Below are 144,179 nucleotides of genomic sequence, written 5' to 3'. Positions count from 1 at the left end.
TGATTCATTGAGGTTGTTAAGCTCCATTTTGGAGATGTTACATTTGTCTACTGTATTTACAAATGTATTTTAAAGCAATATAAAAGGCACTCTTGCATTCATGATGTTTCTATATAAGTTTTATTGATTCTGTTGAACAAGTGATTTTTTTTTCAGAGCATTTTTTTTACTGTGAATCATGAAAAAACATAATCACAAATGTTTATTAATAAACCACCAAATTCTTGAATTTTTTGACCATTGAGCTTTGAAGCCATGCAGGAGAAGACACTTTAGCAACATTAGGCTGTTCAATTAGTCTTAAGAAATGCCCATGGATGGGTTTCGTAATTATTTTTTCTTGTCCACTCTTCAGCATACTTTCATTCCAGTACCTTTTTAATGAGATGCTTATAAGCTCTTGCTCTTACTTAGCTGCAATTTGAGAGTGAGAACATGGCTTCTGGTGCTTCATTGTTATGTAACATGAATGTGAGATTCTCCAACTGGATGTGCTAGCTGAGCCACACAATGTCAGCTATATGCATACTGTCACATACGCAGACTGTAGTTTAATAAGTCCATAGCCATCATTTTGCCTCCTCAACAAACAGTCAATGGACATCAGCCTTACATGCAGCTTATGTATAGCGAGCAACTTTCTTGTACTCTGTCAAGCTACTCAACCTCCTGTCTTTCCAACTGATACTGCCAAAGCATTAAACCTGCATTGTACCACAAGAATATTGTTCATTAATGAACTTTCAGCAGGTTATCTCAAACTACAGGACTATTTGCAAAAGAAAAATGTCCCAGGTGGCACTCTGGATAAGCATTCCCTTAGTCATAGGCATAGGCATAGGCTGCTTTCTTCCTGGATGCCATCACTGTCATCTATGCATCAATGTCATCTATGCAGAGGTATTTGTATACCTCTTCTTGGTCAATGTCTTTTATGACATTTTTTTTATGTTCAGTTGGATGTTTTCAGACTTTAGAAGCTTTTTAAATTTAAATAATACCAGATTTGTCAAATCCAAACCTGCATTTTAATATTTTTACTTTAGTACCTCCAGTTTCCATTATTGCTAGGGACCACCCTAAGAACTTTACTAGAGAATGTACCATTTACAACCACCCTCTGTACATGATCCAGTAGCGAATTCCCTATCTATGTGCAAACATAGGCTCAACAACCCTTAGGTTTAAAAGCAGCCCTTTGTGAGGCACTGTATCTAAGGCTTTGGCATAAAAAAGCAATCAAATTTGTCTGACAAGAGATATTCTTCATAAAGCCATGCTGAATACAGCTCATAATGTCAAAATTTGTTCCCATAACAAGCCTTCAAATAATTTGTCAACCACAAATGTCAAAATTACTGGCCTATAATTGCCAGGTTGAGATCATAATCCCTTTTTAAATTTAGTAATTACATCAGCTTTTCTCCAATCCAAACCAGATGAACTGAGAAAATCAGATATAGAGGTCGGTCTAAAACCGAACTAAGCTCTCTTAGTACCCAAGGATGTATTCTATCTGCCATTGGCACATTGTTCACATAAATTTTTAGTAAAGCTTTATGTAAAATATCCTAAGTCAGCCACTGACACGTTTGGCGTGAGTCAACAGTGCAGCTATCAGGTGGGTCTGGGAATTAAGACTCCTCTAATGTATATACTGAAGAAAAGAACTGATTTAGCACATTTGCCTTTTCAGTATATGTTACAACAATACTGGTACCATTATGCAAAGGAGCCACATTCTCAATCTGCATCTTTTTACTAATAATATCCTTAAAAAACTTTTTGGGGTTAGTCTTAGCCTCTGCCGCAATGCACTCCTTATATTCTATCTATAGCATACCCCTACAATTAATATGCTGGACTCTTTACAAGTGAAGAGCTTCCCCATAAGGCATCAGTTCCCTCATTTTCCAACATCACCTCCTCCTTTATATTAAATCCTGCCTAACAAACATTCCTCCATTTCTAATGCCTCTGTCCCTCTGACACAATGTATAGCTGCTGATATTAACTGCCCAGTTAGGGACTCATTCAGCCATGTTTGGCAACACCAACCACATCATATTTCCCCTCCAGTGCCAACAACTCCAGCTCACCGATTTTACCAGTCAGACTCCTTGCATTTGAAAACATACATTCAATACTTGAACCAGTGTGAGAACTTAAAAACAATACTTGTAAATACAACATGTGGTCCTCTCTGTGCTTAACAGTATCCCCATCCAAATCCTGGCCCCTATATCCCCTTACTATGCCCCCTACCTCATGTAACCTGTCTTCCACAGAATTCCTTACTGCACACTCCCCCCATCTATGCCTAGCCATGCCAATCCTCTACCCATCTTCTCCCCCAAAGCAGCTGTACCATCATTGAGGTGCAGACCATCCCTGGCAAAAGCCTGTAGCCAAATGAGAAATCAGCCCAGTTCTCCAAATACCCAAACTCCTCCTCCCTGCACCAATATTTCAGCCACACCTTAACCTCCCTAAGCTTCTGCTGTCTTCTTAACTTTTTTTAATTATCTTGGAAGTACTTGCCCTCAACTTTTTATCCGCCTGCCTCAACCCAGCCTGTCTGACCATCTGCTTGCCTTGTCCTTTGTACCGTGACCTTCGGCCTAAAGACTCTGCTAAACAGCCGTGCCCCTTCGCCAGCCAGAACATCTCGCCTTGCACCCCTCGTTAAGTCCAGTGGCACCCAAGTAAGCTGAGGGCTCCTCCCGAAGCCCAACGGTGGTCACTCGTGAAGGCGAGCAAAGACCAGGGTGCTTGGCACTTGTTCTGGTATTGGGTGCCGGCCGTGACAGAAAGGTGCAAATTGAGGGGTTCTGAACAAGCTAAGGGGCACAACTGTAAAGCAGAGTCTTTTGGGCAGAGGGTTACGGTACAAGGCGTAGACAGAATCATAGTCAGATCAGGCCGGGTCGGGGCAGGCAGAGTACAAAACGGAGTCAGGCAGGCAAGTGTCAAACCAGGAGATCAATCAGCAGGGATATAGAATAAGCGAAGTCGAAAATCAGGCAGGGGTCAGGATACAGAAGTCAGAATCGTCAAAAAGCCAGGCAAGGGTCACAACTGGAATCAGAATTACAGATAGCTAACAGCTCAGAAGCACCAGGAACACAATCATATCATGGGCAATGAATAGGACGCCAAGTCCCCTTTAAATAGTTTTGAATTTGGCGCCATTGCACGCTAGCGTCATTACGCCAGCGACAATGCGCCTATAAATACAGGAGATGCGCGAAGCTTGCACACTAATGAAATAAAGCATAGAAGAGGAGGTGAACGTGACATGCGGCGGGCGTCCCTGGCGTCCGCCCACTAGACCACCATGGTATGTTACAACTGCTTTTTCAGAGACCCAGTGCATATCAGGATATTTTCGGTACATCTGCCATTGACTTCTACATGAACTTGCCAGTTTTAAGTTGGAGTATTTTATTATTCAGATTTTTAACACAATTGGGGTTTAACAAATCACCAAAAATCTGAACTTTGATAAATAACCCCCTAAATGTTTTTTCAAATGTGAATAACCCCTTAAGATATGTGTTGTGTGATTGCTTTTACTGGGCAGGTATTTAGAAAGTAAGTTATTAAAAGTTATTTTTTTGTACTCTATGTTGAACAATCATAGCAGAGATATTCTCTACATAAACAGCATATGGGTACTGATAGATGGCAAAACTGTAGTAGCAATAGGGAGATAAAGCTGCCTTGTTACTGAACAAAACAGCATCTATCAATCAGTAGAATAAGCTGGGGTATTATGCAATAGTCTGCGTAGAAATGCACTAGACAGGTTACAGCATCAATTCTGCACTTGCTGCTAGTGATGGGCGAATAAATTCACCTGGCACAAATTCGCAGCACATTTCCATGTCAATTTCCACAATTTTTTTATGAAAACATTCGAATTACTTAAGTTTTTCATGAAAATGTTCGAATTGCTTGATTTTTTAGTGAAAAGTTCAGAATTGCTCGATTTTTTAGTGAAAACGTTCGAATTTCACGTTTTTTTGGGGGAAATTTCAGATTTCACAAATTTTGCAGGAAATTTTTGAATTTTTCAGTGAAGCAAAACAGGAGAAATTCACCCATCACTACTTGCTGCAACTCAACTTCCACTCTGTCTTGGAATACCAATATTCTAATATTGTTCTACCTTGACCTGTTTTCAAGTTAATATTTTCCAACCATTTACCTACCAGCCACTTGATTCATCAAGTGCCTCACACATTCATGCTTCCCAGGTTGTTTAAATCTTAGAGATGGGAGGATTGTTTTGCTGGGACAAACCCCCCCCCCCGGCATAGCACTCCAGTATTGTTACCTTATTCTTACAAGTTACTGTTTTCTATAGAGGGTTCTAGAAGTAGTAATGGGGATTACTACATATTGAAAACATTTCTTGTATAAATAAGGACATACGTTGTAAAAAAAAAAAAAAATATTTACAGTAACAGTTACAAATGTTTAAATATTTTCACTTTCTAATGGCACTGCTTCTTTAATTGCTGCTTTATGATGTTATTTGTCACTTGAACCCTCTTGAAGCATTTTTTTAAATTTATTATTGGCACAAAAGTGTCATTAGGTCCACGTGATAAGGACAAGTTAATTTTTTTTAGCAATTCATCCACCTCCTATCTATCTCATTGCATCTGCAATTTTCAGTACTGATACAATCTGCAGTCAACGTGCAGTGGAGGGACACAGGTTGTTTTTTGCATTGTGTATATTTTCTTTGTAGCCTTATTATGTTATAATTGGTACTACAGGTTTGCATTATAATGTTAGTGTAAAACAAAGCAAAAAAAAAAAAAACAACTCTACAGCCTGGTACATTATTTTGACTTGAAACAATTAAGATATCTTACACTCTGCAAAGGCCTCCTGGCTTTTAAGTAAACTTTACAGTAGCAATTTTACATTAAAATAACCTGCTGTCGTTTTCCTTTTTGGTTTATGAATCAGTTTTGCAACTTTAACCTCAAGATTACAGATTTTTTCATACCCATTTAAAGGAGAAGGAAAGGCTGTATTTACTTTGGGGAGCCAAAAGTTAGGCACCCAAGAGATTGTATATACTTACCTCACACCACCGTGCCAGTGCTCCTATCAGAAGAAAACTGCACTGGCCCAGGGGTTCTTCCAGAGAGTAATTGTTTTCTTCTTATTCTTACTTTTCGCAGGTCTGCATGCATAGTAGCTCGAAAGCCGACCTTTAACAAAGCCGGCTATTTTGTTCTACTGCACATGCAACTGAAATATGAAGAAAGAAGAAGGAGGAAGCCCACCACTCCGTAGTGCTCACTGGAAGAACCCCCAGACCAGTGCAGTTTTCTCCTGATAGGAGCACCGGCCTGGTGTGAGGTAAGTATATATAATCACTTGGGGGTGCCTAACTTTTGGTAACCCCAAGTAAATAGTCCTTTACTTCTCCTAGTAGTTACAGTGATAAAAAAAAAATATTCTTCAAGCTAAATCAAGTTATTTCGGATGTTTAGAAATCCAAAATGTATTCATCTTTTGGCAACACAGAAAGCCTCTGGTTTTGTCTTATCTGTAATGAATTTTGTGTATTTGTAAAATTACAGTTTGTCTTAATGGTAAAAAGGTAAAACTGTATCTCTCTAAAGAAAAGAAAAATGTTGAGATGAGATGGTTACCAATCTGTCCATTAAATAAGCATGCTGTCAATTGCAATGTTCTTTTAAAGAGGCTATTTATCAGGGAGTCAGTAAACTCTTTCTGCTTGATAAACAGGCTCCACTGAACAATATAGGTTTTTCAGATATCTGAAGCTTTATCATGTAATGGAGACCTGTAAAGATTACATTATGATTTATCTAATAAATAAAAGTGTATTTCGGCATCTTGCTACTGTTACATTTATCATTCTTAGATACTTTATCCTGCAGAAAGGAACAGTCAAGATCAGTTGAGGGCTCTGAAGTGTATTTCTTTTTTACAACATACAATATTGTTGTTCAGACTTATTTTTATCAGTTACCTGTTGAGCAATCAGTATTATGATTTTTAATCTGGACTTCTGCCTTCTTTGTCTGACAAGAAAAATGTGACAGTGTCACTGTTTCTTGATACACCGTCAACAAATATTTTTATGTCTGCTCTGCAACATTTACAGTTCTTGATTTTTTTCATTACATTTTAATTTTAAACTACTGTGTTTTTTGAATTAGGAACTAATGTTTAATGAAGGGACAATTGACTTTTAATGAGATGAAATAAACTTTCACCGGCTGGCTGCAGGAGTGCGTGCGCTTTCTTTTGAAATGTTTAATGAAGGTTTAAAAGCAGTTCTGAAACCCTTTTTCAAAAATGTAGGCAGTACATATTTTGCACAAATAGAGGGTCTTACATCTCAAATGAGGATGCAGAAGGAAAATACAAGACCAAAGTCTAACATATTTCATGGTACCCATGCCATTACTTGTGAATCATATTCTTAGTAGTAAGCCCCACAGTTGGTAGGATGACTCTTGCTCCTGTTTCTATTAGTGTGGTAGATTACAGGAATATATTTTGTGCCAAAACAACATTGTATACATTCCTTAAAGAGATTTTTGTTAGATTCATATAAGTCTCAAATGTATTAAATGTATTAAATGTATTAAAAAATTAAAAATAAAAATTTTTTTTTTATGTATTAAAATACTGTATATATATATATATATATATATATATATATATATATATATATATATATATATATATATATATACATATACACTGTATATATATATATATATATATATATATATATATATATATATAAAAGACGTTGCACCCAACTTGTCATTCTGTTATGTCAAGATAATTAATCTGTGATTTATAGTAGGGTATAGTAAGTTTGATGGGGGAATCGAAGCGATTTAACGCCTTATGGAACTCTACTAATTCCTTTTCTGACCCTCTCCATATCAACAGTAGATCATCTATGTATTGTTTATACAGGTAAATCTTGTTAGACACCATGGGTAATAACCAGCTTTTTCAAAAATTCCTCCATAAATAAATTTGCAAAAGATGGGGCCACGTTTGATACCATGGCAGTGCCTGCAACTTGTAGGTAAAAGTCATCATTGAATGAAAAGTAGTTATGGGAAAGGATCAAGTCCAGTAGGGCAATCAAAAAATCTGTCGGGGTGCCCCTTTGTGGGTTTTAATATGTGCTTCTTTACATACCTTAATAACTGTGTAAAGGCTGGACACATCCATTGTGACTAGTATGCTGTCTGCAGGAATGTCCATATCTTTCAATATTGCAGTCCATGTTCTGTACTATGGGTTGTAGGAAGTAATCAATGTATTTAGCTACCGGCTGGAACAGGGAACCCATGGCTGAAATTATGGGGCGGTCTGGGGGTGTGGTTAGAGATTTGTGTATTTTAGGTAAAGTATACAAAAAAGGTGTCCTGGGGAATTCTGTACTTAAAAATTGGCTGGTATTTTCATCAATCCACCCCACTGCTAGAGCTGTTCTAACCTGTGTATTCAACAGTGTTTTGTACTCCTTGGTAGGGTTGCTCTTAAGTCTTCTGTATGTGTTAGTATCAGATAACTACCCTAGTATTTCCTCAATATAATAGAATTTATCGAGTACTACTATAGTGCCCCCTTTGTCTGCCCATCGGATGATGATATCCTTGTCTGCTCTCAGGGACTTAATTGCTTCTTTTTCTATCGTGGTCAGATTTAGGAAGTTTTTTTTGGTTGTGCCCTTCATCCTAGTTATGTCATTTCCCAGCATTGGGTTAACGTGGAAATGGAGGGTGCAGTATTTTGTGGGTTGAAAGTGCTTTTAGCACTAAACACAATTGGGTCACCCGGAGTTTTGTCCTTATAGTAATCCCTATAGTTTTAAATGTCTTTTGAATCTATGGACATCTTTAAATGCCTCAAAAGGCTCAAAATGATTAGTGGGGACAAATTTTAAGCCCCGGTTCAACAATCTTAATTCCCCCATGGTTAGAGTATGATTAGATAAGTTGACCACTATGTCATCCTGGTCCCTCTTCATGGGGGTCTCTTCCCTCCCCTCCTGATGTTCCTTCTCCCTTCACTTCTTGGGCGGTGTGGATGGGAGGGGTACTGCCTAAAAAAGGAAGTGTTGAGGGGTGCTGGTTACCTAGATCTGAGTCAGTCGAGTCGCCTGAACTGTCTACCATGGTCAGGGAAAGAGGTTTGTATCTGTGGGTCACTCTCCTTGTTCTATTATCTGGGAGACCAAGGAGCCACCTATACGCCTTCTTCTGCTTATAATCTTCTTTCACAGTCAGTAATTTATTTTCCTTAAAGGTAATTAAGTCCTGTCTATATTTGTTAATATTTGTTTTGATGTTTTTAATCCAGTGAACGCTCTTGTCCTGTGTCAGCTGTGTAAGGTTTTGTGATTCAAATTCAATGATATCCCCCTGTGTTTGTTTCAAATCTTTCCCTACATACTCAATCACTAGCATTAAGCATATATATATATATATATATATATATATATATATATATATATATATATATATATATATATATATATATATATATATATATATATATATATATATATACACTCTCCCAAAGATTTACAAAATCCAAGCCCCACCAGGTCACCTGCTTATATCAGCAAGGGTTTCTCTGTTGCAACCTATCTCACAATATCTTGATTATCTCCTTCAACCAAATGTCAGAAGCATGCCCCTAGCTATGCTAATTTATTCATGTTTGTGTCAGGGCCTTGTGGCTCAAATAGTGTTGTAGGGACATAGGAGGAAGCTGAGAGCAACACAATCCAAGTGAGAGTTAAGCAAGTTTGTGGTCATATTCAGGCAAAGGGTCCGTACAGGCAGAAGAGGTTCATAGTCAAGGGACAAAACCGAGGTCAATTAAAAAATACTGTCAGGTATTAGTAAATGAAGCTCAATTAATCAGGTTCAATTAATCTGTCATGATGACATATAAAAAGCAATTCATATAGAACAGAAAGAAATACAACTATGTGACTGGTCCCTACAGATGAGTTTCAAAAGGAGTGTGTTAAATAAATACTGTCCCAAGTCTCTCGCCTCACACAGGACAATATACTATATAGGTATCCTACAGAGACCAAGGATGCCAATAAATGTCTCACTTTCTCGATTAAGTATTTCCCAGGGGCTAACTTGACCACTATAACTATTAAGGACAATTGGCAGATTGTCAGGACTGATAAAAATTGCCACCACTTTTAATTGGGTATAGGAGGGAACGTAACCTGCGCTACATTCCAACCTCTGGATTTGGTGAGCACAACACGATTACAATGTTTCAGATGCCCAAAATGTATCACATGTAGGAGCATGCTGACTGGAGACTCGTTCCCACATCGCCATACAGGCAAAAGAATTAAAATACAACATGGGTGACTTGTACATTAACCTTTGTTATCTATTTCATTACATGGTCATGCGTATTATTTTATGTTGATAAAACTGTGACTACATTCAGGGAAATGATGGCAAACCACAGGAGCTCCATGAGAAACAAAAATCGGAGAAACCAGTACAGTGACATTTCCTACAATATGGTCATCCTGTGGCAACCTTCAAGTATATGATTATTGAACAACCCTTGTTAGAGGTGGTGATAGAGCTAAGACCCTCCTGCAGAAAGGGTACAGGCACCGAGAGGACTCAATGAAATTAACAGATACCACTGTTCCACTGTGATTTACTTGGACATATGTTTCTACACAGATATAATGGATAGCATACTAGCCTCGTTATGTACATATACGTATACTAACTGGTGACTGTAGGACAAAAGCAACTTAATAATAAAACATATGGCTTTGCAGTTCTTTGAACTACTAGAGGCTTATGGTCTGAAAATGTTCATACTGACAGTTTCACATATGCTTCCACTGTACATTATGCTTTCTTAATGATCATCTACAGTATCTATATATATGTACTTGGTTATAATTTGGCTATAATTCCAGCCACACATATACACATATGACATATATACAAGGTCTATGGACCCATCTGTGGCAACAGCTTTGATAAATATGTGCATTTTTCTTGAGCCTAGGGCTATATGACCTGTCCGTTTCATTCATAATTAAAAAATGAGGTGCAATATGTGATCAAACATACTATGAAAATATAGAGGATGAACAGTGTGCTGATAAAAAGAAAACTTTTATAAATAGCCATCACAAAATGAAAAATGATTTGACATCTCAAATAGAAATTACACCTGCAAGGGAAAATACTTTTACGACATACAGAATGCAGGTTATATAGAGCGATTTTCTAATGGTGCCCTCTCCATCAATCTCTATGTATATACTATTTGACAGCTTTATATATCAACATGAAGTATTTGTTTCTCACGTGCTACAAATAATCACAACATTTATCTGTATGCTCCAGTTCTGTGAATTCCATAGCAACAACCCGATATGTAACCTACTGGACTGTTCTTAACTCTACCACATTTGCAACAGTAAATGTAATTAAACTCCAATACTTATTATAGATCCCCTATAGATTTAATTTATTTCTTCATATGAGATTTTATTAACCCTGTGCTTTAACATCTATATTGCATAAAGTGGTATTTTGTTCAGTCTTTACCTGCACACTTTTAAATAGGTTTCATTTTAGTCATTTACAGTCATGCTTTTTAAAAGACATGAGCATAAAATACAGTACTAATGATTTTAATCATAATTTCTTTCAGGGAAGCATGTCTTTCTTTGAAGCATAATTGGCTGTAAAAGCCTTTTAATATATGCAATTTACTTTAACCCTTCTGTTAATAGCTTATCTTTTTTAAATGAACAAAACTCGTTTGTTTTAAAATGGTATGCTACTTCTTTATACAGAAACACTGAATGACTCTTGAACGCAAAAGTCATTATGCACTGTTTATGTTATTGTTGTGCTAATAAATATTTATACTCCTAGATAAAAGAAAATGACCATGCAAAGGGGGTGATAACATAGTTTTATTATACATTCTTGTGTCTCTTGTGGCTGTGATTTTGATTAAAGAGTATACTTTAACTAAACCAGACACTTGTGTTTAAGAAAAAGGAAGCAAGCTGCTGTCTTTATCAACTTGCATTCTGTAGCATACTTAATAGAGTTGAGTATTTGACTTTGGAAGCAATTCACCTAGGAGTTGGCTTGTCAGAATTAATATCCATCATGGAAGTACCTTTCATGTAAACTTCCAATTCCAGTCTTAGCTTTAGCTTTAATTCATTACCATACTAATATCTCCCCTTCTGATAAGATAAGTAACCCTATGCTGACCTTTTTTGCATTAATGAACAAAGGAAGGGTTCATTCTGAATATTTACTGTGATTGTTGGGAAGAAGATAACACAATTCAGCTTCTATCTTACTCACACAATACACTCCCCTATTTTTTTTTCCCTTTTACATAGCTATTTAGTATTTGTCAATAACTGCGTGGCAATGCTTTATAATGTGAATTTTTAACAAATCAAATTAATATATATAAGGGTAACGGTTTGTAATGTGATCTAGACTGCCCCTACAGATTAAATCAACAAAGTAGAGGAAGTTATGTAAAAGCTCCTCCTTGAAAACTCCAGAGATAAAAAAAAAAAATAATATATATATATATATATATATATATATATATATATATATATATATATATATATATATATATATATATATATATATATATATATATATATATATATATATATATGAGGGAAGTAGGAATAAAGCAAAGGAATACTTAATCACAAGGCGGATGTGTAGCAGGATAAAACTCAATACTCAAAAATCAAAATGTCTCCTGGGATGGTAACTCATGGATATAGCTTAAAGTCTGCGTGAACAAAAAATTTAAAAATCTAAATGTCTATATAAACAGTAAGCATAAAGTACAACTCCTTATTGAAGTCAACTACAGGTAAAAACAAGTCATTTTGGCCAAAGGCTCGACCCTGTATCCAAATAACTTTTTTTAATAATTATTTTGCTAGGAGATTTAAACACACATTCATTTAATTTATCCTTGACAAGTCAAACATCATGTCGATAATTGCATGGATATTTGGCCTGAGAGAATACATTTGTGTATTAAGTTCGCCTGCTACAGTTGAACCCCCATTTTATGTTTTTCAGGGGACCAGAAAAAAATGGTGTAAAATCCAGGAAAATGTAAAATCAGGGGAATGTATTATGTATAATATATAGGTGGAACCACAAAACAAAAATGTAAAATGAGGGAAAACTTAAAATCAGGGGATGTAAAATTGAGGCTGTACTGTATTTTGAGAAACATGAAGATGATCTAAAAAAACTTTTTGTTCAGTTGACTACATTTGACAATCAAGGAAACAGGTGACATTTTTTTCCTGTACACCCCGAGAAAGCAAACCCAGTTTTAACAATCTTTCTACTGATCTTTTCAGATTTTCACATAGTTATTCTATAGTTAGAGCTAAAATTGACCAATAGGCTTGCCAACACTTTGCCTATTTATATTTTAAAAAATGCACCCGCTCCAGTCACAAGAACAATGAACATGCAGCCGGATTTACCCAAGTGAAGTGGGATTCTCTTCCTCACTAGATGATTCCTGTTTTATTTTACTGGTCTCATTGGTCTTTAGGAGCTGGGAGAGGATCAACAATATTGATTTAAATCTAAAACACTGATATTGCTTGAGTTCAGCTCCCAGTATTCTGATAATTGTTTATGTATGTTGGGGGTTTTAGTCAAGCAACAGCTAAGAAAAGTTTGGCTTAAATTTAGTGATTACATTAACTTCAGTCAAAAGGTTAAAGCCACATTGTATACATAAAAGAACGGAATAATTGCTAACACTTTGCACTTAGCCTAACCAATAAAAACATCATCTTTACAGTTCCTTTTCTGCCAAACTGATCATTTCCAGCACAGCTGCAGCATTGCTAATTACATCCAGCTAAATGAAGCCGTTATAAGTGGGCAAGGCTCTTATATCTTTGCTCATATTAGAACATATTTAATGTCTGTTTTGGTACTAAACGATTCATCTACACAGGGAAACATTTTTTTCACTTTGTGCCGAGTTATAAAGAATATGACTAGATAATGTAAAATGCATATTTGCCAAAATAAAACATAAAATATGCCAGATTTATGCCTTATCAAACAATTTAAACCAATGCAAAATGTTTCCTTTTTGTGAATTCTTTTTCTGCTCCGCATGGTTAGCTACCCCACCCATTTTCAAACAGTTTGCTCCCTGCAGTGGCAGACTGGTGTTAGTGTTAATTAGAAATTGGTTTCATGAATTTATGTTATATTCAAGTTTATGTTTATATTTAAGTTTATGTATGGCAAAACTTTAACAAAATCTGGCCGCCATGTGTAAATTTAATCCAGATTTATGAAAACTAAATTATAACAGATAGCAACTGAATTTAATTTTCAGTGTGGTCTTCAGTAAACTGTTAGTGTTCAGTAATGACCCCAGGATGCATGTTATAGGAGCTTATTACCACACCAGGGTTCAGAGCCAGGGGTTTAATTCTACAGAAGGCGGAACCTGTGGTTATGGGGGGGGGGCAGGGGAGCCACCACCTTGGGGTCTGCTCCTTCTGTTGAGAGTAGGGGTTGCAGTGCATGCTGTGCACCTCCAAAGATTTCTTTGTAGGGGCTCATCACTTTAAAGTTAGGCCACTGCTCAGAACAACCCAGAAAGAAAAATACATTTATCCTCCTGCTTAGTGGTTGCACTGCAGATGTATGGCTCATTTTAGCAACATCTAACCCCCATGGCCTGTGGCCCTCTACACAAGTACTTACTGCCCCCCTGAGTCCCACAGCAGTCACAGAACATGCTTCTAATATAGTGATGCCACTGGTACTTACTATATTGTCATTATAAGTAATGTATGAATATTTAACTATAAATGTTTCAAAGCCAACCACTTGCATATATGAGTTGCCCTACTTCATAGCCTCAATTTAGATCTTATAACAAATTAAAACTTTTTTAAAAATAATACTGCATGTCATGATAGTAGGGGCAATAAACTACTGCCCTTCAATTGTTTCAATCCACCATTTTAGCAATTTCTTTATTGATAGACGCATAAAGTAACATAAAGTAGCCCTGAAAAAAGACCAGCACAATAAAACAGAACCCATTTTTTTGGATATACAGGTATGAGACCTGTTATCCAGAATGCTAGAGACATGGCGTTTTCCAGATAATGGATCTTTCCGTCATTTGGATCTTCATACCTTAGGTCGAAAAATAGGAAATTATGTAAAAATTATATAAACCCAATGGGCTGATTTTGCTTCCAATAAGGATCAACTACATTTTAGTTTGGATCAAATACAAGGTACTGTTTTATTATTATTATTATTATTATTATTATTACAGAGAAAAAAGAAATCATTTTTAAAAATTGCGATTATTTGGATAAATTTAATTCACATTTAATTCACAGCTTTATGGATAACAGGTTTCTGGATAACAGATCCCATACCTGTACAATATTCTATAGGTGACAACTCTTTCTGTATTTGAGTGAAAAAAATTAAGAAAATAGCATTTGCTCAAATACTACACAATTTCCAGTAGTGATATTACCATTCAAGCCTGTGAATAATGAGATTTTAGTTTTCAGAAGCCTAAAAACAATGACATTTGGTAAAATGAAAACTATCCAAATGACTTTGCCAAACTAATAAATATTGTTCTTCAATTTTAAGTGACATAACTAAAAGCAATAAAATATATATTCTAGGTGCATTTTTGTGACACCACTATCAATAATATGTCTCAGTTTCCTTTATTGTATAGCTTCTGTAGTATAGTATCTTTGTCAAGGAGATAATGTCCTTTTATAGCATTTTCAGCCATTGTCTTCACAGCTTGGCCTTATGAAAAAAGTTACATTCTTACTGCAGGGTTCAAGGAATCAAGTAAGTGGTGGCATTTCAGAAAGAAGGGTTAAGGTCTGTTGCATCTGGTGCAGATGAATGGCCTGACAAGTAAACGGAAACCTTAAGTCAAAAGTCAAAAAAAAAATACAGTTCCTTGCTCAGTAAGAAAGACAGAAAGTAGAGAAAAGAGAAATTACTGTAAGAAAGCAAACACGATTAGATCTTTAGCTGGAAAAATGGCAAACCACCAAACCCATCTCCAGGGAAAAGCAATGAATCAGATCTAATCTAATAGACACGGGAAAGAAGGAAAAACTGATCTGCAATACAATAGCAAAAATGCCATGCTGGATATTTTCATTGCTTTCAAATTTCAAGATTACATAACGTCTAACTCAATTGTTAAAAAGAATCATTTGAACAAACTACTTTGTAATATTGATGTAAGATTTTTCTGTTATAGTTAATATGTTAACTGAATCAAACTGTATGGTTTTCTTCACCTTGAAAACTGACATGGAAGAAAACTTTATTTCTTATTTCACCTTGGATTTTGTTGTTGTTATACAATGCTGACATTTCCAAATTCAGTTAAAGCCATACAGCTGTCACACAATGACTCCCCCTTTCAGCATTCTAAAGAATTTTTCAGCCATGTTTTAAGAATGCTATGTCATTTTTATTTTTTTGCTATTTTATTAGATATGATTTAAAAGTATATATTAGAGTCGACATATGCTTTCCGTAGCAGTCTTGAGCCACTGAAATACTGCTGCACTAAAACTTGTAGCATTCTCCAGAATATTATTATAGTAATATAGATACAGAGAATGCTACCTTTCTATACCAATATCTAGACTACTTACCAATAACTTGCATGTGATCCCTGAAACAGGGATCATTTGTGCATGTATTTCAATATACCTAAGATGGCCAACAAAGTCAAAGTCATCCCTGGTCTAGCCAGTCCTACAATCACTTTAATCTAATTCATTCAAGATAAAAACTCCCAAATTGTAGCCCTTTTATTGGCCACTACTGGGATCACTTGATTTTAGCTGAACCTAATGTTTTAAAATCTAGTGGTCAGCACAACTTTCCCTTTTTGCTATAGTTTATACAGGAGAAGTGGCCATCTCCCACAATTTCCAGCTATAGTCAGATGACAGCAAATTTTCTACTTTTCCAGCTATCCTCATTATACTTGATAATGTTTTCTACATACTTACCCACTAGTGATGGGCGAATTTCTCCCGTTTCGCTTTGCCGAAAAATTAGCCAATTTTCCGCAAAGTTCGCAAAACTGTAAAAAATTTGTGAAGAAATGTGAAACCGGATAGTTCACGAAAAAATCTTGAAATTCAAAAGTTTTCAGGAATAAATAGCAAAATTCTAAAGTTTTCATGAAAATATAGTGCAATTCAAACGTTTTCACACAAAAAAATCGAGCAATTAGAACGTTTTCACTTAAAATTTGAGCTATTCGAACTTTTTCACGATAAATTCGAGCAATTAGAATGTTTTCACTGAAATAGAGCAATTCGAACATTTTCACAAAAAAATCAACAATTCGAACCTTTTCACGAAAAAATTGTGAAAATGGGGAATTTACGCCGGCGAATTGTCGCAGGAGATTTGCGAATTTATCCGCCGGCAATGAAAAGTGGAAATTGACAGTGAATTTTGCAAGGCGAATTTATTCGCCCATCACTATTACCCACTTTACCAGCTACTCATCTTACCCCTTTCCAATCTTCTAATCCATCCGATGGCTACTCTGTAACAATTCTGCACTTCTTTTAAAATATAGTACTCTTCAAACTGACCAATATTTCCACTCTGGCCAATGACTTTTCTCTATCTCATAAACTCCTCCCAATCATACTTTCTAGTCAAGTAGCATGTGTGGGAAAAAGTCGCAACAAAATCATGTGTAAAATCTAATCGTGTGACATTTTTCAATTTGATGCCTGGGAAATGTGACTTTTTTTGACACCCAAAATACACTATATTTTCAGATTTTTTAATTCAAATAATGCCAGGGAATTATATTGGTATGATATTCTTCTTGGTATAGAGTCAGCAATTTATAAAGATTATAAAGATGGCACAGTGCTTATTTATTGCCATATACTTATTGCATAGTTTCTCCCAAATATCTAAATGTTGCTCTGCTGTGCCTGTCTTTTATTGAGACACAGTAAAATTTTCATTATGCACAAATACAATATTGACAATATACAGTAAATTCCCTTTTTCTCAGAAATTATAAAACAGTATCTTGTACTTGATTCCAACTAAGATATAATCAATCCTTATTGGAGGCAAAGCAATCCTACTGGCTTTAATCCATGTTTCTGTAGAAAGAGACAGTATTTTATGCCATAACAACATTAGTGCTATAGTTATACAAAATATAATGCTAGGAAGAAATGTGACAGAACAAAAACTGCTGTGTGTAGTATATGCAGAAAGTGGGAAAAGTTACTATTCAGAATTCTTGCAACCCCTTCACTATTTGTAAAAATTTGGGATCTGTTATCCGGGAACCAATTATCCAGAAAGCTATGAATTACGCATGTTCCATCTTTCACAGAGTTCATATTAATTAAATAATTCTATCTTTTAGAAATTATTTCTATTTTCTCTGCAGTAAAAAAAACAGTACCTTGTATTTGATCCCAACAATGCTGCATGAATCCAAAACAATCCTGTTTGATTTATGTTTTTATTTATTTAATGTCAAATTTATTTGCAGATGTAAGGCATGGTAATCCAAATTACAGAAAATTCCTTATCTGGAAAGCCCCAGGCACCAAGCATTCTGAATGATAGATCCTATACCTTCAGTATAGTGTAGCTGCAATAATAGTATTGTTCCCTTATAGTTATTTATATTTGGGGTATAAATAAACTAGATATGCTACTACTAGATATACTGTTCACTGCATCTCACACCCTAATCAATTTGTCTTTTATTGCAGGGTTAGGGCTTTACATTTCCTTACATTGCCTTTATTGTTCTTTTCTCCAAAGTGCTCAAATTTGCTCCATTTGTCATTGCTCCAAAGGGAGAAAATACTTGATTTTCTGTTAAAGTTTCCATCTACTTGGCCAATGTTTTAAGTTGTTCCTGGAAGTCACTGTTGTGGCCACTAGATGTCATTTAAACATCATGCAACTTTTGGAAGCCGGCTACATTCTTAAAGTGAAACATTGCCGAAAACCTGAAAGCAAAATATAATCTAAATGTTATTTTAAATTAGGGCTCACTTTTACTTTATTGTTCTATAAATATGTAGTAAAACACAGGGCACATAAAGCCTTGTTTGCTTGCTGAACTTTATATATGGGATCTGCTGTTTTCATATTCGTGTTCTGCAAAGCTATAATAAAATCCACTGTCTCCAATAAAAATGACCCTGTGGCTAAATGATCATGAATATTTCAGACACTTGCTTCAATTTACAATGCAACAACCCCCAACTGAAGCATATCTCAGCCACAGAAGTATCCTTGTTTTTACTCAGCAATTATTTTCGCTGTTTTGAAAAATCAACATGTAATATTGTTTGCTGAAATAAAAACTGAAACTGTAGACATGAGTTTGCCTAGTAAAAAGAGGGCAAAATACATGGAATAAGTTAAACTATATAACTAGTATATGCTGTGACAAACTGGCAGTTTGTACACGTAAGTTCTGGGAAAATTAGTAAATGGTAGGCAGGCAACATAGGTCAAAGGAACAATAAGAAAGTGACACCACGGCCCTTCAGGTTAAACACAGGTTTATTTTCCCAAGTTTCCAACATACACAGTACATATCCCTTACTAAACTGGGCCCTTTATGGACAACCAGCAAAAACAAACAGTTGGCTCACCCCTGTACTCACATTACTCCTTTTGTAAAGTCCTCAGCCTCATGGCTTTTCTACAGTCAAGACTCTCTAACCCTTGTTCACGGGCTCCCTCTACCCCTTGCAGTGGCAAGCAGCACCCCAAACCCTTCTGGGAGTTCCTCACACAGGCAGTATCCTTCCTTCTCTGTGCCTTGCTCTGAGAGACCCAATCCAATTCTCTAATTAAGTTTAAATACCTTTTCCACAGGACAGCTTTTCTTTGGAAAGTGAACTACAATCTCTGGACTGGACCTGGGGAATGGAGTATCTGGCTACTACAATCTTTAAAAAGAGAACTGGTTTTCTGTTTAACAACTCCCTTCCTGGAGCATATCTCCATCCCTGGGGGAAAACTAAAGGCTAAAGTGACCTTTTTTTCCAGCTTACCTTGGTCACTCTACCACAATGTGTGTGTGTGTGTATATATATATATATATATATATATATATATATATATATATATATATATATATTTATATTTATATATATATATATTTATATATACTGTACGTATATATAGTGCTCTGTTACTGCACATAGGTACACTGTTAAGAGATACCTTTCTCCATGACAATCATTTTAGTAACAGTCCTGGAAATCTCTGAATGTTTGAGCTGTTTAAATCTCTGCATTCTGCACACAGGGATCTGTCACACTATGATCCAATCATCATTCATGGTCCATCAGTCTTTCATTTGGCACTTCTCCAAGTCATGAAACTGTGTATGCATTAAGGATTGTTGCCATGGGGGTGAATGACAGAGAAAGTCTTATAATTGGAGTGAAGTAAGTTGGAGTTTCTCAGTGGTCACACATGGGAGGATTGGACTGAAATATGAGGAAAATTTTCCAGAAAAAAACAGTGACCTGACATTACCTGAGAGTCTGATCTGATTCTTTGCTTCTTTTTTTAACATCATTATTTTTAACTGTATCTTCCCTGTATTTTCCCCTTTTATAATACTGGAATTCAAATACAAAGGCCATGGATATCAGGATGCCAGTGTCATTTAAATATGAACATGTACTGCATATGTAGAATACATTTAGAGATACATCTATGATCAGTCTATTATTTATGAGAGACAAATGGCAAACGTTCTAAAGAATCTTCATGAGAAAATTAAAACAGAAAAGAACCAAACAAAATTTCATGTGCTCAACTTGCTGAATTGTGCAATGATTGCAAAAAAAGTAACACAATGGCATTTAGCTTGATTTCTGCTGCATTAATTTTGAATAGCAAGAGTTCAAGGAACACAGGTACACCCCTTTCAGCCTTGGCTGCCGTTGGCCTGCTTTTTATTTCAGATGGTAAAAGCTATGAGCATGAAAAAATAAATAATCAATATATGAAACTATTTGGAACAAAGAACACATAATAAGAGGAAAAAGTGAATGGATACTTAAAATGAGATCAATGGAGCACAGTGTTGTTATCATAATTTTAGAGTTCTGTATTTTTGTTGAATTGTTATCATGAGAATAATACTAGCTCTACATTTGTTACTATCAAAATAAAGTAAAATAACCAGCTTTTTTTATTGCAGTGCATGCTTCAAAATTGCAGTGATGTTATAGTTTGCTATGGTTTATTGTAATTATAAGTGAAAAGCTTTTTTATGGCCATTAAATAAAATAGGAGGTATCTGTGCAAGATAGCTTTACATGCTTTACATGGCTTAAAACAAGATCAATCACATTTGGTCCCAGCATTCATCAGCATTGGTTAAATGTGAACAAAGGCAAACAGATATATATTTTTTCTTGTGACTTGTTCTATCAGACTTTGGACAATAAGGCTCATAACTTCTGTGTGGATCAAGTGTTCTTTGATGTATGGGGCCCTCTTTGTTCAGGCGATCAGAAAAAGAAGTTGTATGAACACAACACTGCATGGTTGATATACATGCAGAGAATTGCTGTTGTTTTGTATATGAATGTTTTACACCTAGTTATCTGATCCTGTATGCCTTGAGGGCTTGTCTTTTACTTGAATCCTCTCTTGTCAGACTTGCTCCAAAGATGAATGCATCTTGTTTTTGTGTTGAACTGTATCTTTGGATGGCAATGTTTATTTCCTGGATTCTTATCATAATAACATTATATGATTAAATGTTAAAAAAAAAAAAGTCCACTGCGTGTGACTGACTACTTTGTGATGTGACATTTGAAACACAATTACTGTATGAAGTAAAAGGGATAAAGTCCAAAGGAAATAGTACAACACCCCAATGATGTAAGGTGCATTATCCAACTGTGTTCATCATAAGAACAAGAAATATGAATAACAATATATTTTGTCAATAGTTTTTAATCTTTAAAAAAAATTATAGGGGATGTTATGTGAAATCAGATCTGTAATGTCATCAGTGACATCATAACTTATGAAATTATCATGTGACTGCATGATAGACACCAAAATCTCAGGGCAGATCCAGTTAAGGTGACATGCAGTATCAACTATGTAATTTCCTATGTTTTTATTGCTAGCCATATTAACAAAAAAGCCTGCTTAATCCAAAATATACCTACAGAAATACTAGCATTAGTGCTGAATTTTATGTGATTCCCAATGCCATTAACAGGAGAACATCACAAACAAGTTTGGGTTCCTGAGCTGAGAAAGTTACAGATAATATCACAAAACAACTTGGTGACAAACAATGGGCCAACAGGTGAGTCAGTTATGAATCAACTTCACTCATACTCTGAAGACAGATTTTCCTGCAGGGTTTGGGGTAAATCCCTATTCACAGAAACCACGACTAAACTCACAAACTCTAAAACCATGATTGTCATTGAATTAATCAACAGATATATAAAAAGTGCAATTGTCCAGAAAGTTTTTCGGGAAAAAAATCTGAAAACCTGATTTGATTTTGAGCAGCCCAACAAGATCAGAGCAGCCTATAGCACCTTGACAACTTTTACTTGGCAAAGTTTGGTATTAAAAGTTTACTTGCCATTTTCACTTAATACATGTTGAATTTTTAGAGCTTTTTAGAAATATAGGAAAAAAATCTCAATTAGATTTTTAGTAAATCGGCCCCTAAGGATCACTTACGCCAGGGGTCCCCAATATTTTTTACCTGTGAGCCACATTCAAATGTAAAAAGAGTTGGGGAGAAACACAAACATGAAAAAATCCCTTGCAGTGCCAAATAAGGGCTGTGATTGGCCATTTGGTAGCCCCTATGTAGACTGGCAACCTACATGAGACTCTACTTGGCACTATACGTGGTTTTTATGCAATTACAACTTTCTTCCAAGCCTGGAATTCAAAAATAAGCACCTACTTTGAGGCCACTGAGAGCGACATCCAAGGGGTTGGAGTGCAACATGTTGTTCACAAGCTACTGGTTGGGGATCACTGACTTACGCTATAAATTAGTTATATTTTAAAGATCTCAGTGCTGGTTTGTAACAATACGCATGAGAGATAAACAGTGAACCTTGAAGTTAGAGAGAGTTGTGGCAACTCATATAACATTACAAACAGTATGGCAGCTGTAAAAAAAAAGACATGACACCTTTGTTTAAGGTATATATGATAAATAAAAACTGAAAGGGCAGTATACACCCATTTTCTACATGAGTTTGTGCTAAACATACATTTTGCCTATTTTTAATCAAAACAATCTATGGGGATTATCTATGACATGGTAATTAAATTACCTATCTCTAAATTATAAACTTAATTTAAAAATCTGGCCCTTAGTGGTTTTATTAACAAGGATAATGTTTGTCAATTGAATTTATTTCAAAAGATTATATTTTTTTAGAACAACTACATATAGTGGCAAAACTAAGATTTTTTTGCCAGTTTTAAATTAATGGTCATTATTGAGATACAATGATGTAGACTTGTTCGCTAATTGAAGTGCATTTAAAATGCTAAAATGCCTGATACAATATTAATGTTGTCTCATGGAAAATGTATATATAAATTGAGACAGAGAGTGAGACAGAAGTGTTGTTGGCACAACACGGGGCCTAATAAAAAAACATTTATTATTTACAATTTATTCTAGGAAATGCAATAAAACGTCATTGCCAAAAATGTATTTTCTTCTTTTGTTTTGAGTACCCATGCAGACTATAATTTATTTTGGAGTGCTTCATTTGGACTGTATATTAAAAAATATATACAGAATGTAGCATCTATTTAACATACCTCTGTAGTTCAGTTAATTAACTTGAAAGTATACTTTCACATAACCTATATTTTTTAAAGGCAAGTAAATGTATATGTACAATAACTGCTTAGAATATGATAAAGTAAAACCAAGATTTAAATAAAAGGATCTGTTTGTATAGGAGCATTTTTTAACACCGGTAAAACTCGTTTTATATATTTTAAGACATATGGTAAAACTGGGATGAAAGCAATACAGATTTTAAAATAATGCAAAGCATCTTAGCTGATTACGCCATAAGAAAAGTATACCATATTGTCATCTTGGATAAATAGCTAAATAAAATTTTATCATGGTACTCACTTCCAGGATATGAAAAAAAAAATCTGAATTGCCTGCTATTCTATCTTTGTGAGTGCCTCTCATAAAATAACATTAAAAGAAAGACTATAAAACAAAAGCAAACTAATATGCCCTCTAAGTTTTTAATTAAATTAGCATACAGCAGGCATATTTTAAAATCAGTTTTTGAATATCCCACACAATCAATATTGTAGAACAAAAACAGAGGTAATAAAAAGAAAAAGATTAGATGTATTTCATGTACTCAGTACAGGATTTGCACTTTACAATTTACACTAGTACAGGAACCATATATTATACCTGAGGGGTAAAACAATAAATATTCATAGATACTAATTGCAAAAATACTCCTTTATTAAATACACATGCCTCAGGTTTAAATCTGTAGCCTCATTCTGGAAGGAAGGCATGTAAGTGTTCCATGCCCTTTACTAGCATCTTGCATTCCACAAGTTAATGGACGTATGGTAACAAGGAACACTGGGAGCTCTGTATTAACTCAACGTATGTGAGGAGTATTTCTTACAAGAAGCATATTCAAGAGTTTCCTGGGCTCAAATGTTGTGTAAATTAAAATTGACCAACCCATTGTAAACAAACCCCAAAATGTACCTTTTGCCAATTGCATCTCACAAAACGACAAAATAACTGCAAAACAAATACAATATCATCTGGTGTTGCCATCAGACCACAAATTCCAGTTGTGTTTGTGCCATTTTTTTTAGTATTTATCTATGCAGGTCCTCTCGTATTCATTTTACAGTCTTCTTCATTTTAGAAAGTTCTTTTCACTGCCCTGCTATTAGGATATGTGGGACCCTTATAAGCAGCAAGCAAAAAAAAAAAAAAGATGCAGAGAAAAAAAGATGAATTATATAAAAGAATAGCATTAACACTAGTTGCCGTTAATATCAAAATTGTAGGTGCAAGATGGGTTGACATAATCTTTAAATCATTTAAAATGAAATATATTTTCATTTGCTTTTGCTGTATGTGGAAGACACCCTGTAATTTAATGCAGTATGTTATGACCATTGGCATGTTCCATATATTGACTGTATGAAGTTTAGGGCCCATACTTAAGTGCCATTTTGCTTGTAAGTGCTATGCCTTAGCTTGTTGTGTTCCTGAAATATCAAACCTGCCTTAAACGTAAATGTTCTTAGTAACTATAGAATCTCAGTTTCTAGTACAGTATTTGTGTTATTTAGCAAAAATGAATACTTCCTAGTACCCAACATAACACCTCAATTGCAGTTTTTCAAAAGTTTATAAAGCCAAAGCACTTAGGGGCATATTTATCAAGGGTCAAATTTCGAATTTGAAAAACTTCGAGATTCGAATTCAAAAAGACCAACCGAAATTAAGTCAAAAGTTTTTTTAGCCGAATAGGTCCGTTTTTGATTGAATAGGTTCATATTTGGCCGAATTAGAATCATACAAATCGAAGTAATAGTGTATTAGATCGAATTCGATTCAAAGTTTTTCCAAAAAACCCTTAGATTTTCCAAAGTCCACCAATTGATTCCAAATAGGTTCCAGAAGGTCCCCCCAAGGCTAAAACAGCAATTGGGTGGTTTTAGATGGTGAATGGTCGAAGTTGAATTTTTAAAGAGACAGAACATGATAAATTTCGATATTCAAATTTTTGATTCTTTTTCAAATTCAAATCGAATTTGGACTATTCCCTAGTTGTAGTACACAAAAAATAGCTCAAAATTTCAAATTTTCTGAATTCAAAAATTCACCTCGACCTTTGATAAATCAAATATTTATTGTATTTTTACAGATTATAAGCTCCACCCCATAATACCTTAAATTCAAAATATCTGAACCAGTTCTAGAAACCAACATCAAAGTCTGTTGTTGCGAGGCAAGTTGTTGATTTTCTTCACCAATCATGCATACTAAAATATTTCTAGTGCATTTGATACATTCCAATTTCCAATCACATACAGATCTGCAGTTTTAGGTGTGAGCAACTTTAACTATTTATTTTATTATATACAATAAATGGCTGAGTTAACTGTCTTAACTTGCTGTTTCAACTAGGTATATATAGATGTATGCATATTTATATATTTTTTTAAATTCATTTTATGTCATTTAGATAATTGTATTATTATTAATATTATTGTTTTTACACCTATTAATAATCATAGCAATAGTAAAGCAAATGCCATTTAATTTGTGTAAATTATTATAATTTTAAGTATATTTTGGAACTCAAACTTATCAAACATATGCTCTTTCTTTTTGTGTATTTACACCTGCACAGAAAATAATACATTGCAGCAGAGAATGTAATTCAACTGAGTGCATAAACACTTACAGCTTTTTAATTTACATACAGAGAAAACAGATTTGACAGTTAAGGGAGGCATAATGCCATGTTTCTTTTGATTTACACTTTTAAAAGCTCCAGCACCTGTGAGTTTGCTGTTTTGACTTTTATCAATGCATAAATGAAAAATGGAAAGAAAATAAACTACTTATCAAATTCTTTAGATGTGATGTTAAAAATAAAATTAAGTAGATAAATAAACATTAGTGCCTAGAAGGGGTTTAAGGTGGATCCTAACCAAAATTTAAGATCAGTTATTGCTTAACTACAATTCCTAGAATCACAACAAAGCAGTTAATTGGCTATTGATTGAATTACTTTGGTTACTCTCTGGATGTAGATCAGCAAAATGTGGCTGATAGCTCCACACACCAGTTCCCATGGAAGAAGTAGAGACACTCTCTGCTGATTTTGCAAGTTTGTACTTGTCAAGTTTGAGGTAGCAGCTGCAATTTTTTTGTTCCAAATTCAACTCTATATACATTTCTATGCAACTAACATAAAGTATCCACATTAAGGGGATTATTTACTCAAATTTGCTCATTACTTTATTAAAACAAATTTGACCAAACTCCCATCCATATTTTTACCTTGGTTATCAATAAAATAACTCAAACAATTTGGTGTTGGAAAAAACTTGTTAAAATAGTTAATGTCCGGAAACTCCACCTTATTCGGATTATCATATGAAACCCAGCACAAATCTTGATATCTTATCTTCCAATTGTAAAAAAAACTATCTGCTGATGACTTGTACATGACCTCTGCAGGTTTGAGATGGACTATTTTAGGATTTGGACTTTTAGCATCCTTGGGGTATTATAGATCTTGAAAAAAATCTTCCATGAAAAATTTGTGTTTTCCACAAAAGGATAATATGTAGGCAATATGTTAACTGTTTTATTAAACAGGTGACTACAATCTGAGCCAAATACAATTATATCTATTGTATTGTATATGTATTGTATATACAGAAATATTACAAATTATAAAAGAAAATCAGACATGTTCATTGATTTAAATTCATGATTTTATTGCATAATAATGATGAAACATTAAACACTTTTGATAATCAGACTGATTACCTCTGGAAAAGGCCAGGGCCTGATTTACATAACAGGTGCCCATAGGCCCACTGCTGTTCGTCACCCCTGTCCCCTCCCCTTCATTCGTGCACATGCACACATTTTCATCATCAGTTCAGGAGTACTGGGGATTGGTGCACAGGAAATTTAAAAAACTATTGTATTTCATGAGCAGCCCCAGAGCTTCCAAACCAATGTGGATGTGATTGGGAGTCATGCCGCCCCCTAAAATCCTGCTGCCCTAGGCCCGGGCCTTGGTGGTCTTTCCACAAATCTGGGCCTGGAAAAGGCATCACAAGCTGTCACAGGTATAAAGTATAAATATTTGGTGGACAGTCAAAGCAGCATAAAAAAAGATATAGAAAATATATGCAATAACCCCTCTAAGCATTATGTGCTTCTATGTGTGGTTCTATTAAACCAGGAATGGATTGGGCTGGGGTATTTTTGGATCTTTAGTAGCTTTGGAGCATAATAAATCTTGAAAAACCAGAGTTTTATTTACGTCTAAAAACTTCTCCCCTAAAAATTTAGAAAGGAAAAATTTGTGGTTTAATAATTAGGCCCCCAAGTGTCTCTCTTCTAACTAATAAAGCTGTCACAAGTCCAAAGCACTGCTTATCTTGTTGGCACTATATAAATAAATTATGCTGATGATGATGATGATAATAACTCCAATAATAAACCACTGCTAGTCTCTAAAGCCACGTGGGAACAGTCACCAAGATGTCTCCTAGTAAAGAAGACATATAAAACAAGCTATGTACAATGGGAAACCCCCCCCCCCATAAACCTTTATTTAGAATCAGAGATGATTTTTATACAACCATGAAAGCTCACTTTAGATCATGCAAAAATTTAATTGTAATAAACTATATCGTTTTTTCCTCAGTTATTCTTGACCCTGTACATCCTACTGTGCATAATATGAATTCTATGGACAATGAATTTTGCATTCTGTTTCTGTCCATTACCTCCATATATACTGAAGTAATGTATCTGTCCGCCTTTTGGTGTATAATATATATGGTAATTTCTTAACCCTACCAATATATGGCTTTGGGACAATAGCAAATGCCATTTTATTAAAACAACGCACATTCAAAATGCAACAAAAATGTCTTATCTCAGCAGTTACTTCCAATGCATTATTATATAGTAACCTTTCTTCGGAATAATATGCTGAAATACAGCTGATGCAATGCAGAATTTGCAAGTATGATTCAAAGTGTGTTTAACCTGTACAAAATTAATGGTGTGATGACAATAAGATAGAATAATTGCTTTGCTTAAGCAATTTACAAGCTTCAAAGTGGACAGCTTATGGATATTACATTATTATCATTTGCATAGACAGTATAGAGAAACTGCACTGTTTTAAAAATTGTATTGCATATTAATATTTAAAGACAATTATACAGATTCTGAATACATTAGTCATTATCGGAAATGGTGTCAAAACACCTAGTTGATTAGAGATTAAAAGATGTTAGAAAAACATACTTGATTAGAAGATTATGAACATTCACAAATGCCATTGTATTTAGAGCTGCATTAAGCACTCCATACTCCAATACTAACATATCATTTAGACAACTAACTTTGAAGATGCCATGCTTTTGTATTCTATTGAGGTTTTTAAATTAAATCCTGAAATGATTTTATATTGAGTATTTTATGAATAGTTGACATAACAGTTCTAATAGCATGCAGTATTAAACATCTGTCTCATATAAACTCATATATTTCAACAGGGTAACATGTACTGGGCTATCCTTTTTGCAATTATGTAAGCTGGGTGATATCTAAACAAAGTTTGTTTTGTCTAATATCCTAGAAGCACCTGTTAATCTTATTTGGAAGAGACTGAGTAGGCTGAGTATGCAGCTGTTGTGGAACAATTTATAGGGAGGCGCAGGGAGTTGCAAGGGGAAATGCATCTGTTGTGGATTTATAGGGAGGTGCAGGGAGTTGCAAAGGAATAAATGCAGCTGATGTTCTGGAATTGTATAACATATACTAACAGATGTGGGGGCTTTACAAAGGAAAACCCAAAAGATGTTGATTGCTGTTTGTATACAACATAATACTGTGTAGAAAATGACTATGGTACTTACACTAACTGCTCATACACATTGCCCCCCAGAAAAGAATCAAATACTTTTAGTAGCAGATTATGTATTATTTATACAGAAGTTTGCTTTTCTTTCTTTTCCACAATTATTGCAAGGCAAGAGAAATGAACAAGCAGTGAAGGGAGGGGGTGGAAAACAAACAGGGCAGAGAGGGGGTTAAATAAATAGGACAGAGAGGGAGAGAAAGGAGCAGGGAAGGGAAAACCAGCAATAAGGGTTAACAGAAGTCTGCAGGGAAGGACTGAGAGTGACATCACAGACACGCCCACTCCTCCCTCATTGGCTGCTGCTGTATAGCTTATACAGAAAGAGCTGTTGGCTGTAGCTCAGATACTGAAGAGTCTGAGACAGGAAGTTGCAAAGGGGGAGGGCTGAGAAAAGTTTTCAAGCTAATACAGACATTTTTTGATGCTAAAGGTATTAAAATAAAAACTATTTCTTCTATTTTACATCATTTTACATGGTTTGATGCATTGTGAAAATTTATGCTATATGTCCCCTTTAAGGCTTACTTATTTTAAAGAAATTTGAGGCTTGATATCTGTTCATATAGAAAGTGAACGGATTGCATTTAATCATAGCAAATAAGAAAAGAAGAAAATTTTGTCAAACACAGGTATGCTTAATTTATACCAAAATTGATGTCAATAAAGTTTCATTGGATGTCCTCTTTTATATCTAAAATCAAGAAAAAAGGAAACATAAAAATCTTCTACATCATCTGACGGTCTGCGATTCTTATATTTCAGATCTTGTATTTTACTGGACAATAGTCCTTTCCATGTTCAATTTCCAACAGCGTTGTGAAGTCTGAATACAAAAGTAAGATGTATTGTTACATAGCAATACAGTCAGTCAGCTGTATCTGAAAATGATCACATAGAATAGTATCACATACTATTCAGTGCAATAAATAATACCTTTCATTAACTTGCAGCTAAATTGCAGTTCTGGGCACTAATAATATGTATGTTGTATGTTCTCCCCATGTCTGCATGAGTTTCCTCTACATACTACAGATTTCTCCCATATTCCAGTAACATACAAGAAGGAAAGTTAGATAATGTGTAATCTCACTGGTGAATTCTATTGCATTAGTAATTAAGTTTTTGCTCTTTTACTTAAAGAACCAGGGAGCATAGTGAGTAAGATGTATGTATGTATTACAAATTTAAACCTATTTAAAAAAGTACACTAGCTCTTCAAGGCCACTTGCCCCATTATGTTACATAAAAATTCAATCTCCAATGTAAACCCTAGTGGATCTGTACAAATCAGGCTTTGTCTTCTTCATCTCCAGCTATCCAGTTATCCCCTCAAACAATTGCAAAGCTGTATTTCCCTAAAAACATTTTTTTTTTGGAGACATAGGGGTCCATTTACTAACAATTGGCAATTGCAATTTTCTCCATGAATCTCGAAAAATTTGTGATTTTTCTATATTTCTAAAAAGCTCTAAACATTTTAAATTTATTAAAGGGACAGTAACACCAACAAATAAAAGCATTTTGAAGTAATGAAAAAAGTATGCTGCGTTACACTGGTGTAACTGGAATATTTGCTTCAGATACTAACAATTGGCAATTGCAATTTTCTCCATGAATCTCGAAAAATTTGTGATTTTTCTATATTTCTAAAAAACTCTAAACATTTTAAATTTATTAAAGGGACATTAACACCAACAAATAAAAGCATTTTGAAGTTATGAAAAAAGTATGCTGCGTTACACTGGTGTAACTGGAATATTTGCTTCAGATACTAACAATTGGCAATTGCAATTTTCTCCATGAATCTCGAAAAATTTGTGATTTTTCTATATTTCTAAAAAACTCTAAACATTTTAAATTTATTAAAGGGACATTAACACCAACAAATAAAAGCATTTTGAAGTAATGAAAAAAGTATGCTGCGTTACACTGGTGTAACTGGAATATTTGCTTCAGATACTAACAATTGGCAATTGCAATTTTCTCCATGAATCTCGAAAAATTTGTGATTTTTCTATTTTTCTAAAAAGCTCTAAACATTTTAAATTTATTAAAGGGACAGTAACACCAAAAAATAAAAGCATTTTGAAGTAATGAAAAAAGTATGCTGCGTTACACTGGTGTAACTGGAATATTTGCTTCAGATACTTTACTATAGATTATATAAACAAGCTGCTATATAGCCATGGGGGCAGCCATTCAAAGCTGAAAAAGGAAAAAAGGCACAGGTTAAACAGCTGATAACACAGATGCTCTTTAGTATACAATGGGATTCTTCTGAACTTATCTGTTAGCTACTGTGTATCCTGTGCTTGAATGGCTGCCCCATTTGTCATTCCAAAAACTTTTATTTTTTTGGTGTTACTGCTCCTTTAAGTGTATAAACCATGAAAACCTCAGGCAAAATGATGCTATGAAAGTCAGTGGGAGTAGAGCTGATCCTGTTGGAACATTTTTAATCCAAGTCAGAATTGTCCGAAATTATTAGAGGTTTTAGAGGTAGTCTTTTTTTTCCGAATTGTTCAGTGCTTTTTCACATGCATACTTTTTATAATCAGATCTTTTTAATTCAATGATAATTGTGGTTTTAGAGTTTGAGTGTAGTGGTGGTTTCCAAAAACCCTAAAACTCTTAAATCTGACCTTTAATAAACAAGCCTCCACAAGTATTTCCATGATTTCTGCTAAAAAGCAACAAGGGGTTTCAAATAGACCTCTCTTAATAAGACATGCCTTTTACATAAAAAATTTCAGATTGATAATTGGAAATGAATATTATGGAAACTGTTTTTTTTTTTTTAATTCATCATTTGATTGAGCATTAAAAATTAAATTAAAGTGCTTTTGGTGTTAAGTAATAAGTAAAAAAGGATAATTTTTTCTTCATCCGTGAATAGACATTAAAAAGAACTGTAATGCATTCATAAACTGCAGAAGATGACAATCTTTTATTTGAAAGTGAATACACTGGCAAAGTTTCAATTCTACCGAATTATGTTCTTCAGTAGGGTTTAACACAATTGTCTTGACAGAATACATTTTCCTTTGCCGCACTGAACATTTTTGTCTTATCTTATTTCTTTTGTCTTATTGGCAGATGTCAGATGATTTTAAGCTGAAGTAATATGAATTGTAAAAATAGATATGAATGTGCCATGGTGAGTGAACTTTGTTGGCAGGTTTTTTTAAGTACATAAACACAAAAGGTGCAATTTCAGAAAAGTTGTAGTTCCTTCAACTTTGCGGAATTCCCTGCTGGCTTCTAGCAATGCTTGTCTTAATGCTGTTATAGGGTAACCCAGGTGTCTTATCTGTGTCACCACTGGTCAGATGCTACACAGCAACCTGTATGAACTGCTTTAAGATGATCTGCTTGAGTTGTAGGATGTAACAATTAACTGATGATAATATTACATATGGAAATTAGCTTAATATTGGCACTATAATATTACTCTGTAATCAAACATCCAGTACAAAGCACATACAGATAGCTGCTCTGGAGAGTTGAAATACTTTTATAGAGGTATATTGGTTTGAGAAACATCAAGCATGCTTTTATGGCTACAGCTCCCAGCATGCTCCAAACCTTAATATTAAGATGGTAAAGTATGGCAGCAATTTACTTTTAGTTTGAGAAAAACATTAGTATATAACAAAGACAACAAGCTCTACCCTGTATCAGTCATCTCAGCGTTTGGAGACTGCAGCATGTTTGGAAAAAAAACAAACAAACATTCCTAAAAACATATGCTTATAAAAAATCAAATAATGTATGTGTGTGCATGCTGCACTTGTTTGTTATATTTATCTATTTATTCATATTTTTTATACAGATATGGTAAGAAGCTAGTTTCATGTGGATTTATGGGAAGAATCTGTGACAGCTAGTGTATAGGCAAAGAAATATATTTAAATGGTTTAGGTGGATCATGTCATGGCCTGGCAGATGTATGTGACCCAAACTTCTTATAGCAAGGAGTAGAAAACAATTTGGTTGTAACCCTTATAAATGACTAAAGCAATTAGTCATAAGCAGAAGACCAAAGTGTCATAGGAGGGCTGTAATTGATTGGAAGGAGACAGGATTGAGTATGTTTAGTTTGAGTTTGGATATGCTTACTCAAAGCGCAGAAGTCAGTGTGAATCAAATTTTTGGGTCGTTCTTCGCGGCAAGGGCAGTGATGTTATGGAAGTGCTCGGATTTCTTGTACAGGCATAATATCAACAGCTAAAATCTACACTTAGTAAAGATTTTGGTGTAACACATTTCTGGACTATCCAGGCCAACTGGGTTAACAACCAGCTAGTATATTAGAGCATGGGTTGCACTGGACTCTAATGCAAAGTGGAAGAAATGAAAGTGCGGTGTAGTGCAACTACAACGGAGTAGGGAAGAATAGGGAACAAAGGATGCCTTTCAGGAAGCTCTATTTACCAGGCAGATAACAAACCAGCCACACCCTCCTCCTAGGTTAAACACTCTCCCAGCTGATTGGTCAGTACACTCTAGCATTGCTTTCAATGACATTGCCATATATGGAGTTTGTAATGTCATCTGCTTCTCCCTTTGATGATGTGCTGTGTGATTTTATCTGCTCCTCCTGTATTATGGCTGCTGAAGTCTGGAGCGAAAGTGACAGGCTACTGTGCTTTAACCAATAAAGAAATGGGCACCAGGAGGTTCTTGCAGTCAAACAGAACAAACAGTTTATTTGTCAAAAACAAATGATCCACAGGCTACTTACATAAAGAGGCATTTGCAGAATATATAGGCACACAGCTCAGACAGTATATCAGAGGTAGATGCAGGTGCATTCCCTGAGGATGTAGTCAAGGCAGTACAACTTCCCTCTAGGCAGAAAATCCTCACACATGGTCTGGATCTCACCCAGCGGGGTGGTCAGGGAGGAGAACCTAAAGCATGACACCCTATCCACCGTGGTCCCTTCACTGTAGGCAATCTTAAAGCCTGGGGAAGCTACTCCCTGCTACACTTTCTTCATGGAGCACAATGCTGCTCTTTCTATCTTCCCTCACTGTCTTACTCTCCTAGAGTACTGTAACAATTATATTCCTGCCACTCACTAGCCTCGTTCATGGGGTTCCTTTAGGGCAAAATTAGCTTTACTGGGCCTTGGTGAAACCAGGCTCAATGGAGACATCCGGATGAGTCAGACACCAGGAGCCAAAGAGGAAGATCCACCCCTTATCACTAAACCAAAGTCTGATGAAGTGCTCACAGCGCCTCTTGGCCAATATTTGGGATATGTAAATTACAACTAGCTACATGGGCATCTGCCCAGCAACTAGGGGAGATCAGGAAGTGTAGAGATTTAAAGTCATAGGGGCACATTAACCCTATGGGTCCCTACATAGGTGTATATAGTGTATTTATGTGAGTGTATAGCTAGGTCTGTATAAATATGTGCATATATGTGCACTGGATTTTATTTGGAGGGGTTGAATCTGATGAGCTTTTGTCTTTTTCAACGCAACTTAACTATGCAACTATGTAAGTTGCCCATGCCTAAACTCACTACAATGAAAGATTTAAACACAGTAAAATAGTAATACTTATTTTGAGAAGATAACAGTAATAAAAAGTTAGTATTTCTGTATGGCCATGGTATAATAGATGGCTAGTAGAAATAATTAGATTTTGAATGGGAACTTAAGACATGGGGGGTTATTTATCAACGTTTGTATTTCTTTTACTTTGATTCAAAATTGTTTGTGCTGGAGGGTGTGGTCTGACCCAGAGGAGGATGGCAGCATAGTCTGATATTGCTAAACTACCTTCTAAAGCAGATATCACAGATGTCACAGCTGTGATCAAGGAGGAAATTCAGGAAATTAAAAAAGACATGTTAACTATTGCTGCATGCACTGACAATGACTCAATATAAGTAAGTGCAATGACAAGCAAAAAGCCATATTTTAACATGTACAACAGCAGGATAATGTTATACAAGAGCTACAAAGGCAATCAGGAGAACAGGAGCAAGAGGAACAATATAAGAGTAAGGGGAGTCCCTGAAATGATCCAAAATGAATAAATACGGACTCTACTACTCCAAATCTTTAACTCCATCCTAAAAAGAGAACCCACTACTGACGAAAAGCTTGACAGGGCTCACAGAGTCCAAAAACCAAAAGTAGCACCCCTAAATGCATTGATGGACATCCTGCGCTGCTTACACAACTTTTCCCTAAAGAAAGAGATATTGAATAAAGCTAAAGAAGTTATTCAGCTATCATATGAAGCTAGCAATATCAAACTATTCCAGGTAGGGTTGTCACCTGTCCGGTTTTGAGCCAGACAGCCCAGTATTTTGAAGGGCTGCCCGGGTCAAAACTTCCTGCCTGGTTTTCCAAGGCAAAATTCTCCATGATTGACATAGCAATCGGTCAAACGCATAATAGCCCCATCCCTAATGTCACGGTCCACCCCCACCACATCACTGACCCACCCCTTCCACATTATGGCCCTGCCCGTTCTTCACCAGGCGAAAAGGTGGCAACCCTAATGCCAGGATTTGTCAAGAAAAATGCTCCTTAAAAGGAAATTACGGAAATCTCCTATGGACACTGACAAATTTTTTAAAAACAACACCTACTGTACATGTACCAGCAATGGATCTACCAGGATGGACACCAGACACAAGCACGATTCCAGAGATGTAATTTGATTTACAAGGGGAATGGGCACAGACCCCTAATACCAAGAAAACACCCATGACACCAGGGATCCCCAGAGAGAGAGGATGAGATCTCCACTGAAATGACAACTTATAATAGTCACATTAACTAAAAATACAGGAGAAGGATTGTGGATGTAACATAAGAACACTGACTAAAACTTGAGTAGAGAAAACAGAAAACTCATGATCATCCATTAACATGGAATGGAACCTTAAGTCAGGTATAAGGGTTATTTGACAATGACTCAAAAATGTAATAACTGTGATATAATGTTTAAAAAATGGTTTAAAAGTTTTCCAGTTCATCTTTATATAATTTATAGTGTTCTTTTTTCTCTTTATATAATCAATAATGTTTATATGGTATATACATCCCCATCGGTATAATACTTAAAATATAGCTGATTGGTCTAGGGTCAGTTGATCAGCATGAGCTTTAACATGTTAATAGAATGCTCTATACAACCAACCACCCTACACTAAGGTGCTATGCACCTGAGCCGTAGCCACACTATCACAGCCCAGGGATTACCCCCTAATAAGTCTAGCACGGCATAAGTCAACCCCCAATTTTTCGACCTACCCCAATATAATAATTTTCCTAACTCTATACCACACCCCTAGGTTTCGCCCTCTCCTCTTCTAGTATTGAAGGGATAACATTTACATTGAGGTGGTAAATATATAGAAAGTATTAAATCCAACGAAAAAGACTACACACACTTTTCAAAGGTTCACTCAGTTTATTCAAGAATCAATTACATATTTGTGTCTCAATACTGGTTAAGATTATTTACAAGAGCTGATATTGGGAGCCTCCTGCTATCCTGATCACTCCTCAACTAAAATATTAAAGGATGAATACAAGTGGTGCCTTAATGAATGCCTTTTAAATACAGAAAATAGTAAGAGAAAGATACAATTGTGGATAGAAACAATAATACAAACTAATAATACAGTAGACATATCACTGATGACACTCTTAAATGTGTCCTTCAAGGTAAATTGATTGCTTTGGGCAGTAAAAAATAAGAAAATAATGCACCTAGAATAATCTCATAAAGAAAACTCAGAGCTTTTCTGAACCAAAAAGTACAGAAAAACTACTGTATATGAGATCAAAACAAAAGTACTATGAGCTAGAAGACAAATGCAACAAACACTTTGCAAGTACAATAATTAAAAAAAAAATCCAACCACAAACACATATTATGTCAATAAAGGACAGGGAAAACAAAACACATCATGACACTAAGAGTATAGCAGAAGCCTTTCTGGAGTACTACCAAGCACTTTACAAACTAAAGACCTCACCTCCTAAAGAAGAGATATTAAATAAAATGGGAACATTTATAGAGGAAGCAGGCATAAATAAACTGACGCTCAGGAAGCCCATATTACTATTATTCCTAAACCAAATAAGGATCCTCAACTATGCCCGAGTTATAGACCAATTTCTCTGATTAACACAGATATAAAGATTTATGCCAATGACAGTGCAGTTCCCAGCCCAGATAGTGATACAGCTGCTCAGGATGCTCTCGATAGTCCCTCTGTAAAATGTTTTGAGTATGGATGGTGGGAGATGGGATTTCCTCAGCTTGGGCACCAAGGAATTTGGTGCTTTTGATGATCTCCACAGAGTCGTCGATGTACAGTGGCAGGATGTCACTCCTAGTCTTCCTAAAGTCAACAACCATCTCCTTTGTTTTGTCTACATTGAGAGACAGGTTGTTGGCTCTGTACCAGTCTTTTAACAGCTGCATCTCCTCTCTGTATGGTAACTTATCATTATTGCTAAGGTGACCCACCACGGTTGTATCAGCGAACTTTATGATGTGATTTGTGCTGTGCGTGGCTGCACAGTCATGCGTCAGCAGAGTGTACAGCAGCGGACTAAGCACACAGCCTTGAAGGGCTCCGATGCTCAGTGTGGTGGTTCTGGAGATAATGTTTCCAATCCTGACTGACTGAGGTCTGTCAGTCAGGAAGTCCAGAACCCAACTGTAGAGGGAGGTGTTCAGTCCAAGCAGGCTCAGCTTTCCTATTCTATCAGATGCTGAAGAATGATAGTGTTGAATGCTGAACTGAAGTCTATGAACAGCATTCAAACGTAGGTGTCTTTTTTTGTCCAGATGAGAGAGGGCCAGATGGAGGGTGGTGGCTATTGTATCGTCTGTTGAGCGATTTTGATGGTATTCAAACTGTAGGACTTACAACAATTGAAATATATATGTATGATACTTTAGAGAAGTTCTTGAGACAGTCAACAAAGTGACACAATTTAATTTATGTGTTGATAGCCCTGAGACTATCTTATTAAATCTACATCATTATAATAAGAAAGCAAATAAAGACCCTCTTGCCTTGCACCTCCTGCAATCTGCTAAAGTGTTGCTGTCCAAAGCAGAGACAAATGGAACAATTTACATATCTAATCCATAATTAAATTAAGAGATATTGGAAAATATGGTCCCCCTGGTTAAAGTTTATGAAGACTTTAAATGAACACATAGATGTAACTCCTAACATCAATGAAGTGAATAGCAGATATATAGTGAATAAAGTACCCCTTCCTGTAAATTATAAGGATATTATAGGTTACCGAGGAGTTTCATGACCATATAAAAACACGAGGCAGAAGGCAGAGTGTTTTGATACAAGTCATGGAACTCCGAGGTAACTTCTAATATCCTCTTGTTTGCAACTGGAGGTATTTTATATATTATAATACACAAGTTTCAGTGAGTCATGTGACAGAAATTACATCAAAACTCACAGGTTTTAACTGATGACATCAGAACTCACCGTTTATAAGGATATAATAATATCATATTCATGGCTTTAGTATATTATAAAGCAATAAACCTACCTATCATTCACAAGTACAGTAACTTAACAACTTAACTTGACACAAATGACATTGATATATGTAAAAGTGTACAATACAAGTAACAACTTGTTGTCTATCTTGCCTGTTAACATGTGTGATATGCTAGTTTAAACTTGAAAACCTGTTTCCCCTTACCATTTAAACCCTATCACCCCTTTTTTGCTTTCTGTACCCCCCTCCATCATGAAAATACAAATAAAGAATTATTTTATAAAACATTGTTTGAGCAAAAAAAATAATTGTGAATAGCAAAAAAAACCCACACATTTTTGATATTCATTATGCAAAAAAAGCAAAATACTTGCAGGGTTGCGCAGAAGTCAAAGAGATCTGTCCTAGGTAAAATGTAAACTATATATCCAATTCTAATTCTATAGGGACTAACTAAAACACTAAATTTCAGACATGCAAACTTTGACAGTATAAGGGCATCTCTGCAACATATTATGTGGGAAATGCATTTCACAGGGTTAAACAAAAATGGGAAGTCTTTAAAATGCTGCTTAATAAATATACTTGTCAGTATATTCCACTTGTAAGCAAGGAATGTCGTTGCAAAGCAAAACCTTTTTGGTTCAATAGAAGCCTTGGTGTTGAGGTGGGAAAGAAAAGACGTGCTTTTAAGGCTTTCAAGTTAGCTGGGACAGCCGAATCATTTATAAGGTACAAGGAGGCCAATAAATCATGCAAAGAAGCTATAAGGCAAGCTAAAATTGATATAGAAAAGGATATTGCAGCAAGCAGTAAAAAAAATCCAAAATTATTTTTTAAATATGTTAATAGTAAAAAAATGACCCTTACTATCAGAGGGGGGTCAGCTGGTTGATGAAAACAAAATAAAAGCTCAGATTCTGAACTCATATTTTCATCTGTCTATGCAAATGAGGAACCAATAAGTGAAGGTTTCCTTAATATTCCCAATTCTAGTAATACAACTAAGGATGCATGGTCCGGGGCCAGGTGGCATAGTGCCGTGAGACTCAAAACTATAGGCCAGTTAGTCTGACGTCAGTGGTAGGAATGCTTTTCGAAGGGTTAATAAAAGATAAGATACTGTACTTCATAGCAAATCATAATACTATGAGTTTGTGCCAGCATGGTTTTATGCGTAATAGATCTTGCCAGACTAACTTAATTTCTTTTTATGAGAAGGTAAGTAGAGACCTCGATTCTGGGATGGCAGTGGATGTGATTCACTTAGAATTTGCTAAAGCATTTGATACAGTGCCACACAAAAGGTTACTTGTTAAATTAAGGAATGTTGGCCTGGAACATAGTATTTGTACCTGGAGAGAGAACTGGCTAAAAGATAGACTACAAAGAGTGGTAGTAAATGGAACATTTTCTAATTGGACCAGTGTTGTTAGTGGAGTACCGCAGGGCTCTGTACTAGGTCCCTTGCTTTTCAACTTGTTTATTAATGACCTGGAGGTGGGCATTGAAAGTACTGTTTCTATTTTTGCAGATGATACTAAATTGTGCAGAACTATAGGTTCCATGCAGGATGCTGCCAGTTTGCAGAGTGATTTGTCTAAGTTGGAAAACTGGGCAGCAAACTGGAAAAAGAGATTCAATGTTGGTAAATGCAAGGTTATGCACTTTGGCAAAAATAATATAAATGCAAGTTTTACACTAAATGGCAGTGTGTTGGGAGTTTCCTTAAATGAGAAGCATCTAGAGTTTTTATGTAGATAACAAGTTGTCTAATTCTGGGCAGTGTCATTCTGTGGCTACTAAAGCAAATAAAGTTCTGTCTTCCATAAAAAGGGCATTAACTCAAGGGATGAAAACATAATTATGCCTCTTTATAGGTCCCTGGTAAGGCCTCACCTGGAGTATGCAGTGCAGTTTTGGACTCCAGTCCTTAAGAGGGATATAACTGAGCTGGAGAGAGTGCAGAGACATGCAACTAAATTGGTTAGAGGGACGAAAGACTTAAATTTTGAGGGTAGACTGTCAAGGTTGGGGTTGTTTTCTCTGGAAAAAAGGCGCTTGCGAGGGGATATGATTACACTTTACAAGTACATTAGAGGACATTATAGACAAATAGCAGGGGACCTTTTTACCCATAAAGTGGATCACCGTACCAGAGACCACCCTTTTAGACTAGAAGAAAATAACTTTCATTTGAAGCAACATGGGGGGTTCTTCACAGTCAGGACAGTGAGGTTGTGGAATGCACTGCTGGGTGATGTTGTGATGGCTGATTCAGTTAATGCCTTTAAGAATGGCTTGGATGGTTTTTTGGACAGACATAATATCAAAGGCTATTGTGATGCTAAGCTCAATAGTTAGTATAGGTATGGGTATATAGAATTTAATTAAAAGTAGAGAGGGGTGTGTGTATGGATGCTGGGTTTTCATGTGGAGGGGTTGCACTTGATGGACGTTGTCTTTTTTCAACCCAATTTAACTAAGTAACTATGTAACTATGTAATTCAATTTTTTTGAGTGTCAACCCATTAAACATGATAACAATTTTATTCAAAGTATTTTTGTTTTGCATTTTTTTGTGAGTTTATTCAAAGTAGAAAAAACTTCTAAAATCACACAAATCCAAACTTGATTAATATGCCTCCCCACGTATCCCTCATCTGTCATTCTGCTACACAACTAGGAACTGTTATTCTATGTCTGTTGAACTTGTCGCCTATCATCATGTACACTGAAAAGATGAGGAGATGATGCATTATTTGGGGATTGAGAAAACGTGTATTACCATTAAAGTACACTGATTGCACATAAGTAGAATGAACTGTAAATGGTAAATAAATATCTGTAAAAGTTACTGTAAAATACCTGAAGAATCTTTTCCAGAATAATCTTTTTCTGTTATATTTTGAGATTATAGAGAAGATAAAAAAAAAGAAGTAACTCTTTTTTTGAGATTTAAATGTATGGTGCTGAAGCTTCCTTACCATATGAATATTTTGATGAAATTATATCTGTAATAAATGGTTTAATGAGAAGACATTGCTGAAATAAGATCATGATTATAACCCAGGGGTCCCCAACCTTTTTTAACTGTGAACCACATTCAGATGTTAGGGAACAACAAACCATGAAACATGTTCCTGTGGGTACAATAGGGTTGTGGTTGGTAGCCCCTATGTGGACTGGCAGCCTGCAGGAGGCTCAGTTTGGCAGTACACATCGTTTCTATGCAAACCAAACTTGCCTTCAGGCTAGAAATTCAAACATAAGCCCCTGCTTTGAGGCCACTGGGAGCAATATCAAAGGGATCAACATGTTGCTCCCAAACAGCTGGTTGGGTATCACTGTTCTAAACGAATCCTAAATTGCTAGGTAGCCTTTATTTTTGCATGTAGTGTCAGATATTAATTACTGTATGTTATCTGCATTCATAAAACAAAATTGGGATGGATCTCAAGAAAAGTCACTGAATTTATCTGAGTCTGTATGGCCTGGGGTGTGAGGAATTTGCAAAAAATATGTTTATTATTTAAAAGACAACTTAAGCCTTAAACAGATTATGGCTAGAAACATTGCATTTTATATACTGAAGTTACTGTACCAGCCCAGGGGTATTTTATTAAAAACATCTTCTGAAAAATATTGCAGGAGCATAACAAGTGGAAAAAAAATGTTTTCATCATTCAGTACAGCTGCCTCTTCAAAGGAACATTCACTTTCTATAAAATATATGATTAAAATAAAACTATTAAAATGGAGACAAATGAAACCAACAAAATGTGGCAAAACCCCCCAAAAATTTTTTTGTATATGATTACATTTTACAACATAAATGAGTCTAAAGAAGCGCTAAGAACAAATAATTTCCAAAACTAAATAACATCATATTGTTTATCCAAAGATGCTGTGCCCATTTATTTATGTATTTATTCATTTTGATTTATTCTTTTCTTTTGAATTATTCATTTGTTTATTAATCTCTCTGATTTTACCTACAGTTCGGAAATGTCTTTTAGCAATACATTTTAGTCAATTTTTTTCTTTTTAACCTCAAAGATTTGTTTCCTTGTTGCAGAAATGGATATACTGTTATGGAAAAGCATTGTGTTGAAAGATTTACAGTAGTTAGATTTAAAGAGTTTGCTATTGAAATTCAGCAGATACAGTACAAACGCATAGGAACTGCTAGTATCACTCCTTGATATTTTGACCTTTAAAACTGACTTTTATCCTTATTTAATCTTCATTTAGATACAGTATATATATATATATATATATATATATATATATATATATATATATATTATATATATATATATATATATATATATATATATATATATCAAAGTAAATGAGTGCACACTGGGAACCTATCGGCAGTTTAGTTTAAAAGCATCATTTTATATAAATAATTAAAAAACAGGCCGACGTTTCGGTCCGACTCTAGGACCTTTTTCAAGACCATTAATGTTTTTTAAAAAAATTATCGCCTTAAATAGGCAACAAAAAAAGCACTCACCCAATTACGTGCAACAGATGACGTCATGTGAACAGAAAAGAAGAACCAATCACCAGCAATTCCAAATTAAACCATGTGTCATAGAAAGAAAATTTAACCCTGTGTGGGAAAACAAAGAATCAGAAAATTAAAAGTTTCTAAACAATTACAAAACTCTTTTAACCATTTAGAATACGCACATGATTATAAATTCCTAGACAGACTGCAGAAAAAGCTGACAATGATGATTACCATAATGGATATATATCAGACACAATGTATCACAAGAATCAGCACTAACAAAAAATGGCAACAGTGGCAATGCAGTAAACTACCAATCCAATTTGTAACTAAAAAATGAGCAATGAAAAAAGAGAAAAAGGAAAAATTATCTCTGCTGTAAAAAACATGTTAAGGGACAGTTTTCATTGAGACCAAGCGGAGTTAAAGTGTTTAACTTTTTTATCCAAAAAACCTCTCTTTGGAGAAGGATATTGGACCGATCACCACCCCTCCTAGGAGGTGGGATATGGTCAATTGCGATGTATTTAAATGTGGGAAGTCTGTGACCATACTCCAAAAAATGCTTAGCTAGAGGTTTGTTTGTCTTGCCATCCCTAAAAGCTGTACTTATTGCCGATCGGTGTCCGTCCATCCTTAATCTAAGTGCCAAATTGGTTTTGCCCACATACGATAATCCGCAGGGGCATGTAATGAGATATATCACATGGGTGGTACTGCAAGTTATATGGTGCCTAATTCCAAACCTTTTCCCTGTATGGGGATGCAAGAAGGATTGACCAGGAGACATAAAACAGCAAGAAGTACAGGTAGGACACCTAAAACACCCAGGTTTCACATTAGTTAGCCAAGTGCAGGTATTGGTGCTATAGCATTGTACAGGATCACGCAAACTGGTACCCCGTTTATAGCAAACCATTGGGGGATCTGGGATTACTCTAGCCAAATCTTTATCTGCCTGGACAATGTTCCACTGTTTTTTCACAACACTGTTCAAGTACTTAGTACCTTGGTTGTATGTAGTACTAAATACAATCCGTGGTTGATCAACCTTACTTTTAATTTTATCACGATCACGTGCTCTAGCTGTGGCAAGGGCGTCATGCAATATTGTATCTGTATAGCCCCTATCTTTAAATCGATTCCACATTTCTATTAATTGCTGCTCACGGATAGATGGCTCAGAATTATTTCTTAAAACTCTACAAAATTGTGAAATTGGCAAGGATTTTTTCATTGACTTAGGATGACAGCTCGTGAAATGTAAAAGAACATTTTTATCGGTCGGTTTACGGTATAGGGAAAAACTAATCCTGGTGTCCATTAGTGTGAGTGCCACATCGAGAAAATTAATTGTGTGGGGATGTATATCATAAGTAAAATGCACAGGGCTGGAAAGCGAATTAAGTTCATTAACCATTTCAATGAATTGAGCCTCTGTGCCTCCCCAGACAATTAACAAATCGTCAATGTAGCGACGGAAAAATAATAACTTCTCTCCAAATTTTGGCAAAATAAATCGCTGTTCATACTGATGCATGAATAAATTAGCATAGGCCGGAGCCATGGCCGCACCCATGGCGGTACCGGATACCTGTAGAAAAAAATCATTTTCAAAACGAAAATAATTTAATGAAAGGGACAACTCAAGAAGTTTCAAGATGAATGAAATTGGAGGCCCCACATATTGGTCATATTCCTCCAATGATCTCTTAACTGCCTCATGGGGAATGATAGTATAAAGGCTTACCACGTCCATGCTGGCAAGCATGCACGGACTATCCACTGGTACAGAAAATTCCTTAAGAAATTCTAACAAGTGTGGTGTGTCCTTTAAATAGGTGGGAGTATTCTGAACAGGTTGTAAAACAGTGTCAATATATAACCCAATAGTATGTAAAAGAGAATCACGGCCTGACACAATCGGTCTACCAAGGGGACTTGTAAGGCTTTTATGCACCTTGGGCAAAGTTTATAGCACCAGCCATTTAGGGTGCTTGAGGCAGCTGGTGACAGCTGCCCCAAGTCATGTGACTTGTGCTCTGATAAACTTCAATCACTCTTTACTTCTGTACTGCAAGTTAGAGTGATTTCACTCCCCTCCCTTTTTCCCCCCAGCAGCCAAACAAAAGAACAATAGGAAGGTAACCAGATAACAGCTCCCTAACACAAGATAACAGCTGCCTGGTAGATCTAAGAACAGAACTCAATAGTTAAAACACATGTCCCACTGAGACACATTCAGTTACATTGAGACGGAAAAACAGCAGCCTGCCAGAAAGCATTTCTCTCCTAAAGTGCAGGCACAAGTCACATGACTGGGGGCAGCTGGGAAATTGACAAAATGTCTAGCCCCATGTCAGATTTCAAAATTGAATATAAAAAAATCTGTTTGCTCTTTTGAGAAATGGATTTCAGTGCAGAATTCTGCTGGAGTAGCACTATGAACTGATGCATTTTGAAAAAAACATGTTTTTCGATGACAGGATCCCTTTAACTGCCAAGAACGTACAACGTAAGTTCTTGCACAGACAGCGGTTTTCCTCAGCATCGGCGGCTTTAGCCGTCGCTGCAGAGTGTCAGGAGCCCTAACAGCCCCCTAGACAACAAGGCTGGGGGGCTGTTGTGTCAGTCCTGTGATGCCATCGTCCATGACCTGGATGAATGAAAATCTTCATAGTCATACAGCAGATGTGATGTGATTGCATCTGCTCTGCCTACCGACTTCCTGCTGTGGGACTCTGCATGTGGCGTTCTTCAGGGGCCCCTCCAAAAGTTCCTCCTGCTTCAAAAAAGGTAAGTGCCCTTTTTTTACATACTTGCACACACTCATTTGTATACATTTATACACATTTACCCACACTTACATACATTTACATACTAATACAACACAACTTTTATTAAAGATTGCTTTTTTTGGTATTTTGCACACTTTTTCACACTTGTATGTTATTTATTACACACTAACACACTGACACATACAGTTAGAAGTGTACACACCTGTATACACAAATACTTGTTTGTTTTTTTTTTGTATTTATACATTTTACCCTTTTGTCTTTTTCTGTTCCCCCTAAAATCTGTTATTTTATCAGCATGACTATTAGATGATATATTTGAACTGCTAATTATGCGGTTAGATCAATTATTTTGTTATTTCATTGATGTTCACATTTTTTGTGGTTTTATTGCATTTTTATCCCTACTCATTGCCTTTTTCAGTGTAGCTTTGCAGTTTGGTACTTGGTAGTAGAAAGGAAGCTTTACCAGTGTAGCGCTATAGTAAACTGCTTTGTGTGAGGGCAGTTTTAGCTACTTTCATTTGTGGGCTGATACCACAGATGAGCTCTCTTTCTCAGGGGCAAGCCCTCGCAACGGGGTGGAGACAGGGTGTAGTGTAACTGTAACTAGAGTCGATAGCACAATGATGAGCGCCAGTAGTTCTTTAACGGTTGAACATAGAACTGTATTTATTGAACAATAGCACATAGATCATTCAGCACATTGATCCACAATGGAGCATAGTATATACACAGCAGCATAAAGGAAGCATATACTCACAGCACATATAGGCTGAATTCCCACAGGCTAGGGAATATACATCAGAGAGTAAGTTGGCAGCGTGTGAGAGGTATTGCCCAGTTTTCAGGATATCTTCCAGTGGTAGACTAGGAGAATTCCTATCATCCCTATCTCAACACTTTAGTCCTTACTCCGGGTCAGTAATACTCTGGGATCTTAATCGTTCTAATCTCCTCGGCGGAGCCTTGAGCTGCTCAACTAAATAACCTCTCTATCACTCCTAGAGTGATCTATAATTGAGTATAGCTGTCTAATTACTAGGGCCAAGGCGCCTAGGGTCGACACTACCCATTCCCTTCCAGCCTGCTTGGTTGGGCTAAAGCAATGGACCGGGACCACATGGTTCCTAAACCTTTTATACTCTGGCACAGTGCCATCTGGTGTACACTGTGTGAACTACAGGGGTTACATAAGCACAAGGTCACCATAAGGACCTACTGAGGTGTCCATATAACTAGGGATGTGCCTGTCTGTAATGTGTAAGGGTGTCTAAGATTTTCACATCCCTACACCAGTATTAGAATTGTCAGAATGTGTACTTTCCAAAAATATATAGTTTTCTGGGGGTCTTTGTATAGTTAGACGATCTTGTTAGACAATGGTTTTTGATGGTCTTTGCGCTGTTAGGGGGTCTTGCGGCACATATGCAGTCAGGGAGCTTTGGTCACAGAAAGCAAATTGGCAGCTGTGAAAATTCATGTGGGTTATTTTCATTAGGGGTCCATGCATGCCCATCTGCTTTGGTATATCTATGCATATTGGGCATCAAACTGTTCAGTAGACCCTTGTCATCAATATTTAGGGTGGTTTTCCATTGTATGTAAGAAATTGTGTGAGATAAATGTGGCAAATTGCAATATTTTTAGGTGATTTTCAGAAATGTCAAAAATTGCCAAAGTTAGGAAAGCTTTGCGGCTTGGTACTTTAAAGTAGAAAGATATGCAGCCCCATTTTGGATTCAGGGAATTTGTACTTTCCAAAAATATATGGTTTCCTGGGGTGAACATATATTTTTGTACCTTTGCCCAACGCAAAATACTGTAAATGTGCTGATTTTGCAGTATCTGGAATTAAGGAACTGATAACTCGTATGGGTTGTCTTATTTCTCGGGCCCCTATACTCCACCTACTTAGGTGTACCTATGCATATTGGGTATAAAACTGTTGAGCGGACCCTGGACTTTCATATTTAGTGTGTTTTATCTATGTAATGATTTGTGGGAGATACAATGCTTCAGAGATGGAGTATTGAGGAGATTTTCGGAAATGTCATAAAAATTGCCAAATGTAGGAAAGCTTTGTAGCTTTGTACTTTGGAGCAGAAAGATGTGCATACCTATTTTATATTTGTCAGAATGTGTACTTTCCAAAAATATATGGTTTTCTGGGGTGAATACACATTTTTGTACCTTTGCCCGTGGCAAAATGCTGTAAATATGCTGATTTTGCAGTATCTGGAATTACAGAACTGATAACTCGTAGTTTTGAGTACAAATATACTTTTACTAGATGCACCAAACCACTATTTTGGATTTGGCCGAACCCCCGAATCCTTCGCGATAGATTCGGCCAAATACCGAACGGAATCCGGATCATAATTTGCATATGCAAATTAGGGGTGGGAAGGGGAAAACATTTTTTACTTCCTTGTTTTGAGACAAAAGGTCACGCAATTTCCCTCCCTGACCCTAATTTGCATATGTAAATTATGATTCAGATTCGGTTCGGCCAGGGAGAAGGATTCGGCTGAATCCGAATTCTCCTGTAAAAGCCCTAATTCTGCCCGAATCCTAAACCGAATCCTGGATTCGGTGCATCCCTAATATTTACCCATTTTGAATTCGTTAGAATCTGTTCTTTCCAATAATGTGTAATTTTTTAAGGTAAACCTACTGTTAGTGGAATATTTGGCCTTGAAATCAGATGTATGCAGTTTTGTGGAGCTGTGCTTTTGAAATTTGGTAGTTTGTTGCTTCTAGTTTTATGATCTATAGAAGTGAGAAATCTCCATAAAACTATATATATTTGGAAATGGTGCATTCAAGAGACACAGAACTTTCCAAATCTGCTGTGTTCTCATGCATAAAATAAATTATGTTTCTGATAAATGCATTTGTATCATGTGAAACATTTTTTTTTGTTTTTTTTTATACACTTAGAAGCCCAAATCTTTACAGGAGTGGAATTATCTAGCATATTTTGAAAGCTTAGGTTGTCCTGAAAAAAATGATATCTTGTTTTCCTGGGTAAACTAAAAGACCCCCCAGGGAAGGCCCCTAAAGTGAAAGAGCACAAATGTTCAAAAATGGACTGGCAATAAAAGTACCAACTTGGCCATATTGGCTGGCGGTGAAATGGTTAAATCCTAATGTTGTATATTCCCTTTTTGTTCTGATAAATAAATTGGAGGAGCACTTATATCATTTGAAACATTGGAAATTTACTGAATGCTGTGGAAGTAAGTGTGCTAGTATTAACTAATGACAATGCAGGTATAGTAGTAATTATATTTAACTAAATTCAAGGGACTGCAGGTATAGGGGCAATTATATTAACTACTGGCAAGAAACAACAAGTACAGTGGCAATTCTAGCAACTAATAGCTAATTACTGCAAATACTGTATATTAGAAACTTTATAGGCATTTTCATGCAGACCAACGATGTTGCAAATGGGTTATTTTGCATGCATGTCCAAATTAATAACCTGTCATAAATACTTATTGCACATGCATAAGCTTGTGTGACTATATAGTTTTAATAGATTTAAAAATAATGAAGCAGCTGATACCATCTCTGGCATTCGATGATGGTGTGTGAGCATTAATGCCCACAGTATAGCTCATAACCCTCTGTAGAGGGTTTTTGCAATGTTCAATGTTATAGCATCTCTTTAGTAACTGATATTTAATTCTGTTCTGTCCTCATTACATATTACCCCACAATCCAATAAAGGAGACTAAGAAGGAAGTCTGTAGATTTTTACTGAATGAGCAAGGGGAAGAGTTGAAACTGTAAAACAAATGAAAGTAAATGCAATGAATATAAAGAATGATAATACAGAAAAACATATGCAGGTATATAACTACAACATGCCACAGAAATTTGCATAAACAATGCCTGAGCTGCTGGTAGCTTTAGTGATGGTTTAGTGCAATTTTAAGTCCATTGGCTTACCAGCAATGCTACCAAGAGGAGAAGGTACACTGTATGTTCTCCTTCCACAGCATGGCCTGCAAAATTGAGTCTTAGCTCCCACAAGGCACTGTGTTGGGTCACATGTTGGGAGTATGGTAGCCAGATTAGTTCAAATGTAATGCTGTAACTGGCCTTATGGAGGTGCTGGATAGATACCTGAAATGGGCAGCAGAGGGAGTTCACCACAAGTAAGCAATGAAATATAATAACATGATGACAGCTTATGCTGGAGACATGACACTCCCAGCCTGGTATCTATAGATGCCACCACTTGATTCCTCAGGAGATAGCAGTTCAGAAACTGGCCTCAACTTTGCAGACTCTTTCATCCTCACTTGGACATGTTTTGGTGACGAGACCTAAGGGCCATTCATTTCTCTGTGACTGTCACAGACTTGAGACAGGAGTAAAGGTTCTAGCATTTATGATACTGTAGCTAAGACTTCAGCAATGAAAGTGGTTAAAGAGTCATGGATGAGCCTTGCAGTTCCCTCTTGCAAGAGGATGGAATTGAGGATCCTTCGGGCTATGCCAATCATTCTTTCACAGGCTCTTCCAATGTGAGAAGAGTGAGGTGGGTTGAATGTCCATATGCAGTCCTGATCAGTTAGGTATCTCTCCACATCCTTGACATTAATGTCTGAGGGAATCTTTAGTTCTTTGGTTGCCCCAACAAAGTCAGTGCCTCTGTTAGAGCGGATGAAGCATCTGAGGGCATTTATGAAACTTGAAGTGTCCATCGACTCATTGACCTCTACCACTGAGTTTACGGCAAAAAATGCATTTGAAAATGACATTATTAACACACCTTTTGCTCCAACAATCCACAAGCCAGCTGCTAATAAATCTCCTTCTGTAAATAGTCAGCCCTGATGTTTGACTTGATCATGATAATGATGTACAAGCAAAGTTGCAATGTGATGATGTCCAGAATTGATCAGAGGATGTTTTCCTTCAGATTCTAATTTTGCACTTTTAAGATGACCTCCTACTCTAAATAGCCCAGTTTGGCCAAGCTTCCTCAAGTACTGTCATTAGGGGCTGATTTGTTTCTTGTGATGAAATTGATCTCTCTAGAATAGACTTAATATTGCACAGTTCAGATGATGATATTTTTTGATTGCTGAATTTCTGACACTGTGTAGACATTTTTACAGTAATGCCATCCTTTGCAGGTAGTTACATTTATTGATGATGTATGTTTGAAGGAGTGAGCTAAGTGGTTTAGACAGGTGATAGCTCAGTGAAGTGATTTCCAAATTAAGAATCTATGTTACATAAGATTGCTGGTCTTGTAAGCCAATATGTGTATTTTAGCTGGCTTGTGGCAATAACTCTGGTTGCATGGTCTGCAGGCTTATAGTCAATGGGTACCTAGTGCCACTTTTCAGAACACGTAGATCTCCTGCTTATGATCACTCTGTTACTGACATAAACGCTTCTGTAAATGTAGTTTAGTAATACCTATACTCTATGCCTGTCTCAGTTGTGATAATCTCAGCAATCTCTACAGCTAGAACGACAGCACAGAGTTCCAGTCTGGGTATAGAGTGTTCAGGAATTGGTGCTAGTTTTTTCCTTACCCATAACAAACACCATGTGACATTGTCCATAGACGTCCACAGTTTTAAAGAATCCGACAGCAGCTATGGCTTTAAAAGAATTATGAGAGAACACACAAAGTTTTTGGCTTTGTACCTCTGTGAAAGGTACCTAGGCATATGAACGTGTTACACAAAGGCTGGAAAGAGTTGTTTGAGAACTTCTCCATTCTGCACACAAATTCTTTTTGTCAGGAGACAGTGTCCCAATCAGATGTCTCAAGAGTTAAGTCTTTTAAAATTGCTTTACCTTGTATGGTGGCAGAAGCAGCAAATCCTAAAGTATCATCCAGGCTATTTACTGTGGACAGGACATTTCTGTGAGTGAAGGGTTTTTCTTCTCTGTTTACTTGGAAGATGAAGGTATCAGACTTAGAAGTGCTACAGAAGTCCAAGACTCTGTTGCATGGGTAAAGAGTCAGCTCTTAAGTCTAAGTCTCTTAGATCATTTGAATGATTTTGGGAAGGGAAGGCTTCCATCACTCCTTTGCAGTTGGAAGCTATTTTTTGAAGCCTGATGTTTGAACAAGTAAGTGCTTCCTGTGCCCTTTGTAAAAAGACTGATTGCAGCTTCACTTGAGGGTAACAATTTTTTTTTAAAGGTTTTTATTTTTGCTTTTCACTACACAACAATACACACCATAACATGTGTGAGCATTGCTATGACAGTCCAATAACATTTATACACCTTAGCAGGGCATCAAGTAGCATAAATACACATCATAGATCACCAAGTGGGCGAGGGGGGGCATTCTGGACTGAGATCGCTAATTTGGTAGGGATTATCAAATCTAAGGGGCTGACTCTGGGTTGGCATCCAACCAGGGGTCCAAGACCTTTTCAAATTTTTGGGGGCAACATCTGGCTATATGACAGGCAGTTTATTATTTACCATCAGTACCCATTGCTGGACTGTTGGTGTTTGCGGACTCATCCACTTCATTGCTACAAGTTTCTTTGCATAGAAATACACTGTTTTTAACAGAATTCTAATTTTATTCAGGGGGACAACCTCATCCACTAGACCTAGGAGGCACATCTTTGGGGTTGGTACTCCCGGTAGGAGGAGCTGATCAGTAAGATATTTTACCACTTTGGTCCAATAATCATAAACTGGCGGGCAGTTCCACAGCAGGTGGAAGAACCCAGCATCTGGGGACTGACACTTGGGACATATGGGTTTCTGCCCATCTCATCGGGTAATATAGGTCCTATGCATTATTCTATATTGAACCATCTTATCTCTGGTAGAGATCAGGAAGTCATATATTGCCTCTATAGTATCATCCCACATTGCATTGTCTAAATGAGGTATATCCATGACCCACTTGCCCTTTACCTCCTCAAATGGACTTCCCAAAGCAGGGATCAGGGATTTGTAGAGGTCAGATATTAACTTTTTGGGGCTAGGGTCCCATAGTCTGCCATCATCCGATGGAATCAAGGTAGAGACTGACTGTGAGCCAAACTAAGATATAAATGCATGTCTCAGTTGGAGATAGCGGTAAATCTGAATTGTAGGTTGATTCAGTTTCTCTTTGAGTTGGGCCAAAATGGGGAAGGTGTCATCAACTAACAAATTACTCAAGTGCCAGATCCCCAATTTAGGCCATTAGTGGCAATTGCAAAAGATGCTGAAAGTTTGAGTTCCTCCATAGTGGGGTATACAGTGAGGGCTTAGGACTGCTTTGGGTCATCATTTTCCGAACCAGAGCCCATATTCTCTGTGGGGTTGCCAGTACTGGTGGCAACTCAGTGGTGTCTTTACTTTTCCTATACGGTGCATTCCTAATTGCCTCTAAGGAACCTGCTATAGAGGCATGAAGTGCAGTTAACGTATTATCTGGGTCTGGACAAGTTATGCATATACATTGGTTGCATTGCATAGTAATAATATCAGAGGTGTGTAGGGCAAGGCCTCCCTTCCCCTAAGGGGCCATTAGCATCAGTTTGCTGATCCTAGGGGATTTGTGGGCCCATATATAGGGAAGTAGGATAGAATCTATATGTTTGTGGACGAGGGTAACAATTTTAAGGAGTCATCCACATAGAAGTCTTTTTTATAATAGTTTTCTGACATATGACTCATACTCTCATTTGCTTGAGTAAAGCGTCTGAGCCCGTAGATCACAACTGCAGGAGATGGACTGTTGCCAAAGATGTGCACCCTCATGCGGTACTCCATGATGTCTCTGAATCAGAAGAATCTTCAGACGTTTATGTCTGTCTCATTAACAAGAAATCAATTAAACATTTGTTGAATGTCAGCAATAAAGGCAATAGAGTCTTTGCGGAAATGAAGACGTACTCCCAGATGTTTGTTATTAAAAGCGACCTGTCACTCAAAATCCTATTTTATCACATTTAATTACACTATATAGATTATTTGAATCTTGTTTCCTTCAGTCTGGGAATTCAAAATTATAGCATGCAGGCAGGAGCCATTTTGTGCACACTGTTATTAAGGCAAGCCTTGTATCATCTCAGAATCTTGTTGGTGCACAGAATAGAGGACCTGATGTCCATCCCCATGCCCTGGCTACAAAATTAAATGGTGAAGAGAATGGGGGAATGTGTGGAGAGCAGTGACATCTAGGAAGTGCTTAATGGAAAGTGAAAGAGGAGGGACAGACAACATTTGATTGACAGCTGAGATTTTTAAATGAGCTTACAACAGCTATGAATGCTTTTATAAAAAATAGAAATTTGGTTTCATGTTTAATTTGAAAAGGACTTTTATTGTACAGCTTTTTGTGTCTGGGTGACAGGTCCACTTTAAGGACAGGACCTGTTAGTAGAACATCATTTAGGGAGACACCTTTGAGTTTGGCACTGGACTCAAAGACCACTCTAATTTGTCCTGGTTTCTTTGGGTGGTATACCACAAATATTGGAAGGAACCAGCACTCCTCTGAGTGGAAGCTATATCCAGTTTTGGATGTCAGTGCTTAAGAGGGATATAAATGAGCTGGAGAGAGTCCAGAGAAGTGCAACTAAACTGGTTAGAGACATGGAAGATTTAAATTATGAGGGTAGATTGTCAAGTTTGGGGTTGTTTTCTCTGACTCTTGCAAGGCGACATGATTACACTTTACGAGGACATTATAGACAAATAGCAGGGGACCTTTTTACCCATAAAGAGGATCACCACACCAGAGGCCACCCCTTCAGACTAGAAGTAAATAACTTTCATTTGAACATAGGTGGTTCTTCACAGTGAGGACAACAAGGTTGTGGAATGCACTGCCGGGTGATGTTGGGATGACTGATTCAGTTAATGCTTTTAAGTGTGGCTTGGATGATTTCTTGGACAGAGATAATATCAATAGCTATTGTGATACTAAACTCTATAGTTAGTATAGATATGGGTATATATAATTTATGTGAAGGTATGGAGGGGTGTGTGTATGGATGCTGGGTTTTTATTTAGAGGGTTTGAACTTGATGGACTTTGTCTTTTTTCAACCTTATTTAACTAATGTAACTATGTAACTTGACTAAAACCAATCACTTATTGATTGCTATGTATTACAGCCAGTTGGCCCTGGCCCAGACCCACTCCCCCGATTGGCTGCTCCCTAAAGTAAAACAGGGGCGGGATACAGATCCAGAGTTTGGAAGTTGTAAGAGGGCTCCCAGTGACTACCAGGGGGCCCTTTATGTAGCAGCCCCTGTGAGCCCCCAATGAACCAGTCCAACCCTGGGTACAGATTTGACAAGGCTTAAGAAATAAGCCCATTTAATGTGAATAACCCATTAACATTAAAACAAAAATTTTAATGTTAATGGGTTGCCTGAATGCAGATATAAGATAGCATGCAGATATATGTTGAAATCAAATATCTGAGAAGGAGCACAAAGTATGGTGTTTTACCCACAATGCAAGATTTCTTCCAAGTATATACTGTAGATGGTGCCCCAAATTAAACTGCAATTGTGCACAAGACATATAGATATGATTGGGATATGGGAACACATATAAACACCCTTCAATTGTGTGCAAAACTATTGTGCAACAGTAAGCACCTGTAAGTGCAACATAGAGTAAAGCCACAGAAAACCATTTATTCTATCACTGGCAAGGGGGATCGTAGCCTTATGCTGCTGAAGGGAGCCCTGCCTGGTGAGCCCTGCCAACCCAGGACTGCTTCCATTGGAACTGTGCAATGGCGACATGGGGTGCTCTTAGCCCTGGTGGGCAACAGTGGGCCTGGAACATACCAATCCTATGCTGTATCTTATTCAATTTTACTGGATGCAGCTGAGCCCTTAATTGGAGAAAAGTAGTGAAACTCCAGCATAGCACTCTGTTGTATGCCATTATGTTAAGAATATTAACATGAAACACAAACAAAAATATATATTTTTACATCATTAAAATGTAATGCATATTTATTAGGAGAATGCTGCCCATTTATAGTTATGTTTCACAGCCTGGTAACAGTATTGCATTTTAGAATTTGATGTTCAAGTTTTTTTTCCACAATAAAATTTAAGGTTTAAATCAACTTACTATCCATTTAAAAATCAATCAAAATCTGAACTTTTATAGCAAACATTAAGAACTGCATTGGAAACCATTATATTTTTAGAGCCAATATTAACCAAAATGTACAGCTTGAAAACTGCCACACAATTATACATTAATACAAACAATAAAAGTGTATAAACCCATATGCTGTGTTTTACTTGATGCATCTATTCTGCAAACTTTAAATGCACTGTTTTATTGTTATACAGATTTAGACCAAGCTTTTATCCATATGCAAAGCCTCCAAAAATGTTTTTTACAGGACACGGTAAGGTGGAACAGCACAAAAAGGCTTTGTTCTACCTATTTTGTTGATGTTTATTGATGTTAATTGTCAATTTGTATTTAAGTATAGTAATACACATTCTGGTGTCCAGTACACATGTTTACATCAGCTGCCAGTTATCTTCCTGCAGGTAAACGTTATATATATATGGGATTCGTTATCCAGAAGCCTTTTATCCAGAAAGCCCAACTTAGGGGAAGGCCATCTCCCAAAGACTTCATTTTAATCAAATATTTCTAATTTTTAAAAATGATTTCCTTTTACTCAGTAACAATACAAATGTACCTTCTACTTGATCCTAACTATGATACCATTAACCCTTATTGCTAGCAGAACAATCCAGTTGGGTACAATTAATTTTTAAATTATTTTGTAGTAGACATAAAGTTTGGTGACCCAAATTAAAAAAAGGTCCTATTTCTGGAAAAGCCAGGTCCTAAACATTTTGAATAACTGAACCCATATTTGTATAGGCACATGCATAGCTCTTGCCCAGAGTGTTTTTTTTCTTTTTTTCTTTATGTGCATCTTATACTGTAATTGAGGAGACACTGGTCAAGCTATATTGCTTTCATTATCCATCTATTATTCAGCGAATGTTGGCAAACTGATATTTTCCTGTACAACTGGTACTTGTAAGTTCATATATTGTTGGTGACTAGTGATGGGCGAATTTGCGCCGTTTCGCTTCGCCGGAAGATTCGCGAATTTCGCGCGAAATTCGCGAAACGGCGAAAAATTCACGAAACGGCGCCGGCGTCTCGTTTTTGACACTGGCGCCCGTTTTTGACGCCGGCATCCGTTCTTTCGACGCCGGCGCCCGTCTGTTTTTCGAAAAAAAAATTTTTTGACGCCGGCGAATTTTTGCCGCGAATTTTCGCGGGCGTTTCGCGAATTTATTCGCTCGGCGCGAATCACGCAAATTCGCTGCGAATTCGCGCCTGGCGAATAAATTCGCCCATCACTATTGGTGACTAGACTGCAGGCTTTTTAGCAATATCTCGGTGGCATGTGAGATTATGTCATTTTATGCTTAATACATTACTTTTTGGTATTTCACTTTTTTTGATATCGGGATACTCTGAGGTGCCAGAATTTATAAGCAAGCCCTTTGGCTATGCACTTTGCTGGGACATCATGTTGCCTGTCCCTTTGTTCAGGATAATAACCCAATTACATGTTTGTGCTTCCTAGCAAATTTAGATTGGCTTAACCCAATCCAAGGAAACCCTTTGAAATGGAACTGCAATGATGGTGATGTGGTAGTTACTACGATCCTTAGCAATAGGAACCAGGGGAAATTTTTGACACTCAACACAGGGTTACACTCCAATACCAAAATATCATCTGGGTCATTTATTTTGTAGTTTATTCAATCCAAAACCATGTCTATGTGTTATGTATAAAGGGTAGGAGCTTTTGTATTTGTCTATATGTATTTTGTGGTCACAGCCTCATTGCACCCCACACCTTAATGGTTTTAAAATTAGTAGTGAGCACAACTTTCCCTTGTTTGTTATTTTTGTTATAGTTTATACAGGAGCAGTGGGCAGCCCCTTGTTGTAGCTCCCACCCTTCCCAGCTATAGTCAGGTGATTCCACTGGTGGCTAATAAAAGGGCAGCCAAGTTTGGGAGTTTTACTTTTGTAAGCAGCAAGTAAGTTGCAGGTAAAACTTAGTCCCTTTGTAAAATGTAAAATGAAGCAAAATAATTCTTAATGAATCAGATGCAATTTGAGTGTAGGACTGGCCTGATATGGGATGAGGCCATCTTTCACCCTCCTGAAGACGGCCTCAGTTGGAGCGCCGAAACGTTGAGCAAGAATAAAACTTCACTTGGCTTTTGAGACACGAAGTCCTTGGAGTACAGTTTGTTTGTTTTCTGCTACACTAATGTGTTGACCGGCACCCAGGCATTTGAGGACACTTAAGAGTGCACCAGTTGTATGGGATTTATATATATATATATATATATATATATATATATATATATATATATATATATATATATATATATATATATCTGTATATAAGTAATATTTCTGATATATAATCATTCTTCCAGCCTCGGCTATAATGTTACAGTGTAACATAATATGAAAATAATTTTAATTATAAGCTCTGTTATGGGTATATTGAAATCACTTGGTATTTAATAGAATACTTAAACATTTAATACATTCTGCACATTTCAAGGACTAGAACCAAAAATGTCTTTCTGTGAAGCTGACATTTTAAACCTGGTATCATTTTTATGCATTTTTGCATGATGGGAATGCAACAAGAAACATGTCCTACAAGTTTAAATAATATGGCCTTCATATTGTATAGTAACTATTCACATTGTGATTTTGTACAGAAGAGACATCAATTAAGCATGTAAAGCAAGTAAAACATGTCCTTATCCTAAAACATCCTAATTTTTTTTTGCTGATTTACAAAATAAAAAAACGAATCTAAATCAATGCAAATGTAATAAAATTGTGTGTGAAAAATCAAGAAACCTTTGAAATAATTATTAGTATGGAGGCTTTAGTACTGAGGTAATAGATTCACTCTACAATATAACAATTGTATTTCTAACAACTATTATGACATTTTCATCATATTTATGGAATTATTTTGAATATTTTACTGTTTATGATGTTCTGCATCACCATATAAAAGAAGCAAGGCAACATACAGCATATGAAGAATTCTGGCCACACACACACACAACCCCCCCCCCCAAGGAATCTAAAGGGGATCTAAACAATATTTCTTAATCATCATCATTGTTGCTGGGAAACAAATCCAGGCATTCTTTAAAATAATATCAAACATTTAGATATGTAAGGACCTGTACTCCAGCATAATATGGGTGGTATTTTCAACCTATTGCATAATAATAACAATTGTCCAATTGCAATCTTACTTGATCTCTGTAAATCTGACGCCATCTCTTTTTTTCCCCGCTTTATGCATGTTTTTTTTCCACAGACTGCTAAAACGCAGTATTTGCTAACATCTGATGCTTGAATACAGTGTAAGATATAGCAGTTAAAATAACACAATAATCAACACAAGTAAAACATTTTTCAATTCAAAATCGGGAGTCCATATAGTTAATCAGCCAGGCCCAAGGGACTCGCCCCAGTTCAGAAAGGCATTCAACTACAAAAAAGTTTATATCAAAAACGATATAAGTCCCAAGGCCTCTTCAAGTAAAAAATATTAATTTATTGTTATTCATATTAAAACAGTAGCTAGTACATACTACCCCACATACCCCACCTAAGGTGGGGTATGTGGGGTAGTATGTACTAGCTACTGTTTTAATATGAATAACAATAAATTAATATTTTTTACTTGAAGAGGCCTTGGGACTTATATCGTTTTTGATATAAACTTTTTTTTACAAGTAAAACATTAGCAAGATGACTTCTCAATGGTGCATCTGTAATTAATTTTTGGGTAATTTTCTTAAAAGAAACATGGAGACCAGTGGAACTTTTTTTTTGTTTGGCAGGTTTATGCCATAACAACCAAAAAAAGGAAAAAAACTGACAATATAGTTAATTACCTCCTCAGAGATTTTGTGGGCTGCAAACACAAATGGAAAATAAGTTTACAAATGTATTTGTGCTAAAATAGGCAAATACAATTAGAAATACTGTATATACTATGTTTGTTTGTTTTTTTGTTAACAGAGACAAATTTGGTTCTTCAAAATAGGCACCCCAGGTATACAGTTTAAGGAAGAGACATCACAAATAGCTAACAGAGAACTTTGGCTCCACTCCTAGGATAAATTACCTATAATAGACCACAACCAGACCATGAATTGACCATTTTCCTGCCAAGAATTTAGTTCCTACGTTCTTTTAGAAAAAGGCTCAAAGTACCAAGAACGTAGGAGCTATATTCTTTGCTAAAAGCAGGCTCTCTCTGCATGCCAGAGTAGAACATCATGCAGAAAGGCACTACCGGTAGTAGTAATAGTCCTCCCCGATGGCCAGCACTAAGTCTTCAAAGGCAACAGCTTCTTGTGGCAGGACTTCCTTGTTATAGGACCTGATCTTCAGTTGCAGCTGTGCACTTCTGGACTCTACAGCACTGCTAAGGATCCCCCCTTCACCTAGAAATGGTAAGTGCCCTTTTTTTTACACATTTAAACACATTTACATACACCTAAATGCACTTACACATACACAGTATACATGTTACTCCAATTGCTTGTAAGAAATTGGTTGAGATAAATGTGACCAAATGCAATATTTTTAGAAATGCTGCCTCTAGAGTAGTTCTGCAGTATGGTAGTTTTGAAAGACATAATTACCTAAAATATTTGGTTTTGGGGGCTCTCTGTACTGTTAGTGGGTATTGCAGCACATAATACGCAGTGAGGGGTTTTGTTCACAGAAGGCAAAAAGACAGCCAAGAAAATTCATATGCACTATTTTCATTTGGGCTCTGCACATGCCCACCTGCTTTGGAATATCTTAGGGATGCACCAAATCCATTATTTTTGATTCGGCCGAACCCCCGAATTCTTCGTGAAAGATTCGGCCAAATACCAAACTGAATCTGAATCCTAATTTGCATATGCAAATTAGGGGTGGGAAGGGGGAAATATTTACTTCCTTGTTTTGTGACAAAAAGTCACACAATTTCCCTCCTGCCCCTAATTTGCATATATAAATTAGGATTCAGTTCAGACGGGCAGAGGGATTCGGCCAAATCCGAATCCTGTTGAAAAAGGCCGAATCCGAATCCTGGATTCGGTGCGGTCCTAGTATATCTATGTATATAGGGCATCAAACTGTTCAGTAGACCATTGGGGTCATTATTAAGGTTGTTTTCCAATTGTTTGTAAGAAATTGCGAGCGATAAATGTTACCAATTGCAATATTTTTAAGCGATTTTCAGAAATGTCATAAGAAATGCTACATTTAGCATAGCTTTGCAGTTGGGTAGTTTAGAGTAGAATGACATAATTAATCATTTTGGATTTGTCAGAATGTGTACTTTCCAAAAATATTTGGTTTTTATGGGTCACAATAATTTTTTGTCACTTTCATCCCACATAAAACTGGAAATGTTTAAAAATGAGTGTAAATGTAAACCATCAAATATGTAGGCAAAATTTAGATTTTGGGGTCTTTACATGCCATGTACTTCGATAAAACTATGTACATTAGGCATCCAACTGTTCAGCGTTGCCCAGGCTTTCATATTTGTGGTGTTTTGTCTTGATACCTAATAGTATGTGTGAAATAAGATGTTGCAAGGTGGAAATTTTGAGGTGATTTTTGGCAATGTCACCAAAATTACCAGATTTCGGCAAGGTTTGCAGCTTGATGCTTTGGAGTAGAAAGACATGCATACCCAATTTGGATTCAGGTGAATGCGTACCTTTGGAAAATATATGGATTTCTGGGATGAACATACTTTTTCTACCTTTGCCCCCCCCCAAAATGTATGTAAAAGTTTTGAGTTTGCAGTATCTGGAATTACAGAACTGATAGCTCAAATAGGGTGTCTACATTTTGGGGCCCCTATATGCAACATATATAGGTAAACATATTCATAATATACATAAAACTGTTCAGCAGACCCCAGACTGTCATATTTAGCGTGAATTATCTTGATACCTAATAGTATGTGGGATATAAGATGCTGCAAGATGGAAGTTTTGAGGTGATATTTGGAAATGTCACCAAAATCGCTAAATTTAGGAAAGGTTTGCGGCTTGGTGCTTTGGAGTAAATAGACATGCATACTCAATTTGGATTTGGGGGAGTGTGTACTTTCCAAAAATATATGTTTTATATATATATATATATATATATATATATATATATATATATATATATATATATATATATATATATATATATATATATACTTTTCTACTTTTGCCCCCACAAAATTAATGAACAGTGTTGATTTTGCTGTATCTGTAAATACAGAATTAATAGCTCGAATGGGGTGTCTGGGGCAACTATAGGTAAACAAATACATAATGGGCATCAAACAGTTTAGTGGACTTCTGGCATTCATATTTAGGGTGTTTTACATTGGTACTGAATGATGTTTGGGAGATATGATGCTGTAGATTGGAAACTTAGAGGTAATTTTTCTTAGAAAAATTATAACTTTAGGAAATAATTGCAACTTGTAGTTTGGAGTACATATGTAGATATAATGTATTTAGCCATTTTTGATTTGCCAGGATCTGTTTCTAATAATACATAGTTTTCAAGGGTAAGCCTACTGTTAGTGGAATGTTTGGGCTTGAAATCAAAAGTATACCATTTTGTGGAGTGGTGGAAATTTGGTAGTGAACTGCTGTACTGGAGATTTTGATCTATACAATTGAGAAATCTCCAAAAAACTATATACAGTAGAACCCCATTTTACATCCCCTGATTTTAAGTTTCCCCTCATTTTACATGTTTTGTGGTCCCACTTATATATTATGCATAATATATTTCAGGGGACTAGAAAAAAATTGTATAAAATCCAGTAAGGATTTTTTTCTAGTCCCCTGAAAAACATAAAATGGTGGTTCTACTGTATATTTGGCATTGGTGTGTTCAGGCGACATAGAACTTTCACAATCTGCTGTGTTCTCATACATAAAATGAATTATGTTTTTAATATATGTGATTGTACTATGTGAAACATGATTTTTTTTTCATTTTGTTAGACAATTAAGGGCAGATTTATCAAGGGTCGAAGTGAAAATTTGAATTTAAAATTCTAATTTTGATTTTTGAAATTTGAATTTTAGATTTTTTTGTGGAATTGGACTAGGGAATAGTTAAAATTCGATTTGCGTTTTTAAAAAAATTTTAATTTGATTTTTTAAAAAATTATCATGTACTGGCCCTTTAAGAATTTGAATTAAACTATTCGCCACCTTAAACCTGCAGAATTGCTTATTTAAGCTTATGAGTGACGTCCTGGGATCAATTTGGAGTTGTTTGCAGCCTTCCTGAAAATCAAGTTTTTTTTGGAGAAAAAACTCTAATCAAATTTGATTCAAATTCAATTCAATTCAAATTTGATCCCATTCATCTGAGTTTTAAAAATTTTAATTTTTTTATAAATTTTGATTGGACATTTTTTATTAAAATTTCGAGTTCATGGGAGTTTGTGGGAATTTTTAGAAACTCCCATGAACTCTAAATATGACCCTTGATAAATCTGCCCCTTAGAAGCATATAGTATTTTTTTACAGTAGTGAAATTACATCTAGCATATTTTGAAAGCTCAGGTTGTCCTGAAAAAAACAATATATTGGTTTCCTGGATGAACTAAAAGACCCCTCGAGGAAAGGCCCTTAAAGTGAAAGTGTTAAAGTGAAAGAGTACAAAATGTTCAAAAATGGTCTGGCAATAAAAGTACCAAATCAGCCAAATCAGCTGGCAACGAAAGGATTAACGCCTTGGAGGTTTAGTCAGACTATTATGCATTTTAGGTAGCACATAGATCAGATTAGGATATTTGTTTTTTTTAATATAAATGTCTCTCATGTTTGTTCAGTATGGTTTTTATATACCCTGCTTCAAGTACTGTAGCAGGGGTAAAAACACTTGAAGCTTCTTTATAGATGGCTGTTATGGCCTTACCTTGAGTATGCAGTATGCAGTTTAGGCCCAGGTTCTAATAAAATATATTGAGATGGAAAGAAAGCAGAGACATGCACCTAAATTAATGAAAATAGTAAAAATAATTAAGTTGGAATAACCTTTCCTCTGGAGAAGAGATACTTGAAAGATTCAACATATGCATTTAGGATATCATAAATATCTAGGACTACAGAAATTTTATATATGTATATTTGTAACTATATAATAGATTATCACAACATAAAAAGTAATATTGTTGATCATGTCCTGTTTTTTCTCATATTGCATGTTGGGTTGAGTAGTTACCATTGTACATTTTTCTTTCAGATCACTTTAGATGTATCTGGAAAAAAATCGAGCACTGAAATAGTTTTTACTTTGTTGAAGATGTACTGATTGTGCCATTCCCATTTGTGGATTGTTTGACCGAATTCACAAAATTCAACGCCTACTATTCTCATGCCAAGTATTGATATACTGTATAGACATTTTTTTTAAAATATGTTCTTGATTAATCCAATTGTGCTGTGTATAGGGTAACTGACCCATCATTTAATAATATGAATTTTACTTGAAGACACTTTTCCCCAGTTAACTTTGCTATCTACACAGCTGTTATTTACATTACATTTGCTATTCATGGTTTTTATCCAGTATTATGAATACTGTTGAACTATGCATACTTTCTGCCACAGTCCGTTTAATTTTTACAGCATGTCCCTTGATTTAACTTTTAAATAACTGTGTTTTAACCAAATTGTGCAAAAATATTAAGTGCTTTTTCAGCTATCTACTTAGTACATTGGTTTCAAAATTCTTTGATGCTGGAACATACTGTAGAAAACCTATTTACTTCTGACTTTAATCAGTCTCAAAAGACATGTCTTCTTATGCAAGATCAAACAAATTACACTTTAAATTTAGCTTGATTCATGTGAGTGCTTGAGAACTTTGTCAGTTGAATGTATAAACAGATGGTTGCACTTTTAAGCTAAATAAATGCATGTTCAAACATTGTTCATAATTAAGATAAAATATTTAATCCAGCTTAGGCTTGACATTTACTGCCATAGTTGTTTTAACACCATTCACAGTCTTATAGATTATTATATATTCTGCATTTATTCTTGATTTCATTGTCATAGTTTATATTAAGTGCTAACTCATTCTGATACATAACTGCCATATAAAGTTGCAATTCAGAAGTTCAGTACAGTGCACTGAGCCGTTATATTAATTGTCCATTACAGAAAACCCATGCGTGTGTAGGGACCCGTAAGGTTAATTCCCTACAGTCTAAACCACATGGTGTGGAAATCCCCTGTTTGGACTCGAGCTATGGGGTCTCCTAGGGTTCTGGCAGGGGCCGGAGCTCTTTTGTCTGTGCAGGATGGCCGATACCAAAGGATGTCATTAGGTGTCGCTGCTGCACCACTTGACTATAAATAGTAGAGCCATGTGCTCACACAGCCATTACTGATTACTGATCTTACTGCTCTCTTACTGCTGGATACTACTTCACTGAGGAGATAGCGAGTTGAATCACATCAATTATCCAGCACACTTGGCACATTCAAAAGTTTTTCTTCGTAGGGTGCCCGCAATAGAATGTGTTCACATCCACATACCTTCAATTGCGAATGTATAAGAATTGCAGCACTCCAAATATGTGTTAAAACCACCTTTATTCCAGGTACAGCACAGCGACGGTTCAGACACACAAAGCCTTGGCAATGCTTATGAGTGCTATAATACTCTTGCCCCATATTGCTTATTTCTATAGCAGACTTAAAGGATTGTAACATTACAGTGACTATCAAAGGGTGACATAAAGGCCTTTTTTTTTTTTTTTTTTTTTTTACTAAATTAGAATATAGATTACTTGTTGAACAACAAAACAGTAATTCAAAATTCTAGCAAAGTGCAACGGTGTTCCATAAAATACACACACAGAAATGACATTCACAAAGTATTTTAGTTATTACACATTTCACCTTGCTAAAAGATACTGGATAATTTCCTTTTTTGAAAAGTGCAAAGGACAGATCACAGTGAGCAGTGGAATTCTTCCAGTGTGTTGCATCGACACGTGCAACTGAATTACACTTAATAATTAGTAATGGCAGTCTCCAGCTCCTGTAGTGTAGCAATACATTTTACAAAATATACTTCTCTGCAAATTAAAACAATGGCCAGTTTTTATAGGAATTGCCAATGGAAAAGTGTGACTTCAGAATAATTTCTGGAACTGTTGAAGGTTCAACTTCAGATGGCCATATTTTTACTTATTTTTGGCAATGGAAAGAAAAAAACCCACAATAACTAAATTTTATGAGTGGCAAGGTCTGATTTAATTAAGTGCGTTGGGAGGGTATCCAAAATTGTATAAAAATCAGTACAATGCATTTTACAGTATTTCCTCAAAATTAAGTCCTTTTTTACATCTGAATAATTGTGCTTAAAAACATTCACCACAAATAATGTTTTGGCCTTTCCATTTGTACTTGTTATACTGTACATCTTTTATTGTAACAATGTCAAATGTATGAAGGACTAGCATTTACAGACACCTGTAATCCTAACTGTAATTTTGGAAGTCAAAGTTTGGGTGCAGATAATAAATCATGTGAAAAGCTAGCTTGTTTAGCATCATTATTATGGTATGAACATACCAAATACCACAATTTAAGATAAGAATACTGTTTGTGATAAAATTGGGCACATGCATTTTAAGTAAAGCAGTTTTTATGATATTGTTGCAGTGAATTCATATATTTTCTCTACTTGTTTTTGTTTTATGAGTGTAACTAAAATGGAAAATACATGCAAATATAAATTGTTCTTTGTTTTAGTACCTGACCTTATTTTCCACATTGAATATTGTGATGCTTTCCAAAACAAAGCCTGTCTGACTTTAAGCATTTATTTGAATAATGAGACATTTTCTCCTGAATATGAGTAGGGGGAAATATGACACATTCATTTTCAGTTAAAAAATGCCAAATTCCCTTTAATACTCATTCTGCATAAATTATATATCTGACATTGTGCTTTATTCTTTAATACATCTTTATTTCTCATACTTTCCTTGAAAAAGATGTATACATTAAAATACACATTTTAAATGTGTGCATGTATAACTATGATTAATGCCTGATTAAATGTTCACCCCCAGATGTTCATTTTATTTTTAAAGGTAAGACCCAGTGACCAATAATAACTGACCTCCAAGATAGCTTTCCTGATACTGTGTATTTATGATGCCCTTTTAAGGAACAGTTCAGTGTGAAAATAAAAACTGTGTAAATAGATAGGCTGTGCAAAATAAAAAATGTTTCTGATATAGTTAGCTAAAAATGTAATGTATATATATTATAGTCTGTCATCAGTTATACTTTTATTAATCTGTTTGCATTTCTGTTTCAACAAACCTATTCTTCTGTAATGTGAAACCCCTTAATAAAGCTATGTTGGAAAACAAATTCAATACATTTTCTCCTATATGTTATGAGAGGCACTAAGTTTGCCCAGGAGCAGTAACCAATAGCAACCAATCAGATGTTTGCTTTTCAACAGCTGATCAACACATGCTTCCTGCTGATTGGTTGCTATGGGTCACTGCCCCTGGGCAAACTTAGTGTCTTTTATTGCATTTGGGGGTATGTTGTTAAGCTTATTATTAGCATATTTCTTTATAAATAAGAATGTGATTACCTTTATACCACTCTAAGCAGATTTTTTAAAAACTTGTTTAAAACCTGACATGCAGAATTTCTACACTTGTACTATTTTGAAACTATACTTTAATTTAATTTAACAGTAATGTGTATCTCAGAATGTTTATACATAATTTTATAAATCACTGGAAAAAATACTATTATTTCATCAAAAGCTTTTTGAGATCTGTTTTCTTTTTGCATCTTAATGGAGTATGTTTTTAAGAAAATTTCATGGTAAAATCATTTTTTCAGTACAAATGCAGGGCTACAACACAGTGCTTAGTTATAGAAGTTACAATCCATTAACATATCTATTTACATCTAAGGTGCCCAGGAAACAGTCCATGCATAACAGCATGTGATAGTACACCTCTTTATTACCGGTTGCTTCTAGAGTACCTAAATCAGACAAAATGCATTTCATGAACAGCTTAACAGATGGGAAAATGTTCATATACCAAGAAATGTTGATCAGATTTATTTTAAAAGCATGCCGTTGCCATATGTCGATCATAAGAAGTAAAACTGGATTTTCCAATCTGTACTGACTGCTGCCAGCCCTGCAGCTGCCTAAATTAATTCAGCCCATCTTTTTACTTTACTTCATACTGACAAGCTACCAACCAGCTAACTACAGCAATGTACAGTTCAGAAAAATTAGGAAAAAAAGTCTACATTTTATACGAAAGACATAAACTTTAATTTATTTCTAAAAGAAAAACAATATGCAAGTGCATAAAAGGAATCCTAAGTAGTGAATGCAGATGGATCTGATGGTCACCTGGTGTTTAAGGTGTATAAAACTGCAGCCCAGTTGTAAGGTTACAAAAAAATCAAAGGGGGCAATATGGGGGTATATTTAACCATTTGCACTTATATTTGGCATTGAGGCAGGCACAAAATGTTGTTTACTTACTGTATACAAGTACAGTTTCCAAAATGTATTTTTTTTGCCCAGAATGCCTTTTTTTCACCCATAATTCCAAAATAATTCCAGCCATGAGGGTGAATTGCATCTAATGCATTAACGCATGCACAATTACATGTGTACATTTTGAAGAATTAAAGTCAAGATTATGTTATTTTTACAACTCTGTGTCAAAATGATAATTGATCTTTCTAAGTACTAGTGTGCCGCATGTATTGACATGCTGGAGAACCATGGAGCTAGAGCCACCTTCACATTTGCATTACCTCCAAGGTTCCCCTGCATCAATATACTTACATGTGATTGGGAATAGGAGGCAGGGCACTGCCTTGCAGCATAAAAGTTAACATGCATTTACATAAACATTTACATACATACAGTAACTAAAGTTGCTTTTTTGGCCTTTATTTTGCACTTTTTTTGTACAAACTAGCGCACTCACATACACAAATAAACACAATAAAAAGTCTTTAGAAGAATACACAAATGCATATTTATTTTGCAGTGTGACTAATGGAATTTTGCGTTTCCATGCCTGTATCAACTCTATGGGCCTCATTTCCTAAAGGGCAAATTGTTGTTTTTTGGCAAAAATTTGCCCAAATAACAGTTTGCAATGACATTGCCTATTTACTAAAAGGCAAGTAAGACAATTTGCTAGTGAAAAAGCTCAGCACTAGTGAATTTTTGAGCCATTTCTCCAGGTGAACGATCATTAATCTGCAAATTTATCAAAGCATGAACTTTTCTATACGTTACCCTTTTCACCAAAGTTTATTTTGCCAGGCTCTGGCTGGCGAATTGATAAGATGAAGCTACATATTCAATATTATAATGTCAGTGACATCATATCCTATACTCGAAAAAAAGTAATACAAAAAGGCAAAACACTGTTTTTTTTCATATATTTATGCGGAATTGTGTTTACAAGTTGTAACAGTAAAATATATGTTATTTACACTTTTTTAACAAATATTATTTTATAATAAGTGGCGACTTCCAGCAATTTCACCAACATCCCTAATACTGTATGACCTTTATGTAGCCACTATACTTAAATAAATGTAAGCATATGTTAATGAGGTTTCACTAGAAAGAAACACTAGAGAAAATGTGCTAAGAAACTTTCACTGGCGAAAGTATGTAGAGATAAAGTTTTGATGAATATGAGTAGTCATCACGAATGAACCTCTGACACAGTTGTGTGATGTATGGCGAAGATTTCCAAAGGGACAATTTGGACGTAAGTAAATCTGCCCCATGTTTCTGCATACAGGCCAATGCTGAACCTGTTTTTTTTTGCCTGTGTTTATACTTTCAGTTGGGGTGGAGTCAGGAAACAGGGGATTGAATAAATTTCTGGAGTGAGTTCAGTTCCAAATAGCTCGAACACTATTAGTTGTTTAATGTAGGCCAAACGATGCAGTGTCCAGAGAGTCAAGTGTTCATGGGGAGTTAAGTAACCCATTAAGGAATACAGAAGACACAATCTTTGCATAACCTGACATCCGCAAAACAGCTCCACGCTGGCACCTGTATTACAACATTTGCAACAGAATTCTACAAAATATCTTTAAGCAATACAGCATCAGTTACTCAATGAAAAGAAAATCCACCAGTTGGAATTGTATTTGAGATATGTAAATCAATTTTTATATTAGATAATAGTAAGGTTTCTGCCCACCCCCGAAGTAAACAAGATTAGTTAATGTTCTTGCATCTGTAGTTTAGTATTTGTCAAATACTCTCTAGGTATAGGTGTTTAATTACTGACAAGAATTTTAAATACAACTCTCTGAAATCTGTCCAGTTGTGTCCCTTGACTTTAGATCTCAAGAAATGCAAAAAACATTTGTATTACTCTCAAAATATTTAAAAATGTATATAATATAATGTAATATAATGTTAACAATTCTGACACAGTCTGCATTACACTATACTTTTAAAGGTAAACTTCCTTTTAATTTGCCAAGAGCATATCTGCACTCTCTCCTGCTCATTTATATTCATTTTAAGGACTGGAGCCCAAAACTGCACTGCATAGTTCAAATGAGGCCTTACCAGGGACCTCTAAAGAGGCAAAAATATGTTTTCATCCCTTATATTTATGCCCTTTTTATCCAAGACAGAACTTTATTTGCTTTAGTGGCCGCAGCATGACACTGCCTGGAATTAGACAACTTGTTATCTACAAAAACCCTTAGATCATTCTCCATTAAGGAAAGTCCCAACACACTGCCATTAAGTGTATAACTTGCATTTATATTTTTTTTTGCCAAAATGCATAACCTTGCATTTTGAACCTTTTTTCTAGTTTGCTGCCCAGTTTTCCGATTTAGTCAAATCACTCTGCAAAGTGGCAGCATCCTGCATGGAACCTATAGTTCTGCATATTTTTGTAATAATTAAAAAATATTTTTAATAATTAATAAACAAGTTGTAAAGCAAAGGACCAAGTACAGAGCCCTGCGGTACTTCACTGACAACACTAGTCCAATTAGAAAATGTTCCATTTACCACCACTCTTTGTAATCTATCTATTAGCCATTTCTCTATCCAGGTACAAATACTATGTTCAAGGCCAACATTCCTTAATTTAACCAGTAACCTTCTGTGTGGCCCTGTATCAAATGCTTTAGCAAGGTCTAAGTTAATCACATTCACTGCCTACCTAGAATCAGGGTCCTTGCTTACCTTCTCATAAAAAGAAATGAAATAAGGCTTGTCAAGATCTATTACACATAAAACCATGCTAGCACAAACTGATATTATTTTGATTTGCAATGAAGTCCAGTATCTTATACCTTAATAACCCTTTGAAAAGCTTTCCTACCACTGATGTCAGTCTAACCAGCCTATAGTTTTGTATAGTTTAAGTACAGTCCACAGATCTATATGGTAGTCCTTCTCTAGTCTGAATGGCCTCTCAGTGAGTCTGCCTGTAATTACCTAATGCTTTGTGTGTATGTATGGATGATATATACATAGGCCAGTCTTGTTCCTCTTACAGTCTTCTCCTTTGATTAGATTCTAAGTGCTACTGAACAAGGCCCTTTTTATCAGTTCAGTTTTTTTCAGATTGGTCACAAGATATAAAGATTTTTGTCAAGCAAGCTAAAGCTATTAATTAATTAAAAGTAGGGAGGGGTGTATGTATGGATGCTGGGTTTTCATTTGGAGGGGTTGAACTTGATGGACTTTGTCTTTTTTCAACCCAATTTAACTATGTAACTATTCCATCTGGGGATGCAACCTATATAGTACAAATCCAAAGTGAGAAATAAACAGAAATAGATATCTATCTTCTCTAAAATTATAAATATTGTGGAAAACCATCCAATGCACAAAAAGACATATGCTGGTGTAGAACCATAAGGAACGAAATGTAGAATGGAGGTAGATTCAGGCTGTGACTATCCCTTAATTTCAGAGGAAACTTTCCATGCCCACTAATTGCCCTCTATCTTACCATGGGAAGTTGTACTTGTTGATTACAATAAAAAGACTGTGGATTACTAAAGGACACAAGACCAGCTTAATAGGAGTGGTTTGAGCCCTTAGGCATTCAATTAATCAGAGTAAATTATGCAACAACATACAAAGCAACATCAAAGACTTTAGCAGTGTATTTGAAGAAGGCCGTGGCAAATTTAAGGCCTTACCAATATCATTCCAGCTTGATCCCAAAGTTGTCCCAATATGCATGAAATCATGACTTTGCTCTGTGCCTAAAAATAAATGATAAAATTGATCGCCGAATGCTAATTCTAGTAACCCACCTAACTTGGGCCACATCAATAGAGCCTGTACTGAAGTCAAATGGAGAAGTATGGATATGTGTACAATCAATAAGACATTACACGAACATCCATATTAAATCCCTGCTGCCAATCAAATTCTCAGCACCTTAGCTAAAGGAAATTATTTGCCAGACTTGGCAAACAAGCAATTGTCTGTGGATGATGCAGCTGCTGATGCACATTACACACAAATGAGCTACTTGCATGCAGTTTAGTGTTTGCATTGCACCAGGTGTGTTCCAGAAATTGATGGATGACCTCCTTTCCCAATTGCCAGGGGTGGTGCCATATTTTGATGATGTCCTCATTGGAGGAAACTCTAAAGAATCATTAACTGAGAGAGCAAGAACAGTATCACAGTGATTTGTATATGCTGGTTTAAAGCTTAAGAAAAAAAACGTCTTTTTGGAGTACCAAGTGTTGAGTTCCTGGGATATAAAGTTGATGCAAATGGGAAATGCATCCAAATAGATGTGAAATCCAATCATGAAGCTCTAGTTCCTGAAACGACACAGGAGCTGCAAGCATTTCTCAGCCTATTAAATTTCTATATAAATAATCCTGCAGCAGATCAACCTCAGTGTCCATGTGATACCGGCACTTTCACAAACTATTCCCAGCAGCAGCATCTTCATCCACGTGACCTTGCAGGTCACACACAATCCAACCACTGGAGTCTCGACAAAATTCAACAAAGGAGACATGCTCTAAGGGGCAGATTCACTAAGGGTCGAATTTCGAAGTAAAAAATACTTCGAAATTCGACCCTCGAATTGAAATCCTTCGACTTCGAATATCGAAGTCGAAGGATTTAGCGCTAAACGTTCGTTCGATCGATCGAAGGATTTTTCGTTCGATCGAACGATTAAATCCTTCGAATCGAACGATTCGAAGGAAAATCCTTCGATCAAAAAAAGTTTAGCAAGCCTATGGGGACCTTCCCCATAGGCTAACATTGACTTCGGTAGGTTTTATCTGCCGAAGTAGGGGGTCGAAGTTTTTTTTAAAGGGAAAGTACTTCGACTATCGAACGATTTTTCGTTCGAATCGTTCGAATCGAAGTCGAAGGTCGTAGTCGAAGGTCGAAGTAGCCCATTCGATGGTCGAAGTACCCAAAAAATACTTCGAAATTCGAAGTATTTTTCATTCGAATCCTTCACTCGAGCTTAGTGAATCGGCCCCTAAGTGTCTTAATGTCTTTTTCCGTTTTCTGGACAACAAATAAGCTATTGAGACTAATAAGCTATTGAGCCGTCAGTGCACAAACCAAATTGCTTCACAGCTCACTTGTCCTCAACATGTTTTGCACAGGTTTGCTTCTCCTGACAGTGACCTCTATTTGAAAGCTGGAAAAAAACTCTAAAAAATAAATAATGAAGAACAATTGAAAAGTTACTTAGAATTATCCATTCTATACATACTAAAAGTTAATTTAAAGGTTAACCTCCACTTTTAAAGAAGAGTTCACACTTTTAAGAAATGTTAGTCTGAACTCTCAGTATATGTAAGTTCCCTTTTGTGTGGAAAAAGAGTAATGGTAATTCCCAAAGCTGGGCAAACTCATGTTCTCAGAGCCCTACATGAGAGTCAGCAAGGCATTGTAAATATGAAAAGCCGTGCTGTCTGGTGGCCTAAAATGGATGAATGCATTGCAAATGGGTAAATGGTTGTGTTCCTTGCCAATCCACTTGCCATGCCCCTGCTAAAGATAGGGCACATCCACTGGAGGTGGAGCCATGGTCTTGGCTACATATAGATTTTGCAGGGACATTTCAAGGTCAAACATTCTTTCCTTAGGATGAAAGTTTTTCCAAATTATCTGCAACCACCGATGCAATTATTTTTACCACACCTGGACTTCCAGACAAAAACTAGGGCACAGTTTACATGATTAGACTTCAGAACATTTAAGTACCTTTATTCATCATGCTACTACAGCAACATTAAATACATCTTCAAATGGGCAAGCTGAGTGAATGGTCTAAACTACAAAGGATGCATTTAAAAGGATAATTGATGGTGACAAATTATAGACTACATACAGTATAAACACGTTATCCCCTTCTATCAAAGTTTGGATAGACTGCATCCTGACTTGGCTTTTGATTTGCAAAATAAGCAGATAGATACATTCCATAAAAATGCACAGGTCTCCACAGTGAGGGTGTTTGGCATAGGTAATAGTGCATTTACCAGAAATTGTGCACTGGGACTAAAATGTATAACAGTAGTTTTTGCTGAAACCACGGGCCCCGTTTATTACAAAGTAAACTATAGATGGTCATGTTATTCAAAAACATCTGGTGCCTCTTTTATAGGTAAAAAGGTCCCCTGCTATTTGTCTATAATGTCCCTTCGCAAACATCTTTTTTTCCAGAGAAAACAATCCCAACCTTGACAGTCTATCCTCATAATTTTAGTCTTCCATCCCTCTAACCAGTTTAGTTTCATGCCTCTGAACTCTCTCCAGCTCATTTATATCCTTCTTAAGGACTGGAGTCTAAAACTGCACTGCATACTCCAGATGAGGCCTTACCAGGGACCTATAATAAGTATTCAGTTATTCATAATTATTATAATTTTGTTTTCATCCCTTGAGATTATGCCTTTTTTATGCAAGATAGTACTTTTGCATAAAAAAATATGGCTTTAGTGGCCATAGAATGACACTGCCTGGACTTGTTATCTACAAAAACCCCTAGATCCTACTCCCAACACACTGCCATTTAGTGTATAACTTGCATTTATATTATTTTTGCAGTGCCTAAGTGATTGCCATCTTGAAGTCAGGAAATAATATTTTCCCTCTATGAGGCAAATTGGAGAGGCTTCAGAAGGTTTTTATTTGCCTTCCGCTGGATCAACTAGCCGTTAGACAGGTAATGTATAGTCATAAAAGGTTAAACTTGACGGGCAATTTTCAACCTTACTTACTACACCACCAGTCAGCCTCACCTCTCACTGCATGTGAATAAATACATTTATAAATCAGTAATAAAAAAAAATAAATAAAAAAAAAATAACATTTTAAATGAGGTGATACAGATGGTCAAGAGAACTTTAGGAGCACAAGAAGGTATTTATTTACCTTTGGAACATGGTGTAATGATTCACCCACAAAGCATTGATAAGTAGGTTACTAGTAAGGAAATCTAATCTCATAATCTGTTCTCTGATTAAGTGGGTCATTGTCCTTATCAACCAGGTAGCATATTATGTGTCACCTTCCAATTACCAAATTTAATGTAGAAAAAAAAAAAAGTAAAAAAAAAAAGTCAAAATAGAAAATAAAACTTTTTATTGCTGGCTGCAAATGTTTTAGAAGGAAACACTTATATTTGCAAATGTGCAGTTTCATTAGTGCACCTTAAAAATAAATATGTGACTCTAAGAGCAAATAGAAGAGTGTGCTGAAAAAATAATGTAGGAAGGCAAACAATCTGTTACTAGGAATCCAGATGGCACCTGGAATGCTGAAACACATTCCGAGAAGCATTCATGATAAACTTGGCTCATAATAAACATTATCTCAGGGATGTCAGACCTGCAGTCATTCAGATGCTGGTGAATTATATCTCCCAGCATCCTTAGCTAGCCTGTGGCAAAATAAAAGGATGCTGGGCATTCTAATTTGAGAACAGATGGTTGGACCACCAGTTTGGCATCATCAGAGTACATTTTACATTTCTGTTTCATTCATCTCCAAAAAGAAAGTCTGTGTGAAAATATTCTAATATCTTTTAATTTAGCATAATTACTGTGAGTGCATAATTATACATGTTTAAGAGGAATTAGAACAATTGGGCTCTGTTAATTAAAGTTCTGTAATTACATTTCTGGGTGAAAAGTGCCTTAAACAATTGAAGATGCTAGCTGCATTCTATCATTTATAGCATGGTCAACAATGTTTTTATAGGACCATTTATGCAAATTGAACTGGGAAAATGTAAGAGTTAAGCTATATATAGATATATATATATATATTATATATATATATATATATATATATATATATATATATATATATATATAATCAAACAGAATGGAATGCACAACCATTAGTATGCAGAATGTTTCTGCATTAGTATGCAGAAACCTGGGTGCTAGTCTGAGAAGTATGTAGACAAAATGCAGGGATTGACAGCACTAATAACAACACCGAACTATAAAACCTTCAGCAAATTTAAACTACATGTTTTAAAATGTTCTTAGTGTAACTATAGTTAAGTTCAAATATCCACCCTTAATAATAAAACAGTAGCTATACTTAAGGGGCGAAATTTGCAAAACAGTCGGAAAATTCATGAAACACGAAATGGACACCGGTCACAACTTTGACATTTGAAGCCCATTAAAGTCAATGGGCATCCATTAATCATCGCTGGTGAATTTTCGCCAATTTATTCACCATCGGCGAAACGCGGAAGTTCGCCACGAATTTGCGCCTGACGATAAACTAGTAGCTTATACTTGATCCTAAATAAAGTGTATGAATCAGTAAAGGCATGACAATCCTATTGGGTTTATTTAATGATTAAATTCCAAACCTGTACAGTCTTTCAAGGTATTAACACTTTGTCAGGTACATTCAAGACAAAGGGAAATATGACATTTACAAGGACTAGACAAGATCCTGTGCTTTTAGGGGAAATAATGTTACTCCTGTTGTAAAATAAAAGGATATTGGAAGTCACCATGGCATGGGCCAACTGCTTTTACCCAGGTCATGCATGTACTGACAAGAACTTAACATCACCTGCCAGGAATATTTTCTGCAGAAAATTTCTGATTGGATAAAATATGTTTCTTAATGTCCCATCAAGTACAGGTATAGGATCCGTTATCTGGAAACCTGTTATCCAGAAAGCTCCAAATTACAGAAAGACTGTCTCCCATAGACTCCATTTTATCCAAATAATCCAAATTTTTAAAAATGATTTCCTTTTTCACTGTAGTATTAAAAAAGTACATTTTACTTGATCCAGACTAAGATATAATTAATCCCTATTGGAAGCAATACCAGCCTATAGGGTTTATTTTATGTTTACATGATTTTCTAGTAGACTTAAGGTATGAAGATCCATTATCTGGAAAACCCCAGGTCCGGAGCATTTTGTATCTATCTATCTATCTATCTATCATCTATCTATCATCTATCTATCATCTATCTCTTTATCTGGCAGAGACAGAATTATTAAAGTTATTGCTACAGATATATCGATTAATATTGCTATATATAGATTCAATTATGATCTAACATGCAACTATATGAACCAAATGGCCATTTGATAAAAAGAGTAAACTTTAGTTACGGCTTTCACTGTATTGTAAGACTGGTCCTAGCTACTCCCATCAGCCACCCAGGCATGCCTTGCTCCAACCAAACCATCTCCAATTCTTAAAATGTTGCCTCAGCAGTGTATAGCAACTTCTCTTTTGCAGTACTATGGGCCCACCTTTTAAAGGTGGGAGGACTCCTCCATACCCACCTACCCCCAATTTTGCCTTTTACATAACACCTGTAATAAGCAATCTGTTGCCCTGTGTCTTTTCATGCTTAAAGTACATTTTATGGATTAATGCTTCAGGAGGGGTAGTATTAACATGATTTCATTTGCACTTCATATTCAACTTTAATCCAAGAATTCATTGAAAGCAAAGAAACCTGGTTGGTGTTGTTTTTGCTACTCAAGCCCACTATGCAAGATATTCTAGGCAATACCCACATGCTGCCCACCTCCCAAATCAAGGAAGTGATGCATACACAAGGGTTACTTATGAATGTAAACCCAGTTGTGGGCCCACATATTTCCCTGCAGTCAGTTGTGTGAAAAACTACATTCATAAAAGGTACCTGCATCAACATGCTACTTGCACTTATATATAACCATATAGTTATAACTTCAGAGTTCCACAGGACCCTTAATCAACAGGCACAGAACAGATGCATCAAAACAATTTGGCACAGATGTCACACTGGAAATGATGCCAACTGGACTATCAGCACAATTGTGTCTGATTTGTATCAAATATGTGTGTTATTACATTAAATTTTAACTCATCACACACAATTGCTTCAGTTGCAACTCCCATAGCAACTGGAATGATGCTGGAATTCTAGGAAAAATGCATTGAAGGCAAAACAATGGCAATTGCAATTTCTTTTTCTGTAGTATGTAAACAACCCCTTTTTGTGTTCCCTAAGAGTAAACCATCATAGCCTTCTGCACCTGTTTTATGCACTTTAGCCCATATCTGCAAGTGATTCCTCTAGTTGTATACATCATTGTACTAGTATGGATACTTTGCATGTAAAGTTTTTCAGAACAAAAGTGGCAATGAATGTATAACACATTTAACTTACCAATTGGATTCAATTATCCTAATATCACGATTACATTTTATTATGGGTCACATCTGATTTGAAAAGGTGATTTTTTGAAATATCAAGCTTTCATAAAATGTAAACTATTTAGGTAGCAAATGCATAGTAAGTGCTAGTTTTTAATGTATATTGTTCACTTCAGTTCTAACTGGCACTAATGTATTCTCTAAGGTAAAATTAATGCTGCAGAACTCTAGCATTGTAATATATGTATTTACTTAGTTTGTAACTGGCTTATGTTGCTTAGACTGCTGAAAGGAAACACTATGTAAAGATAGTGATCAGCTATCATAAAAAATGTGACAAATACATATATTATGTGACTGTTTTATATGCATTTTAATGCTCACGTTTTGCAAAATGAAATACTTTAAAGCATTAAAGTAATTATATATACTAAACAAGCCTTGCCCACGTGCACCCAATAAGAAAGGCGAGGAGCGGCATTTCAGCTTGTTTAGTTTTAAAAAACTATATATATATATATATATATATATATATATATATATATATATATATATATATATATATATATATATATATATATATATATATATATATATATATATATATATATATGTCTGAATATAAATATTTTGTTATTTAGAAAAATAAGTATGTTTATGTTCTCAAATGTATGTGTTTAATTCAATGCACCTGCTACATGCCCTTCACTTGCATGCAGTAATGCTACAGCTGTGTTACCTTTTTCCATCTCATGTGAACCCCAAAATGAAAGCTGCAGGTTGGATATTAACAACATGAATAACATAGCATATTAACATAAATCAGGGCCCTTTCACCACAGTTGTGAACTTTTTCATTGCCACCAGCATAACCACCCTGCCCTCCCCCACCCTGCACCACACTTTATGTACAGGTAATGCATGGACCAAAGGGCTTGGACTCATTGGGTTTCTACTCAGAGGTCCATCGGCCCAGTCAAAAACTGGAAGCATCAAGACACAGCTTTCTAATCCAGTAACACTCAAAGGTTGTCCACCTTTTAAAATTACTTACAGTATGAGAGAGTGATATTCTGAAACAATTTGCAATTGGTTTTCATTTCCTGTTATTTATGGTTATAAGTATCAATTACAATTAACAATTGGTTTTCACTTACTATTATTTATGTTTTTAAGTATCAATTACAATCAACAATTATATTGTAGCCTTATAGAGCAATAGTTTTTTTGGCATCTGAACCCCATTTTCTGCAGCTTTAGGGGGACAAGTAAGAGCAGGCACCTGCAACATTCATCTGTCATCTAAGACCCATCTGCACCCTTGTGCTTTTTGTCTATGGTATATAACCCCAGCTGCCTGGTAAGTATCCCTACCTTTTAAGTTTTGATAGTTTGGATAGTGAATGAGAACACTCAACACTGTAAGCTTACTGCTGAAAATGCTACTTCCATATGGGAAATATCTTTTTAACCTCTCCATCTTGATATTCACTATTATGTCTGGTCCTAACTCCCTGCACCTTAATCGACATACACGTTCCTAAGCTTGTTCACTCCCCTCACACTACTTGACCTGACTACCTGACTACATTATATCAGTGGTTCCCAACCAGTCGTTTGTGAGCAACATGTTGCTCACCAACCCCTTGGATGTTGTCCCCAGTGACCTCAAAGCAAGAGCTTAATTTTGAATTCCTGGCTTGCAGTCAAGTTTTGTTTGCATAAAAACCAAATTTACTGGCAAACAGATCCTCCTGTTGGCTACCAGTCCACATAGGGGCTCCCAAATTACCAATCACATTCCATAGTTCTCACTCAGAGGAACATTTTCCATGCTTGTGTTGCTCTTTTAACATTTTAATATGGCTCATGGGTAAAAAAAACAGTTGGGGACCCCTGCTTATATCTTGTTAGTTGGTGTTCTATTCCCATGGGTCAATAAGACATTGATACTCTGAAATAATTAGCAACTGGTCTTTATTTATTATTATTATTATTATTATTACAGCTTTCTGTTCAGCAGCTCTCCAATTTGTTATTTGAGCAGCTGTGTGGTTGCTAGGGAGTTTGCCAGGCAGTGTCTTGAATGAAAGACTTGTATATGAATAGTAGAAACACCAAATAGGACATTAAGAAATAAAAAGCACAGCAATATTGTAGCCTGACAGATAAATAGTTTTCTGGCAGCTGGAGCCAGTGACCCTCTTTGAAAGTTGCAAAAGAGATAGAGGAAAAAAACTATAAAAAAAGCAATTATGAGCTCCAATTGCAAAGTTGCTATTAAAATGACATTCTATAGCATACTAAAAGTTAACTTAAAACCTAAAGACGCCTTTAATTATTTTATACACAAGAACCACATTGAAAAAAACATGTTGGTGTATCACAATGTACAATAATTAATAATAAATGAAGATACCTATATGCAAGAGAGTTAGAGTGCTATGGACTGCAGAATGGTGTCACCTAAATCACTATGCACCTCACTTAAGCAGTACAACATGTACTTTGGATCTTGAGCAGGCATGAGACCTGTTACACAGAATACTTGGGTTTTCCAAAGAAGGGACCTTTCCGTAAATTGGATCATCACACCTTGGGGCAAATTCACTAAGCCGCGAAGCGCCGAACGCTAGCGTTAATTCGCTAGCGTTTGGCATTTTCGCTACTGCGCAAATTCACTAACGAACGCTGGCGTAGTTTCGCTAGTGTTACTTCGCAACCTTACGCCAGGCGAATTTTCTCTAGCGACGAAACTACGCAAATTCACTAACTTGCGCAGTGTACTGAACGCTACCTTTTACGCTAGACTTCCTTCGCCACCTCAGACCTGGCGAAGCGCAATAGAGTAGATAGGGATTGTTTAAAAAAAAGTCAATTTTTTTTCTAAGTCCCAAAAAAATGCTGGCGTGTTTTCTACATGATGGCTGATAGGCTGAAAAAGATCGAAAATTTTTTGGGGCTCCCCTTCCTCCCCCCTACATTTCCTGACTCATGGCAACTTACCTAGACAGTGGGAACATGTGTAGGGCAAAATAAAATTTTTATTTGCTGATTTGAAGGTTTTCTAGGCATTTGTAGTGCAGATACGTGTTCCTCCATTGAAATTTGAATTTCGCGCCGTATGCAAATTAGCCTTCGCTAGCGTAACTTCACTTTATATAGCGAATCAACGCTAGCGCAACTTCGCAACCTTACGCTACCCCTGTGCGCAACTTCGAATTTTAGTGAATTTGCGGAGCCCTGGCGAAACTACGCCTGGCGAAGTGCGGCGAAGTTGCGCCTGGCGCAACTTCGCATCTTAGTGAATTTGCCCCCCTATGTCTAGTGATGGGTGCATTTTTTGCCTTTTTTTGCCCCGGAAATGATGCCCATAGACTTTTGGAAAAATGAAATGGGTAAAATTCACTTAAGCCTAAATCTACTAGAAAATCGTGTAAACATTAAACAAACCCAATGTGCTATAGTTTGGATAAAGTATTGTACAAGGAACTGTTTTCATTTTACAGAGAAAAAGAAAATCACTTTTAAAAATGTGGATTATTTATATAAAATGGAGTCTATGGAAAACAGCCTCTCCATAATAAGGTGATTTCTGGATAACGGATCCCTGTACCTAATTCCGTTCTTACATAGGCATTAAGTACAGAGCTTCAGATTTACTTGTACATGTACATTGTAGAAATGCAAGTAAGGGGTCCACCCAAATGAATGCCTCTAGCATTTAAGATACATTGTACACCTTCCAGTGTGTGTTGTCGGTATCCCATGTGTAGCACAAAGAGTTGTGCTGTTTATTTGCACATCCACATTTTCTATTCCATCTGTGTTTTTAGCTAATCCATTTATAAATCTAGCAGCGGTAGGACAAATGGTAGCAGAAGTGGATTTTTGTTAAATCATTTTGTTAAGAAGAAATGTGTTTAGGATTTCAAAATGGTAAATATGCATAGCCAAAGCTTTTTTTTTTTTTTTTTATTGGAAACAATGTGTGTAAATGAAAAAGCTTTTTCTGTGAGGTAATGCTGCCTTCCAGTGGAATCTCAAGGCATGTTCCCTATAAGTTGTTTTTCACAAGATTACACCATTTAAAGTAAATGCTAATATAGCAAACACCCATTTCACCGTAGCTTGCATTATACAATTCTTTCATGCACATTTAATTAAAAACCTATGCTATATAATAGAGGCAATATAATTTTGTTACATAGAAATTAGTTTCCCAAATAAATGGAGAGTTGTTACACACTAGTGAAAAAAAGTTATTTAACAAAATAAATTATTATTATTATACTAATAATAATATGCAAACATATATTAATAGCACGATTTGAAAACATATGTATCAGCGGCAAAACATGAAATAGCATTATGGACTTTTTTTCTTGATGGAGAGAACTTACAATAATGAAAGACTCATCCCTCCTGGTTGATATAGTATATCCTCCATATGTTTTATCTGGGAGCTTTTCCCACAGCACTCCCCACCATTACAAAATATAGCTTGATGTTATTTATTAATGCATTTATCCATACTTAAACTTACAGTATATTCAGACACTTGGGGATATAGCCTATTGAAAAGATTAGCTTTATCCCCTGGCTAGATCTGATCCAGCTGAGGTTAAATTTAGAATCTGCACTTTGGTTTTAAAACAATGACCTAACAGTAGGATTAGGCTGAGCTCCATTTATATTAGGGATTTTTCTGAGGCCTCGAGCATCACTTAGATGTGTGTTTGACTTCCACTGGGACAATACAAACTCCATTTACAGATCTTATATAGACAGCAACTGCTTTACACCTAGCCTAAAGTACTACTTGGCCTAAATAATCAATATTGCGTACTGACGGTTTGGAGATTGATCTGTACAGACATGTTCTATGTGAGGCATCCAGTCTTGATGCTACTTTATACTGGAAGAGAGGTTAAATGTTTGGCTTTCAAAGTCCTGCATTCTGTGCATTATTTGCTTTCAGCTGATCATTTTGGCATTTATAGTGTATAATATAAACTTGAACAACAACAGTAGTGATGGGCCAATTTATTCGCCAGACGCGAATTGGGGCGAATTCCTGGGATTTGCCGCCGGTGAATAAATTCACAAAACCGCAGCGGAAATCTGACGGCATCAACCATCGTTTTTTTTGGACATCGGCGCATTTTTGCTGCCTAATTTGCTCCGGAATAAAAAAAAACGGACTTATGAAAAATTCATGGGAAATTCGCGAAAGGGCGAGAAATTTGCAAAACGGTGCCGGCGTCTGTTTTTGACGTTGGCGTCCGTTTTTTAGATGCCGGTGTGGGAGCTACAACATGGAGCTGGTCACTGCTCCTGTATAACTATAACAAACAAGGGAACGTTGTGCTCACCACTAATTTTTAAAACCATTAGGCGGGGGTGCAATGAGGCTGTGTTTGTTATAGGTTGTTTGTTATAGTTATACAGGAGCAGTGACCAGCTCCATGTTGTAGCTCCCTCCCTTCCCAGCTATAGTCAGGGGATCCCACTGGTGTCTAATAAAAGGGCAGCCAAGTTTGGGAGTTTTACTTTGAAAGCAGCTAGTAAGTTGCAGGTAAAACTTAGTCCCTTTGTAAAATGTATAATGAAGCAATAGAATTCTTAATGAATCAGATAAAATTGAGCATAGGACTGGCCAGATATGGGATGACTTTGACGTAGTTGGCCAGCTTAAATATATTGCAATATATGGACAAACAATCCCTGTTTTGTTTAAAGGGTAAGGCATTTTTCAGTAGCAGTATGCACAATATGTCTCTTGTCTTAAATATATTGATAATGGGTTGAGTGCAGAGGACTCTTGTATTTGTCTATATGTATTTTGTGGTCACAGCCTCATTGCACCCCCGCCTAATGGTTTTAAAAATTAGTGGTGAGCACAACTTTCCCTTGTTTGACATATTTAAAACAACTCGTGTTTGAATTCTCTACCAAGTTGTTCTTTATTTTTTATTTCTTGAACTCTATTTGTATTAATTGCCTTTTTATTTTTTCAGCAGGAATAGAGTTCAGAGGATTTTTTAGAAGTTTATCCTGCACTGTGAAACAGTAACTTAAAGGGATACTGTCATGGGAATTTTTTTCAAAATGAATCAGTTAATAGTGCTGCTCCAGCAGAATTCTGCACTGAAATCCATTTCTCAAAAGAGCAAACAGATTTTTTTATATTCAATTTTGAAATCTGACATGGGGCTAGACATATTGTCAATTTCCCAGCTGCCCCAAGTCATGTGACTTGTGCTCTGATAAACTTCAATCACTCTTTACTGCTGTACTGCAAGTTAGAGTATATCACCCCCTCCCTTTTTCCCCCCAGCGGCCAAACAAAAGAACAATGGGAAGGTAACCAGATAGCAGCTCCCTAACACAAGATAACAAATAAAAGGTAGATCTAAGAACAACACTCAATAGTAAAAACCCATGTCTCACTGAGACACATTCAGTTACATTGAAAAGGAAAAACAGCAGCCTGCCAGAAAGCATTTCTCTCCTAAAGTGCAGGCACAAGTCACATGACTTGGGGCAGCTGGGAAATTGACAAAATGTCTAGCCCCATGTCAGATTTTAAAATTGAATATAAAAAAATCAGTTTACTCTTTTGAGAAATGGATTTCAGTGCAGAATTCTGCTGGAGCAGCACTATTAACTGATTCATTTTAAAAACATTTTTTTCCCATAACAGTATCCCTTTAAGACTGGAGTTAATTTGTGTAAAATGTTTTAATTTTGGTTCAGTTAAACTCACTGGGTCAGTTTATCAGTTTATCATCCTGCCCTTCCACAAGATGTCAATTAATGTCCTCTAGCCTCAACTCCTGGCTCATAGATCCTGTCCCACCTTAATCTCTATACCAATAGCCAACTGATACCAAGCAATCATTCCCAAGGGCCCAATCCATATTCTGTAATAGATTGTCACCAATCCAACCAACTATAGCTACCCACCTTGTAGTGTAAGGTTAAACTATTTCCCCAACAAATGTTTTTTTATGGTACCAACTCACTGGTGAACCTACAACCCTCCATGGTCACATGCATGACAACTATCAAAACAAAAAATAAATCAACAAAGCCTCCACCAGTCCTAGGTAGGGTGGGAGGGGACTTTACTTTATGCTGACCAGCCTAATATGGTCACCAGCTCTTCCTGTCTACCTGCCGAACTCCACCCCCAACTACACTGATACCTTGGGTCACTCCCAGAGCCTAAATTACTAAATATATCACCTTAAAATGTAGTCTGTGAGGCTCATTTATAAACATTGAGCAGATTTGCACCCAGGCAATATCCCATAGCAACCAATCAGTGACTGGCTTTTCTCAGCCAGCTGCAGGTAGAACAATGAAATCAATCAAATTTGCCCAGTGTTTATAAATGATCCCCTAAATATTTATAGACTAAATATATATTTAGTCTATATTTACTCAAATAGGTGACAATTAGTACATTCTCATTAACAATTTTTTTTCAATATTACATTTCCAGTAAGTGCTTTATTGTGTTCTATGCTTATATATGATTTATAACACCTTAAAAATGGCTGTAAATCTGTAACAAGGAAATGCAGAAAATCCACATCTTAACATGCAAAGGCATGCATAAAAGTGGTTCCACTAGTTACCTATATCTATAGTAGAAATCTTTGTATTCACTATGACAAATGAGCACCATATTAAATATTATATTAACTGTAACTTAAGAAATATCATGTATTTGTTAATGTAGAAAGCAATATGTAGATCATGTAGGTATTTTCAGATTTTTTAGCAACTTTTAGAGCAAAATGAATCTTGAAAAATGTTTTTAAGCCCTTTTATGTAAGGAGGGATCTGAACATTTTTTGCTTTGTTTAGATGGTAGTATCAATTCCCTATCAGTAATAGCTATAGAAGGGGTTCTGCTTGGCCCTAGAGGAGGGAGTTTATCCACCTTACTGAACAGAAAAGAAGTAAAACTTATTTGCATGCCAAGGACTAAACATCACTCAGGTCTCAATTCTGCTTTTGATGTATCTTGCTACCATGAATCATTCTTCTTTAAGGGAAGATCAGCATTTCAGCATTTTTTTTTTTTTCAATTTACAATTGTCTGTTTTTAATAACCTTCCACCTATGATTCCATTGGTATTTCACTATTATTTGTGGGGGTCAAGTTATGTTTTTATATTACATTATATTTTCATTACTTTAGGACACTTTCATTTTTTTGTGTTACTGTTCCTTTAAGCACTAATTATATAAAGTTCTGTACAATTGAAGAATGCCAAATAAACTTGAAAAATAAAAAACAAAACAATTGGTTTGTTTACCTGATAAATATTACAATATGTACATTAATTATTGAACAACCAAAATAGTCTGATGTATTCAAAATCAGCTTAGCAATATTTTACCAGTGTTAGTGACGCTTGCTTTTACCACATTCTGTATTAATGGTAGGACTGAGAAAGTATTTTTTTGTGTTAAACCTCTTTCTTCCTAGGGACTTATATAATCAGGGCAGCTCAGAAACTTGCATTTATTAGAAGTGTACCTGTCAAATAAATTGGTAACTTTAAGTTAGGTTTTTCCTTAGCAGAATATATTTTATCTTGCCTTGCCTCCATAGTTTGTGGAAATGTAATTGTGATGGATGCTTATACTGTAGACCTTCATAAGAAAGTGCCCCTCAATCCCTGAAATAAATATAGATGTTCTGGATTTTATTTGCCGTAATATAGACTGTTATATTGTATTTCACTTCTGTGTTGCATTAATAACAGATATTCCTTTCATCGTGTACTGTAACTGGGACTGATCTCTGGAGTATGTAAATCCCTGAAGATAAGTGTAAATTGTTTGTATGTGTGGTTTGCTATGCATTGCAATTTTCATTTACAATGTCTTGACTGGATCTGTACACCCTCCCTCCCCCCACTGCTTGGGCTACTTTAACTAAACTCTGCAAATTAAGTACAGACTTTATTCTTTGGTGAGACACAGCTTCCACAATGAAATGCAAACCTTGCTATTGGAAAGCCCATTATAAAGGAGATGGTGAGGTTGATGAGAATACAGCGGAAGTACTCCCCTATTTCTCTTCTAGTCTATCCAAAGGGATTACTTATTCTCAAGACCTGGAACAAGTATAAGAGAGTAGAATGGGGGGTTAAGCTATACAATCAACTTGCACTACACAGTATCCAGCACTTTCTTCAGGCAATTCAGCAAGATGTGATGCTAAAATCTAGATTCATATTTCTGTATTTTTTATGAATCATACTTAAAAGTTAGTGCAGTGCCAGCTGGGGTACTGTTGGAGGAGGATAATTTTATGATCCTGACACCTTGGATATTCCACCCTGTTAAGTTTATTTAAATTTATCAGACCTCTTGCCAGAGTAGTGCGGGCTGTGATATACAGCCATCAGAAGGAGTGATTTTAGGATCAGGTTCATCAACACTGTCTTGCTTTACCTTTTAAAGATGGATCAGATCTAGTAAAAACTAGTACTGTATTATTGGCACTATTGGGAGGAGACAGTGAATTTCAAGGCTGCTACTTTAATTGAAAATAAATGTCTTCTGCATTGAAAGAGGAAGGGATGAGATCATTATGGGCTGGCGATGTAAAAATGGTTGGATTGGTGTCATCAAAGAGGTAGATCGTAGGGACTGGGAGTTGGAAGCGGATTGAGCAACATGTAATTACAAATTAAAAAGCAAATACATTTCCAGAAACATTTCTAATACAATGCCAGCCTTGGCAGGTATTTAACTGGCTACCACTCCATTGTCACATTCACCTGGAGACCCTGATCTCAAAAGGGCAATAGGGTTAACAATATGATACAATCCTTCATACAAACAACAAAAAATGCAATATCATTACACGGGCATGAAATAAAATAAAATTAACAGAAGGCTTTCCTCTGGTTTTATTTTTTTTTTTCATTTCAAAGCTATAAAAAGCAGAATGTGTAGTTCACAGTATTTAGCACTTTCAGACCCCACCAGCAATGCATTCAGTATTGAATAAATCAACAGTTTAAATGCATTTGAAACAGTAAATCATTGATGATGTAATAGAGATATATTGGTGAATATCAGAAAAAAATATATTATTTCTTTGTATCCACCAGAGGGAGACCAAAGTCCATGGATGGTATTTGTATTAACAGTATGGTAAAGCAAAATAACATTGAAATTCCTTTTTATTAAATCATTACCTAAAAATACATTATTATGAACCTCAGGAACTATTCAAAAAGTAAACGTTTAAAGATGTGTTTCAATATTTAAACTTTTAAAGGGTGTAAATAAATATTTTTTTTTTATAATCCTTAATATCCTCAATTTGTCATAATTAGGGAAAAAGTCTTTCTTAAAGCAAATCATTTAATTGTCATTTACTTACTTTATGACCATTGAAATTATTGATCAATAACTATATTTTATTTACAGAATGATTCAGGTAATCTGTACAAATCCAATAACCTTCCATACATCTTATAACAAGATATAACAAAGCATTCCTAGAAAGAAAATTATGACAGAATTTAGATGAAATGCAATTAGGACTATTGTGGAACTGTATTAGTCAGTATGCGACAGAGAGATCTGATACCTGTGAAATCTGCATAAATCATCCTCAAAGATTATTTGAGAAATTATGACGTACAGTAATTGAAAGTGATGAACAAATATAATTGCTATTTATAATTATTGTATATTGGAAAGTTGCTTTGAATTAAAAAATGAAGTGAAGTGACTGGAATTTGAGATTAGGACATCTGTATATTTTATAGTCAAGCAGTAACAATGAGCATTGCTTAGTTGTTTACATGCCAGTGGTGCAACTATTTTGCACTTTGCCCCATTAACTCATCCCAGGAATACACATTTAAGGTGATTACGGTACAGCCAACAGGAAGATGGATTGTTTGGAGACTGGCTCTAGGGATGGGCGAATTTGACCCGTTTCGCTTTGCCAAAAATTCGCCGCCGGCGAAATGTCGCAGACGCCCATTAAAGTCTATGGGCGTCCAAAAAATTTTGTCGCGCGGCGCCATACAAGTCTATGGCCGTCATTTTTTCTGCGAAACGAGGCGAAAAAATTCGCCCATCCCTGCTGGCTACTGCTCAAGACTAGTGATGGGCAAATAAATGTGCCAGGCATGGATGCACAGAGAATTTCCACACTTCACCACCCACAAAACAAATTGCTGCAAAAATTTGCCTAAGAAAAACAAAAAATATTTGGCAGGCGTCAGAGACATACAGACAGAGATTCCGTCAGTTAAAATATTCTGCTGGGAAGTCTTCACTTCCACTGCCATCGAATGAGTCAAAAACTCTCTCTTGACCTATTACTCATTTCTCCTTCACTATCACAGAAGACTTTATGCATTTCTTGTGATTGATATACTTGACCTCTCTTACAATCTTCAGTATCACATTTTTTTCTTTTTTCTAATCTTAATTTCTTGTTGTATTTTTATTAATTCTTTCTTTATATTGTCATTTAGTATTGTGAAGTTATCTTCCCCTTCCTTGTTTTCTAATTGCTGCTTTACTTCTTCTACTCACCCATTGACACTTGTCTCACAGACCTGTATATAAAATGGATGAAGCCAGAACTGAAGACCCACCTGAAAATCAACATTTTGCCAGAGGATGTCAGCTCATGGGTGCAGAAACACAGACCAAATACTGCTGAGAAAGTTATATCATTGTCTGAGGTCTATTTACATGCTAAAGATGCTGGTAGACATACCAAGAGGTTCCAGCAGCCACAAATGCAAAGTGAAATGGCAAAGCAGAAAACTAAGGCACAAGTAAAATCTGATTCAAGAGGAATGGTTTGCTTTGAATGCCAGGAAAGAGGACACATAACCAAGTTCTGTCCCAAGAAAATTAAAAGGACTTCAACACACACATCTTTCTGTGGTTACAGTGATTGTACAATAACAATGCTACTTAATGGACATACTGTAAATGCCTTGTTGGATAATGACAGTAAACTTGGATTTGGTCACTCAAAAGATAGGGTATCCAAAAATTCCAATCACTTGTATGCATGATGACACAAAAACATACCCAAGGTCACTTATTGATTTAAAAGTTCAGGAAAAAATCTCACAGTTCTTCTACAGGTTTCAGCTATACTTGGGAGAACTGCTCCATGGTTTGATGACTTATTGAAAGGTATATCTATGGCATATCTATGGCTCGTCCTGCTGGAAGCTCCCCCCGCGGAATGCCCACACAAATGCCCACACAAAGTTGGTGGTGCAAGATCCATTATGGCAGCACCCATGCGGTAAACGTAGGTGCTGCGTCGCTGGCGTGGTGACGCAGATGTGATGACATCACTGCCGGCGCGGAAGTTCGAAATAAAAGGGCACCCTGGATGCTGAAACCCTGCCCAATTATAGGTCTTCAATCCTGTGAGTACCTGGGTGTATTATTGAATCTGATTCCTGGATATGATCCCTGCTTTGTTCCTGACTCTGATCCTTATCTGCCTGCCTATTTGAACTCTTGCCTGGACATTTACTAGGTTTGTGCCTGATCCTTATTTGTACTGCATACTTGGACTTAACACCTGGCTTCCTCCTTGGTCCGGACTACTCCCTCTGGGAGCCGCTAGGCTCCCTGACATTATAATTGTGTCTTGGACCCCACTGAGGAAGCTACGACTGATGTCGGAAAGCGCTATGGGGATTGGTGTCCCGCATGGAAGATTATGAAGCTCAGCAGTTCCGCATTGGGCAAGTACTCGATACTCTCCTCTCAAGTATGCCTCTTGTGTCTCCAGCAGCTGGTAATCCTCCCGCAGCTGTTGTTCCTCCTGCTGCAATCTCATCAGCTGGCAAACCGCATATCCATCCTAAGTGGGGTATGTGATGTCTGGTCTGGAGGGCAAACCGCTCGAGTGGGCAACATCTCTCTGGGAGAAAAATTCTCCTTTGACCTTTGACATCAAAGCGTTCCTCCAGGCTTTCCAAACTGTGTTTGATGCCCCGGGTCGGGTCACTAATGCCTCTTCTCGGCACCTGCGAATTTGGCAGGGAAACCACAGTGCTAGTGAATATGTTATTGCCTTTAAAACTTTAATGGCAGAGACCTCTTGGAATGACGAGGCATACAAGGCTGTGTTCTATTAAGGCCTGTCGACTCAACTTAAAGATAACCTTGTCTCCAGGGAACTTCCTGAACTGATGGAGGATTTGATCGCTCTCGCCATTAAGGTGGCGTATTAGAGAGCATCACCACGCTTCCAAAGACCCATGTTACCTCCGTCACCCCAGCAGCCTTCTGTTATTCCTCCAGAGGAACCCATGCAGGTCGGAAGGGCACATCTCTCTGAGTAGGAGAACTTCGGATGCGTTTGGCAGGACTATGTCTGTATTGTGGCGGTCAGTCACATTTTGCCAACTCCTGCCCTGTGAAGCCAAAGGGTCCTCTTCTGCAAGGTAAAACTGGGAAGACATACGTGGGTGGTATTACTCTGAAATCCCAATAAAATTCTCACAGGTTTCTTCTGTTGTTTCAGATTTGTTTGGCCATTATAATGATCGTTGGCTCTGCCTTCCTTGATTCCGGGGCTGCAGGGAACTTTATAGACACTCTTTTTGCCAAGTATATGGATGTTTCTCTGTATCCATTGACTACTCCCCTACGGATGACAGCAAATGACGACAGGCCACTAACGTCTGAGATTATCTCCATGACGACAGGGGAATTGCCTGATTATTTCCTGCCCTTCTGTTCCTGTCGTCTTGGGTTTACCCTGGCTTCAACTACATAACCTCTCCATTGATTGGTCTACCAGTCAGATCTCTCATTGGAGTCCATTTTGTCAAGAACATTGTCTTCCCGCTATGCCTCTTCACTGGGTGACTATCTCTTCGACAGATCTGAAAGCCTTGCCTTCTTTCTACAAGGAATACTCTGATGTTTTCTGTAAAAAGTCTGCAGAATTCCTCCCTCCTCACCGTCTATATGACTGCCCTGTCGATCTCCTTCCTGGAACTATGCACCTTAGGGGTCTCACTTATCCCCTCTCTTCTGTGGAAACCTTTGCTATGAAAGAATATATCCAGGAGAATCTCCAGCGGGGATTTATTCATCCTACTACCTCTCCAGCAGGGGCTGGCTTCTTCAAGGAAAAGAAGGACGGAGGTCTGAGCCCTTGCATAGATTATTGTGGACTTAACAGAATTATGGTTAAAGGGATACTGTCATGGGAAAAAATTTTTTTCAAAATGAATCAGTTAATAGTGCTGCTCCAGCAGAATTCTGCACTGAAATCCATTTCTCAAAAGAGCAAACAGATTTTTTTATATTCAATTTGAAATCTGACATGGGGCTAGACATATTGTCAATTTCACACCTGCCCCCAGTCATGTGACTTGTGCTCTGATAAACTTCAATCACTCTTTACTGTTATACTGCAAGTTGGAGTGATATCACCACCCTTCGTTTCCCCCGCAGCAGCCAAACAAAAGAACAATGGGAAGGTAACCAGATAGCAGCTCCCTAACACAAGATAACAGCTGCCTGGTAGATCTAAGAACAACACTCAATAGTAAAAACCCATGTCTCACTGAGACACATTCAGTTACATTGAGAAGGAAAAACAGCAGCCTGCCAGAAAGCATTTCTCTCCTAAAGTGCAGGTACAAGTCACATGACATGGGGCAGCTGGGAAATTGACAAAATGTCTAGCCCCATGTCGGATTTCAAAATTGAATATAAAAAATCTGTTTGCTATTTTGAGAAATGGATTTCAGTGCAGAATTCTGCTGGAGCAGCACTATTAACTGATTCATTTTGAAAACATTTTTTTTGTGCCAGGACAACAAAGGGTAGAAAATATCCGCAAGTCGATTGACCACAATAGATATTCTGTTATTTTGCCTCCTCTTGTCTCTAGTTGTGCAAAAAGAATTCAACAGGTTAGACTAGATGTTTGCTGTTCTGGATAAACTGATAATTCTTAAAGGACCAGTAACATCAAAAAAAAATATTTAAAAATTCGTTAGAGCACAACGAAAAATAAACATCAAGACAAATGAAATTTTTAAATAGCAAAGCTTTTATTAAGAAATAACTTACAGAATGTCCACTTCCTTTCCTTTTCAGAAACGGCGAATAGGCGACCATCCAGTGTGTAGTGATTGATTTCTCCTGCCTGGCTATTCACTGACAGACGTCGGCTTCCCTTCCACTGGCCTGACTGTGTAGTCTCCCGACGCACACTTGCTTCCTTATACTGCCTCGCAGCTTTTCACTGTGCTTCCCTCCACCGCTCACCTCCCTCTCAGCATGCACAATCCAGTCTCGGCATTCCTCTGCATTCCAATAGCGCACATATCCTACACATGGAAGACACAGACCGGCTTATGCAGTCTGTGTCTCAATCGCACTCTGTTCAGCAATTTAGTCGGATCAAGTGTTTGTATCCAGATGGTGTGTACTTAGTCAGGCGTCTCTCGTCCAGCCAGCTCGCCTCCCCCAAACCCAGGCATGCACATTGTGCTTTTTGCTTTGCCATTACTTTGCTACAGGCAGAAATACATATGAAATACATTCCCCCTGCACAGTGAAAAGCTGAACAGAGTGCAATTGAGACACAAACGGCATAAGCCGGTCTGTGTCTTCCATGTGTAGGATATGTGCGCTATTGGAATGCAGAGGAATGCCGAGACTGGATTGTGCATGCTGAGAGGGAGGTGAGCGGTGGAGGGAAGCACAGTGAAAAGCTGCGAGGCAGTATAAGGAAGCAAGTGTGCGTCGGGAGACTACACAGTCAGGCCAGTGGAAGGGAAGCCGACGTCTGTCAGTGAATAGCCAGGCAGGAGAAATCAATCACTACACACTGGATGGTCGCCTATTCGCCGTTTCTGAAAAGGAAAGGAAGTGGACATTCTGTAAGTTATTTCTTAATAAAAGCTTTGCTATTTAAAAATTTCATTTGTCTTGATGTTTATTTTTCGTTGTGCTCTAACGAATTTTTAAATATTTTTTTTTGATGTTACTGGTCCTTTAAACCTTTCCTTATTGGAATCAGACAACTGTATACAGCACCCTCAGCTCAGTTGCTCAGCATGGGTCTCCATTCCAACTGCATTAATATAAAAGTAGAGACACACCAGGGATCCCCCATATCACCCCTAATATTTGCTTTATCCCGAAGGCTTTTGGCCCATGAGATTAGGCATACCCCTAACATTAAGGGCTTTCAAGTGGGGTATAAGGAATATAAAATCAACCTTTTTGCAGATATAACATTCTCTTTACACTTACATCTCCCCAAACTGCATTACCAGACCTATTTCAGACTATAGAACACTTTCAACATATTTCAAGATACAAAATTAACCCCAGAAAATCACACACACTCCCACTGAAAACATTCAAGTCAGGATTAAATAAACTGCATCTTAACTTTGACTATAAATGGGAATATAATAATATAACTAGAATATTGAGGGCTTTACCTCAGTTCATGCTATGGTACCCTATATAAGACTAACTACCACCAACTGATAGATAAACCTAAAAAAAAGTCTTGCTCACTCGGCACACATATAATGTATGTTTCCTGGTTTGCAGAAAAGTAGCCGTCAAAATGACATCCCTACCAAAACTCCTACATTTAGGACATTACCAATATACTTCCCTGAAAGAATAGCTTCTTCTCTTTAATAAGCCATTTCAGATTTTATCTGGGGAGGTAAAAACGCAGCAATAATGTTAAAGCAACATGAGAGCCATGAAAAGAAATTGAGAATAATTTCACCACCCAGCTACAATTATCCCACCTATTTTGGGTATCCAAGACATCGGAAGACTCTTTACTGGACCTTCTACCCTCATCTCGGCAAGCGTAAGACCTGTGGGATGCAACAGCAATCAACATGAAATAAAGCACCTCTAACACTAGATACAGAACCATTTTCTATAACAAATAGTTTTTAGTTCCTGGATAGCATCAAACATGTTTAGTCTTATAGCTTTCTCAGGGCTGGATTTCATAGCGTAGCACCCCGAGGCCACACGATCCCAGCACCAGATCACGCACACAGGCCATATGGTCCTAGCGTTGAATGATTACCACATGCAACCTCTCCTCTCGTTCGTTCGACCATTCGACTATTCGATAGTCAAAGTATTGTCTCTTTAAAAAAACTTCGACCACCTACTTCGCCACCTAAAACCTACTGAGCACCAATGTTAGCCTATGGGGAAGGTCCCCATAGGCTTTCTAGCCAATTTGTGATCAAAGGAAAATCGTTCGATCGATGGATTAAAATCCTTCAAATCGTTCGATTCGAAGGATTTAATCGTTCGATCCAAGGATTATTGTGTATAGTGTTAAATTCTTCGACCTCGAATATCGAAGGATTTAACTTCGACGGCCGAATATCGAGGGTTACTTAACCCTCAATATTCGACCCTAAGTAAATGTGCCCCTTAGTGTGAGAGAGAATGGAATATAAATAAGAGGAGGCCTGAATAGAAAGATAAGGAATACGTTGTTTTGTGACTGGGGTCAGTGACCTCCATTTTTAGGGCAGCTCTATCTACCAGGCATATAACAAACCAGCCACACCCTCCTCCTAGACTAAACACACCTCTCCCAGATGATTGATCAGTACACTCATTGGTCAGTACACAGCATTGATTTCAATCAAGCTGCCAGATATCGAGTGCGTGATGTCATCTGCTCCTCTTGTATCATGGCTGCTCAAGTCTGGAGGGCAAGTAATTTGAAAATAGAGAGGATTTTTGCAGAGAAACAGAATTTTAATGAGAAGTTTTACGCAGGAGACTGCACAGAACTCTAGAGAAAATCACATACAGGTGGTAATCTGGGTGCAGGCAGGCAATCTGTGTGTGTTTGTGTGTAGGCTGTGTTGTTTTACTGACTTACACTGTAACATGGAGGCTCTGAGGGGAGAGAGCTGCAAATTGTCTTTCTACTGTAGCTCAAAACATATCTGCTTCCCAACTATCCTTTTTTTATATTTGTGCAATAAATGTGCTGTACAAGTAATTTAATTGTGTTTCCTAATGCTAAAATAGTAAATTGTAACCATGTAATATCTGCCTTCCAGGATGATCTCATTTATGTTCTGCCAGGTAGGATGGTGATGTCTAGTATTACTTCTGCTACTACTGTATATACTCTTTTCCCTCTGAGTCTTTTTTGCCTCCCATTCCACTTATGTTAAGCTATCCACTTTTACCCTCACCCACTTATCTTCTAATCTTCCCTCCACTAGATGTAGAATAGGAAGGAAAATAATTCAATAACTATAAAAATAAATAATACCAACTGCAAAGTTGTTAGGAATAGGACATTCCACAACATACTAGAAGTTAATATTGGGGGACCCACCCCTTTAATATAGGATTCAGCATGCATACATACAGGGACGGAGACCCATACACAAATACAGGTTTTGGGGGAAATCAGAAGAAAGAAAAGAATATGCAGAACTTGTATGTGTGATAAAATGAAAAGTTTAAAAGGTTTCCTTGGGCAGTAAGACAACAGCATCCTATCAAGCACTGTATTTAGGTCAAGATATCAGGTTTTGCATTAGATTCATTTTCACTAGTATAAGTGGTTTATATGTACAGGTTTGGGACCTGTCATCCAAATGCTCAGGACTTGGGTTTTTCAGATAATGGATCATTCTGTCATTTGGATCTTCATATTTGAAAATCATTTAAACATTATGGGGCAGATTTATCAGGTCGAATTGAACACTTTTAATTAAAATTTTGAGTTTATTTTAGTGTAATTCGACTAGGGAATAGTCCAAATTCGATTCAGGTTTAAAAAAAATTGAAATTCGAATTTAAAAATGTATCATGTACTGTCCCTTTAAGAATTCAATTAGACTATTTGCCATTTAAAACCTGCAGAATTGGTGTTTTTGCCTATAGGGGACCTCCTACAGTCAATTGGGTGGACGTTTGAAAAAAAAAATTAAAAAAATTTTTAAAAAAAATTTGGTGAAAAAACTTGAATCAAATTAGATTTAAATTAGATTCAATTAGATTAGATTAGATTGAATTAGATTCAAGTTTGCAGATTGATCCTATTCACACAAATATAATAAACTACATTTTTTAATAAATTTCCACTGGTAGTGGTGAGCGATTCTGAGCGAAACTGCAAAAAAAAAAACGGTGACAATATTTCTTTTCTTGGTGACTTTTTTGTCAAAATGAATTTTTTTGTGGCAGATTTACCTTAGTTTAGCAAAAACAATTGCAGATGGCGAAAAGCAGAATTTCACTGCGAATCCATGCATGACAAAAAATATTCACTCATAGCTATCCCCTAGTTCTCTATTGAAAATGTATAAATCTAAAAAACCTAAATTATAAACTAAACTATAAAAGCAAGAGAATTGATCAGTTTGAATACTGATTAAGGGTTGAATTGAATATTCAAATTAAAATTAAAATTTTCAATTTTTATTTTGGTCAAAACTGTCAAATTCACCTAGTGAATTATCCAAACTCAATTAAATTTTTTTTTTAAAATTTAAATTTATTTTCGAGATTTATCAAACTCTGGCCATTGAATTAATTTAATTCAATTCAAATTTGACTATTCGCCACCTAAAACCTAACAAATTCATGTATAAGAGGTCCAGAGACCAGTTTGGATATTTTAGTAGCCTTCCAGGTCGAAATTCAACCTTAATTCAACCTTAATAAATGTGCCTCCCTGGGGCAGATTTATTAAGGGTTGAATAGTAAATTTGATTTTTCCATTTTTTTTTTGGTCAAAACTCTCAAATTTAAATTGGGAATAATGTAAACTCAATTGGAATTTTAATTAGAATTAAAAAATAGAGATATAGCAATTTGACCTTTGATAAATGGGCCTCTAAGTCAGTCATATTGCTGTTATCTTATATATATATAAATATATATATATATATATAGAGAGAGATTATTTATATATATATATATATATATATATATATATATATATATATATATATATATATAATTTTTTTTTTTTTTTTACTACAAATGTTCATTATATTTCACATGCCATAAATTACATCCTATTCTTAAATTCTTAATATTATTCTTATATTCTTAATATTATTTCAGATTTCATAATCTTTTTTATGTATTTTTGGTGTAAAAATGTAGCAGTAATAAAACAAAAATTAAAATATTATGCAGGTTTATCTTTAGCAAATATCGATATGTTCTCTAAGTGTGCTAAATGAATTCTGCAGAACATAGGCAACTTTGTATGGCTAGTTTAACTTTAATAGAGAGTCCTTCATTTCTCTTTTATAACTCTAAGGAGCATAAAAGTCTCTGATGACAGGAGCAGACCATTACATTTCTTAAGCTGTTTAATCGTATTGTCAGCCAAAACTTCATCAGTTGATTTTGAGGTTTGACACTCAAAGCTTAGTGCACTTTTGGAACCTCAAAAGCTTATCTAAGGCACAGCAACTGATCCTCGTTTCTATCGTTGTCTTAGCCATTAAAAAAAGATTAAAAACAAAATAAAGAAGGAAATAAAAAATAAACCCTTGTGTGACCATACATTGTGATTGACTTGACAGTTCTGTCCAGGATAGAATTAAATTGAAGGATTTAAATGAAAGGCAATTAATTTATAACAGGATTAAAAAACAGCTTAAGTAGGGTTTGTATAGACTTGAAGTTAAATGTTCAAAGTTAAAGAAAGGAAGTCACAAGGTATTGGCTTCTGTACTATTTATTAAAAGTCTCTGACAGCATGCATTGCAATGAGTCAGAAGAAGAGTGTTCATAAAGATAGGGTGCTTGAAAATAACTTTGCTGACACAAAATTCTAAATATGGTACACATTTGAATTATGGCTCCTTGACTGTAAGCAGATGAAAACATATTTTACACTGCAACTTTTTAAATATTATCATACATGAACCATAAGGAGTTATAATATCCATGAATTCTGAGGAACACATATTCTATATAAAAATTGCTAATAATGTTTTTTTTTTCAAAACCATTTTGGAAATATATGTGCCTTAAAGTTAATTAAAGTAACCTTAAAAAATTTAGATTAAAAAAAAAATTATATAAAATTGCCCTAGGTGCTTTTCTACTTTGGCAATTTACATTGATGACATTTTTCAGAGCTAGTTAAAATTTTAGAAACTGGCAATATAATGAATTTTGTAACAACAGCACTACCTGCTGGTTAGTTCCTGTAACTCTACAGTCAAAGATATATACATTCAAAAGGAAAACAAAGAAGTGGTCTGATGTTATTCTGCTTAGGAAGGAAATGGAAAAGGGCATCTAAGGCTTCTGATCTCTGTCCCCAAATCCTGAACAATGGCATTATTAATATATATGATTTTATGAAATAATGGTCATGTTGTAATAATGAAATACATTTTTATGTTGTAGTAAATGAAAACTGGTCACGGAGGTTGCAGCACATATGAGCCATTACATTTTTTAAAGCTTTTGATGCAGCATAAACATTTGTTTTCTAACCAAAGGCAAGCTGGTCTTGTGGTTGCTAGTGATACATGTACATATAAATATATGGCTAAAAGATTGTGTACAGAGAGTAGTTACCAGTGGTGCAATGCAAGGTTCATTATTGAGTCAACATATAATGCCTGGATGTAAAATGCCTGCAGGTATATCTGGAAAAATTGTAACCTGGGTGGCAATGTGGTATAATCAGATTCAGCACTGATTACTGTTAAGTCAGGAAAATGCATGATGGCAATGACCTATGGATACTTGTAGATAATACATTTAGATGTAGCAAGCAGAGACATAAAGCAGCAGGAAGGGTCAACCTAAATGAAAAGATGCATATAAAATAAGAGGAGAGGGCAAATCTCTGTTAGTAGCCCATCTACAAATTGCAGCTCAGTAGTAATCTCATCAGATTCATGTCAGGTGATTGACAGAACCCGATTTTTCAGGCTTAGAAAACTGTCCTAAATTGAAAGGAACATTTAGCAAAGTAATATTTGTCATTATAGGGTCATTATGTTGAAAATATAAAAACAGCATTTTATTTATTAATACATTTAGTACATACCCTGTGCATTCAATACACAGTCATATGAAAATGTTTGGGAACCCCTCTCAGTCTGCATAATAATTTACTCCACTTTCAACAATAAAGATAACAGTGGTATGTCTTTCATTACCCAGGAACATCTGAACACTGGGGTGTTTTCTGAACTAAGATTTTTAGTGAAGCAGTATTCAGTTGTATGAAATGAAATCAAATGTGAAAAACTGTCTGTGCGAACATTTCGGTACCCTTGTAATTTTGCTATTTTGAATGCATGTAACTGCTCAATACTGATTACTGGCAACCCCAAATTGGTTGGATTAGCTTGTTAAGCCTTGAACTTCATAGGCAGGTGTGTCCAATCATGAGAAAAGGTATTTAAGGTGGCCACTTGCAAGTTGTGCTTCTGTTTGACTCTCCTCTGAAGAGTGACAGCATGGGATCCTCAAAAGCAACTCTCAAAAGATCTGAAAACAAAGATTATTCAGTATCATGGTTTAGTGGAAGGCTACAAAAAGCTATCTCAGAGATTTAAATCAGTTTCAAATGTAAGAAATGAAACCAGGAAATGGAAGGCCACAGGCACAGTTGCTGTAAAACCCAGGTCTGTCAGGCCAAGAAAAATACAGGAGCGGCATCAGGGCCGGACTGGGCATAAAAAAGCAGCCCGGGCAAAAAAATCAAAGCAGCCCACATGTAAACACACAATGGTTTTGTAATTATCCACCCATATAATGTATAATGTACCCCAGAACTCATAGCCAGATGGAACAAAGGCAATTCTGTGTATAATACCTCAGAACTCATAGTAAGATGGCACAAAGGCATTTCCGTGTATAATACCCCAACATTCATAACAGGATGGCTCAAAGGAGATTCCATGTATAACACCCCAGAACTCATAGTAAGATGGAACAAAGTCATTTCTGTGTGTGTGTAATACCCCAGAACTCATAGGAAGATGGTTCAAAGACAATTCTGTGTAGAATATCACAGAATTCATAGCAGGATGGCATAGTGGCAGTTCTATTTTTTGAAGGTTAAAAATCAGAACGGCTATTAAAGGGAAGAAAGGGGTGAACATAGTAAATATAGTAATAAACACCATAAGGCAGAAGAAGTTAAGGGGGATTTGTATCCAGCATTCGTCTGCAATGATTGTTGGGGGGGGGGGGAGAAAGGGAATCTGCAGAGTAGGGAAGTACCATCCAGCCTTTTTGTCTGTTACATGTCTGTTAAATCAGGTTGAAAAAGTCCATCAAGTTCAACCCCTCCAAATGAAACCCAGCATCCATACACTCACATAAACTATATATACTCGTACACTAACTATAGAGTTTAGTATCACAATAGCCTTTGATATTATGATATTAAGAAATCATCCAAGCCATTCCTAAAGGCATTAACTGAATCAGCCATCACAACATCACCCGGCAGAGCATTCCACAACGTTACTGTCCTCACTGTAAAGAACCACCTACTCTGTTCCTTTAAATGAGAGTTCTTTTCTTCTAGTCTGAAGGGGGGCCTCTTGTGCGGTGATCCTCTTAATGGGTAAAAAGGTCCCCTGCTATTTGTCTATAATATTCTCTAATGTACTTATAAAGTGTAATCATGTCCCCTCACAAGCACATTTTTTCCAGAGAAAACAACCCCAACCATGATAGTCTAGCCTCATAATTTAACTCTTCCATCCCTCTAACCAGTTTAGTTGCACTTAGTCTCTGCACTCTCTCCAGCTCATTTATATCCCTCTTAAAGGAGAATTCAACCCATTTGTAAAAAACCCCGCACCCCCCACCCCACATAGACCCCCCTCCCTCCTCCCCCCAGGCAAACTGCCTCCCAGGGAGGTCTTTGTGTCATCTTCTGGCGCTTTTGGCAATTTTTGATGAATTCTGCGCATGTGCAGTTGTCCAAACCGGCAAACAGCTCCAACTGCACATGCTCAGCTTGCCGAGGACCCAGAGGATGGATCCCAGAAGATGGCCGGTCTCCCACTCAGCTTGCCGAGGACCCGGAAAATGGACCCGGAAGATGGATGCTGTGAAGTCCGCTGACAGAATCTGCGCCAAGGGGTAAGTATAAAGTAGGAGGCATTTCCCCGGGGGGGGGGAGTTAGCCTGGGGGGAGGAGAGAGGGAGGTCTATGTGGGGGGGTACAAGGTTTTTTGCAAATGGGTTGAATTCTCCTTTAAGGACTGGAGTCCAAAACTGCACTGCATACTCCAGGTGAGGCCTTACCAGGGACCTATAAAGGGGCAAAATTATGTTTTTTTTTTTTTTTTAATTTCAAATTTTTATTAACCATCATTTCCAAAGAAAAACAAGAGGTACAACAAAGATGCAGAAGGATATTCAAGTGACAGTAGCAGCTGCTGCACAACAGAATATGATTGTTCGAGTAGCACAATCTACACATATGCATCATATCATGGAGATGAATAGTGCCATGACGAGAAAAGGAATCCGCATGGAAATGAATGCGTTTAGTAGAAAGGTAGATAGAGAAAAAGAAAAAGAAAGGAATATAGAAAAATAGAAAAATAGACAGGTCTGACGAGGTATGGGAAGGTAGGAAGGGTAGATCATTGTACGATACCTCGAAGTTGCAAAGTCTCCAGATACTGAGCCCACGGATACCACTCCAGTTCCCCCTCATAACTTCTATCCTGAAGTCTGTTTCTGATGGATTCCATCGCCCTAATCCAATTCACCTTTGATATCAAAATTTGTAAGCTCGGAAGTGTAGGTCTCTTCCAATTTGCTGCCAGTAATGATCTTGCTGCTGTCAGGATATGAGTGGCTAAAATACGTGTTTGTTTTAAGCGTATGGCCCTAATCCTCATTCCCAAGAGAAAAGAGTGTGGGGAGGGCTGTATAACGCAGCGCAGAACTTCAGAGAGCAAAGTTGCTACCATCTTCCAAAATATCTGAGCCACTGTACAGGTCCACCAGGTGTGCAGGAAGGAACCCCTTTCTCCGCAGCCTCTAAAGCAGTGCGAGTGATCAGGGTTACCGCTGAGGGTAGCAATGCGTGAGGGGGTGTAATACCACCGAAAAATTATTTTATAAGCTCTCTCACTAGAGGCTGCACATATTGAAGTTCGCCTGGCCGTGTCCCAGATTTCCGACCAGGACTTATCAGAAATGGCCAAGTCCAAATCCTCTTCCCACTTCTGCATGTAAGGCTGACGTGTAACTGTGTTGTCAGTCGAGAGGCTAACATACAGAAGTGAGATAAGGTGTGTTGGGTATGAATGGTCGCGACACAGCTTTTCAAAGTATGTAAGAGTGGAAGACGTTTGGGTTTTGCAAGCAATGCTCACATAGTGCCGAATCTGTAAGTAGCGATAGAATTGTGCGTGGGGAATACTATATTCGTCCCTAAATTGTTGGAAAGATTTAACAGTCCCTTCAGAGACAAAATCCAATAAGGTTGTCAGGTTCGCAGATATCCAGACCTGAAACTCCAAGGGAGTGCTACCTGGGGAGAAGTCTTTATTGTTAAAAATAGTCCTGAATTTTGTGGCAGTGTTGCTTAATTTCATCTTGAACGCTATAGAGTCCCATAGATCTAAAGCTTGCTGTGACGGGGGAAGGAGGTGCGGAAGGGGGACCCTAGCCGTTTTAGGGATCCAAAATAAATGGGCAAGTTGTAGAGGGGCCGAATAGTGATTTTCGATGGACTGCCAGGGTTCCCCAGTTGGTGCATGAGTGTGTACCATCGCTTCCAATCTACTTGCAAGGTAATATCTGTATAAATGGGGTACTCCCAAGCCTCCCAATGATTTCGGTTTTGTCATGATAGCAGCCTTAATTCTTGGCTTCTTGCCCTCCCATATAAAGTTCGATACAGCTTTTTGAAGCGAGGAAGCTGCTGATTCGGGGAAGTGTATCGGCAGTGTTCTAAAGAGGTAGAGTATCCTAGGCAAAAGCGTCATTTTAATGGCCGCTATCCTACCAAACCAGGAGAGGTGGTATGAGTGCCATTTGTCCAGATCTTTCTTTAGATTATCAAGAAGTTTGGGGTAATTAGCCTTGTACAGGGTATCATAGGAGGGAGTAAGACATACTCCGAGATACTCCAACGAGTCTGATTCCCACCTATAGTCAAAATTAAGTTGTAACAATTTGAGTTCTGGCTTGGACATATGAAGTGGCAATGCGTGGGATTTGGTAGGGTTTATTTTATATCCCGAAATGAGTTGGAACTGAGATAGAGTTTGCAATAAGTTTGGGAGCGTGGTTTGGGGGGCTGTCAGTGTGAGAATGATATCATCGGCAAAAAGGCTTATTTTATGTTCCATTTCTCCGGTTCGTATGCCCTTAATGTTGGGGTTATGCCTAATGGCGTGAGCTAGCGGTTCTAGGGATAGTGCAAAAATCAGGGGAGACATGGGGCAACCCTGGCGCGTCCCTCCCTTGATGGGAAAGCGGTCGGAGAGAAGTCCCATGCTAAGGACCTGAGCTGAAGGCGTGGTGTAAAGCTGTTGAATCCCTGTGAGGAACGGTGTCGGAATCTGCAATTTGTTGAGCACCGCAAACATATAGCGCCAGTCCAATCTGTCAAACGCTTTTTGTGCATCTAACGACAAAAGCATGGAGGAGGTATTTTGTTTAGGTGCTCGACAAATCAGGTCAATCGTCTTACGAATGTTGTCTGCTGCCTGGCGTCCAGGCACAAAACCCACTTGATCGTGATGGATAAGGTGGGGAAGAATTATAGATAATCTGTTAGCCAGTATTTTCGCAAACAATTTAATGTCAGTATTGATAAGCGATATAGGTCTGTAGCTGTCGCAATTGACTGGGTCTTTACCAGGTTTCAGTATCATAACTAAGGTGGCTGTCTGCATGTGTTGCGTCGGGGGAGAGCCTTCAAGGAAAGATTGGGTCAGCTGAGTTACAAAGGACTTATAATATTTAGTTGTGTAACCGTCTGGACCAGGTGCTTTGCCAGATTTGTAGTCCTTAATCACTCTCTCTATCTCCTCCCTGGCTATCGGTTCCGCTAGCAACTCCCTATCCTCTTCTGTGATAGTGGGGGGGATCCATTGCTTCACGATATCTGACTCTAAAGCCTGGGACGCCCTAGGAGCTTTATCTGCAGTATATAAGTCTGCATAAAAAGCTCGAAAAGTGTGGAGTATTTGTTTGGTATCCCTAGTTACCGTCCCTGTAGGGGTGCGTATTGCATGTATGGCTTGAGAGGTGTGTAGAGCCTTCAGTTTACGGGCCAGCAACGTATGTGGTTTATTGGCATATTCGTAATACAAGTGTTTAGTCTGGCTCATAGCGTAAGCTGCTTTGTCGGAGAGGACCTGAAGCAACTGAGTTCTTGTGTCCTGAATGTCTTTGTAAGATGCGGGGGACGGATTCTGTTTATGGATGATAGCTAAATCATGCAGCCTCTGTGAGAGTTGCTGGGTTTTAGCCTCCCTGTTCCTTTTCCGCATTGCAGCATGTTTGATGAGTATTCCCCGGATTACCGCTTTATGGGCATCCCATCTGACCGCAATTGAGGTATCCTCTAGGGAATTCGCGAGGAAATAATCCCTCAGCGAAGTGGTGACCTCAGCACAAATCTCTTTGTCCAATAGCAGGGATTCATTCAGTCTCCAACATCCATGCCCCCTCACCTCGTCCCAATTGGCAAAAACAGTTTCCACCATACCGTGATCAGACCAGGTAATATCATGAATCGTGGCAGTACATACGTAGTCCACAAGTGTGGCTTTAGTGAAGATGAAATCAATTCTGGAGTAAGAGGCATGGACGGAGGAGTAAAATGAATAATCCCTATCAACCGGATGTTTCTCCCTCCAGACATCCACCAAATGTTCTGCAGTGAGACATCGCAACAGGTATGAGGAGTCCCGAACTTGAGTAGTGGGGGTTGCACCCGCCTGCACACCCCGAGACCTGTCCAGATTGTTGTTCAACGCTGTATTAAAGTCACCCCCTACAATCAATCTACCCTCCGAGAGCCGTGCTAGTTTGTTGAAAAACTTTTTAAAGAAAGCTTGTTTGGAGGAATTAGGGGCATAGACTGATGCTAGTGTGGTAAGATGGTTTTGTAGGAGGCCTACCAATATCACATAACGACCATCTGGGTCCAAAAATTGCTGTTTGAGCAAGAATTTCACATTCTTGGCCATTAGGATAGCTACACCTTTGGACTTAGTGGAAGAACTAGCTAGGAACATCTGTGGGTAGTGTTTCGAAATATATTTGGGTGTAGAGGACGTGCTAAAGTGTGTCTCCTGCAGCAGCAAGATATCAATTTTCTGTTTGGCATAATCTGAAAAGGCCATGGTGCGTTTCTGTGGAACATTGAGGCCATTAACATTATGGGAGCCTACCTTTAGATCGAAGGGTTGAGTGCCTGGAGCGGTCCGTGGGCCCACCATCTTTGCCACCCTGTCGGTCAGAGTAGTGATCTAAAAGACCTGCCTGAGAAAAAAGAAAAGTATAGAAGATTAAAGTAAGAGATAGCGAAGACAGGGATAAACAGTGGGACAAGCAAATAAATTTAAGAACTATAAAAGATATCGTGAAGTTCGTCACGGTATGTGAGTTCCCAAAGTAAACTGTAAAAAGAAAAAAGAGATAAAAAAGAAAAAATAAACACAAGTAATGTAGTCTCGTTAAGTCAGAGACTAGTTAGGGATTCCAAGAGGGGGGGCAATTCTATCGCACCCCACTGGGAAAACCTACAAATGCGGGGGGTCACGGATCAGAGCCTACAAGAGAAAGCCTGTCCGGTCGGCCCGCCATCTATATATATCCGAAAATTCCTAACACAGAAGCATAGGTTACACATAGTCCCAGGTCATTGGACCCAAAGGCCCGATTAGGTAAGGGAAAGAATCGGTTAACTGCAATCTAACTATATTTCAACTGAACTGAAACGATATATAGAGTGAAGTCCATTCTCCTGAGTGCGTCGTGACAATCAGCAAAGCAGGGCCGAGAAACAATAGTTCAGCATGTGCACAGTAGGAGACCTCCATCACGGAAAGTCCATCTGGTACTAGACTCAGAGTCTCTTGCAACCAAGAATGATGCTAGGCAAAGATCAAGTCGGTAGAGTCAGAGCTCATGCAGAAATCGGCCCGCAATAGTACTGTGGGAGTGGTGGTAATGTCCATGCATGAGCCGTAGCAACAGATCAAGTCATTGGAGCCTCTTCCATGGAAGTTGAAGCCGCTGCTTCCAAGGGAGCTTCAGGCACATCCTGGAGGTAGAGGAGTGCGTCCTCAATGTCATTGGGATGTCTGACAGTATATGTTAAGCCGTTCTGCTGGTAGGAAAGCTTAAAAGGAAAGCCCCATCTATAGGGTATGTTTCTCTGACGAAGTACATCTGTTAAGGGTTTGAGGTCTTTCCTTTTCTGCAGAGTCGACGAGGCCAAATCAGCATAGATTTTGGGACATATCCCATCAAGTAGTACTGGTGCCGTTCGAGATGCTCTTAGGACTGCCTCTTTGGTCTGAAAAAAGTGAAAACGTACAATCACATCCCTGGGAGGCATATTAGATTTAGGCCTAGCCCGAAGTGCTCGGTGCGCCCTGTCCAGCAATAAAAATCTGTCCTCTATGCCCGGAATGAGCACCTTAAAAAATTTGGGTAGGAAGGTGTCAATATGCACAGATTCAGGAATATCTCTGAAACGCAAGTTATTACGTCTAGTGCGATTTTCAAGATCTTCATGTGCGTCCTGGAGGTCTCTTACTTGAGTTTGGAGATCCTGGATCAAAACTTCCATATTAGCAGTGGACTCCTGGATGGAGTCTTGAGTTTGCTCCAGCTGTAGGACCCTATGATCCACTGCAGTAAGTTCCGATTTGACCTCAGCCAGGGAGTTCCGTATGTCATTTTGTATTTCGTCCTTGAAACAAAGGAGGAGAGACTTAAGTTCATTTATGTCTTTCTTGGTGCACGGGGCTTCTGACTCCTGTTCCATGGTGGGGTTGGTATTTTTGGCAGCTTTCGCGGCGGCAGATCTGCTTTTGAAAAAGTCCGAAGTCCCCTCAGCAGGAGTAGTAGTGGACTTCTGTCTACCCCCTGTCATGTTGGGTGTTATTGAGAGGCAATGAGGAGGCTTAACTGTGGGGGGTAGGCCTCACAGGGGCAGAGTAGGCTTTTGAAGAAGTTACAGATGTAGAACTCCTGGGATCCCCCAAAATCTCTGTCAGATATCAAATTGGGCAGCAGTGCAACAGAGATGAGTGAAGGCAGATAAAGACACGCTGCCAAGCAACACACAGCAGTACAAGGGTTCGTTGGTGCCTCGTGGTCAAGTTGGTGAGCACTTGCATGGAGCGGAACCCCTCTAAAACCGACCTCCGGAGTCGCCCGGTCCTCGGTAGGGACTGTGGCCTGGTGAACAAGGTAGCTTGACGAAGCAGCAGGGTTCTGATGATGGGATCCCTACCCCAATAAACAGTTCTGCCGTTCCCCTGTGATCACGTGGTGCGAGGCAGCAAACAGGGACCCTGATATAGGGGATAAAATGCCAGTTGGAGTCCTGGGGGTATGAGGGTGAATCCCCTGACAGGGCGTCCCCACTTCTGCAATGGCGGGGTAGTGGGCGACGTGGCCAAAATGAGCACGCAACAGAGCGTGAGGCCTGGTGTGTGGGATTGTCGTGCCCCTGAATAGTTGTGGGGGGCTGATGGAGCCGCACTACTAGGCCAGCCCGTGGGTCGCGAGTTTGCAGGAGGCCGGACACGCACCAGGCAAGTGCGCAATAGGCCCGCGGCCTAAAGGCGTGTGCAGGAGCAGTAAGTCCAAGGCCGCAAAATGAGCGCGGCTAACGGCTGCAGGGCCGAAGCCGGGACAGGCCTGCGGTCTTGACAAGGCAGCGGTTCCACTAACCTCCGGGTCGGAGTACACAGAGCCTCAGCGTGCACCAGGGATTCCACCCCGCTCCGCCGTTATCCCCTCCCTCACTGCCGAGTGAGAAGGTGCGGCCACAGCTGCCGCCTCACAGTGCTGTGGAGACTGCCGATGGACAGCAATAGCAGGTAGCAGAGTGGTTTGCAGGGCTGGCGGGGACCTCAGGGAGTGTTAGAAACCGAAGTTAGGGTGCTGATGTATGCTTTAAGCGGGCCAGAGCGGAGGAGCTAAAGGTTTACGCCGCCATCTTGTTCAGCGTCCAGGCCACGCCCCCCCAAAATTATGTTTTAATCCTTTGAGTTAATGCCCTTTTTTATGCAAGACAGAACTTTATATGCTTTAGTAGCCACAGAATGATACTGTCCAGAATTAGACAACTTGTTATCTACAAAAACCCCTAGATCCTTCTCATTTAAGGAAACTCCCAACACACTGCCATTTAGTGTATAACTTGCATTTATATTATTGAACCTCATTTTCCAGTATGCTTCCCAGTTTTTCAAATTAGACAAATCACTCTGCAAAGTGGCAGCATCCTGCATGGAACCTATAGTTCTGCACAATTTAGCATCATCAGAAAAAATAGAAACAGTACTTTCAATGCCCACCTCCAGGTCATTGATAAACAAGTTGAAAAGCAAAGGATCAAGTACAGAGTCCTGTGGTACTCCACTAACAAAACTGGTCCAATTAGAAAATGTTCCATTTACCACCACTCTTTGTAGTCTGTTTTTTAGTCAGTTCTCTATCCAGGTACAAATACTATGTTCCAGGCCAACATTCCTTAATTTAACCAGTAACCTTCTGTGTGGCACTGTTTCAAATGCTTTAGCAAAGTCTAAGTAAATCACATCCATTGCCATCCCAGAATCGAGGTCCCTGCTCCACTTCTCATAAAAAGAAATTAAGTTAGTCTGGCAAGATCTATTACGCAGAAAACCATGCTGGCACACACTCATAGTATTATGATTTGCTATAAAGTCCAGTATCTTATCCTTTATTAACCCTTCAAAAAGCTTTCCTACCACTGACAAATTGAAACACAAATTTAAACTCTGTATAATGAACTTGTCCCTATCTCAAGTGACTCTAGACAGGACAGGTGACTGTCAAGTGACTGTCCCGGGAAGACAAGCAACGCCCAAGACAGCCCGGGAGGGGGGGAGAAGGGGACAGGCGACGTCCCCACAAAAGGCAATACCCCCCCACACACACACAGCCCAGTAAACTGGCAGTTGTAGAATAAGCAAACAGAAAAGGACAGCCATGGAAGTAGACTAAGGACCCTCAGCCCAGTCTGTAACACACACATGATACATCCCGGCAGAAATCCCTGTAATTCTCGTTAGGAGGTCAGTCCCCCCACATCATTCCCTGACCCCCCATATTCCTCCTGCCCAGAGACTGCCCTGTTACCAACATCCAGACAAATGACAAATGCCACAAAACACAGGCAGGGGCCATTGCATTTCATGATGGCACCACTAAAACAGATCTTTCTGCAGCTGTGATGTCCCCTTTCCATCTCCTAACAATCGGCTCTCGGCTGGCCGGCTGAAAACAGCAGACGGTGCAATGTGATACTCACTCTGGAATCCACTGATCATGTCTGCTGTTTGCAGCCTGCCAGCCGAGAGCCGATTGTTAGGAGCAGTACAGGAGACAGTACAGCTACAGAAAGATCTGTGTGACTGCTCCACAAAGTCAGTACAAAGGGCTGGGGGAAGAGGACTTGGAAAGGCTTCTGAACAGACTCAGAGTACTGAAAGTTCAGTACAGTAGATCGGGAGCGGCCCACTTTCGGACAGATTGTCAGTCCGGGCCTGAGCGGCATATGTGGAGGATTGTGAAAATGGTTACAGAAAAGCCAAAGATCACCTCCAAAGACCTGTAAGAACATCTTGCTGCAGATGGTGTATCTGTACATTGTTCTACAATTCAGCACAATTCGCACAAATCTGTATGGCAGGGTGATGATAAAGACACAAAGTTGAAGTTACGCAGGGGTTGGATATTCCAACAAGACAAACCCTAAACACACTTGGAAATCTACAAATGCATCTATGTAGATGATTTGAAGCAGGCTGTCCATGCTTGGCAGCCATCAAATTTAAATGAACTGGAGAGATTTTGTATGGATGAATGGTCAAAAATACCACCATCCAGAATCCAAGGCTATAGGAGGCGTCTAGAGGCTGTTACATTTGCAAAAGGAGGCTCAACTAAGTATTGATGTAATATCTCTGTTGGGACGCCCACAATTATGCACCTAATTTTGTTATGATGCATATTGCATATTTTCTGTTAATCCAATAAACTTTATGTCATTGCTGAAATACTACTGTTTCCATTAGGCATGTAATAAATTAAAAAGAAGTTGCTACTTTGAAAGCTCGGTCAATGATAAACAAAATTCCAGAGAATTAAGAGGAGTTCCCAAACTTTTTCATATGACTGTAACATTCTCTGTTTTTTTCCCACATTTTCCCACTACTTTTTTGGAACTCAAAAGATACATTCCAAAAGTGTTAAACTTCTTACATGAAGCTGATAATACACTCAGAAAGCTTTAAAACTAAAAATGAATGTTGATTGTAAAAGTTCTCAGAAGAGCACCCTTACCAAATGTACATTCATTTTCTTTTAGGTTTATATCCCCTTTAATTTATCTTTTCATCCTAAAACGATTGTTTGGAAGAACGAGAAGGTATTATTATGGGGCTGATTTGTTAATTTTTCAGATCAGATTTTTATACAAAATAAGAAGATTAATACAATGACATATTATACAGAATGTATAACTTACAATGAAGTAATATGTAAATGAATAATATATTAAGATAGAAGATAGGATGCACTTCCTACAAAAGCCCTATTTTTATTAGACATGTTGAACACAGGTGCAAATTGCCAACTTTATGCTTGTTTTCATCTCATTAAAATGTATAGCTATCAACAAAAATACCACAGAATACTTGGTTGCCAGATGAAAATGTTGCTCTGTAAAAAGTCTTATCAATAGAAAATATCATTCAATACTCATTTTTAATAGTGTGCAGAAAGATGGCTTTTTCTGTCTTCTGTTATTTTCATTTGTACGAAGGGAAGATGCTACGGTAATTGCATTTTCATTGAAGCAGATGGGACCCAGGATGGCTTCTGAATTAATTAAACAATGCTACATACTGTATTCAATAAAGAAGTAAATTATGATTTTTAATTATGTCCTTCATAAACTAAAATGCAGAAAAATTATATTCATTTTATATACCAGATACACTGTTGTTTTGATTAAACCCAATTTGAAACTGTAATTTCCTTTTAGACCTTTAAAATTAAACAGGACAACATGATGGCTCTGATGTTTTTTTAAAGGATTTTCTTGTATGTTTCACATATACCTATGATTACATGTGTGAACACACGAAACGCGTTAGGAGGAGAAATGTTGGGGAAATAAAGTCACTTTTTAATTCACGGCTGGCCTCTGGTTTGTGAAAGTGCACGCATCAGTTTTGAAGTGTTTTGTTGGCCAGGCCTCCCTAAGCTACAGGTTTGGGGCGTTACACCCAAGCCAGAGTTGAGTGGTGAGTAGCCTGATTTGAATGCCTATGAGAGTAACAACTTAAGCGATTGGTCTGGGGCATTTGCACCTGGACCCACCAAGTTACAGGGTGAGCGATCATAAGAACGATTTCTGTGTGTTACCTCATTTTGTTAAAATTATTGGCCGAATGGTTAGAGCACATCCTAAAAAGTCTGTTCACATTGAATTTGGTTTATGTTTAAATAAAAAGTCAGCTGCTCTGTGCTTTGAAAAAGCCAGGGTTTAATATGGAAATGTACAATAGAGTAAATTGTTGCACTTCATAAGGATGGTAGGCATCACAGCCCATGTCTCTAGCTTTACTTTGATGCTTTAATTTTGCAATTATAAGAATTCTAACAGCTATAAGCATTTTAATCATATAGCAATTAATTTAATCGTATGTATCTAATACATGCTGGTGGGTAATTGCTGTAACTGCCAATAACATATCTCATACATATCAAATATGACAGCCCTATGGCAACAAGAGCCATTTTGGTTCTATGATGACAACATATCTTGTTGCAGAAGTGGAGTTACACAAGCATTTTAGCATATTTTTAAAGATTGCCTTGAAAAAAAATCAATATATGATTTTCCTACGTAAACTCAAAATACCCCCCATGAAATGTTCCTTAAGTGAAAGAGCACAAAATGTTCAAAAACCAATTGGAAGTATAACTACCAGAAGCATGAAATCATCTGGCAGTGAAAGGATTAAACTAAAAATATCTTTTTAGATTTGAATATTTTGCAAGGTTTATTAACTCAGTAGTCACTGCTTCTGGACAACCCACTCTTCTGAATTTGACATGAAAAGCAAAAATTCATGGTAATGGCTGCTGTTGTTTTGGTAGGGATAATTGTCACTGGAGAATTCAGCTATTCAGGTTGAGATGCTTGAAGTTTGCAAAAACAATACTCTGACCCACTAGAAAATGTATTTCAAATTATATTATTATGGTTATTTTTATTGGGTATTGGTAAACATATAAATACAGGTATGGGATCCGTTAAACAGAAACCCGTTATCCAGAAAGCTCCCAAAGGGCATGTCTCCTAGACTCCATTTACCCAAATAATTAAAATTTCTTTTAAATGATTTCTTTTTTCTCTGTAATAATAAATGAGTAACAGGGTCAGGGCCCACTAGGTTTTTTCCAGGTGTCCTGTCGGCCCAGTCTGACCCTGCATACCTATTCACACACAAACTTGCCCAGTTTTTTTTAAAAAAAAACTTTATTATCCACTAATTTTACCTTTTTGTTTTTTTACCTAAAAAAATGTTTGACTGCATGACTATTGGATTAGGTATATTAATTAGTAATCCTGCTGCGGTTCAGAAATTTTGTCATTTCAATGAAATGTTTTTAATTTATGTAAATATACAGTAGGTATGTCTGTGGTATGTTGCATAGTAGCATGCAACACTCTTAAGTAAAGCTATATCTTTCCCTCTGAGGAGTGACCGATGATGCTCTCCTCCTCTTCGGCGCTGCTCTTCGTCACGCCTGTAATTGGCCAAATTTAAATTCAAACAGATACAGAAGCCCTAGGATCTTTGCCTGTGAATAGGTTCTACTTTGTTACATTCCTGAGTGTGTTTTCTTCTGTTATTTTGTTCATGACCTCAGCTTTGTCAGTTGCCTGAACTGACCTTTGGCTGGATACGACCAGAAACTAGCTGAACCCCTTGGTTCCCTCGCTTCTGATTGTGGTTCTTCAACTTCCTCCTTGGTTCCTACAATCCAGTCCACTCCAAGCCGTTAGGTCTGACACTCCCAGAATAATCTATGAGAAAAATCAAAACTTGAGAAAAATGGCGCTCTTTGTCTGTGAGCACACCAGATCCCAAATGATGGTGCTCATGGTCACCATGTATGACTTAGAGAAAACTTTGGGCCAAATTCAGTTCACTGAGAAAAAGGTGTATGATGTGAAATCAGTGGGGAAGGGGTTTATCACGAGAAAAGTCACAAATGAGATTCAATTTTCATTTCAGAAAAAGTTATCTCACTGTTTATCACTTGAAAACAGAAAACTGCAACATAATTTGGAGAAAAGCCTTTTCTCCTCAAATTGAATCTTGTCCATGAGTTTATATGTGATAAAACCTTAATTGAACCAGGTCCTATGTTTGGTATGGCTATTTGCATGGAGGTCCAGTAGAGACATATTGGTCAGGTTCTAGAGGCCCTGCATACCCAACAACTGTTAAGTATTCAGCTGCTGGTGCTGCTACTTCTTCTGTAGCTATTTCTGACAGGGTGCCTCATAAATAGGGATGTAGCGAACGTCGGAAAAAAAGTTCGCGAACATATTCGCGAACTTGCGTCAAAAATGCGAACGGTTCGCGAACGTCGCGAACCCCATAGACTTCAATGGGAAGGCGAATTTTAAAAGCTAAAAAAGACATTTCTGGCCAGAAAAATGATTTTAAAGTTGTTTAAAGGGTGCAACGACCTGGACAGTGGCATGCCAGAGGGGGATCAAGGGCAAAAATGTATCTGAAAAATACATTGTTGACACAGCGCTGCGTTTTGTGCTGTAAAGGGCAGAAATCACACTACATTTCTAAACCTGTGTAATAAACTGCTTTAAAACGTCCGGCGTCTACATGCCAATCAAGTCGTGTAAAGGTTACAGCCTGTTCACACGCAAAGACGAAACGCGGCGCTTACTGCAATGCAAAAAAACGCAAAGAGCTTTCATGAATGATACCGTCAAGTGAGCAAATAATAGTTGTTAATTACTAGTTGAGCTTGTCACCTCCAGGATGTTCGTCCTGTTGGTGGCAATATTTCTGTAGTGGTGTGTTTAGCAGTCACCGTGCTTGTGTGCACGTGCACGGTCAGGCAGAGGTAATTCAATGTACAGTGAAGTGAACCAAAAAACACTGATTCTGCAGTGTGGGCCCAGTTTTGGTCTACTTTATTGATCACCTGCGGTGACCATAAAAGATGCGATTTTGCCACTGTTGCAGAACCCTGAAAAATTAGGCATGTATACTTTCCTGAAAAATTATGTTTTTTTTGTCGCAGCCACTGAAGCACAGAGGCCAGAAAAAATATGCCATATAAATGCTGAAAATATGAATTTTTTTTTGTCGCAGCCACTGAAGCACAGAGGCCAGAAAAAATATGCCATATAAATGCTGAAAATATTCATTTTTTTTGTCGCAGCCACTGCAGTAGGGATGTAGCGAACTGCCGATTTAGTGTTCGCGAACGCCGTTTGCGAACACCGGCAAAAAATGGGAACTTTCGCGAACAGTTTGCAAACTTCGAACACCCGCTAAAATCGTTCGATTCGAACAATCGAAGGATTTTAATTGTTCGATCGAACGATTTTCATTCGAATCGAACGATTGAAGCATTCGATCAAATGCTTTTCATTCGATCGAATGCTTACAATCGTTCGAACGAATGGAAATCGGTCGATTTTTAGCGGTCGAAGGAATTCGAATGGTCGAATGGTCGAACGATTTGTATTCGAATCGAACGCGAACGCAAAATGCGAACGTCGCGCGACGTTCGCGAACATTCGGCGGACGCGAACGGTCGAAGTTCGCGCGAACAAGTTCGCCGGCGAACAGTTCGCTACATCCCTACACTGCAGCACAGAGGCCAGAAAAAATATGCCATATAAATGCTGAAAATATAAAAAAATTTTGTCGCAGCCACTGAAGCACAGAGGCCAGAAAAAATATGCCATATAAATGCTGAAAATATTCATTTTTTTTGTCGCAGCCACTGCAGCACAGAGGCCAGAAAAAATATGCCATATAAATGCTGAAAATATTCATTTTTTTTGTCGCAGCCACTGCAGCACAGAGGCCAGAAAAAATATGCCATATAAATGCTGAAAATATTCATTTTTTTTGTCGCAGCCACTGCAGCACAGAGGCCAGAAAAAATATGCCATATAAATGCTGAAAATATAAAAAAAATTTGTCGCAGCCACTGAAGCACAGAGGCCAGAAAAACTCAGGATTTACCTGGATTCAAATGAAACCAGTAGGGTTTGCACCCTAGTTTGTAACGGTGGCGGAGGGAGGAGGACGCTAAAGGACAGCTGTGTGTGGAGTCATGAGGCGTGCAGAGAAGGACAGCTGCATGGGGAGTCAGAACAAGTCTTCCGGCGTGCAGTAACCCTCCGAGATCCACGCCTCGTTCATTTTAATAAAGGTCAGGTAATCCACACTTTTGTGACCTAGGCGAGTTCTCTTCTCAGTTACAATCCCTCCTGCTGCACTGAAGGTTCTTTCTGAGAGGACACGAGGTGGGGCAAGACAAGAGGTTCATGGCAAATTGTGACAGCTCTGGCCACAGATCAAGCCTGCGCACCCAGTAGTCCAGGGGTTCATCGCTCCTCAGAGTGTCGATATCTGCAGTTAATGCCAGGTAGTCCTCTACCTGCCGGTCGAGGCGTTCTTTGAGGGTGGATCCAGAAGGGTTCTGGCGCTGCCTTGGACTGAAAAACATTTGCATGTCTGACGTTACAGAGTGGCCAAAGTGCTTTGTCCTTGCAGGTGCGCTCGTGGCAGGATTACTGGCACCTCTGCCCCTGGAATGTTGATGAGTTCCTGAAGTGACATCACCCTTAAAAGCATTGTACAACATGTTTTGCAGGCTGGTTTGTAAATGCAGCATCCTTTCGGACTTGTGGTACGTTGGTAACATTTCTGCCACTTTATGCTTGTACCGAGGGTCTAGTAGCGTTGCGACCCAGTACAGGTCCTTCTCCTTAAGCCTCTTGATACGGGGGTCCTTCAACAGGCATGACAGCATGAAAGACCCCATTCTCACAAGGTTGGATGCAGAGGTATCCATCTCCGCTTCCTCGTTATCAAGGACTACATCATCCACGGTCTCCTCCCCCCAGCCACGTACAAGACCAGGGGTCCCCAAAAGGTCACCACAAGCCCCCTGGGAAGCCTGCTCCTGTTGGTCCTCCTCCTCCTCCACAAAGCCACCTTCCTCCTCTGACTCCACTTCTGACACCTCTCCCTGCGTTGCAGCAGGTGCCTGGGCTCGTTCTGGTGATTCTGACCAGAAATCGTGCGCTTCCTGCTCCTCGTCACGCTGGTCTACAGCCTCATCTGTCACTTGTCGCATGGCACGCTCCAGGAAGAAAGCAAAGGGTATTAGGTCGCTGATGGTGCCTTCGGTGCGACTGACCATGTTTGTAACCTCTTCAAAAGGGCGCATGAGCCTGCAGGCATCGCGCATAAGCACCCAGTAACGTGGGAAAAAAATCCCCAGCTCTGCAGATCCAGTCCTACCACCCAGTTCAAACAGGTATTCATTGACGGCTCTTTGTTGTTGCAGCAGACGTTCCAACATGAGGAGCGTTGAATTCCAGCGAGTCTGGCTGTCGCAAATTAAACGCCTGACTGGCATGTTGTACCGCTGCTGAATGTCAGCAAGGCGTGCCATGGCTGTGTAGGAACGTCTGAAATGGGCCAACACCTTCCTGGACTGCCTGAGAACGTCCTGGAATCCTGGGTACTTCGAGACAAAACGTTGGACTATTAAATTCAGAACATGTGCCATGCAGGGCACATGTGTTAAATTGCCCAGTCTCAGTGCTGCCAACAGATTGCTTCCGTTGTCACACACCACTTTTCCGATCTTCAGTTGGTGTGGGGTCAGCCACCGATCGGCCTGTGACTGCAGAGATGACAGGAGTACAGATCCCGTATGGTTTCTGCTTTCCAGGCACGTCATCCCCAAGACAGCATGACAACGGCGTACCTGGCACGTCGAATAGCCTAGGGGGAGCTGGGGGTGCACAGGTGTGGAGGAGGAGGACCCAGCAGCAGAGGAGGAAGAAGAGGAAGAAGACGAGGTAGAGAGCGAAGGAGGAGTAGAGGTGGTGGCAGAACCGCGTGCAATCCGTGGCGGTGACACCAACTCCACTGTTGTTGTTGAGCCACACATTCCCTGCTTCCCAGCCATTACCAAGTTCACCCAGTGGGCAGTGTAGGTGACATACCTGCCCTGACCATGCTTGGAGGACCATGCGTCAGTAGTCATATGGACCTTTGGCCCAACACTAAGTGACAGAGATGCGGTGACTTGGCTCTGCACATGGTGGTACAGGTGTGGTATTCCCTTTTTTGAAAAAAAATTGTGGCTGGGTACCTTCCACTGCGGTGTCCCAATTGCTACAAATTTGCGGAAGGCCTCAGAGTCCACCAGCTGGTATGGTAAAAGCTGGCGGGCTAAGAGTGCAGACAAGCCAGCTGTCAGACGCCGGGCAAGGGGGTGACTCGCAGACATTGGCTTCTTACGCTCAAACATGGCCCTCACAGAAACTTGGCTGGGGGCAGATGACTGGGAATGGGAACTGGTGGTCAAGGTGGAAGGCGGAGTGGAGGGTGGTTCAGACGGGTCAAGGACAGCAGAGGTAGAGCAGTAAGATGCTGGACCAGAAGGAGGGTGGCTTTTAGTTTGTCTGTTGCCTTTGAGGTGTTGCTCCCAAAGTGCTTTGTGCTTGCCGTTCATGTGCCTTCGCATAGAAGTTGTACCTATGTGGCTGTTGGGCTTCCCAAGACTCAGTTTCTGACTGCACTCATTGCAAATTACAACGCTTTTGTCAGAGGCACACACATTAAACAAATCCCACACTGCTGACCTTTTTGAAGCTGGCAATCTGGCGGTAACAGTAGAAGTTGGCGGCGTTGGCGGCAATGGCGGGTGCGTTGGCCGGCTGACCACAGGTGCCGATACATGTTGTTGCCCTACTGTTCCCTGCGAGCTGTCCTCCCTGCTTCTTCTAAGTCTTATTCTCCTCCTGCCTCTCTGACTCTCCGTCTCTCCATCTGAACTATCCTCCTCTTGCTCTCTTCTACTGGGCACCCACAAAACATCAATCTCCTCATCATCATTCTCCTCAGATGCATCAATTTCTTCTAACAGCTCACAGAAGGAAGCAGCAGCGGGGACCTCCTCATCACTCATTATGTCCATCTCTGTTGTGTTCTCTGCCAGAATTAAATCTGGTGTAATGTCCTCATCTCCTTCATCTTCTTCTGCCAATAATGGTTGCACATCACTCAGTTCAAAAAACTCATGTGTAAATAACTCCTCTGACTCCAGTGAAGAAGGGGTGCTGGTGGAGGAGGAAGTGTTACGTGGGGTGCCCATAGCAGTGGAGGATGAGGATGTTGTGGTAAAGTTAGAAACGGTAGAGGATGGGGTGTGCTGTGTAAGCCAGTCAACTACCTCTTCAGCATTTTGGGAGTTCAGGGTCATTGCCTTTTTAAAACTGGGCAATTTCCTAGGGCCACAGGATAGCATAGCAGCATGGCCCCTAGTGCCTCTGCGTGGCGGCCTGCCTTTGCCTGGCATTATTTTTAAAACAACAACTCAGGTGGTGTTTCTGGAGACGGTATTATTATTGATATTTAGACAGATTGTGAAAAAGCTCACACAGCTAGATGGCAGTTGTTTGAAGAACACACTGGGCAAACAATGCCTACAAGGTCAACGTATACACTACTACAGCAGTGGATACGGAATATATTATTGCTGCTTGAAAAACGTCACTCAGGTGGTGGTTCTGGAGACGGTATTATTATTGATATTTAGACAGAATGTGAAAAAGCTCACACAGCTAGATGGCAGTTGTTTGAAGAACACACTGGGCAAACAATGCCTACAAGGTCAACGTATACACTACTACAGCAGTGGATACGGAATATATTATTGCTGCTTGAAAAACGTCACTCAGGTGGTGGTTCTGGAGACGGTATTATTATTGATATTTAGACAGAATGTGAAAAAGCTCACACAGCTAGATGGCAGTTGTTTGAAGAACACACTGGGCAAACAATGCCTACAAGGTCAACGTATACACTACTACAGCAGTGGATACGGAATATATTATTGCTGCTTGAAAAACGTCACTCAGGTGGTGGTTCTGGAGACGGTATTATTATTGATATTTAGACAGAATGTGAAAAAGCTCACACAGCTAGATGGCAGTTGTTTGAAGAACACACTGGGCAAACAATGCCTACAAGGTCAACGTATACACTACTACAGCAGTGGATACGGAATATATTATTGCTGCTTGAAAAACGTCACTCGGGTGGTGGTTCTGGAGACGGTATTATTATTGATATTTAGACAGAATGTGAAAAAGCTCACACAGCTCGGTGGCAGTTGTTTGAAAATGAAGAACACACTGGGCAAACAAATTGAAACAATGCCTGCAAGGTCAACGTATACACTACTACAGCAGTGGATACGGAATATATTATTGCTGCTTGAAAAACGTCACTCAGGTGGTGGTTCTGGAGACGGTATTATTATTGATATTTAGACAGAATGTGAACAAGCTCACACAGCTCGGTGGCAGTTGTTTGAAAATGAAGAACACACTGGGCAAACAAATTGAAACAATGCCTGCAAGGTCAACGTATACACTACAGCAGTGGATACGGAATATATTATTGCTGCTTGAGAAACGTCACTCAGGTGGTGTTTCTGGAGACGGTATTATTATTGATATTTAGACAGAATGTGAAAAAGCTCACACAGCTAGATGGCAGTTGTTTGAAAATGAAGAACACACTGGGCAAACAAATTGAAACAATGCCTGCAAGGTCAACGTATACACTACAGCAGTGGATACGGAATATATTATTGCTGCTTGAAAAACGTCACTCAGGTGGTGTTTCTGGAGACGGTATTATTATTGATATTTAGACAGAATGTGAAAAAGCTCACACAGCTAGATGGCAGTTGTTTGAAGAACACACTGGGCAAACAATGCCTACAAGGTCAACGTATACACTACTACAGCAGTGGATACGGAATATATTATTGCTGCTTGAAAAACGTCACTCGGGTGGTGTTTCTGGAGACGGTATTATTATTGATATTAAGACAGAATGTGAAAAAGCTCACACAGCTAGATGGCAGTTGTTTGAAGAACACACTGGGCAAACAATGGCTACAAGGTCAATGTATACACTACTACAGCAGTGGATACGGAATATATTATTGCTGCTTGAAAAACGTCACTCGGGTGGTGTTTCTGGAGACGGTATTATTATTGATATTTAGACAGAATGTGAAAAAGCTCACACAGCTAGATGGCAGTTGTTTGAAGAACACACTGGGCAAATAATGCCTGCAAGTGCACTACTATTGGTGCACTACTATGAAGAACAGAAAACAGCACTGGACACATTAAAGAACAGTAAGATAAGTAAAATAAAAAAAAATATATATATATATTAAAAAAAAAAAATTACTCGGGTTGGTGCTGCTGAACTACTAGGAGCAGCACAGTAGCACACCAGTCCCACTCCCCAACACAGCTAGACTAATAGCACTGGGCTCTTATAGTAGCAAAGTAAAAAAACAAAAAAGAAAATAAAAGCAGTCCTTACAAGGACTATTGGGTTATTACAGCAGTCAGCTCAGCAGATGAGATCAGAAGAGATCAGTGCCCACAGCAGCTACATACAGAGCACTGCAGTAGAAGGTAGATTACTAGCCAGCAAAGCTACCTAAACTAAAATGTCCCTCAAATCCCAGCAGAGTTCTGTCCCTCCAATACAGAGCAGTATCAAGTAGATTACTAGCCAGCAAACTTACTATCAATTGTCCCTCAAATCACTAACAGCTCTCTCCCTACACTAGCTCTTCCAAGCACACACAGGCAGAATGAAAAAACGCTGCAGGGCTTCAGTTTATATAATGGAAGGGGAGTGGTCCAGGGGGTGTGGGGGTGGTCCAGGAGGGAGAGCTTCCTGATTGGCTGCCATGTATCTGCTGGTCTGGGGTGAGAGGGCAAAAAAAAGCGCCAGCTAAGACGAACCCAAAATGGCGAACGTCGTGCGACGTTCGCGAACATTCGGCGAGCGCGAACAGTCGATGTTCGCGCGAACAAGTTCGCCGGCGAACAGTCCGCGACATCCCTACTCATAAACATCCTCCTACATGTTACTGTGGGGATTCTCAGACTTGCAAGGGTCTTTATAATACATTATCTAATACAATTTGAGCTTCAACCAGTTAATTTCCTTCCCTTCTGACACAAGGTAAGCTATATTATCTATGTGTTAGAATTAAAAGCTCCAAAATGGGTGTCCTATGTCTGGAACAAGAATAATAAAAGTGAACACTCGTCTTTATGCTTGGGAAGGAACATCTCAGTGAACAGGAAACGCTCTAGAGATGCACTGCTGGATTGTGCATCTAGTTCAGTGGCAAACTTCACTTTGGCAACAAAAGTTTGGAAACTCCAACACATAGGTTAGATGTGGAGATGTATCATCTGGACAGTACTGAACCCTCTCACTGAAAAATCATTCTTCAATTCCTGCTTCCTGTACCATTTCACCCTTGCGTGCATTGTCAATAGATGACAGACCACTGACCTCTGAAATAACTGGGGAGTTATCTTTGAATAATTAAAAACTGTCATTGCTCATTATTACCTGCCCCTCAGCCCAGTGGCTCAGGTCTACCCTGGCTCTGCTTACATAATCCTACTACTACTAGAATGTTTTTTAAATCAAATCTCCTGCTGGAGGTCATTATTCCACTCCAGCCCATCTGCCTTATTTCCCTTGTGATTGCCACATCAATTTTTTTCCCAGAACCATTCCTTCACATGTCTATGCCTACTCTCCCATGCCTCCCTGGGGCCTTGGACTTCTCTATCCATGAGCTTCATTGTTGAACTATCGCCCTCCTAATGTAACACATGAATCATAATACATTGGTTCAGCAAGATGGCACATTTCATTACCTTATCCAAATGTTAGTCTGCTGTTCTTTCTCAACTCTTTATTCTTCACATATTAGATGTCTATAATGTTTCAAACAAAATTGGATCCAACAGAGCTTTCCAGTTAATTTTGGTGCTCACTATATAAGTTGCTTGAGATCAACCTGCAATGTTGTTCTGAAAATCATCCTCACTCAATAATTTTCTGAGCAAGTTAGTATGATTGGTCATTCCTTCTCGATTGGGCAGAATTTGTCCATAACAATACCTCCCATACTTCTACAGGAAGGTCACCAATTCTACTTGCTTATGGGCAACTACCCCCATTATTCCCTAGGGCTTTGTTATTTCTGATGTCCTAGCTGCCAGTGACAATAGTCCTAGATGTCTGCCACCTGGAGTACCTGTACTAAAAAAGCTAAAAATAAATAACAATGCCCAGTCAGGCAATGCTCTGTTGGCAGTTTTCCTTAACACTATTCTGGTTGTATGTGTCACCAGATTTAAAATGTTCAAATTCCCCCTTGAGCTTTTGATTCCAGCATTTCCACAACTGTCTTTTTGGCATTATTTGTTACAGTGGCCTTGTCATATCATGAAGGGTAATTTGCAACCATATATTCAGAACCAAGTGTAGGGCTTCAGTGGTACAGTGCTTAGGAGGACATTATAAGAATATGCTTGAGAGTTCAATTTCAGCTTTTTGGGTTAAAATGGAATCAATGTGGATTTTTAAGTTGGCACCAAAAGGGTTGAATGAAACTTTACCCATGTCTCCTTTTTTCTGAACGATGGTTACCTGCTTTACCTGAGGCCAGGGCCATCCTTATGGCATGGCGCTCCTGTGATTGTTCATGCGTTCTGTATAGGTGGTTGACACTTTGCCCACGTAGAATAAACCGCACAGACACCACCCCATGTAAATCACATGGTCAGATGTACAGGTAACCCTGTGATCTATAAAATATAAAAATATAAAACCAGAGCCTTGTTGCATCCCGCTGCAGGTCAAACATCCTTCACATTCCTAAACATTCCTTAGTGGTTTGTCAAACTAGGTGGCTTTCTTTGTAATGTCCCCTTTTAAGTCATTTACCACTCCTGAATGCAACTAGGGGTTTCTTTTCTGAAAAAGGTTTATTGTCCGCATTTATTATTTCCCATCTGTTGATGAGTGCCTTCTTTACATGTACACTTACATCTGTCCACTGTGTGGAAAAAATCAAGTCTAGTGTGTTACTCCGGATGTTCCCCTCTTTGCCCAATAAGGAGTCTTGGGTCTGTAGTTTTGCCCTTTTCAAGTTGTTCATTAATCATTCCTATTAGGTAACCCCTTGAGGAAAAGTGTTCTGCCAGAACAGAGAGCTGTAGTTCAGCAGCTTTACAATCTGAGTTATTTCTAATGACTCTAAAAACTGAGTACAGGACCCCTCGGGACATGTGCGGAGGTTGGTGAGAGTGGGCATGTATTAAGCTGTTTCTATCTGTTGGTTTCTTATATAAAGTGGTACCCACCCTGTCTCCTACCTTATAAATCATTATGTCTAGGAAATGAATAGATTGTTTGTCATGGGTCAGAGTGAGTCTATTGGGAGAGTCTAAGTTATTAAGGGTCTGGTAATACCCTATCAATACCTCCTCTGTCCCTTCCACACTACCAACAAATCATTGATGTACCGTTTCTAAAAACAAATTCTGTAATTTCCTATAGGTAACAACCATCTCAGTTCGTAATCTTGCATGGAAAGATTTGCGAAAGACGGGGCTACATTTGACCCCATTGCGCTCCCGGCCACTTGTAGATAGAAAGTGTCCCTGTTCTCAGCTCTTGCTTCCACCTTTAACAGCTGCCTTTCACCTTGGGAGGAGCCCTCGGCTAATCGGATGCCGCCAGGTCTTATTAAGAGAGGTGCCAAGCGAAAGGTTTTGGACGAGCAAAGGGGCACGACGGTAATGCAAAGTCTTTTTGGCAGAAGGTCGCGGTACAAGGCGTGGGGGTCGGGGCAGGCAGAGTACAAACGGAGTCAGGCAGGCAAGGGTCAAACCAGGAGATCAATGAGAAGGGATACGGAATAAGCGCAGTTCGTTACCATGCAAGGGTCAGGATACAGAAGTCAGAATCGTCCAAAAACAGACAGAGGTCACAACAGGAAACAGATCACAGAAGCTGTACTGCACAGTGGCACCAGGAAACTCACAAGGAACAAATCCTATAACGGGCAAGGATTACACACATTACAGGAACCCAATAATTCTCCTCAGCGCCATAACCCTTCCATTGTACAAGCAGAGCCGGGCCAACCCGGGCAGGTGCCCTAGGCAACCTGGCCGGCCACGGCGCCGGCTTAATGTGTGCTGAATTGCGCATGCGCGAGACTACGCGCCAGCGCGCATGCGCGAGACTACGCACCAGCGTTTTAGCGCACATTACTAGTGGCGGCCAGGAAGACACAGGACCGGACATGGGGTAGGCGAAAGAGCAGGTACGTGCCTGGCACCCCCTTAGCTTTGCGCCCTAGGCACGTGCCTACTCTGCCTACCCCTAGTTCCGGCCCTGTGTACAAGATATTGCAACTTGCCCCGCACAAGGCGAGAGTCAAGGAGTTCTTGGACTACGAATTCAGGCTGACCTTCTACCAACACTGGGGGAGGAAAGGACTGTTGGTGCACCTATGTGGCTGGTTTTAACAGAGAGACATGAAAAGAATTAGAAATCTTAAATTTATCAGGTCGTTTGATACGAACAGAAGAAGGATTGATTATTTCAGTAATGGGATATGGCCCAATAAACCTGGGCCCCAACTTGTGTGAGGGAACCTTAAGTTCGATGTTTCTTGTGGATAACCATACTGAGTCTCCTACCTGATATTTGGGTGCCTCTCTACGAGACCTATTAGCTGCCCTCTTTTGAGCGGCTGTAGCTGCAGAAAGAGAGTCATGCACCCCAGACCAGATCTTGGCAAATTGTTTGACAGAGGGTACAGAGAATAATGAACCAGAAAAAGAAAATGCTTTGGGATGTAACCATTAACAATAAAAAATGGAGATTGACCATTAGAAGCATAAATTGCATTATTGTAAGCAAATTCTGCCCAGGGTAATAGTTCAGCCCACGAGGATTGGTTATCAGACACAACCTTAGAATTGTTCAAGGGACTGATTAAACCTTTCAGTTTGACATTGGTTTGAGGGTGGTATGTGGTAGAAAAAGACAAATCAATCCCAACCAAAGAGCAGAATGCTCACCAAAATTTAGAAACAAACTGTACCCCTCTATCAGAAACAATATTGACTGGAAAACCATGTAACTTGAAAATATTAGAAATAAATAACTCCAAAGTCTTAGCAGATGAGAGGTGTGGGAGGGAAATTAAATTACTCATTTTGCTGAACCTATCCACTACCACCCAAATCACTGTTTTCCCATGAGATGAAGGGAGGTCAACGATAAAATCCATAGACAGATGGGACCAGGGTCTGTCAGGAATAGGTAATGGCCTTAGCAATCCCTGTGACAGGTTCCTAGAAGACTTTGATCTCTGACAAACAGGGCAAGAATTAACAACATTTTTGACATCTTGCTTAAATTATGGCCACCACACATTACAAGACAATAAAGACACAGTTTTAGAGATACCAGGATGTCCCGCCATTTTTGAATTATGAGCCTCACCCAGAACCTGTTCCCTTAAGCTCTCAGCTTACAAAAAACTTCCCGGGGGGGGGAGTATCTAAAGGAGCACAAGATTGAACTTAGGACAATGGCGTGGCAATGCCTGATCCCAGAGCTGCCACAATCAACTCACCCGGAATGATGGGAACACACTCACTAGGTTCAGACAGGTTAGACTCAAAACTCCTAGAGAGTGCATCGGCCTAAGTGTTTTTAGAACCAGGCCTGTAATTAAGAGAGCAATTAAACCAGGTAAAAAATAAAGCCCATCTAGCCTGCCTAGAATTCAACCGTTTGGCAGACTCGATGTATAACAGATTCTTGTGGTCAGTAAAGACCGTTATAGCATGTTTAGCCCCCCTCCAACAAGTGTCGCCATTCCTCAAAGGCCCATTTGATAGTCAACAATTCTCTATTTCCAATGTCATAATTGGCTTCGGCAGATGAAAATTTCCTAGAGAAGAATACACATGGATGCACCTTGTTGGTTATCGGATGCCTTTGAGAAAGGACTCCCCCTGCCCCAATCTCTGAGGCGTCAGCCTCTACAATGAAAGGAAGAGTAGTATCAGGTTGACGGAGAATGGGGGCGGACACAAATTATTTTTTAAGAAATTCAAAAGCTTGAATAGCCTCGGGAGGCCACATATTTGGATCTGCACCCTTTTTGGTTAGATCTGTGATTGGAGACACCACCAAAGAAAAGTTTTTAATGAATTGACGATAATAATTATCAAAGCCTAAGAATCTTTGAGTTGCACGTAAAGAAAGAGGCTGAGCCCAATCCAATACAGCCTTAACCTTCCCAGGATCCATTTCCTTAACGGAGATATTGAACCCCAAAAATTGGACAGAAGAAACCTCAAAGGTGCATTTCTCAAGCTTCGCAAATAAATTATTCTTTCTTAACCTAAGCAACACCTCCCAGACATGTTTTTGATGGTCACAAAAGTTAGAGGAAAAAATTAGAATATCGTCAAGATATACCACTACGAATAACCCCAGCAGGTCCCGGAAGATGTCATTGACAAATTCCTGGAACACTGTGGGGGCATTGCAAAGACCCAATGGCATCACTAAATATTCGTAGTGGCCATCCCTGGTGTTAAAGGCCATTTTCCACTCATCCCCTTCTCTGATACGGATGAGGTTATATGCTCTTCTAAAGTCAAGTTTGGAATAAATAGTAGCATTCTTGACCTGATCAAATAGTTCAGAAATCAGTAGAAGGGGATAATGATTTTTGATGGTAATTTTATTAAGACCTCTATAGTCGATACATGGGCGAAGACCTCCATCCTTCTTGCCCACGAAAAAGAACCCAGCACCAGCAGGGGAGCTAGAATGCCAATGAAACCTCTTTCGAAGGTTTTCTTTGATGTACTCTTTCATTACTTCGGGCAAAGAAAGAGGATAAGTTCTGCCTCTAGGGGAGTAGACCCAGGAATGAGGTCAATTGGGCAGTCATAGCGCCTATGTGGGGGTAATGTTTCTGCAGCTCTTTTAGAAAAGACGTCAGAAAAATCAGAATAAGCCGGGGGTAACCCCTCTAGAGAAGTGACTGCCATCAATTGAGGAACACTTATGTAAGAGCCCTTACATTTTTAACCCCATTGAAGAATTTCGCCAGTTATCACTGCGGGATCACTGTGTACAAACTTGAAATGTCCATTATTACCAGTATACTGTCTGGAGGAATTATGCACTCCTTGAGCAATGTGAGTAGATGTTGGGTGTCTTTCACATATGAATTCATATTTTGCACTAATGGTTGAAAGTAGTGATCAATATATTGTGCCACAGGTTGGAACAGTGAGTCCATAGCTGAAATATGGGGCACCCTGGAGGCGATATAGTAGACTTGTGTATTTTGGGTAACGTGTATAGAAAATGTATTTTAGGGAATTCAGTGGTGAGAAGTTGACTTGTATTCTCATCAATCCACCCTGCCGATCTGGCAGTTTTAATCAAAGAATCCAATAACATTTTATATTCCCTTGTGGGATCCCCCTTTACTTTAACATAGGTGTTGGTGTCTGATAATTTTTTGTCAATTTCTTCTTTATAGTAGGTTTTATCAAGCCCTTTGTTGGCCTGACAAATTAGGTCTTTCTCTGCCTTCAATGATTTCATTGATTGTCTTTCTATTGTGGTCAGATTGAAAGAACTGTTTGTTCTTTTACCATGGATCTTAGAGAAATCATTACACAAAAGCTGTGTAAAGGTAAAGATTGATGGGGAGGTGTTTTGGAGGTCAAATGTACTTTTCACCTTAAATACTGCCTGTTTAGCCAGGGGTTTGTCCTTATAATATTCCCTTAATTTAAGACTTCACTTAAATCTGTTTATGTCTTTGTAAACCGCAAACGGTTCAGACTGGTGTGTCGGTACAAATTTTAAACTTCGATTTAGCAGTCTGGACTCCCCCATTGTCAATATGTGTTGAGATAAAGTTACAATTTATTGTACTCCTCTCTCTCCGCGGTGGTTTGTTGTTTAATCTTTTTGTCTCCCCTCCTGATTCCCACTCCCCCACTTCTTCTGGATTTGTTGGAGTTGGGGGTGTGCTCCCTAAAAAGGATGTGTGGGGACTGTCTGATTGCCTATGTCAGAGTCAGTTGAGTCCCCAGAAATGTCAACAGTGGTTTGTATCTGCGGGTCACTCTCCTAGTTCTATTCTCTGGGAGCCCCAAAAGCCAATATATATGGGAGTGATGAATGCGCAAACGCAAGGGATTATGCTCAATATACCGAAAGTCAGGTTGTCATGGCAATGAAGGTGGAACCGTGATGGTGTCAGGGTAAGTGTTTGAGAACTCACTACCCTCACTGCTGGCGGGGTGAGAAGGCATCACATTTCTATTTAAGTACACAATCACCTGTAATGACTCACAATCAGGCACCTATGTACACATGGACTTTATTATATGTAGGTATGGGCGAATTTGACCCATTTCATCAAAAATTTGCCGCTGGCGAAATGACGCTGACGCGTTAATAAAAATAGTCGCACGTCAAAATTATTGATGCACAACACCATACAAGTCTATGGGCGTCATTTTTGAGGTGAAACAAGGCAAAAAATTCGCCCATCCCTAATTATGTGCACTAAACAGTACTTTCAATGCTCACCTCCAGGTCATAAATAAAAAACTTGAAAATCAAAGGACCAAGAACAGAGGCCTGCGGTACTAACAACACTGGTCCAATTAGAAAATGTTCCATTTACCAATAATCTTTGAGCAAGTTTTCTATCAGGTACAAATACTATGTTGTAGGCCAATATTCCTTAATTTAACCAGTAACCTTCTGTATGGCACTGTATCAAATGCTTTAGAGAAGATTAATTTAATGAATATAAACAATATAATTAATGTTGTAAACCTGCAGTCCTGAAGGCAAAGATAGGAAATCAAGAGCACATTAGGGCAGAGGCTCAGACTAACCCCAAAACATTTTTAAGTATATTAATTGTAAAAAGATGACATTTTGCTTTCATCTGGTATGGTACCTATGGATTGGAGGAAAGATGATAGCATTCCAATATGTAAAAAGGAATTATTATCGGCATATATAGGACAGTTTGACATCTGTGCTGGAAAAATTATTTGAAGGTTGTTAAGGGATTAAATTTAATATTTTGTCCTAGTGAATGGCATCATGAGCAGCAATCAGAATGGCTTTATAAAGGATAGGTGATTGCTTTTCATGATTAGGTAAGTAAGATTCTGGACAGCTGCGAAACAGTAAATGTTATGTATTTGGATTTTGCCAAAGAGTTTGATACAGTACCACACAAATGACTGCTTTCTAAACTAAGGTCTGTTGTGCTTAATGAAGTAGTTTGCACATGGATAAGAAACTACTACAGGATTGAGTACAGAGGGCGGTTGTTAATGGTAGATTCTCTACTTGGAGAAAGGTTCTTAGTGGGGTCCCTCAGGGCTCGGTATTGGGTCCAAATTTATTTAACATGTTCATTAATGACTTAGGGGAGGATATTGTAAGTACTGTATCAGTGTTTGCAGATGGCACAAAACTGTGCAAATAATTCCATCCAGGATGTGGCATCCCTGCAACAGGATCTTGACAAATTGGCAATCTGGCAGCTAAATGGCAGATGAGATGTGATAAATGTAAAGTCATGCACCCGGGATGTAAAAATATCCAAGCCACTTATACACTTAATGGGATTGTGCTAGGCAAATTCATAATGGGAAAGTACCTTGGAGTCCTTGTAGATAGTAAACTTGGCTCTAGCAAGCATGCCAGTCCACAGCATCAAAGGTAAATAAGGTCTTGAGCTGTATTAAAATGAGCCTAAATCATTGGGAGGAAAGGGTTATTCTTCCACTATACAGAGTACTGGTAAAGCCCCATCTAGAATATGCAGTACAGATTTGGTCTCACAGCACAGGACATTATTGAATTAGAGAGGATCAAGCTGGTAAAATGTATGGACAATAGCTATGAGGAAAGCCTGGCCAAGTTGGGATTGTTCATGCTGGAGAAAAGGTGCTTAAGCGGTAATATAATAACTATGTATAAATATGTAAGAGGATCATATAATAATCTCTCTAATGCTTTATTTACCAGTAGGTCTTTCCAGTTGACACAAGGTCACCCATTCCAATCAGAAGAAAGGAGGTTCCATCTAAATATTCAGAAGTTTTTTTTTTTTTACAGTGAAAGCTGTTATTATGTAAAATTCTCTCCCTGAATCAGTGGTACTGGCTGATACATTAGATAGCATTAAGAAGGCTAAGAAGGATTAGATGGTTTTTTAGCAAAGGAGGGAATACAGGGTTATGAAAGCGCGTAGTACAAGTTCATCCAGGAACTAGTCTGATTGACATCTTGTAAGTAAGTGGTGTCTGACTTGTAAGTATTTATAGAAATCCTGTTTTGGCAATTTAAACTGATTTTGCAACTCTTCATATGACTTTAGTTTATTTGACTGAAGTAGTTGACCAATTGTTTGCAGTCCATTCAACTTCCAGTTTTTTTGCAATTAACCCCTGGAATTGTGGCTTCTAATATTTTTATTTGCTGGATATACATGAATGTGTTTCTGCTTCTTAATAGTATTCCAAAGTTTCAAAGCTGTTTCCGTAGTGGTAGAATCATCATTTTTATCGTTGCCATTTGCCCCATCCATGAGATATGTAAAGGATTCCATCTTTCGAATCGTTTTTGTATTCTATTGAGAATTGGGGGATAATTGCTGCTGTATGTTGCAGCTATGGTATCTCCCAGCTCTATTCCCAGGTACTTAATTTTATATTGTTTCCAGTGGAACTGATATTTCTGCTTTAATTGTACTACAAGGTTTGTTGGCATCTTCAATGGTAGAGCTTGCGTTTTGTTTATATTTAGCTTGTAGTATGAAACTTGGCTATATTCCGAAAGTGTTTTGAATACTTCTTCCAAAGATTGACTGGGATTTGTAAGCAATAGATTTACATCATCTGCAAAAAGTTCTAACTGTCCTATCTGGCGTTCAGTTATTTTTACAGAGTCTCTTATTACTTTTGCCAATGGTTCTAAGACGAAATTAAAAATTATTGGGGAAAGGGGACACCCATGTCTCGTTCCATTGGCGATGTCTATTGGCTCCGATAGAAACCCCATATTGGTTACTTGAGCTGATGGTTTAGTATAGAGGGCTTGTATTGCTTGGAGTATTATTCCTTTCATGCCATAGGCTTGCAGTACACTGTATGTACCCTGTCGAACGCCTTTTCAGCATCTAGAGCTAGGAGAATTGTAGGTGTACTTTGCCTTGTAGCTTTTTCTATAATCACCAACATTTTCCTGGTGTTGTCGATTCCTTGCCTCCCTTTTATAAAACCTGTTTGGTCTTAGTGTATAATAGTTGGTAGGATGTCCTGCAATCTATTGGCCAATATTTTTGCATATAGTTTAATAACGCAATTTAACAAGGATATTGGTCTATAATTTGTGCATTGATCCGGGGTTTTTCCTGTTTTTGGTATGGTAACTATTATAACCTTCAACATTTCTGGTGGGGGTGCTTCTTGTAAGCTTATTACATTGAAAAGTGTTGTTAATAAGGGGATCAATACATCCTTGAAATGCTTATAATACATTGAGGTCAACCCATCCAGTACCGGTGCTCTCTCCTTTGGGGCAGTGTTGATTACTGTAAGTACTTCTGTCTCTGTGATCGGTTGATTTAGGGAGTGTAACTGAGCTTCTGTGATTTCTGGTAATTTTGCTTTAGCTAAGAAATTTTTGATACCCTGAGTTGTATGTTGAGCAGTGTAAGAGCCGCTTTTAAATTATATAGAGATGCATAGTATGCTGCTAAGACATCTGCGATATCCTTCGGGTTTGTCTTCTTTCTTCCTTCTTGATCTAGTACACTTTCTATAGTCTGCTTGGCTTGTCTTTGTTTTAACAAGTTAGCTAGTTGCTTAGATACTTTGTTGCTGTTAGTGTATCTAGATAACTTGAGTCTTTGGAGACAATATTCTAACTTTATTAATTCTATTTCATGAATTTGATTCTTTATTTCTCTTATTTGTTTTGCTTTATTATTTTGCGGTTATAGTTTATTGCTGTTTTCAAGATTTTGGAGTTGTGTCATTAGGTTTTTTATTGTGTGTTCTCTCTGTTTCTTTAATTGTGAAGCCTGTTTTATCAGTTGTCCTCGTATAACTGATTTGTGGGCGCACCATAACGTTCCTGATGACACCTCTCCATTATCATTAGTATTAAAGTATTCTTGTATTGTCCACTTGCATTGTTGAGATATTGTGTTATTACAGAGGAGGGATTTATTTAGTTTCCAGTATGCCCTATTTATTTTTGGTACTTTGTTTATTACTGTTGCCCTTACTGGAGCATGATCTGACCATGTTCTAAGTCCAATACTTGCTTTGGATATTTGTTGGAGTATATGTCTATCTGTCAGTATATAGTCTATTCTTGTATATATTGTATGTGGATGCAAATAATATGTAAAATCTTTTTCAGTTATGTGTAGTGATGGGCGAATTTGCGCCGCTTCACTGAAAAATTCCCGTGAAATTCACGAAACCCCGAAAAATTTGTGAAATGGCGTCTCGCTTTTGATGCCGGCGACAATTTTTTTTGACGCCGGTGAATTTTCGCGGCCGAATTTGCCGCGAATTTGCGCCTGGCGAATAAATTTACCCATCACTAGTTATGTGTTGTTCTCTCCATACATCATAGAGGGAGTGTAATTTTAGTAAACGTTTTAGATTTGCCGCATGTATAATTGTTTCTTGTCTCGGAATTACAGTAGTTTGAGCTTGGGTGTCTAGTTCTTGGCTTAATGGAATATTTAAGTCTCCTCCTATGAGAATATTCCCTTCTTTTTTTTTTCTAGAGCCTTAAAAAACGCTCGGTAATAAAATAAGATGATTGTTTTTTATTCGGTGCATGTACTGACGGTATGGTATAGGTTGATTGCGCCAATTGCGCCTTTATAATAAGATGTCTCCAACTTTGGTCCGCATGTTTTAATATTCTAGGTGTGATTGATTTGTGAAACCAAATCGCAACTCCCTTTTTTTTGACGGACCGCTTGCATAGTATTGATTAGGATATTCCATATTAGATAATCTGTATGGTTGATTATTTGCTAGATGTGTCACCTGTAAACAGATTATTGTAGCCTTGCTCTGTTTTGCCCATTAGTGTAACTTAGATCTTTTGGTTTAGCTGTTTAGCCCATTTACATTAAGCGTGACGATTGAAAGTTCCATACTGATAGTGAAATGTGTTATTAAATTTAAACATACTCACTCATCTTATCCTTTATGCTGTATTTTAGATTCCCTCTGGTTGTTTTGAAGTAGGTGCATCATGGACGTAAGTAGTATGTTACCATTTTTTTTTTAGCCAATCGCAGTTTCCCAAGTATATTAGAAAAGGGAGGAAAACAGAAAATAGAAATAGAGCTAAAAAGATAGCAAAGGATAAAATACATTTTAGTTTCAAAGAGACACATATAACAATTGTATACAGGAATACTTGATTAAGTATTGTATTTTTTGACTCTAGAAGACTCTTTGGGTATTGTCTCTTTAGTTTAGATCTTTTTGTTGTACCAAAGTCCCTTTGCATTAGAGTCATGGGGGGGGGGTTTAGCTCTTGATCTTAATCCTTGTGTGTATTCATTGTTATGTAGCTGCAAGTAAGAGAAAGGGCAGTGTATGGTTTGATGGAAATATCTGAGGCAGCAAAAATGCTGAAATACTATTTGAATCAGGTTTTGTTGACTTTAATACCAAAATCCTATAGTTTGTTATTGTGTGTTAATGTGTATTGGGCTGCAAATATATTTCACTTGTTTTGTATAAATACTGTATATACTTATATAGTATAGTATGGTTTGCCAAAAAAAAATATATATATATATATATATATATATATATATATATATATATATATATATGTATATAAATAGGTACTACTCCAAAATAATTAATAATTCAAAAACAAATATTGAAGTTAATCATGGAGGATATACTCACAATTCACCCCAGTCCTAGAGTGTAAGCCCAAGACAACATTTCAAAAGAAAGGTGTGCATAGTGCCCCAGCAGGCACGAAACATATTAGGTCTTGTTCTTATGTACTAATAGATTTTTCAATTTTTTAACTGATTGATTCATTATTGTTGGAGGTACTCACACCTTTCTTTTGAAATGTTGTCTTATACTTATATAGTTCCTTGAAGAGAAATGGCAAGATTTGAAACTTGTAGATTGCTGCTGACTTGACCCAGTTCTGTGTATAATAACACAACATACTGTATATGTAATAATGAGTTATTTAATCCTCATGTGTAATGATATGTTATAAATGATAGCAGGTGGAACACACCTAAAGAAAGTTTTTTTGGTGGTCACTCCATAATAAAAACAGGACAGGTCAAACAAAAACACACTGCACAGCAGGAATATTCTAATTTAATGCTATATCCCTGTTCATCATCATCTATATTTGTCACACGCCAATTACATAACTTTATAGTTACATAGTTAAGATGGGCTGAAAAAAAGACCATAGTCCATCAAGTTCAACCCCTCCAAATGAAACCCAGTGCACACACATACAATCACACTAACCCTTCCATACACTCACCATCCAAGCCCCTCTTAAAGGTATTAACAGAATCAACCATCACATCATCTTCAGGGTATTCCCCAACCTCATTGTCATCACTATTAAAATCCACCTATGTTGCTTCAAATGAAAATTCTTTTCCTCTAGTCTGAAAAGGCAGAACTATTTTAACGAAAAAGATCTCCTGCTATCTGTCTATAATGCCCTCTTATGTATTTATAAAGAGTAATTGTGACCTTTCGCAATGATCTTTTTTTTCTAGATCTTTCTGAATTAAAGAAACCCCCAACATACCACCATTTAGTTTATAACTCACATTTATTATTTCTGCCAAAGAGTAACCTTGCATTTATTAACACTGAACCTCATTTTCCAGTTTGCAGTCCAGTTTTCCAATCTAGTCAAATCACTCTGTAAAGTGGCAACATCCTGCATGTAACTTGTAGTTCTGCACAATTTAATTTCATCATCAAAAATAAAAATGGTACTTTCCATGCCCACCTCCACGTCATTAATAAACAAGTTGAAAAACAAAGGACCAAGTACAGACCCATGTTTTATTCCACAAACAAGACTGGTACAATTAGAAAATGTTCCATTGTATTATTATTATTTGCAATGAAGTCAAGTATCTTATCCCTTAATAGCCCTTCAAAAAGGTTTTCCTACCATTGATGTCAGACTATCTGGCCCATAATTTTGAGAACGGGATCCAGTTTGGAATAGCTGCTTCTCATAAGCAATTCCCCAGTCTCTCAGAACCATGCCAGACCTCGATGAATCCTGACAAATTAAGCAAAATGGTATGGCAATCACAGAGCTAAGCTTGTTTAGAACCCTGGGATATATACCATCAAGTCCAGGACTTTTGTTTATGTTTACATTCTCTAGTCTCTTTTGAATTTCCTTTGCATTATTTGTTTTATAAATAGAATTATTATTGTTTTCATGTTAAATAGATTTATGAATCATATTTTATTTTATTTCTGAAATCTTTAGAAATATAGCATCATTGTGTAAAAACTTGTCTACAAAATATGTGGACTATTCAATGGGTCTTTATATCATCATGTTAGCTTCTACTTGACAAGCTTTGATTAGCAGCAATGCCATAAAGTAAAAATGCACAGCCTGAGAAAAAGAATTGGGAAGGTTATAGATGCCATGGCAGGTCATGAATATATAAACATCTTTAATTGGTTTACCTCAAGCAAAACATAAGGAAGTGTATTGAGCATAAAGAAATTAAGTTAACATAGAAATGGGATTTGGTAACAATTCATTGAACAGAGCATAATTAGCTGAATGCACAAGTGTAATTTCTGGCAATGATACTTCTTAAGGCCAAATATCAGGTCACAAGACGTTGTACTATTTTAAGATCTAATACAAGATGTTACACCTTGGGTTCTAGCTGAAAAAGTTAAAATAAAAAGGTTTATTAGATGAGAGGGAGTCATAAAATGTGGAGTACAGCTGGAAATTCTAAAATATAAATGACAAATTTATGCAGGATCCATTGTGTGAACTAATATAACGTTAGAGAATGAGTATATATTCAGCAGCGGGGTGCTTCTCTACAACTGAAGTAAATTTACATCTTTCTCATTATGTAAATTTGCTTTTAATATACCCCTTGGAGTTCAAGATATTAGAACTTTTGTAGCCATATGTACAGGGTTTGCTAAGTGCATAACAAACAAACAGTACTTTGCTGTTCATGTCCTTTAAACTTTCATGCATTCATGTAATCAAATAATGGTTTTATTCTCTAACATTTTATGCTGGAGAACAAACTTTCACACTATATGAAAAATATCACCAGCAGTCTGTTCTACTATTTATGCAACTCATTAGCAAACATTTATTGCACATGCAAACCTTCCCTACTATCTATTTGGTTTGTTATGTATTATAAATTTAATTGCTTTTGAAGGATGTCAGAATGTTGCTGCCATGGAAAATAGTGGGAGGAGTGTGGGTCAGGCTCTGTGTGTGAAAAACTAAAGATGGTGAACTGTTAACACCTTGTCTGTATGACTGTGATATAATACTTATTCTTTTGTGCCTCTTGCATCCTAATTATTTATGGATGCAGCAGTGATCCTTGGGCTGGTGCTGCAGGATACCACCCCTCTCATGCCCCATGCTTTAATTTTTAGCGTCAGAGTGGGTCAAGATGGAGTTACATTGCTTATGCCCCAGAAATTCAGCCCTTAGGGGATTAAAAAAAAAGTCTGATGGTGTTAAAAGCCAGATGAAAAAAAGTACTCCAACTCAGACCTGCCAAGAATATGTTAAAGTCAATGGCAGATGTCCGGTTAACAATTGAAAGATTTTCTGAGTTGCACTGGGTTTCCAAAAAAATCCTAGTTTTCAGGCGATTTTATGAAGAAAAAAAAACTTAGCTTTCGGGCCTAAAATCCAAAAAAATCATACGTTTGTGATTTTTTCATGATTCCATTGTGATATTTTTCCTCCCAAGAAAAATTGGGGAAAATGTATTGATAAATAGGGGGGAAAATTCAGTGCGGGTTTGGTCAGACTAGTTTTCAGACGATAATGAGAACAGATTTCGATAAATAACCCCCTTACAGTTATCACAGGTGGATTTTTGCCACCCCTGGTAACTGGCAGCTGAAATGGCCTTGTATGGATGCAAGAGGATTCTTTAGTGGAAATCATCCCTGCTATATCTAAAACCTTGTTTTTATGTGTTAGGTTGATGTTAAACTTTTTTTGATGCAATTAACATTTATATGACTCTATTTTTTCTATTAATCTACATATTTATTATATATTAGTATTTCTTTTGGGATATGTGACTTTGACGAGAATCTTACCTGATAGGTGTACATCTATGTTCTTTGTTTACACATTTGAAACTGGAAAGTTTAAACAGTTTTCTGTTACAAAACAACTAGTATATAAGAGTACACTGTGTTCAAAATTACACATAATCTCGGTAAGATAATGTAACGTTCACAGCGGGAAGCCGCTGTAACGGGAGTTGGTCTCACACCAGATAGTGGGTGTGGTGAAAGCCCAGGGAAATAGCCACAAACACTTGGAGCAGGCATGGTGAATTTGTAAGTTTTAATGCAACTGAAGATGAACACAGAATCAGGTCAAAATCAGATGAAAAGTCAAAATAAAGTCTTTACCAGGCAGGCAATGAAAAACTGGAACAAAAACACGGGAACATGACTCTGGAACTTGGAATCATAGGAAAACTGGAACAAGGAATCACAGGAACAAACAGATTCAAACACCTTAAAGAATGATTTCAGGGATCTAGGCTCTAAGATCAAGGAAAGGTCTTCCAATGTCATCTTTTCTGAAATTTTACCTGTGCCACGTGCAAGTTTAGGAAAACAGCGGGAGTTTAGGGAGCTAAATGCATGTCTCAAGTCTTGGTGCAGGAAGGAACGGTTTGGGTTCCTAGAGCACTGGGCTGATTTTTCGTTGGGGTACAACCTATACAGTCGTGACGGTTTGCACCTCAATGGAAGGGAGTCCGCTTTGCTAGGGAAAAGAATGGCTAAGAGGTTGGAGGAGTGTTTAAACTAGGCAAGGGGGGGGGGTGGGTGAGATTAAGAATTATGGTGAAGCTAGGGTAGACGGGGCAGTGGGGTTAGTAAGGGGTCATGGGGGAGGAGTGAGGGGGGCATACAGTTTACCAGCTAAGGAGGTCCCTCTGTTACAAGGAAAACAGAATAATACTAACTTAACGTATAATTCTAAACTAAGTAATGCTAATTTCAAAAGTAAAAGTAGTAACCTCCGCTGTATGCTGGCAAATTCACAGAGTTTGTCAGGTAAAATGGGAGACCTAGAATTAATTGCATGCTCTAAAAATTATGATATAATTGGTATCACTGAGACCTGGTGGGATGAAACGTGTGACTAGATTGTGAATTTAAATGGTTAAACCCTTTTTAGGAGGGACAGAGGGATTAAAAAGGGTGGAGGAGTATGTTTGTATGTAAAGCCTGAATTAAAGCCATGTGCTAAAGAAATAACAATAGCTGGCACTGGTGAGGGTGTAGAATCACTCTGGGTAGAGATTTTGACTGGGCAAAAGGTAACAAAAAGAATTATCATTGGTGTATGCTATAAACCACCTCGTATAAGTGTCGAGTATGAAGCCCAGCTACTCTTGCAGATACAAGCGGCTTCACAGCTGGGTCAAGTTGTTGCTATGGGTGACTTCAATTATCCAGACATTGACTGGGGTAATGAGGTTGCTAAGACAGAAAAAGCTAGTAGGTTTGTAAATATGCTGAATGACAACTTTTTATTCCAGCTCGTTCAAGAACCTACTAGGAATAACTCTCTTTTGGACCTTGTAATAACTAACAATACTGAACTCATCTCTAACATTTGTGTGGGTGAGCATTTAGGGAATAGTGATCATAACATGGTCTCCTTTGAGATTCTGTTGCAGAAGCAATTCTATAAGGGAGTAACTAAAACACTAAATTTCAGACGTGCAAACTTCTACAGTATAAGGGCATCTCTGCAACATATTAAGTGGGAAATGCTTTTCACAGGGTTAAACACAGAACAAACATGGGAAGTCTTTAAAATGCTGCATAATAAATATACTTGCCAGTATATTCCACTTGTAAGCAAGGAACGTCGATGCAAAGCAAAACCTTTTTGGTTCAATAGAAGCGTTGGTGTTGAGGTGGGTAAGAAAAGACGTGCTTTTAAGGCTTTCAAGTTAGCTGGTACAGCCGAAACATTTATACGGTACAAGGAGGCCAACAAATCATGCAAAGAAGCTATAAGGCAAGCTAAAATTGATATAGAAAAGGATATTGCAGCAAGCAGTAAAAAAAATCCAAAATTATTTTTTAAATATGTTAATAGTAAAAAAATGAAGCAGGAAGGGGTGGGACCCTTACTATCAGAGGGGGGTCAGCTGGTTGATGAAAGCAAAATAAAAGCACAGATTCTGAACTCATATTTTTCATCTGTCTACACAAATGAGGAACCAGTAAGTGAAGGTTTCCTTCTTAACAGTCCCAATTCTAGTAATACAACTAATGATGCATGGTTCACACATGAAGAAATTCAAAAGAGACTAGAACATGTTAAGATTAACAAAGGTCCAGGGCCAGATGGTATTCATCCCAGGGTACTTAGCGAGCTTAGCTCTGTGATTGCCAAACCTCTTTACTTAATTTTTCAGGATTCATTGAGATCTGGCATAGTGCAGAGAGACTGGCGAATTGCTAATGTGATGCCTCTATTCAAAAAAGGTTCCCGTTCTCAGCCTCAAATCTATAGGCCGGTTAGTCTGATGTCAGTGGTAGGAAAGCTTTTCGAAGGGTTAATAAAGGATAAGATACTAGACTTCATAGCAAATCATAATACTATGAGTTTGTGCCAGCATGGTTTTATGCGTAATAGCTCTTGCCAGACTAACTTAATTTCTTTTTATGAGAATGTAAGTAGAGAACTCGATTCTGGGATGGCAGTGGATGTGATTTACTTAGACTTTGCTAAAGCATTTGATACAGTGCCACACAAAAGGTTACTGGTTAAATTAAGGAATGTTGGCCTGGAACATAGTATTTTTACCTGGATAGAGAACTCGCTAAAAGATAGACTACAAAGAGTGGTGGTAAATGGAACATTTTCTAATTGGACCAGTGTTGTTAGTGGAGTACCGCAGGGCTCTGTACTAGGTCCCTTGCTTTTCAACTTGTTTATTAATGACCAGGAGGTGGGCATTGAAAGTACTGTTTCTATTTTTGCAGATGATACTAAATTGTGCAGAACTATAGGTTCCATGCAGGATGCTGCCACTTTGCAGAGTGATTTGTCTAAACTGGAAAACTGGGCAGCAAACTGGAAAATGAGGTTCAATGTTGATAAATGCAAGGTTATGCACTTTGGCAAAAATAATATAAATGCAAGTTATACACTAAATGGCAATTTGTTGGGAGTTTCCTTAAATGAGAAGGATCTAGGGGTCTTTGTAGATAACACGTTGTCTAATTCTGGGCAGTGTCATTCTGTGGCTACTAAAGCAAATAAAGTTATGTCTTGCATAAAAAAGGGCATTAACTCAAGGGATGAAAACATAATTATGCCTCTTTATAGGTCCCTGGTAAGGCCTCATCTGGAGTATGCAATGCAGTTTTGGACTCCAGTCCTTAAGAGGGATATAAATGAGCTGGAGAGAGTGCAGAGACGTGCAACTAAATTGGTTAGAGGGACAGAAGACTTAAATTATGAGGGTAGAATGTCAAGGTTGGGGTTGTTGTAGATAACACGTTGTCTAATTCTGGGCAGTGTCATTCTGTGGCTACTAAAGCAAATAAAGTTCTGTCTTGCATAAAAAAGGGCATCAACTCAAGGGATGAAAACATAATTATGCCTCTTTATAGGTCCCTGGTAAGGCCTCATCTGGAGTATGCAATGCAGTTTTGGACTCCAGTCCTTAAGAGGGATATAAATGAGCTGGAGAGAGTGCAGAGACGTGCAACTAAATTGGTTAGAGGGACAGAAGACTTAAATTATGAGGGTAGAATGTCAAGGTTGGGGTTGTTTTCTCTGGAAAAAAGGGGCTTGCGAGGGGACATGATTACACTTTACAAGTACATTAGAGGACATTATAGACAAATAGCAGGGGACCTTTTTACCCATAAAGTGGATCACCGTACCAGAGGCCACCCCTTTAGACTAAAAGAAAAGAACTTTCATTTGAAGCAACGTAGGGGGTTCTTTACAGTCAGGACAGTGAGGTTGTGGAATGCACTGCCGGGTGATGGCTGATTCAGTTAATGCCTTTAAGAATGGCTTGGATAATTTTTTGGACAGACATAATATCAAAGGCTATTGTGATACTAAGCTCTATAGTTAGTATTAGTATGGGTATATAGAATTTAATTAAAAGTAGGGAGGGGTGTGTGTATGGATGCTGGGTTTTCATTTGGAGGGGTTGAACTTGATGGACTTTGTCTTTTTTCAACCCAATTTAACTATTTAACTATGTAACCTTCACATTACAATCAATGACTCAGCCCTGAGCAAAGCTCACTCTGACGCTGACTCTGTGTCACATGACGCTGATGCTGTGTCACATGACCCAAAGCGAAGTCTTCCTCCAGCGTTTATTGGCCAGGAAAGCCAATGTTCGCGCCGCAGATTGGTTGAGGAAATAGGAAGTGGCATGACAGAAGTCATGTGATCTGTGCTAGTTCACCTGCTATGGAGGGAGAAGATTATAGCGGTTTGCGTCTGATCAGGAAGCTCCCTGTTGCTCAGGGCCCACCGGTGAGGAGAGAGAGGGCGATTGCAGGTGATAGTCTACTGAGCAGGGTTGGTTTTACTGGAGGGCAGAGAAGGCTTTTGCACTGGATCTCCAGTAACCCTGGATCCTCAATATTATTTACAATCCATGTAAAACAGATATATTTATTATACTGATCAGGAATGTTAAGCTTGCAGCAATCCAGCTGTTGTTGGACTACACCTCCCACTGTCT

This window comes from Xenopus laevis, chromosome 6S, assembly GCF_017654675.1.
Source record: "Xenopus laevis strain J_2021 chromosome 6S, Xenopus_laevis_v10.1, whole genome shotgun sequence".
NCBI classification, from domain to species: domain Eukaryota; kingdom Metazoa; phylum Chordata; class Amphibia; order Anura; family Pipidae; genus Xenopus; species Xenopus laevis.
The sequence above is the reverse complement of the archived record's forward strand: the minus strand, read 5'-3'. Positions refer to the sequence as shown.